Here is a 137,330-nt window from a genome sequence, read left to right on the forward strand (position 1 = left end):
AGTTTTAACTCACAAGAATGATAAACTTGTTAAAATGTAAAACTGTACATATATGTATATATAATAATATTATATTATTATATATATATATATATATAAATACATTTTTAATTTCTTTCTTTTCTATATTTTTTTTCCTTTATTTTTATTTTTTGTCTTTATGTCATCTAGTTCAGTTTGAACTAGAATGACTGTTGCTAGTCAAGTCCTGTCCAGACTTGACTAGCAATAGAGCTGTTGGACTGACACATTCCAACAGCTCTAAATAGAGCTGTTAGACTGTGCCCAACAGCTCTATTGAGTCCTCTTTCAGCTGTGTATATAAAGGGGTGCAGCCCCTCTTGTATTTCACTCCAATGCTTCTTAAGCAATTGGTTTTTCATATCAATAAAGAATACATTTTTATTTTTATTTTGTTTCCAGTTATACCCTTTTTAAGGGTTATGCTTTAGTGTCATTCTTGACACTTGCTCTTGTTAATCAAAGCTCGTGTTTCGAAGATCCTCATTTCATTTCATGGTATCAGAGCCGCGGAAGTACTAAATCTTGAGGAAAAGCTGCCTCGGTTTCCGTGCCCGTTTGCAAAAGTGTTCGCCACTTGAAGAGAAGTGTTTTATCACTTCATTGGAGAAGATTTCACATCTTGTTGTATTGTTTTTTTTTCTTTCTTTCTCATTTTCCTTCTTGTTTCTCTTCTATCCCTATTCTTTCTCTCCTTGTAATCGATGGATGACAATGATAAAGTCACCATCATGCCTATGAAACTAAGCGATACGAACTATGTAACATGGGCTTCAATCATGAAGCACCATATATGGGGAAAAGGCTTATGGGGGATTGTGGATGGTTCCGATTCGGAACCTAAGCTATCTCTTACTAAAAAGGAGGGAGATAAAGACGTCCCTCTATCGGAAGAAGAGAAAATCAAGGCTATTGCCTCATACGAGAAGAAATGGAAAGAATGGAGAATATCTCATGCGAAGATAATGTCATGGCTTATCAATAGCGTTGACATTAAAAAATGCTCAAGTCTTGCCAAATTTGATCATGCCGATAAGGCATGGGAATACCTTAAGAATATGTATTCCCTTAAAGATATTGCACACGTGTGCAACCTTCAAGAAAAAGTTCGAATGATGACACAAGGAGACAAAACTATTCGTGAATATTACAATGGGTTGTCCGAACTTTGGGAAGAACTTTCCCTTTTAGAACCAAAGTGGCATTGTGCCGAAGACATCGAGCTTCGTCAGAAACAACTCGATGTTGAACATTTTTACCAGTTTATCACTGGATTAAGGCCGGAATTTGAAACCACTAAATCGGCCCTACTTCACCAGGGAAAAATTCCTTCTATTGTTGAAACTATTGAAGAGTTAACAATGGAAGAAAATCGTCTCCGGAAAGGTTCTTTAAAAATTGAAGATGATTCCGTTTTAGCCGTGTCTAGACCAGGGAATCATGTTCGATCATATAGGCCTCCTCACTTTAACCGACAAAATGGTGACTATGATAAGAAGAAAGTTATTTGTCATCACTCTCATGAACCGGGACACTACAGGCCACAATGTCCCAAACTTAAGGAGCTGAGAGAAAAAAGAGCTGCAATTGCTGGATCGGAGCCTAAAGATCAGGATGCACCAGTTTCTCTGGCCCAACTAATGGAGATCTTTCAGCCTCTCATCAAAGGTGCCTCTTCCTCATCTGAAGCTTCAACCGGCGCAGCAGGCTCATCTTTTTCTGATTTAGGTAAAATTTCTTGGCTTCTTGACTCTGGTGCATCTTTTCATATGACCCCAAATAATCAAAGTCTATCCAAATGTGTTAAAAATAAAACAAGTGTGTCAAAGGTCTTTACTGCTGATGGGACTTCTCTTGAAATAGAAGGAATAGGAGATTTTGAAAAAATTTATAAAACAAAAAAAAATTTTATTCCAGAAATTAGACATGTTCCCAAATTAAATTTAAATCTTTTATCTGTATCTCAAATTTCTGATTATGGGTGTAATATTTCTTTTTCTTCTCATGGTTGTTGGGTACAGGATCGCCAGTCAGGCAAGCTGATTGGGGAAGGCATAGAGAAGGAGGACTCTATTACATGGATTTTTTGGAAATGCCGAAGAAAGCTTTTTGTTATAATATTCAAAAAATAGAGTTGGAACTGTGGCATAAGAGACTTGGTCACCCACATATAGCCAAAATCCAACATTTTCCAAATCTAGGGAAATTTTGTAACTCTGAATCATTTGATTGTAAAGATTATATTCTCGGCAAAATGAAAAGATTACCATTTCAGAACAAAACATTTTTCTCTTCAAGACCACTTGAATTAATACACTCGGATGTTTGGGGTCCTGCACCAGTAATTTCTAAAGGAGGATTTGTTTACTATGTTATTTTTGTCGATGATTTCTCCCGACATACGTGGATGTACTTTCTCAAACATAAGTCTGAAGTATTTTCATACTTTCAAACTTTTCATAATATGGTTAAAAACAAATTTTAAAATGATATTACTATTTTTCGCACAGATTCAGGGGGAGAGTTTTTATCCACAGATTTTCAAAATTATCTTAAATTGCATGGCATCACACATCAAAGATCTTGTCCTTATACACCTCAACAAAATGGACTGGCAGAACGAAAACATCGCCATATTATAGAAACCACTAGAACTTTATTAATAGCAAATCAACATTTGATGAATATGACCTTGATTGTAACTTTGATGATGATCCAAGAATTATTGATCTTAATGTTGAAAATGAAGAAGTTCATAGAGATACTAGTATTCAATATTCCAGGCGACAAGAGTCTAATACTCCATGTGCACTTGAGAAATATTCTAACATTCCAACTAGACAATCATCCCGAATCTCGAGGCCTCCAGAAAAGTTTGTATCATACGAGTCTTTCTCACCCACATATAGGGCAGTTATTGCATTAATTCACTCATATGAAGAACCATCCACATATTTTCAAGCAAAAAATGATATCAAATGGATAGAAGCCATGAAAGTTGAATTAGATGCACTTGAAAAGGCTTCTACATGGAATATTCAAGATCTTCCTCCAGGGAAGAAAACTATAGGATGTCGATGGGTTTATAAAATTAAAACCAAGAGTGATGGTACTCTTGAAAGATATAAAGCCCGTTTAGTAGCCAAAGGTTATGCCCAAGAATATGGGATTCATTATGAAGAAACCTTTGCTCCGGTGGCTCGTATGACTACTGTCCGAACCTTAATTGCCTTAGCTTCTATCAAAAAATGGTCTATTTTTTAAATGGATGTCAAAAATGCTTTTTTAAATGGAAAGCTAGTTGAAGAAGTATATATGGAACCCCCTCCTGGTCTAAGTATTCCTAAGGGTAAAGTCCTTCGCTTAGAAAAAGCTCTTTATGGACTTAAACAAGCACCAAAAGCTTGGTATGATAGGTTTAGTCGTGTTATGATTGATATTGGTTTTCAATTCTGTTTAACTGACACTGCTTTGTTTATTAAGAATTCTGATGCAGGGATCATTGTGCTTCTTCTCTATGTGGATGATATGATCATCACCGGAAGCGATAAACAGGGAGTTGAAACAATCAAAACACTTCTTAAATCTCATTTTGAAATGACTGATTTGGGCTTGTTGAGATATTTTTTAGGCATTGAAGTTGCTTATTCTCCTAGAGGATATTTATTATCTCAGACTAAATTTGCTTTTGATATTGTTTTCAGGTCTAGTATTACTGATGATAAGAAAGTTGACACTCCAGAAGTTGTTAATGTTAAAATGAAGATTGATGATGGAGAACTTCTTGCAGACCCTACTCCTTACAGACAGCTTGTCGGGGCACTTTCCTATCTATCCATTACCAGACCAGATATAGCACATGTTGTTCATACAGTAAGTCAATTTCAACATGCTCCTACTTCTGTTCATATGGGAGCAGTCATGCGTATTATCAGATACATCAAGTCCTCTCTTTCATGAGGACTTTTCTTATCTTCCTCCTCTTCTCTTGATTTAATTGCATATACTGATGCTGATTGGGGAGGTGATCCCAATAACAGACACTCAACCACTGGCTTTTGTGTCTTTTTAGGGGAATCATTAATCTCGTGGAGGTGTAAAAAGCAGCAAAAGGTATCTCTCTCATCCACCGAAGCTGAATACAGAGCCATGACAACCACGACCATGGAAGTAGTTTGGCTCCGACGACTGCTTGCTGACATGGGAGTTGAAGCAACAAAGGCTTCACAAATGTGTTGTGACAACAAAAGTGCGATCTACATTGCCAGTAACAGAACATTCCACGAACGCACCAAACACATCGAAATGGATTGTCACTACGTCAGAGAGGAATATCTACACGGGATAATTGATCTGCCATATGTCACTTCAGAATATCAGTTAGCAGACCTCTTTACAAAGCCTCTCGCTGCTCCCCGATTTCACTTTCTCTTAGACAAACTTTCGCTCATTGTACCGTAAGTTTGAGGGGGAGTGTTAAAATGTAAAACTGTACATATATGTATATATAATAATATTATATTATTATATATATATATATATAAATACATTTTTAATTTCTTTCTTTTCTGTATTTTTTTTCCTTTATTTTTATTTTTTGTCTTTATGTCATCTAGTTCAGTTTGAACTAGAATGACTGTTGCTAGTCAAGTCCTGTCCAGACTTGACTAGCAATAGAGCTGTTGGACTGACACATTCCAACAGCTCTTAATAGAGCTGTTGGACTGTGCCCAACAGCTCTATTGAGTCCTTTTTCAGCTGTGTATATAAAGGGGTGCAGCCCCTCTTGTATTTCACTCCAATGCTTCTTAAGCAATTGGTTTTTCATATCAATAAAGAATACATTTTTATTTTTATTTTGTTTCCAGTTATACCCTTTTTAAGGGTTATGCTTTAGTGTCATTCTTGACACTTGCTCTTGTTAATCAAAGCTCGTGTTTCGAAGATCCCCATTTCATTTCAAAACTTTCCCCTAGGGCTATTGAATGTATTTTTTTAGGATATGGCGAAAAACAAAAAGGGTATCGATGTTTTGCATACTTAAAAACAAGCTTTATATCTCTAAAGATGTCACATTCCTTGAAGAGGAAAGTGGTTTTTCGCACCAACCGAATGAAAATATTGATTATTCATTCTTATTTGACTTATTGCCTAAAGAAAACATCATAGATGATCATATTGATCTTAATGAATCCCTTAGTGAAGATCTTGTTGAACATCCAAGCGATGATCAAAACTTAGAAGAAAATGTTTCAAGACAAATTCAAGTCTACTCTAGAAGGAATGAAAGAAATCCTCCTTGTGCCCTTGAAAATTTTTCCCAAAATGAGTCCATCGAAGAGACTTCTCAAAGAAGATCAAATCGGATTCCCAAAATACCAAATAGATTTGTTTCTTATGATTCTTTTTCGCCTAACTTTCGGGCATGCCTACTTGCTCTTCACTCTTTTCATGAACCATCTCATTACAATGATGCTAAGCAATATGCTCATTGGAATGAAGCTATGCAACTTGAACTTAATGCTCTTAAAAAGGCACAAACTTGGGAAATCATTGATCCTCCCAATGGCAAGAAACCCATTGGATGTAGATGGGTGTTTAAAGTAAAAACTAAGAGTGATGGTTCATTGGAAAGATATAAGGCTAGGTTGGTAGCCAAGGGATATGCCTAAGAGTATGGGGTAGATTATGATGAAACCTTTGCCCCCGTTGCTCGAATGACTAGTGTTCGAGCCCTTATTGCTATAGCCGCAGTTAAAAAATGGTCAATTTTTCAACTTGATGTCAAAAATGCCTTTCTGAATGGTAATTTAAATGAAGAAGTGTATATGGAACCTCCTCCAGGTATGGATTTAAATGGAAAAATTTTGAAATTAAAAAAGGCTTTATATGGTCTTAAGCAAGCACCTAAAGCTTGGTATGATAGGTTTAGTAACATATTAATAAATTTAGGATTTTCTTCTTGTTATACTGACACTGCTCTTTTTGTTAAAAGGACAGGTGACTCCATTATTATGCTTTTGCTGTATGTTGATGATATGATCATTACTGGGAATGACAGAAAGGGAGTAAATGATGTAAAGTCCATGTTAAAAGAAACTTTTGATATGTATGACCTTGGTTATTTGAGATATTTTTTAGGGATTGAAGTGGCTTATTCCCCGCGAGCATACATCCTATCTCAGATGAAATTAGCTGCAGAAATTTGTGCCAAATCAGAAGTATCTGATGAAAAGAAAGTCGAGACTCCCAAAGTCATTAATGCAAAATTGAAACTTGAAGATGGTGTTCTTCTTGAGGATCCAACCCCCTACCGTCAATTAATCGGATCTCTCACCTATCTATCCATCACACCTCCAGACATAGCTCATGTGGTTCATGCAGTAAGCCAGTTTCAACATGCACCTACTTCGGCTCATATGGCAGCCGTATTGAGAATTGTCAAATATATCAAAAATACTATATCAAAGGGACTCTTCTTATCCTCTTCCTCCTCTCTTGACTTAACTGCTTTTACTGATGCTGACTGGGGAGGAAATCCCAATGATCGTATCTCAATAACGGGTCTTTGTATTTTTTTAGGTGAATCTCTCATTTCGTGGAGATGCAAGAAGCAGCAGAAGGTTTCACTGTCATCCACTGAAGCTGAATATCGGGCCATGGCAATGACAACTATGGAAATCGTATGGCTCAGAAGTCTCATTGCTGACATGGGCGTCCCCATTTCCACTCCCACCAAGCTCTGCTGTGACAACAAAAGTGCGATTTACATTGCTAGTAATCACACCTTTCATGAGCGGACCAAGCATATTGAAATGGACTGCCACTATGTTCGAGATGAATACCTCATAGGGACTATCTCATTACCATATGTTACTTCAGAGCATCAACTAGCTGACTTCTTCACCAAGGCGCTCCCAACTCCACGATTCATGTTTCTCCTTAGCAAACTTTCGGTCTTCTCCCCATAAAGTTTGAGGGGGCGTGTTAAAATATATATATATATATATATATATATATATATATATATATATATATATATATATATATATACATATACTTATATATATATATACATCCGTATATATATAAATATATGTATACATATATGTATATATATACATATTCTATTCTATTGAAATACCCGATAGGGGTATTCTTGTAATTCTGCCAATGTACTTTTTATTTTTATTTTTTTATCTTTTTCCTTTTTCCTTTTTCACTTTTTCCTTTTTTGTTTTTTTATTTTCTTTCCTTAGGAAGACCACAAGGGGCCCCACTCTTGTAGTCGTTGGGGCCCCAACGGTCAAATTTCTGACCGTTGGAGCTCCCAACGACTACAAGGGAGCCCCCTTGTAGTCTCTTCTTTAGTGCCTCCCTCCTCTATAAATAGAGGAGGTGTTCTCCTTCTCAAGTATGGGTTTTATACCTCTCTCTTCCTTTCTTCATTAATGTTCAACTTATGACTTTAAGTCATTTCCATATTTGAGAGTTTTTGTGTGTGCACATTCGGTGTTTGTGTTCTTGGCTCTAGTGGTCACTCTTAAAGAGTGACATTTGCTCTATTGGTGCTTCCGCCTCTTTTCATTACAAAATCTTCATTCCTAAATAATAACTCAAACAAAAAAGAGTAGTCGGCATTATCTTCATGAGTTTTATGTTCTTCAAAACCACTCATATTTTCTAAAAAGGTTATGTTTCTTGAGACATACAGTTTGTCGTTTTTAATATCATAACACTTAAATCCTTTTTGTGTTTCGAAATATCCCAAAAACGCACAAGGGATAGCTTTGGGAGATAGTTTATCATTCTTATTAGTGAGGACAAAACATTTATAACCAAAAATTCTTAGTCTATTGTAGTCGGGTTTCTTTTTGTACAAGGTTTCAAAAGAGGATATTTGATTCAAATTTTTCGAAGGAAGTCGATTTATGGGATAAACCGATGCAAGAGCTGCTTCAACCCAAAATCTTTTTGAAATTTTTTGAGAAATGAGTAAGGTCCTTGTAGTTTCTATTATATGTCTATGTTTTCGTTCGGCTAGTCCATTTTGTTGAGGTGTTTTGGGGCAAGACCTTTAATGAACGATTTCATTATTTTCAATGTAACTTTTGAACTCATTTGAAAGGTATTCTCCTTCGAAGTTGGTTCTAAAAATTTGTAATTTACTATTGAATTGATTTTGTATCATCATATGAAAAAACTTAAAGGTAGAAAAAACCTCATATTTATGCTTGAGGAAGTAAATCCAACTATATCTTGAAAAGTCATCAACATAGATAACATAATATGAAAAACCTCCTTTAGACACTTCGAGTGCCGGTCCTCATACATCCGAGTGCACAATTTCAAAAGGCTTAGATGAAAACATAGTTTTTTGTCCAAAAGGTAAGCTTCTTATTTTACCAAGAATACAATCATTACAATTGAAATTGTCTTTACATAAAGTTTTGGCAAAATGTAAATGAGAGAGCTTGGCAATATTTGGATGCTCAAGGCGTTTATGCCAAACATTTATATCTTTATGTTAGGCAATATTACAAAAAGATTGTTTTGGAATTTGAAAAAATTCTATGAAGTATAGATCTCTCTTCCTAAAGCCTTCCCCAATCAACTTCCCGGACCGGCGATCCTGTATCCAACATTTATTTGATAAGAACTTGATATCACACCCATGATCTGATAGTTGAGAGACGGAAAGCAAATTTAAATTCAATTTTGGGATAAATCTAACTTTAGGAATAGAAAAACCTTGTTTTTCAAAATCTTCAATTCCTTTTATTTCAAGAGAAGCCCCATCCGCGGTAGAAACAAAAGGGAAAAAAAATCTTTGAGTATTTAGAAAGAGCAAAAACATTTGGAGTCATATGAAAGGATGCACCCGAGTCTAAGAGCCAAAGAGTCTTACCGAGAGGAGAGAAGGTGGTCATGGCGGCTCCGGAGACGGATCCCTTGAGGAGAGGTTGAAGAGCTTCCATGATTTGATTTAGAGATAAAGTGCCATGGTTGGAGGTTGAAGGTCCTTCCTCCTTGATTGGTTGGAAAGTTGTAGACATAGCCACCATCATTTTCCATTTAGGACATACCGGTTTAATGTGTCCCGGTTCTTTACAAAAGTGGCATATGATCTTGCTATAGTCTCTTCTTCCATAATGCCCACCATTTTCTCTTCCTCCTTGATTTTTGTTGAAGTGAGGGGGTTTATATGTTTTGACATTATTCCTCGGTCTTGATACGGCATAAGCACCCTCATCCTCATCCTCATCCTCATCCTTTGAAGGAACGGCCAACACACTTTGATTGGTTTTATTCATCCCCAATCTAGTTTTTTCTCCACTTAGTTTGGTAAGCACATCTTCCAATGGGGGAGAAGCAAACAAAGACAAAAGAGAGGGACTAGTTTGTTCGAATTCGGGTCTAAGCTCATTTAAAAAGTTGAAGAAGTGATCATCTTCTAATTGTTTAGCTCTTAATTCAATTGCCTCTCCACTCCATTTAGGTTTTTGGAGAGCAAGTTCATCCCAAACCGTGGATAACTCGACAAAGTATTCTCTAACGGTAAGAGTTAATGTCTTCTTTTGTAGATAATATTTATGAGACAAGTCTCTTGACATATACATTCTTTCAAGATACTTTCATACTTGAAACACTTTCTTGAACTTCAAGATATTGGCATTTATTTTTGTTTCAACGGAAGAGAAGAACCACGAAAGAATTTTGTAGTTCTTAATCTCCCATTCTTCATGCTTTTTGTTGTATTCTTCAAAGGCTTTCTCTCTCTCTTCACCATCAAGAACCTTGATTTCTCCTCTCTCCATAATGGTGATGTTAGGTTCGGGTTCGGGAATGGTTCCTTTGATATATCCCCAAAGACCTTTCCCCTTAATGTGAGCCTTTATATTCCCAGCCCAAACATGATAACTGGAGCCGTTTAATTTAAAACCAAGTGAAAAATGCGACTCTTTTTCACCTATTAGAGAGAGAAGAATGGAGAAAATATACGTACCACAAAAAGTTTTTCAAATCTTACTTGACGTAAGATTCTTCTAAAATGTTGGAGAAGCAAGATCCACCACTTCAAACTTCAAAGCACCGAAGGCACGTTTTTTGAGGCACTCGAAAAACGAAGAATCCCACGATCCTCTATCACCAACCTCGCTCTGATACCATGTGAAAATATCTCAAAAAGAGGTAGTGTGCAACCCAAACTCCAACTCCACAAAGGCACAAGAACACTTGAAACAAAATGTACCCAAGGTACAAATGAAGAACACAAATGCAAAAATATAAAGAATTTTATTGAACAATTAGAGAACAATGCTCCAAGCATTGAATAAATTTACAATAGGGGATCAACCCCTTTTATAGAGAAGAGGAAGCCTTGGAGGGGCTCCCACTAGATGTTGGAGCCGCTCCAACGGTTAGAAATCTAACCGTTGGAGGGGTCCAACGTCTAGTGTTGGACCCCCTCCAATGTTGACTAAGTCAAAAAAGAAAAAGAAAAGAAAAGAAAAAGAAAAAAAGAAAAAAAGGAAAAAGAGGAAAAAGAAAGAAAAGAAAGAGAAATAAATTACAAACATATTTACAAATGTAAATATGCGTAAAACAGTAAAAAGACAAAAATACCCTGAGGGTTACATGAAGGAAATATATATAAAAATATATGTATATAACAGAAGATACAATTTAACACATATCACAGCTTGTCTTTTTAATTGCCAAAGAAAGAATTACACTACTAGTATTGTATAGACTTTTAGCCTCATACATCACATTACTAATCTAACACCTTCCCTCTTTACAGTTTGAAGTTCAAAGATGTCCATATATATATATAGTCACACACATACATACATATATACATATATCACATTTCATTTTATTCTTGTTTTTGTAGATTAGACCTTAATTGATGTGATCTACATGGTCTATTTAGTAGGAAATGGATTTTGAAATAATGTGATTGTGACATGTAGGCAGGTTATCAAGGACTTGAAAAATCAATAGCCCACAATCTACCAATACATCATGACTAGAAAGATAATTGATGCAGCTGTCACGTTCCTTGCTGATGGCGATGAAGGCATGACTCGTTGATGCAGCCTTCACGAGTTTTGATGGTTGCTGTGAAAGGCATGACCCACACAGTCGTGCATAGAACAAATGAAATGGCAGTTGCCCACAAAGCCTGATTTAATTTCAATCAAATGTCAATTGAACAATATGTTGAATATTAAAGAAGACTGAAAACAAAACTCTGAACAGTATTAAGCAAATGAAAGAACGACTGGGAAAAATAAAGGGACAAATGCTGAAAGAAAGCCAAAGAAAGACTGCCGTATTCTCCAAAAGTCCTTCACGCAACCCTAGACAAGTGTTTTTTAAAGCTGACCACTGGATCCGGGTCTCGGGTCCGGATCAGGACCCGAGATAGCTTCAGTTTGGAATCGGGCCTTCCCTCTTCTGGAATAGGTGTGCAGTATATCCCTGCATCGGGTCACCTAACCTGTGGTTGGATCCTGCTGCTGGACCCGATCATCCCTTGTGGTGGGTCGGGTTCCCTGGCCGAGCCAGGGTCGCGCGGTACAATCTGCTCTAGTACCGCCTGCTCTACATCATTCTCCCCTGGTTGGGAAGAAGTCGGCTCTGACGACTTGTTGTCCCCACAGTAAGCATATAGATCAGACACATTGAAAATCGGAGAAATGTTCTAATCTTCGGGCAGTTCAAGGAGGTAGGCATTCGGACCCAATCGGCGGAGGACCTTGAATGGGCCATATTTCTTAGGGCTCAGTTTACTATAAGTACCTACTGGGAAACGCTCAGGATGTAGGTAAACCCAAACCAACTGACCGACTTGAAACTGGATGTCGCGACGACCTTGGTCAACGAAAGCTTTGTACGCTTCGTAACTCTCAACGAGTTTGGCTCGGACTTGCCTATGTATATCACGCATGTATTCAACCGTATCAAAGGCGTCCGGGGCCGGGTCGGGGAGACTGGATACTAGAGCTAGATCAACGACATGAGTGGGCGACCGACCATAAACAATTTGAAAAGGAGACTTGCTCGTGGATCGGTTGACGGAACTGTTATATGCAAACTCGGCTTGAGGCAACACTAGGTCCCAGGTTTTGACATTTTCCCCTACTAGACTCCGTAACAAGTTGCCTAAGGTGCGGTTCACAACTTTGATTTGGCCATCGGTTTGGGGGTGGTACGCACTACTGAACTGAAGCTTGGTCTTTAATAAGGCCCACAATGATTTCCAAAAATGGCTCATAAAATGTGTGTCACGATCGGAGGTGATCGTGTGGGGTAAACCATGGAAGCGGGCGACGTCTTTGAAGTAATAGGAAGCTACTAAAGAGGCATCGGTGGTTCGCTTACACGGAACAAAAATAGCCATTTTGGAAAATTTGTCAACAACTAAAATTGAATCAAAACGACGTGGGGTTCTGGGAAAGCCCACGATAAAATCTATGGACGCGTGCTCCCATGGTCGCTCAGGGATAGATAACAGAGTATACAACCCACTATTCTGATGATGACCCTTAGACACTTGACACACATGACAACCTTGAATGAACTTGACAACATCTTTACGCATTTTGGGCCAAAAGTATCGTTCATCTAACAGAGCGAACGTCTTATCATGTCCAAAATGCCCAACTAACCCTCCTTCGTGTAATTCGGAAATCAACTGAAGCCTAAGGGAGAAATCAGGCATACATAGCTTGTTCCCACGAAAGAGATAACCATTATGAATACTAAAACGGTGGTCGATGGTGCGATCTGAGGAGATGCACCCTTCCCAAACTTGCTGAAAATCAGGGTCCGTCGGGTATAACTCATTGCATTGCTCGAACCCAATGACATGCACTGACATAGTCAGGAAAAGGTTGTTTTTCCTACTAAGGGCATCAGTCACCTTGTTCAGAGTACTCGATTGATGACGAATCGTGAAGGTATACTCTTGCAAGAAAGTGACCCACTTGACATGACGAGCACTTAGCTTCTTCTGACTATTCAGATACTTCAATGCCTCATGATCCGTGTACAAGACAAACTCCTTATAGATGAGATAATGCCTCCAATAACGAAGGGCTTGTACAACGGCATAGAACTCAACATCATAAGTGGAATATTGGCATCTGGCCTGAGTCAGCTTCTCACTAAAGAAAGCGACAAGTCGGCGGTTCTGACTTAAGACGACGTTAATTCCCACTTTTGAGGCATCACACTCAACCTCAAAGACGACATTGAAATCAGGAAGAGCTAAGATAGAGGCACTAGTCATTCTTTCTTTGATGGTCGTAAAGGCCCTTCCCACGGCAGGCGTCCAATGAAAACTAGTACCTTTTAGGCATTCTGTGATAGGGGCCATGAGGGTATTGAAATTTCGCACAAAACAACGGTAGAAAGTGGCTAACCCGTGAAAACTACAGATCTCTCTGATAGTCTTTAGGGTAGGCCAATCTACGATCACACGGACTTTCGCAGGATCTGCTTTAACTCCATTAGAAGACACTATAAAACCCAGAAATACGACACTGGATGTCATAAACTCACACTTTTTTGCATTGACATACAGTTTTTCTCTCCTCAAAATTTCTAAGACCTGACGCAGGTGACTCAAATGATCGGACAAAGACAAACTATAAATCAAAATATCATCAAAATAGACGACGACAAACTTCCCTATACACGGACGCAATACTTGGGTCATCATATTCATGAAAGTACTTGGGGCATTAGATAACCCAAATGGCATGACTAACCACTCATATAGCCCATCACGTGTCTTGAATGTCGTTTTTCACTCATCCCCCTCCCGTATACGAATCTGGTGATACCCGCTTTTTAAATCTATTTTGGAGAAAATGGAAGCACAAGATAACATATCAAACATATCATCCAAACGGGGAATGAAAAAATGGTATTTGACCGTGATGCGATTGATCGCACGACTATCAACACACATGCGCAAGGACCCATCTTTCTTAGGGGTAAGCAGGGCGGGTACTGCACAAGGACTAACACTCTCGCGAATAAAGCCCTTTTGCAGTAACTCCTGAACCTACCTCAACAACTCGGCATGCTCGGATGGGTTCATGCGATATGCGGGGAGGTTGGAGAGACTCGATCCCGACACAAAATCAATGGCGTGCTGGACTACCCTCGTCGAAGGTAATCCATCAGGCAGGTCATCTGGCATAATGTCGCGAAACTCCCCTATAAGAGGGGCAACATCCGCAGGAATGGTCACAGTCGAACTCATCAATGGCTTTGCCACCAGGGCATAACAATAGCCATCCTCCTGATAATGGTTCAGGAAAGGCCGGTACGAGAGGCCTGCGAGCCTGGGGACTCGCTCAGGCTTATCCACGGTGGGAAAACCGGTCTTCTTGATAGGGAGAAGGACTATTTTACGGCCCTTGAAGATAAAAGAGTATGTGTTCTTGCGACCATCGTGAGTTGTCTTGCGATCAAACTGTCAGAGACGTCCCAAAAGGATGTGGCACGCATGCATAGGGGCTACATCACACCACACCTCATCGTGGTAGTGTTCCCCCATGGAAAACCGGACTAAACATCGCTGGGTGATGGGGACCTCGCTCCCCTTCTTGAACCAGACCATCTTATAGGGTTGGGACAGTTTCTCGGTGTTGAGTTTCAAGGTAGACACTACACTCTCGGACACCATGTTCTTGCATGCCCCAGTATCAATGATAACATCACACACATGACCCTCACAGTTGCACCGAGTTCTAAAAATATTATTCCTTAACCATTTCGATGGGGCCGATTCCCGGGGTGTGGTCAACACATGACGGATGGACAATAAATTTTCGACGTCACCATCGAACTCTATAACTTCCCTTTCATCCTCGTCCTTAACCAATGACTCACTCTCGCTCTCAGATGCTGACTCCACAATACCTTCGACGAGATGGGTGTTCTTGCTCCCAGTGGGACACTTAGACGCGACATGTCCTAACTCTTAACACCTAAAACAACGAATGGTCGACTCACTAGGTTTGACTTTGGACCGGGTATTGTATGCAGGTTCTGACTGGTCTGGTTTGCTAAGGTCTGTTCTAGGCTTTGAGTCCTCCTTTCTAGGGGAGCTTGTTCTCCTGGTTGGGAAACTCGACTTAGGTCGACTGGACTGGTCACTACGGGAGGTCATATATTTCTGCCTCCTTTTCAACTTTTCCTCGACGTTCATGGCATAACTGCTTGTCTGATCTAACGTCTCAACTGTGATACAACTAAAATCGTTAGAAATAGCAGAATGGAGACCAGAGATATACCTCGTGACCTGCTGGCGGGCGGTTTCCTTAACCTGCACACGTAGGGAAAGATGATGGAACTCAACAGTGTACTCCGCTACAGTTCGGGTGCCTTGACGCAAGGTCAGGTACTCCTTGTAAGCCCTCTCGACGTGATCTGAAGGCACGAATTTGGATTGCATCAATCTCTACATCTCCTCCCATGACTGTGTTAAAACATATGTAATAATACTATAATACCCGATAGGGGTATTATGGTCATTTCACAAAGTACCCCATAGGGGTACTTATTTTGTTTCTTTTATTTCACCATTTTTTATTTTTCTTTTTATTTTTATTTTTGTATTTTTTGGATACCGAAAAGGGGCCCCACAATGGAGTCGTTGGGGCCCCCAACGGTCACATATGTGACCGTTGGGGGCTCCCAACGACTCTATTGGGAGCCCCTTTGGTCTCCTTTTCTTATAAATAGGGGGAACCCCCCATGTATGATGTATTGCTCTTGAGAGCTCCTCTTCAATAATAGTGATATTATTTTTCATGTGTGTAGCCTTTTTATAAGGCCCTTTGTATATCCCTTAGTGGATTTTCTCTCTTGTGCTTGTTGCACTTGTCCGTGTGGGACATAGTGAATGCTTTAGCATTCTTGGTTTCTTCCGCTTATTTCATTACATGGTATCAGAGCCATAAGATCTACTAAAGGTAAAATCTTGTCTCTCTCTACTTCTTTTCTTTCTCACATCTTCATTGTGTAGCAATGGAAGTCAAGATCGATCTATCATTCAAACTCAATGGAAAAAATTACATGATGTGGGCATCCGCAATGGAGAATAATCTCAAAGGCAAGAAGCTTTGGGGTTATGTAATGGGAACCGTTCCGGAACCCCAACTTAAGCTCACAAAGATAGAAGGAGATCAAGAGAAAGCACTTGAAGGCGATGCTCGTCTCAAGGCCATTGAAGATTATAATCATCAAATGGAAGATTAGGAGAGCAACCATGCAAAAATCCTAGCATGGTTTATGAATAATGTCGAACTTAAGGTATGTGCAAATATTGCAAAATTCCGCCGGGCAAATGAAGCTTGGTTTTTTATGAAGGGTATGTTTACCCAAAAGGATCTTGCAAGAGCTTATTTCTTGCAAGAAAAAGTAAGAACCACAAAACAAGGAGACATGAGCATACAAGATTACTATAGTGCTTTAAATCCTTTGTGGGATGAATTGGCTCTTTTAGAGCCTAAATGGGTATCTATGGAGGATGTGGTTCTAAGACAAAAACAAATGGAACAAGATAGATTGTTTCAATTTTTATTTGGGCTTCGTCCCGAATTTGAACAAGTGAGATCCTCACTTCTCCATAGATCCACGTTTCCTCCCTTAGAAGAAGCTATTGCCGAGATTACTCAAGAAGAGACTAGGCATAGCATGGGTAAAAGCATAGAGGAAGTTCTTGCCGTATCTAAACCCGGCAATCATGTTAAAACATACAAACCACCTCATTTTGGTAAGCAAGGGAGTGGTGGAAGAAAAATGATTATATGTCACCATTGTTATGAGCCGGGACATATTAAACCCGTTTGCCCAAAGCTAAATGGAGCATTCAAGCCAAAGGTGGCTTCCGTTGAAGAATCCACCACCAAAGAAGATGACGGCAAGAACGGGGATCTCAAAGATACTCTTGGACAAATCTCCTTGGCTCTTCAACAAATTTTAAAGGTCACTTCTTCCACCTCCGGTGCCGCCATTGCCTCATCATCACCTCCCGGTACGTACTCTTGGATTTTAGATTTCGGAGCTTCTTTTCACATGACCCCTCATGAAAATGCATTAACCAATGTGCACACCAATTCAAAAATGTCTTGTGTCTCTACGGCCGATGGAACTTTTCTCAAAATAAATGGTGTTGGAACTCTTGATTCTAAAAATGTTCAAAATTTCTTTGTTCCAAAAGTTAGAATAGTTCCAAAATTAAATCTTAACCTCTTTTCCGTTTCTCAAATAGCCGACCATGGATGTGAAATATCTTTCTCATCCCAAGGGTGCTTTGTGCAGGATCTCCGGTCCGGGAAGCGGATTGGGCAAGGCCATAGGAAGGGAGACCTTTATTTTATGGATAATTTAATGCTTCCAAATACCTCATTTTGTACTTATGTCCAAGACAAAAATATTGAAACTTGGCATAAAAGGCTTGGACATCCAAGTTACTCTAAAATGTATCTTTTTCCTTTTGGACACAAGTTTTGTAAAGAAAAAAATATCAATTGCAAATATTGCATTTTTGGCAAAATGAAGTCTACTCCTTTTCCTATTAGATCCTTTGTGACAACAAGACCTTTTGAATTGGTGCATTCCGATGTTTGGGGGCCATCTCCGGTTCTATCTAAAGGTGGTTATTCATATTATGTTACTTTTATTGATGATTATACTAGATATGTATGGATTTATTTTCTTAACTTTAAATCGGAAGTTTTTAACTTCTTTAAAGAATTCCATGCAAAAATTCAAAATCAATTTCAAAGTCAAATATCCATTCTTAGATCCGATTCGGGTGGAGAGTACTTATCAAATGATTTTCAATCATATCTAAAACAACATGGCATTTGTCATAAAAAATCTTGCCCAAGAACTCCTCAACAAAACGGTCTAGCGGAAAGAAAACATAGGCATATTTTGGAAACCACTAGATCCTTACTCATTTCTAAAAATATTCCTAAAAATTTTTGGGCCGAAGCCGTGTTAACCTCCACCTATTTAATCAATAGGATGTCATCTTCAAAATTGAATAATATCTCTCCTTATGAAAAACTTTTTAATATGACACCCGACTACAATCGTCTTCGGATTTTTGGGTGTAAATGCTTTGTTCTTTTACATAAAAGAGATAAATTGTCACCTAAAGCAATAGAATGTGTATTTTTAGGATATGGTGAAAATCAAAAAGGCTATAGATGCTTTGATCATAAAAACAATAAGTTATTTGTCTCCAAAGATGTAACCTTTTTAGAAGATGAAAATGGATTTGACATATTGGAAAAATCAAATGAAATTGATTATATGTTTATCAATGATCTTTTAGAAGATTCAAATAATGACTCTTTGAGTCATCCGGAAATTTTAGAAAATACTCATGATTCTCATGATGATGATGTATCACCAACTAATGGTGACAATCTCCAAGTATACACTCGGCGTGAGGAAGCCCAACCTATTAGTGCTTTAGAAAAATTCTTGCGGCTTAATGAACCCCTAGAAGAAACCTCCCTTAGGCGTTCTTCTAGAGAATCAATTCCACCTAATAGGTTTGTCTCATATGAAACTCTTTCACCTAAATATAGAGCTTGTCTAATAGCCTTGCATTCTTACTATGAACCCTCCCATTATAATCAAGCAAAAAGTATACCTCATTGGGTTGAAGCAATGAAAGTTGAACTAGATGCTTTAAATAAAGCTAAAACTTGGGAAATAGTTCACCTTCCTCCAAATAAGAAAGCTATAGGATGTCGATGGGTCTACAAAGTCAAAACAAAAAGTGATGGTTCCCTAGAGCGTTATAAAGCTAGATTAGTTGCTAAGGGATACTCACAAGAATATGGCATCGATTATGAGGAAACTTTTGCTCCTGTGGCTCGCATGACAAGCGTTAGAACTTTAATTGCGGTAGCATCATCTAAGAAATGGCCTATATTCCAATTAGATGTTAAAAATGTCTTTCTTAATGGTCAGTTGAATGAAGAACTATATATGGACCCTCCGCCGGGAATCAGTGTTAACCAAGGTCAAACCCTTCGGTTATTAAAAGCCTTATATGGTCTTAAACAAGCCCCTAAGGCTTGGTATGATAGATTTAGTGCTATCATGTTACAATTGGGATTTCGCTCCTGTTATACTGACACTGCTCTTTTTGTTAAACATGCAGGTAATAGTATCATCATCCTTCTGCTTTATGTTGATGATATGATCATCACTGGCAATGATGAAAGCGGTATTCTTAAAGTTAAAAATATGTTAAAACATAATTTTGATATGTCTGATCTGGGTTTTCTCAGGTACTTTCTTGGTATAGAAGTTGCATACTCTCCCCGAGGGTATATATTGTCACAGATGAAGCTTGCTGCAGACATATGTTCCAAATCTGGGATTTCAGATGATAAAAAGGTGGAAACTCCCAAGGTTATCAATGCTAAACTACGACTGGAGGATGGAGTTCTGCTGGATGATCCTACGCCCTACAGGCAACTCATAGGCTCCCTCACCTATCTGACTATCACCAGGCCCGATATTGCTCATGTTGTGCACTCTGCAAGCCAATTTCAGCATGCTCCTACATCTGTGCATATGAGTGTTGTGCTCCGGATCATTCGATATATTAAAAATACTTTGACTAAAGGGCTATTCCTATCCTCACTCTCTTCCTTAGATTTACTAGCTTATACTGATGCTGCCTGGGGAGGAAACCCAAATGATCGAATCTCAACTACTAGCTTTTGTGTGTTCCTAGGAGATTCGCTAATTGCTTGAAGGTGCAAGAAACAACAGAAAGTCTCATTGTCTTCTACTGAAGCAGAATACAGGGCTATGGCAACTACTACAATGGAGCTGGTGTGGCTTCGAAGTCTTCTTCAAGATATGGGAGTCGAAATTACCGGGGCTTTGAAGCTTTGTTGCGATAACAAAAGTGTCATCTACATTGCCAGCAACCACACTTTCCATGAGAGGACGAAACATATTGAAATGGACTGTCATTATGTACGTGATGAATATCTTCGTGGGACAGTAACACTGCCATATGTCACTTCAAAATATCAACTTGCCAATTTCTTCACCAAAGCCCTGCCTGCTCCTCGCTTCTTGTTCCTCCTTGGCAAACTTTCGGTCATTCCTCCGTAAAGTTTGAGGGGGGTGTTAAAACATATGTAATAATACCATAATACCCGATAGGGGTATTATGGTCATTTCACAAAGTACCCCATAGGGGTACTTATTTTGTTTCTTTTATTTCACCATTTTTTATTTTTATTTTTATTTTTATTTTTGTATTTTTTGGATACCGAAAAGGGGCCCCACAATGGAGTCGTTGGGGCCCCCAACGGTCACATATGTGACCGTTGGGGGCTCCCAACGACTCTATTGGGAGCCCCTTTGGTCTCCTTTTCTTATAAATAGGGGGAACCCCCCATGTATGATGTATTGCTCTTGAGAGCTCCTCTTCAATAATAGTGATATTATTTTTCATGTGTGTAGCCTTTTTATAAGGCCCTTTGTATATCCCTTAGTGGATTTTCTCTCTTGTGCTTGTTGCACTTGTCTGTGTGGGACATAGTGAATGCTTTAGCATTCTTGGTTTCTTCCGCTTATTTCATTACAGACTGTACGCGCTCGAGTCCCTGCTGCTCTCTCGACCACTGCAACTTCACCCACCATGTCTGTGCTAGGCCTCTCAACCGAGTAAACGCTAGAGAGACATGACGGTGCTCAGCGACGGTGTGGTAGTCGAAAAAGAACTGCACGGCATAAGACCAATCGAAAAACTGCTCCGCATCGAACCGCCCCACAAACTCTGGAAGATCCAGCTTCACCCTATACGTGGAAGGGTGCTCTGGTGTTCTCTGCTGACGACCCTCTACCATTCTTGCAGAATACTCGCTCCAGAAAGCATCGTCGTCCCATACTGCTTCATCGCCCTCTGTGCGGTACTGCTCGCCTGGATGCTGGTGCTGACGAACTCCACCGATGGGTGCCCGACGCTCAGGTCGCACCGGTCCCTGCTGATTCTACCTCGGTCTGGCTTGCCCGTCGGCGGGAGCCATCTGCGGCCGGCGTTGGGGCACCAGGATGACAAGAGGTCCAAGGTAAGGTGGATGGGTCTGGTGGGTGTCGGGTTCTAGGTGGGTAGAAATGGCATAATATGGGTTTGAGTTAGGATATTGGTGTTGGATCGGATATGGTACTAGATTCTGGGTCAGGGTTGGGTTAGTTCGGTTTTGGGTACAGGGTTTGGTTGGTATATTGTTGGGTTGATTCGCCCGATGGGATGTGGATCGGGTCTATTCCTAGACTAGTCGTCGGATCCAGATATGGATAGGTTGGATCGAGTTGTGGGGATAAGAGGCTTGGTTTGAACTCGATCCGCGATCCATATGATTATGGGTCTGGTTGTGACCCGGCTCAAATCCAAACTGGAGCTCCGTCCGGGTCCGATATGGGTCTGGGTCTGCACTGAATCCATTTTGGGGATAAAAAATAACGGGTTGGATCTGGTTCAGGGCAGCCTGTGAACCAGACCCAACTGGGTAGGCCAAGTGAAGGGGTTCTAGACCCAGACCCGCTCCCTGAGACCCAACGGATGGTCCCAGCGAACCAGGCCTGTGTCCTGCAGAAGTGAAGGTTGGACCAGACCCTCTTGGGTTTGACCCACTCAAAAGGGGCCCTCCTGCTCCAGTACGTGGGTACACTGTCACTGGGCCTCCACGCACTGGGTCAAGGGAGTATAAGGTTTCCTTCCCGGGTCGGGCTGACAGAACTGGGCTCGACGAGAGACCCAGCGTGACACTGGGGCCCTGTCGTCCCGACCCGGCCTGAGGTACAACCGGATGCCACGAGCCCGAGCCCGAGCCTACAGGTGGACCCAGCGTAATGCTGGGGTCCCGCTGACTCGAGCTGGCCTGCGACGTGATCGTAGGGTTTTGATACCCCAAGCCAGAACCTGCAGGTGGATCCAGCATGACGTTGGGCCCCTGCAGGACTGGTCCGACATGCAACGCAGCCGCAGGGGTTCGCTGCCAAAGTTGTGGTACCCCCACAGTTGGGGTGTCGCTTATCGAGACTCCTTGGTGCAACTGGAGAGTACCCGGATCAGTGGTGGGCATCAGAGTTGACGAGAACGCAGCGACACGACCATGCTGGGGTTGTGTCGGTTGACAGGATTCAGAAAAATTGGGGCTCAAGCTTGCAGTTGCGTCGTCCACCAGATCTGCGCCTGTTGCTGCGTGTTGTTCCCTGGGTGATTCAAGGGTTGTTAGACGCTCATCAAACCCATCCAGTCGCTTCGACAGGCCGGCGATGTCTCTATTCATGCACAACATACTCTCCTGGATTTTCGTCAGCACGTCCATCACGCGCAGCATTGGATCTTCGCTGTCAATCTCCCCACGCTCCTCGCCTCGTGCCGAATTGGTCCCCGCTTCAAGAGTCATCTCGCTGATGAAGGTGGATGCCCGCTCTGATACCACTTTGATGCAGTCGTCACGTTCCTTGCTGATGGCGATGAAGGCACAACTCATTGATGCAGCCTTCACGAGTTTTTATGGCTGCTGTGAAAGGCACAACTCACACAGTCGTGCATAGAACAAATGAAATGGCAGTTGCCCACGAAGCTTGATTTTATTTCAATCAAATGTCAATTGAACAATATGCTGAATATTAAAGAAGACTGAAAACAAAACTCTAAACAGTATTAAGCAAATGAAAGAACGATTGGAAAAAATAAAGGGACAAACATCCTTCACGCAACCCTAGACAGGTGTTTTTTAAAGCTGACCACTGGATCCGGGTCTCGGGTTCGGACCCGAGATAGCTTCAGTTTGGAATCGGGCCTTCCCTCTTCTGGAATAGGTGCACAGTATATCCCTGCATCGGGTCACCTCACCTGTGGTCGGATCCTGCTGCTGGACCCGATCATCCCTTCCTTGTGGTGGGTCGGGTTCCCTGGCCGAGCCAGGGTCGCATGGTACAATCTGCTCTGGTACCGCCTGCTCTGCATCAATAATGTTCATGTGTTGCAGTACACAATCCAAGGTCTAGTAAGAAACATTTTTTCTTTTTTGATATATATATGTGAGCAATGCGCTGGTTTTGCCCACTTTCTCGTTCTGTCCCGTTCTGCCCCCTCAAAATCTCATGCTTTTGTTTTTTTTCTCACATCTAACACCATAGATGTGTTCTATAGGTTTTGTTTAGTGGGAACTGGCTTTTAGATAACCAGAATCTGACCTGTATACAGGTTTTTATAGTGATCCAAAATCAATGGCTATGAAGGTATCAGTTTTTCCTGGTTCATAAAAATATATTTTTTCGTCAAAAAAACATGATCCAAGAGTAGATTCCCACTAAATCGAGCATGCTTAACACATCTAACGGTTCAGATCTATCATAAAACACTTCAAAACTATGGGGCAGAATGAGAAATGGGGCCTAATATGTTCAGTTTCATAGTTCCACTGGATGAATTGATCTGGTAACATAATCCTCCATCATCTACCAATAAAGATTGACAATTACCTCAATGCAATCAAGAGTGTCAACCATAGCTGGAGTGGCTACTAGTGGAGCCTGAAGCAGCTCAATTAGGGCACTGGCTTGTGTCTGAGACTCTGATGATATATGAAAGATATACAAGATGGCAGGATCATGTGCACTAAACCTATTCAGGTTGCACACAACACAATGTTAGTAGCAATTTCTAATGAAAAACTCATCAAAAGGAGAGGGACTTTCTATAGATCACAGTAAATCTGGCTATGCATATTTGGGACAGTGTAATAAAGCGGCATGTATAGCCCGATGAAGCAGTAAGGACAGATCAGAGTGGGAGTAACACTAGAACTCATTTGGACTAGTAGTCTCTGTTTTCTTGATATTTGCAAATGCAGACCAGAACTATATGCCCATATAAAATGCAAATGTATATTGCATATTCTGGAATTTAATACTAGCTCACGTCATTGTTACAACTTACAGTTGATTACAAGGGTGATGTGAATTATAATCTCTCAACCATCTAATTACTTATCTTAGACAGAGACAAATGTTCCTCATTAATGAATGTTTTAGATTGTTCTTCAGAACTCTTCAAAGCATACTTGGATTGCCCACTTATCCAGAAAAGCAAAATAAGTTGGAAAGTTTGGATTTCCCAGCTTATCCCACTTTTTGGATGAGTGAGGCGATGCGAAACAGCCTCCAAGTGCGAGAAGTGAGTTTCCTTTCCTCTTGTTCTTTTTCATACTTTATCCGTTCCACACATAGAAATCCAATAATTTATTTTGCATAATATTAAGGTATGCATAAGGACCCCACAAACCTGGCTAGGTGGGTCAGCTTAAGGTGCTCAAGTTGAAGAAAGTGTTGAGTTTGGCACCTGGGGTGCACATCAGTTGCTGCAAGTCTGAAGCAGGGAGAAGACATCCCGATGGGCAGGGATGTATCCAGAGGTTCTACATCTACACGGGGCGGTTGCTAAGGGACGGTTGAGGTCCGCAAGGGGTCTGCCCATAAATCCATCCCCAACCATCCGGCGCAGGTGGTTTTCTCTGTTATATAAGAAAAAGATGTGTGGATAGAAGATCCGACAACAGCAATACAGAAAACACGTTTGGGATCGGTGTCCAAGCAAAGCAGCTGAGACTGGACCCACGCCCAACTCCAACATCTTATGGAAGCTATCATCAAAGCCACCACAGAATGCAACGTGACATTTGTTAGTTGACTTGGGATCTTGCAACCAATGATATATTTCTCAACAGGGACGCTAGGAGTACAAATATAACATGCAAATAAGAACAAGGTTTTGCTCTATCTAATGACGGCTGTATGAGAGAATGTGAACATTGGATGCATTTGTCTACAAAATCCAGAAAAAAAAGGTCATGGATATAATAGTTGCAGTAACATTATTTTAAAGCACGCCAGCTTTTCAAAAGGAGTACATAAACAGAAGCCAACACAAAACTATTTTAGCAAGTCAAGGTGCTTCATCAACTGCAAAGATACATCTAAACCAGCACCAATAAATTCACACTTAAAGGATACCCTTGGATCCAACTGTTAAAACCAATCATGTCATATGCATCTAGACCCAGCTGTTAAAACCAATCATGTCATATGCATCTAGACCCAGCTGTTAAAACCAATCACCTCATACACTTCACTAACTGGGTGAAAGTTCCCATATCTCAATAAAATTATGATCCTACAAACAAATTTTTTTTTCCACGCCTCGCCACACGGAGAAGCAAAAGGTATATCTAGTGTTGGATCACACCGATAAACTCTAATAATCTTCAAGAAAAAGCTTCTTTTATCTCATTCGAAATGCACCATAAGGCCTGATTGAAATTCCTAATACCATTTTTCTCTATATTTAGATGCCAATGCAATAATTGGAATAACCCTGTCTTCAATCTTCATCATCACTCTTCCATGGGCCATTTTCACACAGATCAACTACAAGTCTACAACCAGAAAACCATCAACACCAACACAAATAAGAGTAATTATACGTTGGGCTAACAGGAAGACAATATCAGAATTCAGTATGTAAACGGCTGAAGTACAATAAGGACATAAATATCACAAAATACATATGATGCAACAACCAGGAAAGGCAACCCAGAATGTCTTACAGCATCTTTGGCCTGCATCTTCTCTGCCTATCTGTTCAAAATGTATTGGTCATTAACAGCAAACCAAATGAGGGAACAGAATAGAGTCCTTCAAATTCTCAATGCTATTCTTACAGGCGCTGAAGGAACCCAGTGATGTATTATCGGAAAAGAGAAAGAATATGTATTATCGAAAAATCAACAAAGTTCGGAGGGTACGGAGATCTGTAAAAATTACAGGGGTGATTGCATGTCACGGAATGGGGGTGCCGCGGCACTCCTTCCGTGGATTCCTCTGCCGCTGGGAACCGTTTCTACAGAAAACCCACGTCGAGCGTGTAAAATGGCACTCTCGTCGAGGGTTTTCGGCAGAAACAGTGGATTCCAGTGATTGTTTTGTCAATGTGGCCATGCGGAAACGCCCGTCGATGCGTTTCCGCAGAAACGCGTTTCAGCAGAAACAAGTTAACAACCCACTTTCCCTTACGCACACGCGAAAACAGCCTACTTTTAATGAAGAGAAAGAGCAGCCTACCAATAAAGTGGTGGAAAGTGTGGATAATAATTTTGGTTTGGATTCGGATTTGGATTCAAAGCCTAATACATAAACATGCCACACAAACCTGCATCCGACCATAGTCATAAAATCCAAACCCGTTCTGAAACCGATAAATTTGCTCAATCACAAACGTTATCTTGGGTTGGATTAAGACTAACTCATGTTATGAAGTTACCATGTTACCCCTATACTAATTGAGAAAGTCATTTAAATATTTGTGTATAACTTGCATTAAAACAGAGAATAATGAGACTTGAGCCATGTCTTTTGATTGAAAGGGAAGACCCACAACCACTAGGCTATAAAGAACTATTATAGTTAGTAAATAATATATGTATATTAATTAAATGAAATTTAGCTCAATCCAACCCATCATTGATCTAATCCTGATATTGATAATGATGGGTTTGAGAATTTAAAAAAGAAGGGTCGGGTATGAGATCTTTATTTCTAGCCTCGATGACCACCCAAACCTAAATAGGGATAGCAGTGGACTAGGAAAAATGGGAGATCCGTCCAAACCTGCTCCGTTTGGACAGGAGATGGAGGACATAAAATGGGGAATGAAGGTGACAATCAAAACCCATTCAGGATGAAAGCAGGGATGAACTTACTCTTGCCCCCGCCCCCGCCCCGTCCCTATATCCGATCCCCGTTAATGAAATTATTAATATACTTTTATATATTATAAAATCATTCCTAACCTTAAACCCTTACTCTCTTTATTTTCTTCATATTCCTCTTAAATTAAGAATAAAGATATTTTGAAATGGGGACGGGGAGGGAGATAGGATGAGGATAGAGATGGAGATGAAAAGAGATGGAACAATTATTTTGATACAAGAATAGACAAAATTTTGAGAAAGGGCGAGAGTGGAGACCTTGTCCCCCCACCCATCCCGGTCCACTGCCATTCCTAAACCCGAACCTGAACCCACTTATTATTTATTTTAATGGATCAGGCCCGACCATGGTCTGGCCTTAATCTGACCCATTAATAGCCCTATCATTGGTGCTTTTGAAAATGAGTTTGGATTTGCATTCAAATCCAACTCATATATCATAAGTTATGGATTTATGTAGGTAACCCCAGATTGCCTTTGAAAAACTATAAGTTTGTCCAAGACATCAGAGAGAGAGAGAGAGAGAGAGAGAGAGAGTCTAAAATCTAGGCTCTCTCATTTGAGAAGGGTGTACGAGAAGCATGATCATTTTAACAAATAAATAACAGATTTACTGCAAGTAACTAAATTGGGTGTCATTTAATTAACCCAAGAAAAAACTTTGGTGGAAAATTGTAAACTGACAAACTTTTGGTGTGCATATTAGTTCAAAAAGTTTGGTGGTAATTTGAAAATTTTCTTAAATTTCTTTTATTTTAGATAGATGGATAAACAAGATGAGATAGCTTTATGCAGTTTTCTTTCTCAACTAGAAAGCACACTTATATGTTTGCCAAAAATTGCTCAAATGGAATTTTTATAAACCTTTTAATTATGGTAGGTATGATTTATTTTTCTTTAACCTTCTAACTTTTTTTTGACAAGCAAGTTGTGTTTAGGCCGACCCCCTTCAGTTATACAACCATACTATTGGAATTTGAACTTGCAACGTCCCAACACAAGGCAACGTGCACTAAGTGCTCCTACTAGACAAGGGTTTATTTTAATTTTTTTTTTTCGACAAAGAAAACTAGGGTTAGGCAGACCCCTAACAGTTATAGAACTATATACCATTGGGATTTGAATTTGCAATGTCCCAACACATGCCAGACAAGCAGAGCCTCCATTGGTTATTTTATTTTATTTGTCATAAAAGAACTAATGTAAACATAATTTATATAGGGTCTGACCATATGGACAAGGGGTATGGGGCCGACCACTACTTTTACGAGATATGGGTTCGAACAATTTAACAACTCGCCACTAGAACCAAACCCTTAAAGGGCTAAGGTCTAAAGGGCACCCTCCTTGGTCACTTGAGCGAACCTTCTGTAGATTCTATCTTTTAGTTTATGACCTTAAAAGAGTTTTTTGTAGAAACTAGAGAGAAAATCTTTGTGTAATCAATGCATTTTCTTTGAGTAAACCCTTTTGCAACAAGACAAACCTTATATCTTTTCACATTACTTTTTTAATCCCTTTTAGTTTTAAATGTCTATTTGCAACCAATGGGTCTCACACCTTCAGGTAATGGGACAAGATCTCACACGTCATTATCTCTTATGGATTTAATTTTTTCATGCATTGTTTCAATCCACTTTTGAAAGTTAAAACTTTGTGTGGCTTGATGAAAGTTGATTGGATCATATTCCCTTAAGCCAGTATCACCATCATGTTCTTATAAAAAGACAATATAATCATCTAAAAATGCTCTTATTCTCTCTCTAGTGGATTTTCTTAATGACACTGGTTCATGAGGTATTTTTTGAGGTTGTTAAGTTTGAACTCTAGGAGCAAAAGCTTAATTTTGGATAGGTAGATCTAAAACGTTACCTTTATCCGGATTTGTAAAAACAATGTGAGGAATAGAAATCTGATCATTGTCAACAACAATTGTAAGAAGAGAAAAAGATTTTTCTTCAAAAGCAATATCTTTTACTTTATCACTCTCCCTAAACTCAGTACCCCTTAAGTAAACAAGCATTTTTTATTTCAAAAAAATACTTATTCACAGGGTCATAAAATTTATAGCACTTGAATTTTTCAAAATACCCAACAAAATAGCAGCTAACCGTTTTAGAGTTTAGTTTCTTTTCATGTGGTTTGTAGGGCATAGCCTCAGCTGGACATCCCCAAATATGAAAATATTTCATACTATGCTTTTTGTCTTTCCACAATTCATATGGGGTCTTAGTTACTGCTTTAGAGGGTACTCTGTTCAAAACATAAGCTACAAATTTTAATGCTTCTCCTCAGAGAGACTCTGGTAAAGTAGAATGAGAAATCATGCTCCTTACCATATCTTTAAGGGTCATGTTTTGTCTCTCAACAACATCATCCATACTAGGAGTGCCTGACATGATATACTGAGGGACAATCTCACATTCCTCTAAGAATTTGGCAAAGGGTCATGGACGTTGTTCATCTGATCCATCATATCTACCATAGTACTCACCACCACAGTCAGATTTGACGACCGTAATTCTTTTGCTAAGTTTGTTTTCAACTTTGGCCTTAAACGATTTGAACACATTCAGAGACTAGGACTTTTTATTAATGAAATATAGGTACCTATAATGAGAATAATCGTCTATGAATATAATAAAAAAAATTTGATCATTCCAAGAAGTCGTAGAGAAAGGCCCACAAATATTTGTATGAGTTAGTTCTAAGATGTCTATTCAACTTTCTGCACCTAATTTTCTTATGTTTGCTCGTTTTCCTTTTATACACTCAACACAAACCTAAAAGTCAGTGAAATCAAGGAAATCAAGATTCTCACTCGACATAAACATTTCAATTCTTTGTTTAAAAATATGATATAAGCGCTTATGCCATAATAAAGCAGAATTCTCATTTGTTAATTTTTATTTTGTACCACGAGTACTTAAATACAAGGTTTCATTAAATGGAGCAACAATATCAATCAAATAATGGTTATCAATCATAGATAAAGAACTAGTCTAAATAAGATTTGAATTAAAAAAAAATTTAAATTTATTATTTTTAAATAAACAAGAATAACCATATTTGTCTAATGTAGAAATAGAAACCAAATTTTGCCTAAAAGATTACACAATGAATGTTTCTTTCAAATCCAAATAATTTTTCAGTCTTTAAAAGCAACATAAATATCTATATTGCCTCAACTTTAACCGTTTTATCATCATCCACATAGATGAATCTTTCAGCATCAATTGGCGGTCGACAACTTAGGCAACCCTGTATAGACACACTTATGTGAGTGGTAGCACCAGAATTCGTCCACCAAGCGTGTTCGGGCACAGAAGTTAAATTAACTTTAGAACAAACCAAAGTAAGAAGTACCTTTCTTCTCACGCCAAGCATGATACTTGGTATAATCTTTCTTCATGTGACCCTCCCTTTTGCAGAAGAAACAACTAGACTTTGGGTCTTAATATCTTTTTTGTATCTTCTGTGATTCAGAGTCAACTGCAACTTCCTTAGTCATTTTCTTTTTCTTAAACTTGTCCTACCTGTTCTTAGAGTTTACTGCCAAATGAGCACTTTCAATCTTCTCGTGCTTTATCATATCTGTTTTTTGCACACAATGAGAAATGAGTTCATTAAGAGTTTATTTTTCTTTCTAGCAGTTATAACTAACCTTAAATTGATTGTATTGTGCAGGAAAGGATATCAAAATCAAATGCATGAGTAAGTCCTCAGACAACTTTAACTTTAGTGCCTTGAGTTTTGAAGCAAGCTTAAACATTTTCAATATGTACTTCATAATGTTTTCTTTGCCTTTATACCTCATTGAGACAAGGCTCGAAAGAATAGTATTTGTCTCAGCATTTTCGTTTTTCGTAAAATACTTTTCAATTTCTTCAAGGAAACGTTTGGCATTCGCCTCTTAAGACATAATGCCTCTAAAGGATTCAGAAATTGCACGTTTCATAATCATAAGACTCATGTGATTAGATCGATCTCACTGCTCGAAATTCCTTTTATCTTCAATAAAACTCCTATCCGTAAGAGTAGGTGATTGATCTTCTCGTAGTGAAAGATCCAAATACATACGTCCAAGAACAATCATGACATTTTCTTTCTAATTTTTAAAATTGAAACCGCTCAAAACAGAGATAAAATTAATATTTGTAGATATCACAAAAACAAAGGTATTAACTAAATCAAGAACAAACAAGATCATGATTAACATACATTTTCAAATGCATTAACATAAAATAACATATTTAAATAGTGGTGAACCCCATCATAAAATACCCAACACAATATTGACATTTAGTCTTTAGAGAAAAATGTCAACTTGCAAGTGATACTCTCAATACAGTAATCAAACATGGATAATTAGTCATGTCAAACATCGAGTCTTTCTTTGGACCAACTCGTTATTCACATGAAAAATCGTATTATTGTCTCATATTTATTAGTGAAAATATATATTTGAGTTCGGCCAAACAGTAATGTTCCTTTGGGTCGATCACCATTCACATGAACCACAAACATATGAACATCATAATATTCTAAAATGAACTAATCTATGTAACAGAGGTTACTTTGGCAACATATTGATTTAATCAAATCAATTTAGAAATTTGGATCCAAAATCATAAATACCAAGGTTTAAATACATTAATAAGTGTATATGAAAAATAAAGCAAACACAATAATATACATGAGCCAAAAAGTAACTGAAAATCGACCCACTAAAATGACCAATTATCTGCATCAAATAGCCGAGTAATAAAATAACAAACTTTATAATTTTTTTATTGCAAAGCTAGTTTACAGGTCCGGCGAATAGGATATGGCCAGACCCATCTGCAGGTCCCAAAGTTGGTCTAACATGGATTGGGTCAGACCCTGTATACCATACCCGGGTGCTGGCCTGTGCAATAGATTGGGTCTAACCAGGCCCAACCCGCACATGGACTCACTTGACATGGTTCAACCCCCACAACTGAATGGGGTTGAACTGAGTCACAGGTCTCCACCCTCTGAATGTAACCTTAGCCCGTCCGGTCCCTGACTGGGCATCGAACCGGCTCGGGTTGCCAGTGAAATTAGCACACAACAAACATTGGACTGAACCGGTCTAGTGCGATATATTCGAACTAGCCAATACCAAAAGGCCAAAATGGTTTGTTCCAAATAGCCAATTTGGTCCAATATATGGTCGAACTGTCCTGGTTCAGAGGGCTGAAGGCCAAACCGGCCTAGTCCGATCTGTGGTAGATGGTTGAATCATCCCGGATCCCTGGATCGGCAGAAGCCTGAACCAGCCCTCGACTGTAACAGGCCAAGCCTGAACAAGGTGCCATCTTCCACCGACTTTGAGACATCCGGCCATGGCCGAACTTGGCTCCGAACATCATCGACCCTCGAGGTGTTCAACGATGGGTGAATCTGGCCTGGGTGCCGACGACAACTCTCTATCTGACGAACGATCAAAACCCGAACAACATCTCGACTGCGTTGGTCCTAAAGCATACGGTGATGGTCGATGTGTGCTCTGAATGCCGCCGACAAAAAAAAAGAGAAAACCCTGGCTATCGTCGGCCTGAAAGCACCCGACAATGGTGACTGGGGTGAGTCGGATGCTCTGCGTATCGTCTATAGTCATGGCATGTTTCGTACAGTCATTGGTGGTGGCTAGGGTGAGTCGTATGCCCAGACCACCTCCTGTATCTGTTAGGCATGCCATGACACTCTGCATCAGGCGAACACAATAGCAGATTATCCATCCGGCGGATCTGAATGGGCATCGACCCTAGCTGTCTGGCGATCTGAGTAAAAAAAATATGTTCATCCGTCGATTTGACTGGGCGAAACCTACTCCCGAATGCCAAAAAAAAATGAGAGGATATATCGGTTGTTCAACCGATATCGCATGCCTATACTTTGGTGATGAGAGGAATCAAGGAAGGGCCGAACGACTCTTTCATCCGATCGACAGAAAATGCAAGAGGGCCCAACAATCCTCCCCGTCGGCAAGATCAATGGGGGCAAAAACCGCATATCGCCCGGCAGCGATCTGATGATCATGATGGATCGTCACTGGAAAAATAGGAGAAAATATAAATTATATAATAAAATCATATTTTTTCAACAATTCAACAGGAATAGTAGCTTTGATACCAACTGTTGGATTTGTAAATCCACCAAAAACTAAATGGACTGTTAAACATGTTCTCGCTAAATCATTGAAATTAAAACTAAAATTTGATGCGAAAGCGTACCTAAATCCATTGGCACTCCAGTAGGCCGTTGACCGATATGATCTTCCAGAACCTGTATACGTGGCCCTATTACTTTCTCTAAACCCTATGAGAAGGACTGAATCTCTTGATGGTTATGGGAAGCCTCAAAGAGAAGGTCATTATATAAGGTTTGGGGACCATAACTTAATTTGTATCCAATTAGGAGTTTATCTTCAATTCAGTTCATTACAGAATTGTAGACAAAAGAGGTCTCTTAACACAGTGTACCATACCATATGAGATATCATATGGCCCAACTGAATTGGATCATATAAACTGAGCCTGAATATAAGACAGTATATAATGTATGGTTTAACGTATGTAGGCCCATATGATTTTTCTCAACAGTAAGATGCACTGTCAATTGCCTCCACTCAAAAATGACCCGTCTTTGGAACCCCAGGGGTTTAAACACAGGAAAAGCATCACCACCTACCACCTTCGGTTTTTAGTGTAATTAAATTACCAGGATAAACCTAACAAATGCCCAACTCAGTTCCGTTCATCCATTATGTCATCCCTATCTTCGTACCCCATTTTGGGATCTCACTCATGCAAGTTGTTTTGACCAAATCTGATCTTACAGATGTTACATAGTTCATTTAGTAAATATCAAACATTTGAATCGCTAAAATCCAACTTTTATATAGGATTTTATGACAATTCAAAAATCAACGGCTATAAATATGCCAAAATTTGTTGATTTAAAAAATCATATTTTTTTGTCCAAGAAATGCAACCCAAAGCTTGATTCCTAGATTGATCATGTTAATCTATATATCTATGCTGTCAGAATTGAACAAAACAACTTGCATTAACGATATCCCAAAGAGGTATGAAGATAGGGATGACATAGGGGATGATTGTAACCAAACTAATAATGCAAACAAACAGTTCTTGGATGGTTTGTTTGAGAAAGGTGAAATCCACGTCCCTTAAACTTAAGACCCTCACCACCGATCTCTTCTATCTTCAAAAACCAAACATAAAAAAAAAACATTACTTCTATCAAAATGATAAATATATCTAAAGTGCAAGTGTTTAAGGTTTTGGTCAAAACTGACATTGTAGATGTAGATGTGATCTATGGTGAAGATCGGTATTTGAATTGCAAGAATCCAACTTGTATGGAGGATTTTTCTGCAACTCAAAACTAATGGTTGTAAAAATACCAAAATTTTCTGAAAAATTCATCTTTTTGGTAAAAAAAAAAACATGATCCAGGGGTCAACTCCTATCAAATTGATCATGCTAAATCTGTCAACAGGGACAGATTTGATCAAAACAACTTATAACAATGAGTTCTCAAGAGTGCTATAACAAAAGGGTATGAGTTAGAGAATGAAACTGGAACCGCTTTATTTCAAGATACACAAAGACCAATGAGTCATTCCTGATCAACTAGACACCATTCGTCAGAAAATAAGTAAAACCAACATCTGCAGAATGTTACTTTTTGGAGTGGGGGGTCTATGAACAAAAGGGAGTTGGTGTTGTAGTGTGCCATAGGATAGAATAAATCACTTATACCTAGGGGTGGGCATAGGACTGGCCCGGACCAGGCCCATTCAGAGCTCGGCCCACCGGGCTTTAAGTGCACCCTGGCCTAGAGATGGCCCAGCCCATTTACTAACCGGCTGGGCTTTGGCTCGGTTCTTAATGGGCTCGAGTTTGAAGAGCTGCCCATGACTCGGCCAATTGATCTGATAGGCCAATAATGTGAAGGACCTGACTCGACCCAAACCCAATTAATTAGTGTAACTAATTAGGTAAATAATAAATAATTAACAAGTTTCCATGTACCCAACTAGTTATCTTTCTAGTTTTCATAAAATTAAAGAAACTAATTAAGTAAATAATAATAGTTATCGGGTTACTATACAATTAATTAAATTTTAAAAAAATATTATTAAAAATTAATAAATAGCTTAGGCCCCTCAGGTCGGCCCGGTGGCCCGCAGGCCGATCTGGACTTGGCCCACACATATAACGGAACCGGGCCCAAAACCTTGACCCAAACCCGGTCCATGGCAGACTAGGTTGGCTTGGCCCATGTGGTCGCCTCGGCCGGTTGCCCACCCCTATTTATACCTTTTGGAAAGTCAAAATGCAGAGTATTTGTGTACTGTGGCAATCATGTTTTTGTCACTAACTTCCCCCATCCAGAGTTTACGTGCATAGGTACACCACTTTCTAATAGATACCATTGTTTGTCAATCTATTTTCAACCCTCCCCACTCCCCCTCCTCCTCAAAGTTCTTGTCACAAAGAAGAAACTTTCAACATGATGTGTGTAGAACACGTGTTCCACTGAAATCCAAGAGTATCACATTATATATACACACATCCACAAGCATAACTAACCATGAAAGAGATCTAGACCTGGTAGTGTTCTGTTGTATACTCTGGGTTCAAGAGTTGTAGCCATTAAAATTGAAGATGAAGTCTTGAAGAAGAATGAGTCATCTTGTTACTGGTTTCATCATAACCTTGTTCACCAACTGCGCCAGTTAACTGTGTAGGGTAATGAAGATAACAAAAATATTCACGGAAACAATATAGAATCTAACAAAGGCACAATCAAATCACAACACAAGGGTTTACGTGGTTCGATCAACATGACATACATCCACGGGGCACAGAGAGAATAATCCATTATAATAAAAGTAAAGAGTACAATGTAGAGAGTACAATATCCAATAGCTTGCATAAATCTAAAGACAATAACAACAAAGAAATTACAGGAAGAGAAAGATACAAGATTATCTCCTAGGTGCACAACCCGAGTCAAAACTCACACCACAACCAACACCTCTCTCTAAGGAACAATGTGTGGTGACGAACCTTCTTCCCTCCTCTTCTTCCCTCTACTCTCTCTCTCTCTTCTACTTCTTTTCTCTTTGCACACTGTCACTCTGTTCACATCACTATAGGATCTAACAAAGGCACAATTAAATCACAACACAAGGGTTTACATGGTTTGGTCAACACGACTTACATCCACGAGAAACAGAGAGAATAATCCACTATAATAAGAGTAGAGAGTACAATGTAGAGAGTACAACATCCAATAGTTTACTCAAAGCTAAAGAAAATAACAATAAAGAAATCACAGGAAGAGAGGGATACAAGATTACCTCCCAGGTGCACAACCCGAGTCAAAACCCACACCATAACCAACACCTATCTCTGAAGATCAATGCGTGGTGACGAACTTTCTTCCCTCTACTCTCCATCTCTCTTCTACTTCTTTTCTCTCTACACACTGTCACTCTGCTCATAGCACTCTCTCTTCTACTCCCAGCACACAGTCTATGCACCCCTATTTATAGATGGCATAGAGCCTTCTAGATGTGAGCTTTCTAGACTCATTCAAAAAACCGAAGGGGTTTTGGCCCTTCAACTTCTTCTGCATTAATGGGAAGCAGTGGGTGGTTATTCCACTTCCTCACATTATTAATAGAGGGATAGAGCTGGCCCTTCAACTTCTCCTGATGAGAAGTAGTGGGTGGTTATTCCACTTCCCCACATCATTAATGGAGGGATAGGGCTGAACCCAATAGGCTGAAGATAACCCAAAAAAGTTGCTTCACTGTGCCAAGGTTGGCGGCGCTCTGCTTCTGGTTTCTTTGCTATATCTCATTGAGCCCCCTCTATGAACAAGTTGGAGACAATGTAATGTGGGCTATGATTGTAGTAGTTATGTTTGAGTATACAGCAGGTAAGGCAACAGAGGTGATTAATCCTTGTGGTGATGATTTGAGATGACAGCATTTACAGAATTTTATCCTTTTATCAGGTTCTACGGTGAGCAAAGGACTAAATCGAGGAAGTGGAACGATTTTAGGAAGTGTGTTTGGCGTGCTAGTTGGCCTTCTACCACAGAAAGTTGATAGAAAAGACAGTGTTGCTTTCATCGGTGTGGTAGTTTTTCTAGTTGGTAATCACAAAATTCATATACCATCTGTTTCTTCCGTCTTTAAATCTGTTATTTCTTGACTATGTCCTGTGTAATATTCAGGGGCAATTGCAACATACTGCCGATTTGTTCCGATCATTAAAAGAAAGTATGACTATGGAATTGTGGTATTCTTGCTCACCTTTAATCTAGTTGCTGTCTCTGGTAATCGTGAAGAACAGATTGTCCTCCTAGCAAGCTATTGCCTTGCCATGATCGCATTGGGGTTCACTGTGATAATCATGATCAGCTTGATCATATTTCCAGTGTCAGCTGGTGATGAGCTTCAGAAGTCATTAGTATCCAAGTTCAAAAGCATAAAAGGGTCGCTAGAAGGTATTTTTTTTCTTTTTCAATTAAGAAGTATATGCATGCACACTTCACTGTGGAATAAGCAACTGCATTCATTGATTTAGAGTGCAATGATGAGTTCTTCAGAGATATTGATGAAAAAGGAAAATCTCAGGAAAGATCCCTATCAAAGAGCTACATTTCTGTTATGCACTCCAAATCTGCAGATGAGTCGATGGTAAGCTGGGTAAAATCATTTAGAACAGCTGTACTACACTAGTCTTCTAATCTAATAATCCTCTTTTATTCATTTTAAAGGCCAACTTTGCAAAATGGGAACCATGGCATGGTCGACTTAGGACCTCATATCCATGGAATAAGTACATACAAATTGGTGACATACTCCGGCAGCTGGCAGCTTCCATCCACACCCTACATTCATGTTTAGAGTCTCAAAGACAGGCAAGACAAACATGCATCTCTCTCTCTCTCTCTCATTGCCGTAGCCAGCATTTACCTCTGCCTTGTAAAACTCTGAATGCTCAACATCTAACTCCCTTGTGTTCTTCAAAACATCTCCTCATCTGCTCCCAACAATTGCCAGAAACTTTCAGATTTTTTAAATCGTGTTGATATAATAATGACAGTGAAATAAAATTAGCCTTTTCTTTCTTAATTAACATGCATCTTTTTTTCCTTTCTTTTTCTAGTGTTTCATTAGACACAACCAACCTACTTCAGCCACTTAGTCCTCTTTAACTGTCAATCTCCAGTTAATGCTGCAATACTGAAGGTACCAAACAGAATTGCTAACTCCACAGAAACTTTGAAATCTTGCAGCCCTCACATAACATCAAGATCATATTCAAGGACTCATGCAAACAATTGGTAACAGCAATATGTTATGCATTAGGGGAACTGGCAGAGAGCATTGAGAAAACAAAAAAGTGTCATTCACATGAATTGATCAATGGACAGTTGAGGCTGGCTGCCATGGTTATGAAGGCAGCTATAGCAGAGCACAAGAAGCGGCTGATGCAGAGAAATAAAGGGGCAGATGAAATTATAGCAGACATTGATATGCTTCCAATTGCAAGCCTTGCATTTGTGCTTTTGGAGATGGTGGAGAAAATACAAGAATTGACTAAAGAAGTTGTGGAACTAGGAGATCCAACAAGTTTTTACATTTCATGAACACATACGAGATAGGAAGCACGCAATAGCCTGACATTGCGTATAAGTGGGACAGGCGTTCAAACACTATCAACTTTGAATCTTTGTGCAAATGAAGGGTCAGCTTTTTTTATGATCCAATTCACTGTGTAACTTCTCAATTGGTCATACAAGGGATGAGGGTGCAGGAAGCTTGATATATTTCCTATTTGTCATGTAAATCTATGTTACTAAATCGCTATAGTAGCAACAGTGCTTGATCATATGAACCTACTAGTTTTATGACATTGAGAAATACAATTTCCTTCATAACATACATTCATCACACACACACACACACACACATATTGGCAGTGGTTGAACTGGATGAGTTGATCAAAAGGAAATAAGCATATTGAAGCGCATACCAAGATAAAAGTATACACAGACATCATTTTTAGAAAGCCTCTGATGATCCATCTGGCCGCATTTTGAGCCATCATCTTCTTTGTACAGCAATTTCCTGCTCAAAAGCAGCTTAATGGATCAAGTAGCACAATCCCCAACCTGCCACATGTGGAGAACGTACAGGTCAAAAAGAAGCAGTTTACAATCTTATGCATGCCTTTTCTCCTTTAGAAATTTAATACATTTTATACAGGACGCGCCTATTAAAAACACTCCATAACTGAGGTGAACCAATACCAACCATGCCTGAGCAGTTTTCCTCTTAGTGGCATAGCTAATAGATGTGATCTACATAGTGCTTTTAGTAGAAAGCAGGTTTTGGATCACATAAATGCATGTTTGTCTGCATAACATACAACTCTTAACTCACTGTTTATGGAGAAGTAGGTAGTCACATTTCCACAGTTAAACCTAAGGCCAATCACCTCTAATATTCACCTAGTAAATTCAGCATTTTATGACATGAAATGATGAGGACACCTTGTTTTGACTTTGCATGTGACACATTCCTGCTGGAGGCACAAATCATTTTCTCTGAGCAATCCAAGGTCCCAGCTGACAGAGATAGGATTCAACCCTGATTCAACTCGTAGACAAGTTTATTATTTTTTAGTCACACCAGCAGTAAGACATGTCCAGAATCCCTGGACACAAGCATAAGAACGTCTGTTCTGTCGGTACATTAATTACACATCAAATTCACAAATTCATTTGATATATATCTAGAAGAGGAATGGTTCAACAATGATCCCAATCATAGTAAAAAGTCTCGTTATCCCCACCGTGGCTATGCAAACGCGGTATTGCGTTTCAGCACAGAAAAAGGGCCTCAAAATCAATGGGTTCCCCCTCAAGTTTCTGTGGAAACCATTCCCGTGAGGGGTGGCCCCATCTGGTTTTCGCCGAAGGACACTCCGGTTACACAACGCACCCAAGGGAGAAACTGGTAATCGGTAGTTTGGAAGCAAGAAAAATTCTCATAGAAAAAAAAAATTGCCTGAGAAATTTTGATACGATAATTTTTTTAAATAAATTTCTTTTACTTGTTTGTATAGCATGAGAAAAATTAAATGAAAAATCCTAGAAAAATGAGAGAGAGGAGGGGTGGTGGTGGAACTTCCCATGTTCCTACAGAGACCATAAAGACCACATGTTGCATCAAATGCCCAAGAATTCATTAGAAAAGCTCCAACGTTTCAAGGAAAATCATTAACATAAACATAGATTGCCGAAAACAAAAAGAAGAAACACTTAGACAAAGGTAAGCAAAACGAAATGAAATAGAAATAAGCGGTTACAGTTAACACCAATACTGAGCCATTTGTATGATGCTAATTAATGGTGAAATGAAGGTCCTTCGAGATGGTAAATGGAGCGAGCAGGATGCTGCAATTCTTGTGCCAGGGGACGTCATCAGCATCAAGTTCGTCGTTCCGACCGATGCCCGGCTTCTCGAGAGTGAACCTCTGATGATCGATCAATCCGCCCTCACTGGGGAGTCTCTGCCTGTGACCAAGATGCCAGAAGACGAGGTGTTCTCCGGGTCGACCTGCAAGCAGGGCGAGATCGAAGCCGTTGTCATTGCCATCGGTGTGCACACCTTCTTCGGCAAGGCTGCCCATTTGCTCGACAACACCAATCAAGTTGGTCACTTCCAAAAGGTCTTCTCCTTCTTCTTTTCAAGATATAATGAAATAATGAGCATACTGGTTAGTTTTGTTTATTGTTTTTGACGGGGTATTTTGCAATTGCAGGTTCTTACGGCCATTGGAAACTTCTGTATCTGCTCTATTGCAGAGGGCATGATCATCAAGATTCTGGTGATGTATCCCATCCAGCACCGCAGGTACAAGGGATGGCATCAACAGCTTGGTGGTGCTCTTGATTGGAGGGATCACCATCGCTATGCCCACCATCCTCTCGGTGACCATGGTTATCGGCTCTCAGAGACTGTCTGCGCAGGGTGCAATCACCAAGAGGATGACCACAATCGAAGAGATGGCGGGCATGGACATCCTCTGCAGCGACAAGACCGGCACCCTCACCCTCAACAAGCTCACTATCGACAAAGAACGGTGGGTGGGTGGGTGAGAGGAAGAAAATAAGAGAGAACCTCAAATGCAATTTTTAATGTTTCTTATCAGAAATTATATTTTTTAGAAAAAACTCTTTCACAAAAAATTTCTCTCAATTGCAACGGTCGGAAGAATCGCACATTTTTCTTTTCGACCTTCACTTTTCCTATATCTTTATCACTTCACATTTGAAAGTGAGAAAATAATAGGAAGAGTGAAGGTAAGAAAAACAAGGTTTACAACTTTTCCAGTCATCACAAACAAAGAGAAAAATTTTGATAATTTTTTTTTTAAACCTGATTTTTTTTATAAGAAAAGTTTCTCCGTTTAAAGAACGTTTAATAGTGAAAAAGATGTAGGACAAGTTGGAAAACAGTACGGTTTTTTCAACCCTTCCAAATGAAAGACTTTTTCTCTAAAAGAGTTTTTCCTAAAAAGCTAACTTTTTGATAGGTAGAGATGTGAAGGAAAGTTTTTTACCAAAAAAATATAGTGATTCACTCCTTACCACTAATCTTACCGCCACCACCCACCATCTCGCCACCATCACCTACCTCCCAAAAAACCGTTCTACCCACCCACCATGATTTTTTACCATCCATCTCACCACCATCATTATCACCCACCTTCCGAAAAAACTCGTTCTACCCTCATGGTGATTTTCATCCATCATCCATCTCACTGCCACAACCACCACCCACCTTCAGAAAAACAGCGCCAGAGAAGCTCCACCACCATCACCCACCTTGTAGAAAAACACACAGGAGAAGCTCCTCCACCACCACCTCTTTATTTTTATGATTTTTTATTTTATTTATCTCATTCTACCCAAACAAGTGAAAAAAATTTATTTTAGGAAAATTATCATCTCAAAACTTCTCATAAGCAAATTTTTTCTTTTCCTATGACAGATTTTCTTGATGTGTAGGAATTTTTTATATCAAAATATTTCTGGATTAGGGCAAAACCTTCATTTCTCTTCCTACAGGATACTCCACGCTGCAGCCATTCTCCACCTTCATCCTCCGTGCAGCCGTCCTCTCTCTCTCTCTCTTCGGATTGATCCACCTCTGTGGTGGGTATTACCCTACCCCCTTCGCACACAGAGGGCTCCACCTCTGTAGTGGGTATTACTGTCTCTGTGGTGGGTAGTTACCACGTTATCAAACGGCAAGCATTCATGTAGTCGCTACACAGGCTGCTCAATGTAGATTTTTTTCAAATAGACTATCGTGTAAAAATTCAATTATGGCATATAGAGTTCCTATAAGTATTGCCTCCATATTGATATTGGAACTAAAGGTCCCACATCAAATTCCATCATTATGTGCATAGAAGTTTATATCATGTGTGGGATGGGATCAAATGAGCCAGCCAGAGGGTTAGTGTCTCATTATCATAAAACCAAAAAAATAAGCTTATATCATGTGTATTAGTTAGCAATCTCCCTTCAGTTAAAAAAAGAAGCTTACATCATGTGTTGCATTTTCATAAACTTTGTAAACTTGAACAACATTCTAAATCCTTAATATTGGTTTCCTCAAAGGATGGCTATGTTGCTTCAAAATCCTATATATGATAAGAGAACATGAAAGTGCAGTAGGATCGAGGCAACGAACACTAGAGGGGAAGTGAATAGTGCTTTTAAAAATTATCAGCAGAATATTGACGAATTTTGAAATTCGCAAAACAAACACACAAAGAACACAGTAATTTATCCTGGTTCAGTCTTTCTCGACCTACATCTAGTCCCAAGCAAAACCCGCTTGAAATTTCCACTATCAACCTTGTGTAACTACAAGATCATACAGACCAAATTCAGTCTCACTTTCAGTAACACACCTACTGAAAGCAAATAACTCCTTTAAACCAAGGAGTCCTTTCTTTTACAGAAAAATAAAGTAAGTAACAACTTACAAAAATAACCTACGAGCTCTTCTTATGAATGCAAATGAGATGCAATTGGCTTTTGAGGTTGTTGAAATACTCTACTCACGAATTCACTATCTCTCAAAGGAATTTGAGTGAAAAACTGAAGTGAGTGAGAAAATGAATATGAGTGAAAAGCAAAGAGCAATTGATTCAAATTGATTGAATTGAAGTGCTTTTGAGTGTGGAATGCACTCATATTTATAGTTGAAAGATTCAATATGTTGAGGGTATGAAAGGGTGTCAAAACAGTCTATTTTGAACGATCAAAATGTTTGAAAAATGAAAAGACACGTCTTTTTAAAGTTTCAGGAAAAACGGCAAAATTAGTCGACTGGAACAGTAGTTAGTCGACTAATAATTAGCTATTAGTAGACTGACAGTTATCGTCGGTCGATTGGTCTGTTTATCGAGCCGTTTGAAAATATGAAGTTTTGAAACTTAGTCGACTGAAGAAAAAATTAGTCGACTGATAATATCATCAGTAGACTGAAAAACCTTTCAGTCGACTGCTGCTAAACTTTTCTTAAAAACATACATTCTGTTCGGTCGACTGATAAAAGCATTAGTCGACTATTGCTAAATTTTCAGAAAACACATGTTCTGTTCAGTCGACTGATAAAATCATTAGTCGACTGCTGCTAAAATTTTTAGAAAACAGACATTCTGACCGGTCGACTGATAAAACCTTCGATTGACTAATTTGACAAAATTGACATTTTGTTTAGAAAATTTGGCGCAAAAAAGATTAGTCGACTGGTGAGTCTATTGGTCGACTAATAAACACGAAAATTTAAGAAAAGAGTTTTCTAAAAAGATTTTCATGAAGGGTTCTTTTAGAAAAAAAATTCTAAAGATTTTTTAAGTGAAATGCAACCTAAATATGCACTCTAAGTAAGGCTCTTACAAGAATCTAAGACTTTAAATAAATTTTATATTTGCACACTAGTCTTCAAAGATTCTTCATCGAATTCTTCAATGCTTGTCATTGTTCTTCATTGCCTTAGCTGAAATGCAGTTGATTCACTTGCTCATCATCAAAACCTTGTACTTGAAGTATCATGTATGACTTCATTGTCGTAACAATCTCCCCCTTTTTGATGATGACAAACTAATCAAAGATGGAGCATTTAGATGCATAGACGGAGATTTTACTCCCCCTATCAATATGCTGCAAAACATTAAAAGTTAGCACATTCAAAGCACATATATCACATATTGATTGGTTTGCATTTTTATCATTTCATGCATTTCTAAAACTTTTTCAAGAATGCAATTTTCAATGCTTTCACATGATGCAATATGCAATTTCTATCTTTTTCTCTTAATTTCTCATTTCTCATGCAAGGTCTATTTTTTTCTCCTGCAATATCCATGCATGTGTCTTAATGCAAGGTCTATTTACCAAATTTTATCTTTTTCTCATGCAAGTTTATTTCATATTTTTCTCCCCCTTTGTCATAATCAAAAAGAGTAAGGGCAGACATAGCATAAGCAAAATGCAAATTCAAATTCAAAATGTTACAACCCAGAAATTATCAAAGTTCATGAAAAGTAATGTTGTTTTATCAAAACAATAATAGTAAACAAAGTTCAAGAAAAATGTTAGTCTTAAAAAAAAATTAAAACAAAATTTTCAAAAAAATATAAGTCTAATAATAAGCAAATGCCTAGTTCTTCAGACATGGCCAAAAGCCAAAAATTCATCATCACAAGCCTCATTGATATTCTTTGGTTCTATTTTAGATATGAAAGCAATATTTGCAATATATTTTTTTAATTGCCTTCTAGTTTGGACATCGCTCTTTATTTCTCCAATAACTTGTTCATGTGGATGATTGGGAACTTCTTTCCAAATCGGTTGAAGAGGAACATTTTCTTGATAAGTACTCTCTATCAAAGGTTCTTCTTGAAGTATGACTTCTTCTCCTTCGCTTAGAGGAATAACCTGCTCACAATTCTCATCAAATGCAACATGTAAAGATTCTTCAATGCAAGATGTTCTTTTATTAAAAACACGATAAGCTTTACTTCTAGAAGAATATCCAAGAAATATTGATTCATCTGATTTTGAATCAAACTTATCAAGATTATCTTTGGTATTTAACAAAAAACATTTACTACCAAAAATTTTGAAATATGAGATCTTTGGTATACGATCATAATACAATTCAAAACATGTTTTATGTAAGATTGGTCAAATAAGAACACGGTTTAAAACATAACATGTATTTATTGCTTAAGCCCAAAAGTATTTTGGTAAATTTTTATCTTGAAGCATGGTTCTAGCACATTCTTGCAAAGTTCTATTCTTTCTTTCAACAACTCCATTTTGTGGAGCCGCTCTAGGAAAAGCAAAGTTGTGAGATATACCATGTAGATCACAAAACTTTAGAAAAGATTCATTTTCAAATTCACCACCATGATCACTACAAATTTTAATTATAGATGTAGATTTTTCATTTGTAATTCTTCTACAAAGTTTGAAAAATTCAGAAAAAGCATCATTTTTGCTTTTTAGAAAAATTACCCATGTAAATCGAGAATAATCATCTACTATAACAAAAGCATACTTGCTACCATTCAAACTTTGAATTCTAGATGGTCCAAATAGATCTAAATGTAAAAGTTCAAGAGGACGTTTTGTTGAAACTATTTATTTTGCCTTAAAAGAACTCTTTATTTGTTTACCCATTTGGCAAGAATCACATAAGTGATCCTTCTTATATGGTATTTTAGGTAGGTCTCTAACAAGATCATTCTTGGATAACTTGGAAATAATTTTAAAATTAACATGTCCAAGTCTCTTGTACTATAACCATTGAATTTCATTTGAAACAATAAGACATTTTTCATTAAAAGTTGGTAACTCATCTAGATAAAGTTCATACACATTGTTCCTTCTTTTACCTTTAAAAATGATCTTTTTAGATGAAAATCAGAAATTAAGCATAAATCATGTTCAAAAGAAACATGAAAACCTTTATCACATAATTGACTAATTGATAACAAATTATGCATTAAACCATCTACTAAAAGATTATTTTCTATCAAGGAAAATTTTGGATTACCAATATTACCAATACCTATTACTTTTCCCATGTTATTGTCACCAAAGGTGACAGTTCCTCCATCTTTACTTTGGAGGGTGGAAAATAACTCCGGCCTTCCAGTCATATGTTTGGAACAACCGTTGTCCAATATCCATTTGCTCCTTATTTTGTGTACCTACAACAAAATTAGACGACAAAGCATTTGACCCCTTTCTATTTTTGGGTCCATGAGAGTTAGTCTTAGGAACCCATATCCATTTGGATTTTGGTTTCCTTTGATAATAAATATTCTTTCTATAAAAAGATTTAGCATTTCTAGAGTAATCATGTCTAGGCTTATAAGCATTATAAGTTCCATGATTAGATGCATTTCTATTATAACTAGAAAATTTAGTTCTTTGAACAAATGATTGAGAATATTGTCTTTGATTCTTCACCACATAGTTTGGTCTATTTTGAGTATCAAAGAAGCTATATCCCAATTCGGTTTTATTAACCGAGCATCTTTGATAACCAAGAAGTCTTTCTAGATTCTTTTTTTTCATTTGTGAATTTGGTCACGATAGAAAGAAGATCATTTGATTTTTCTTTTAGACTAGTTATTTCTTTTTGTAAGAGATTGGTTCTAATTCTAATTTCTTTTATCTCAAATGCTTGGCAAGAGTTTTCCTTCTTGAGATCTTCTATCTCCTGAAGTAACACTTTGTTTTGAGAGTCAAGAGTTAAATTTTCAGTTTTTAAGTCTTTGTTTTTAAAACTTAGACTCTTAAATTTAGCATATAAATCATTAAATGCTTCTAATAAATCATCATATTCAATTTGACTTACCGAGTCCTCTTGTGCTACAAAACACATGTTGGCGACTTCTTCGTTTGATTTTTCATCGGAAGAGGAGTCACTATCATCCCAACATGCTTGAAATGCCTTTTTCTTCTTGAATTGGTCCTTGGGCTTGATTTTGAGAAGAGGACAATCTTTCTTGATGTGTCCCGCCTTTTTGCAGTTAAAGCACTTGACTTCATTAGGATTGAAAGAATCCGCTTTCTTAACCTTTCTTTGAAATCTTCCCTTTTTGATGAATCTTTTGGATTGCCTTGTAATGAGATCAATATCTCAATCTTCATCTTCTTCTAAATTTTCAGAGTCAGAAGTAACCTTAAAAGCAAGAGATTTCTTCTTTGGTTCATCTTCTTGCCTGTCTTGAAGTTGGACTTCATATGCCATTAGGTTACCAACCAAATCTTCAAGAGTAAGAGTGTTTAGATCATTTGCTTCTTCAATAGCTGTGGTTTTTCTCTCCCATTCAGGAGTTAAACACCTTAGAATTTTTCTGACTAAATCCACTTGTGAATATTCTTTTCCAAGGGATTTTAGAGTGTTAGTTATATCGGTCATTCTTGTTACCATGTCCGATATAGATTCATTTTGCTTCATTTTAAACAATTCAAATTTATGAACTAAAGAAGCAATATTAGATTCATTTACCTTTGACGTACCTTCGTGAGTCACAAGAAGAGTATGTCAGATTTCATTTGTTGTAGAGCATTGAGAGATGTGATTGAACTCTACCTTGTCAACGGCACAATACAATGCATTCATAGCCTTGGCATTAAGTGAAGCATTTTTCTTTTCTTCATCTGTCCATCGGCTGAAATCAGTTGATGGCATTTGGTACTTTTCTGAAACAACTCTCCAAATTTCAAGATCCATGGATTGTAAGAATATTGTCATTCTTACTTTCCAGTATCCATAGTTTGTTTCATCGAAAAGTGGAGGACGAACAGAGAAGCATCCTTCTTTGTGTTGAGATGATGTTGTTGCCATGCTAGATGATGGTCAAATCAAAATAATAGCAAACCTACTCTGATACCAAACGAAAGTGCAGTAGGATCGAGGCAACGAGCACTAGAGGGAGGTGAATAGTGCTTTTAGAAATTGTCTGCAGAATATTGACAAATTTTGCAATTCGCAAAGCAAACACACAAAGAACACAGTAATTTATCATGGTTCGGTCTTTCCCGACCTACATCCAGTCCCCAAGCAAAACCCGCTTGAGATTTTCACTATCAACCTTATGTAACTACAAGATCATACAGACCAAATTCGGTCCCACTTTCAGTAACACACCTACTGAAAGCAAACAACTCCTTTAAACCAAGGAGTCCTTCCTTTTACAGAAAAATAAAGTAAGTAACAACTTACAAAAACAACCTACAAGCCCTTCTTATGAATGCAAATGAGATGCAATTGGCTTTTGAGGTTGTTGAAATACTCTACTCACGAATTCACTATCTCTCAAAGGAATTTGAGTGTAAAACTAATATGAAAAATATCACGTTAGTGAGAAAATGAATATGAGTGAAAAGCAAAGAGTAATTGATTCAAATTGATTGAATTGAAGTGCTTTTGAGTGTGGAATGCACTCATATTTATAGTTGAAAGATTCAATATGTTGAGGGTATGAAAGGGTGTCAAAACAGTCTATTTTGAACGATCAAAATGTTTGAAAAATGAAAAGACACGTCTTTTTAAAGTTTTAGGAAAAACGGCAAAATTAGTCGACTGGAACAGTAGTTAGTCGACTAATAATTAGCTATTAGTAGACTGACAGTTATCGTCGGTCGACTGGTCTGTTTATCGAGCCGTTTGAAAATATGAAGTTTTGAAACTTAGTCGACTGAAGAAAAAATTAGTCGACTGATAATATCATCAGTAGACTGAAAAACCTTTCAGTCGACTGCTGCTAAACTTTTCTTAAAAACATACATTCTGTCCGGTCGACTGATAAAAGCATTAGTCGACTATTGCTAAATTTTCAGAAAACACATGTTCTGTTCAGTCGACTGATAAAATCATTAGTCGACTGCTGCTAAAATTTTTAGAAAACAGACATTCTGACCGGTCGACTGATAAAACCTTCGATCGACTAATTTGACAAAAATGACATTTTGTTTAGAAAATTTGGCGCGAAAAGGATTAGTCGACTGGTGAGTCTATTGGTCGACTAATAAACACGAAAATTTAAAAAAAAAGTTTTCTAAAAAGATTTTCATGAAGGGTTCTTTTAGAAAAGTTTTTCTAAAGATTTTTTAAGTGAAATGCAACCTAAATATGTACTCTAAGTAAGGCTCTTACAAGAATCTAAGACTTTAAATAAATTTTATATTTGCACACTAGTCTTTAAAGATTCTTCATCGAATTCTTCAATGCTTGTCATTGTTCTTCATTGTCTTAGCTGAAATGCAGTTGATTCACTTGCTCATCATCAAAACCTTGTACTTGAAGTATCATGTACGGCTTCATTGTCGTAACACAACATTCAACAAGTTGCAAACAAACAAATAGTTGATGATTGAACACACTATGGGTTCAAACACTGTTTCATATAGGAAGAGCAATAAGAACGAGCAGATCTAGGAGAACATTATGGCTTACATAGGACTAATATAAGAAATTAAAATTTCATTGAATTTATAAGGGAAAAAAATGGAACATTAAACTTGAATCTCGGATGATACCCTTCTCTCCCAATAAGGATTGGAAGCAAACAAAATCATAAACAGGAGTAATTGTAGACACCAAAGCAACATTCACTCCCAGAAATACCAAAAGCGTTTTCAGTGGTCTTGTCCTATAAGGAATTGTTATGTCAAGCAAAAAATACAACCATGGTTGTGGCATAAAAAATCTGCAACAAAAAGTGCAAAACTGAATAGTAAGTAGACAAACAATGGAAAGCTGAAAACAGTCAAGTGAGATGAAAATAAGGCAGTGCTTAATAGTTGTACTTCCACTAAAATAATTACTTCCATTGTCTACAAGAGTTAGGTAACTAAAGGCAGCAAATGTATTTTACAGTTTAGAAATTATTTTTAGACCTAGTTGGCCGCATGTTAGGATGGTACTAGATATTTTTGCACCCTATTGTCTATCAAGAGTTTAGGTAAACATGAAACAGGTACAGTAAAGCTCTACATGGTAGATAAATCCAGAGGGCAAAATAATTAATAGGATTGAGACAGGGATAAAAATTTCTATCAATCAAAAAAGTAATTATGATTAAATTGCACCGTAAAGCACCATATAGGATTGATCCACATTGGTGGAAATCATTGTACATCTTATGGCACTCAATAAATGCCTCAATTGTTGTCAGCCTTTCAATTCAGGGCCACACTTAGTTTCAACTTTCATACATGTATTTCATCCACAGAAGTTTGTTGAATTATGATGGCCTTGATAAATGGAAGAAATGGCACACTCAATTAGAGATCTAAACTTTATTGTTATCACCATGTGGAAGTGGGGCATGGCAATTTAATCATGGCACCGATGTTAAGTGGATCACATATCATCAGCACACTTCACATGCCAAGTTCTAATTTGTTACGAGTATACTAGGTCCATTTGCTTTCCCAATTAAATCTAATTAATTAAATCCTACCTTAAACATGCAATATTAAGAGTTTATGTCATCCAATACAAAGTCAAGATAGCCATAAACTAACATTTGAATATAAAATAAATATAAATCTAACAGAAATAATGATAGTAAATAGTGTCTCTTTCTCCAACTGCATGTACATGTTTCGTTATGTTAGTTAATCAATTTACTCAAAGAAATTGTGGGCAACACAAGTTCACAATTGCACTAGTAAATTCACCAAAAAAATATCTGCACAAAACAAATGTATGACTTTATTAAGAAATTCAATCAAGACTTCTAAAGTTGATTCATAATTTTTTGATGATTCAATAAAAAATGAATGGGGAACAAAGTTTCAGAATGGCCAGCACCCTCATTTGTCCATACAACCATGTAACCTATGGGGCTCCGCTTATCAGGTAGGAGCAGCTAGTGCATGTCACTTTGTGTTGGGACGTTGCAATTTCAAATCCCAATGGTATTGTTGTATAACTGGTAGGGGTCTGTCGAACCCCAACTTGCCTTTAAAAAAAAGCAATAAAAAATATAAATTGATTTTGTCTTGTATTATGCCTTAATTTATAGTTTGATTGACTAATAGATTTTTGCACTTATATGTAGGCATATTCCAAGCATAATATGTTTAGTAATGTATCAGTTGTTGACTATGATGATTTAGCTCTTTGTTTTAGTACTTCGGCGATGAGGTCCCAATCTTTTACAGTGTGTGCTCATAAAGTTTCACCACGTCCAATCTAATGAAAGAGCAAGTGGAACAAGATATTCCTATCACATTTAACCATGATGACCTTGTTTCTTTATCTTCCAGGGCAACAACTCAGCTTGATATATCATTTATTTTTGAGATTCTTGAGAGAAACACAAGGGTTGAGGGATAAAAAAGAAAAAAAAAATCTAGAGATTTCATTATAGATGCAGTAGTGAAGTTGTGCGAAAGTTAGTTAAAAAGCAGTTGACATCAAAGATGAAAAATATATTGAAATTTTAAAAACTATGAGCCTTGACAATGAAACCTTTTTTTTAAATAAAAAGAACACCCATGCTTTTCTTGCTACGAAGGAAGTGTGCAGGTTCTTTTGGTTATCTAACGAGTTAAGCGAGTGAACCCATTGTTTGAATGGGTTAGAAGGCACTCCCCTCATTTTATACCTAGCTATAAGGATGAAAGAACTTGTCTTTCGATTTTTTTTATATTAGTTAGGGTGGGGATGAGAAATATTTTATATATATATATATATATATATATATATATATATATATATATATATATATATATATATTATGTGATAGAAGTCACCTCCCCTTATTTTGTAACTAGCTTTAAGTTGTTCTTCTTTTTGCTATTTTGATTAGTGTGGGGATGAAAAACATTTATCATACATTTTTTGATGTGCCTAAGTTTTTTATGAATCATATTATGTATATGTCATGATTAATGCAAGGCAATCTATACGTGTTTTTTTGCTATAATCTTTAAAATGTGTGTGTACACTCATTTTTATCATGAAAACTTGATTTATTTTATGTTTGGTGAATGATGTTCTCTCTCGTTAGTAGAAATAAGACATAAAGATGAAGACATTTTACTTGTATCATTATTATGGATTATGGTACTTTTCCTTGTAAGCTATTACAAAAAATATTATATGAAAAATATTGTTTGTGATTCCATTCATAAGGGAGTAGATGTACGAGACATGTTATATGAAAATCGACGAAATTGCTTTCATTTACTATGTATGGAGCCTGAGACATTTCAAGAATTATGTAATATATTGCGAAGAAGGGATTTGTTACATGATCAATGATATGTAATGGTTGAAAAATAAGTTGTTATTTTCATGTTAACATTGCGAGATAATGAACAGAATCGAGTTGTTCAATATGTATTTCAACATTCCGATGAAACTATTAGCAGGTATTTCAATGAAGTATTTGATGCAATTTGTGCACATGGACCAAAGTATATTAAAATGTCAAGCACTAAAATTTTACCAAAAATAAGTCACAACCCTCGGTTCTACCCATATTTCAAGGTAAACAAATTTTTTATATAATTCATAATATTTTTTATATGACATTAATTTATAATAATTATAGGTCTAAAATAATATTCTTGTCATCCTTATAAAGAAACTTAAGCTATCTCTTAAAGTGCAGAGCAAGAAAGCAACAAAGTTCTTCGTCTACAAATTGCAGGCATGCTTTAAAGAGATTACTATTGTCTTACAATTATTTGATTTATAAGAAAAACACTTTGAGAAACTATGATTGTAATACTAAGACTATAGATGTTATAATTTTATAGTTGTTTAAGTTTGTATGACTGATTTTAATGCTTGAACTAAGTATGTGTTATGGTTGTAATGCTAAGATTATGGATGCTTACTATTAAGCTGCAAATAATGGTCTTGCTTGGTATTGCAAAGAGTTTCTTCTTGAAATGATGTTGGTCAGGTTGAAGGGGATTTGAAGGTAAGATATGGTTGTTGTTTTTTAAATAGTGTTGGTTTGGTTGAAGGGTTGAAATGAATTTTTTTCTACCGTTTTTCTTCCACTTGGTTGGTGGGGTGCATTTTTGGATGAATGGTGATGAAGTTGTTTGTGAGTCTTTTGTGAAAATTGTGGATGTTGGTACTGTTTTTTTTTTCTTCTTGTTTTTCATGGGATTATTTATGGTTGATAATCTACTATTTTTTGTCTTTTTTCATGGTTTTTTTGGTGTGAGAGTTTGTGTTGCTTAGGACTTGATCTACCCATTCTCAAAGTGAAATTTTGGTTGGACGATATCTTGGGAGATCTTCATGTGGTTTTATGATCTGATTGTTGCTGATGATTTGCGGGAGAGAAAGTTTCAAACTCGTTTTTTCAACGCACAAATAAGCTATTTTTTTCTCACTTTTTCAGCTCGTTTTTCTCATGCTACACAAACAACTGAAAAGTTTTCTTTTGAAAAACTTATCATATATCAAAACTTATAGGTAAAATTTTATTTTCCTATGAAATCTTTTTTTTTTTTTTTTGCTTCCTAACGTGCCCTAAAAGAATTGAAAATGCTACCAAACAAGATAAATTCCTCAAATTCTTTGCAAATTCATCTCTCTCCGTTTTCATTCAACCCATTTCCATCGAATCTATGCAGGTACCATTTCCCAAACAAAGTCTTAAGGCTTTTAGGTGTCTAACATGGTGGACACTTTTGCTTGGGGTAGAAATCTATGAGACAGGTGGGACAGGGTGTCCAGCTACATGACCAAAACCCAAGCACTAAATCTGTGCGTGCTTGTCCTAATCAACTAGGTTGACCTGAGCCCACGCCTAACGCAATTCCTATTTAATTACAAGGGTTCCAAACATGTCAAAGGCAAAAAACCACTCAAAAGGTTCACAACCAAGGCTCTTAAACAAGCCAAACGAACCCAACAGAGGGTGCTCAAGCTCAGCTCGTTTCTTGTGTTAAGTCGAGTTGAGCTTGAGCTCATGAAAAGCCCAAACTAAATGAGTCGAGCACGAGCTAACTTGTTTACAAAAAATGTAATTTTTTTCAAAGTTAAAACTAATAGAATTGGACCCTAAACTACTCAGTAGTTCAAATCGACTCATTGATAAAAATAAATAATTGTTTCGAACTTGTAAGCAATTGGATTTGAACTCTAAACTTATTGATTGTAACCCTAAATCGACTCATCTATGAAATAAATAATTGTTTCGAACTTGTAAGCAATTGGATTTGAACTCTAAACTTATTGATTGTAACCCTAAATCGACTCATCTATGAAATAAATAATTGTTTCGAACTTGTAAGCAATTGGATTTGAACTCTAAACTTATTGATTGTAACCCTAAATCGACTCATCTATGAAATAAATAATTGTTTCGAACTTGTAAGCAATTGGATTTGAACTCTTAACTTATTGATTGTAACCCTAAATCGACTCATCTATGAAATAAATAATTGTTTCGAACTTGTAAGCAATTGGATTTGAACCCTAAACTTATTGATTGTGACCCTAACACTTCAATCAACTTTACTTTGTGATGTGTAGAATATATTTATTATTAATTAACGAGCCTATGCGAAATGATACATGTTCATGCTCAAGTAGCCCTACTCACAAACAAAATTGGTCAGAGAGAGAGAAGAGAGAGAGAGAGATGTCTTCCTGGGAAAACCTCTCGCTGCTGATTTTCCGTCCAGCTCTCGCCATCTTCTTCGTTTTCTCGCTCATTATCTTGGGTAACTGTTCGCTAATCCAACTTCTTATTTTCTTCCCTTTCTTCGGATAGTTTCTCGGATTTTAAAGAGAAAATCGGGTGTGTTATGGGATTTCAGGATGGGTGGGTGCGTGGAAGTTGGTTCTGGTTCACATTCCCCTTGTGCAAGAGATCTGTGGGTTGAGGAAGAAGCCCCCTCAATCCAAGCCCGTCACGGGTCGTTTATCCAGATACTATAATGCCCTTCACGATCGAAGCTCTGGGTAATCATAATCTCGACCTAATCCTTTGTTTCCGTTATCTTGGTCGTCTAATCCTTTCCCAGTTTCTTCATTGAGGCTTTATTGTGAGTTAATCGATTCTTTATACGTAAAGATTTCCATTCCTTGATGATTCTTGTGATTGGGATCATTTCTTTAATTTTAGCAATAGAAAATGGATATAGCCTCGTGATAAGCATTCCTGATCATCGTGGTTTGGAACTTGGAAGATCCATATGATGCCCTAGTTCCTGTATTTTGTTTTTCTCTTTTTGCATACAAGTGTTCGTAATTATCCTTTATTTTTCGCATCTTTACCAAACCCGAATTCCCGATCATACAATCCTGTAGATTTTTTTTTTGCAAATTTTGAGATAATATGAATATATTTTGGTATTGCTTCATGAGTTTGTAATTTAGATGAAAAGAATCAATGAATTTCTACTTTACATTACATTGAATATCATATTATAGGCATGGATACATAAAAACTTAGAATATCATATTTATTGCTAACTTATGTTGTTAGGCTTAGATGAATTTTCCTAGATTTGTAATATATGTGATAAAATATGCATAAATTACTATACAAACTCTTCATTATTTCAAATGTATAATGTCCAAAGCAAGGTTGTTAAATGCGATGAGGCGAAGCGAGGTGTTGAGCATGTTATGAAGTGAGGCGTAAGCCTCGAGGCGTTGAAGCGTAAGCTTCATGATCAGAATAATAAAATCTATAATATTAATAAAATAATGAAATAAGAAGTGAAAATGAGTTATGCATACAATTACAAAATGAGTATACATAATAGTTGGAACAGAGAGAGGGAGAGAGAGAGAGAGAGAGGTTGTGCTTTACTGTTTCAAGTTGTCACAGATTTGAAAGTGTGTAATGAGCAATCAGCCTCTATCATGCATATGTAGTGACACTGAAAAGCAGGTGACGCCCGAAAATATAAACCCAAAAGTAATGTCCAAAATACAATGCATTTTCTCTCTTAGTCCTGTATCAGGGGTTCAATCAAACCTTACACGTAGAAATCACTGTCCATAATCTTTGGCCATTTGGAAGGAGTTAAGTCATTAGGGTTAAATGTCATTGAAAGATTAAGAGAATATAAAATTAATAGAAAACAAAATAGTTTTCCGAACTACAGTAAATATGAGAACACAACCTAAATTGTTAAACACAGATCCTGGTAATGGATCAGATGCCAAGGCAAGAAGATGAAAATTGCCAGAAAACAATTCCAATGGAAGAACAAATGCCAAGACAGAACCTAGCAAGAAAACAGATGCCAAGAAACAAATCGTACGTGAAGAAATATTACATAAAATCCTAATAATATGAATATGAAAAAGAGTATTAGGCAAGAGATGGAGAAAACTGCATTCAAGAATATATATATATATATATATATATATATATATATATATATATATATATATATATATATATATATATATATATATCAAGAATGGAAACCCAGAAACCAATTTTTTAAATCCCAATCAAGAATCAAACAGAGCAGGGAAAGATTACCTCAGGAATCTGAAACTCAGAAGCGATCAAAGAAAGACCCATTTCTCCATTCGGCAAGGACTTGTTCTCCAATGTCGGATTCTCGAAGATCTCAGGGGTGTTCACCGGCGTCGGCGCCAACAATCCCGCCGGCGAAATCAGCCCTTTCCCGGCCAAGCAGAGTTTCTTCTGATGCCGGTGATGGGATTCGAGCATAGGAAACTCAGATTCTTCCTCGATCCTTGCAACAGGGTTGGGGGAGGCACGAAAAGGGAAAGGAGGGGATGCTGCGGGGGGGAGGGGATGAAGGTTTAAAAGAAACCCTCCCCCCCCCCCCCACCCCCCCCTTTCGTGTTTTAATTTTCATGGGCTGTACATGATGCGTACGCCTTATAATCGAAGCGGGCCTCGAAGCGAGGCACACGCTTCACTCATGTGAAGCGTGCGCTTCGAACCCACAAACGCTTCACTACAGCGCTTCAGTATTTTGATCGTGCGCTTCGCCTCTGAGGCGTACGCTTCAGGTACTGAGGCGTACGCCTCTCACAACACTGGTCCAAAGTATGCTTATTAAGATGTTGTGTTTTGAATATTTTGTACTTTTGTTGAATATAGATTTGTGTGCTATTTTCTTAACCAAAGTATACTAGATATTTTCTATAGAAATATTGTTCTTGACTGCAGTCCTCATTTTTTGAAAGGTTTCTTCTTACCTCCATCAATTTATCAGTATTTTACATGATTTCATATATCACCTTTTAAGTGATTCCCTATACTGCTTCCTACTCCCTTCTCGCTTCCCAAATCCTCTAAACATTTGAAATGACCAATTCTTGATTTTGCTTCATGTACTGCTTCCCATTTTTTTGGTAAATAAAGATTCAAACGATCCTGTAACCATTAATATTATTGGTTAGTGGTGATTTAGCTTTCTTAAAAGGTTTAGATCTAGCAGACAGATTCAATATAAGTCAAATTAATTGAAGTTGTAGTTAGAAGCATGCATGATTTTCATATATTCTGCTCCCTCTTTTTTATTTATGTTTCTTTATTGTTTTGGTTAATTATGGTTTAGGTTAGTCGATTTTTTGAACTTCTTGATGCAGTTTTTGATAATCTTTTTTTCCCTTCTTTTGTACAAGCGTATGGTGAAGGCATTCATTATTACTTATCTAACTAACAGCACACAGCATCACTACAAGTGTGTCCATTATCCGCCACCTTTATGTTCCTTATAGTGGCATTGACATATTGACAAATAAGTAAGAAGCCACCATTCCATCTTTGTAAATAGTTTTCTTCCAGCACTAACTGCTCTTCCAAAACCTAGAGTGACTTATTAATGATTCTTGAACTTTAAATATTCTACCTTATATGTTCAGAACTGCTCTAGACTTTAAGATTTTGTAATAAATCCTCAATGCTTAAGAACCATTTGACTGAACTTACATAACAAAACTGCAGTAGCATAATGATGTTACAACAACAACAACTACTACGCCTTCATCCCAAAATAATGATGTTAGGAAGAAAAAAAAATATCATGGGTACTGGATATTATAGCTGATTAAGCTTGTCCAGATCCTACTCATTGCTTTTCAAAGAACGCCACTTTTTCACGGAGCCTTCTTCAACAGAAATGAATGCACTTCTGCACAATAAAGCAAATTTTGGAAATTTTCATATTGATGAAAGCTAATAGCCTAATACCCTTATAGAGCATGTTCATTGCAATGTGTCTGAAATTTCTTATGGTTCTCATACATGATCAACCTGTCCTTTGTCAGCCCTTTTGCATGTGATTTTTTTATTGTATTCATATGCTTGTCCATGGTGCAGTTTTCTAAACAAAACTGTCATCTATATGGATGCATCTGAATAGGTTGATGTGCTGGTAATGCCTTCCGGGGATAATGGAAGTCCGGTTAATTGTGGTTTGATTGATAGTTGAAAGGAGTGAGAAAATGATGATTATGGGAATACAAGCAAAGCAAGAAAAAAGGAAAAGAGGGAAAAAAGAAAGAAAAGGGTAGTTTCATGTAGAGCTAGAAGTACATTTTCATTTTTGTCCAGTTTGTGTAGTGTTTAGCTCTGAATTTATCTTTAAGTACTGTGACATAATGATGTAAAATGTGTAGTTACCTTTGTATATCCAACAGCATAGAAATCGTACATAATTCACCTCTCTCTCTCTCTCTCTCTCTCTCTCTCTCTCTCTCTCTCTCTCTCTCTCTCTCTCTTCATTGTCTATTTTCACATTACAACTGTATCTGTTCAGAATTTTGTAGTGTTTACGTGTCTAATGTAAACAATATCTGCAGAAGCGGCTCATCCTCAGGGAAGTCTTGAGGCTGCTGAAGTGGTTTGCATATTTGCATCTGAAATGATAGAAGGTTCATAACAGTTGAGCCATTGGGTACACCAAATGATCGTTTGTGTCCTTACAAAAGGTTATTGGAGAGCAAACTTTCCATGCAATTTACATGTACATTTGATCCTACTCAGGCAAAAGTAATAGGGGTTTAACCCTAGACAGTGACATTCTATGTTCTGGTGTCAGATCCTTGGAGATGTGTGTGCAATGTCTTGAAATCTCATGCACATTACATACCACTTCAATTGATGTGGTGATTGTCTGCAAATAGGGCTTGTGATTGATAAGAACAAAAGGAATGGAATCGTCTTGTGGACTATGATGCTGCAGAATTCTTTTGTGTGATCCTGAGCTTGTTTTTTCAAGGGAGTACATTTTATTCTCCTGCTACTTCAGCAAGCGCGTGACTTTTTAAATAATCGGGAACAATTGTTAAAATGAATTTTAGATACTTGTTTACAGGTTGTGGAATGCTTACCTTCAGTTTTAATTTCTGTTTTAAATAAGGTTCTGTTTGATTGCTAGAAATAACATCCAGAGAGTTCAAACTTTGTTTAGAAATTTCAGCCTTTGTGGATGGGGTTAGGTAGTCTTGGACGCCATGAGTATTATGTGGTATTTGTAACAACCAGGGGTATGTTCTGCTGTTTTCATCCACCGCCCTCATTAAAAAATTCCCCATCATCATTATCATAAGAAATCTTTGTTGAAAATTATTGGTTTCTTTTATTTCATCTAAGTTGCAGCTTAAATTGGTCGGACCTATCCTTTGTTGTTTTTTTACGTGGCATCTACTTTCTTTTAATCCTACATGATATATGTTTTTTAAACTGTTAAGTATTTCTGGTTATTCAGATTCATTATCATACAGAGCTTCACATCAGAGAGTTTCATGTGAAGTTTAAAGTAGTGATAAATTAATTAATTTCTTCACTACATCTTCAGAGAGCTTGCTATATTTGATTGATAGCAAAAGCAATGATGGTGCAAGCGAATATTATTTTAATCCATTTTACATATAGTTGAGGCGAAAAAGTCCACTAGAAAGGAATCAAAGCTGGTAAAGTTTAGAGAAATTTCATTATGAAAAGCATAGAGATTAAATTGCAGCTATTTTTTTGGTACGTTGCAGATATAAAACCCAGTGGTACTTTAACTAGTAACTGGTGGGGTCTGCGGCGTCTTCCTAACCCCAACTTGCCTTAGAAACAAAAAATATTATTTTTTAAAACTTACTTTATCGATTTTGCTGTCTTATCAACCTTTTGGTTTCAAGTATATATATATATATATATATATATATATATATATATATTTATTTATTTATTTATTTATTTATTTATTTATTTATTACGAAACTCCTCGTAGCGAGTAAGGTTGTAATACTTAAAAAATTTTAATGATTAATTTGAACTTGAGAATCACCAAAATCCGTCGGGTTTGGGTTTGACGTGGGTTGATATGAACTAGACTCGATATCCGGTTTGAACCATAGATGGATCGATGCAGACTTCATAAGATCAATTGGTACGAGATTATCAAGAATTCAGAAAGCTCATTTAACTAGGAATGGTTCCCATATGATTTGGGTTTGGATCAAGATTCAAATAGCCCAAAGCTCAAAAAGAGCAATTACGAAATAAAGAATAAGGGTAGGGGCATAATGAAAAAAAATGAAATTTCAGGGGTATTTTAGAAAAAAAGAGGGGCATGGGGGTATTTCAGAGATATTTTAAAATACGGTTAAAAGGTGTAATTGATGCAACATACAAAAAGGAAGTTTTGATGCCAAGATACCAGGAGCTATGAGTGAAGCAAAAGGGGGCGAGTGTTAGAAAGTAGTATGAAGTGGGAAACAAGATAAGGTTATCAAACCATTATGCAGGGACATGAAAAATGAGAAGAAAACACATAGAAAGCAATACGAAGCACATGTGAAAGCAAATAAGAAATGACACAAACACAAATGTAAAACAATATAGAACTAACATGTAAACTTGTTATAAAAAATTATAATTTTCTAATATGAAAAGGTGTGGAGAAAGGAATGGAAAGTGACAAAAAGCAAGAAAAAAGTTCATTAAGCGAAAGGGAATCCATTTGAGAAATGAAAAAGATGTGGCCATCAAACTAAAAGGAATAGTTTTCCAACATAGCTGAAGTTCTAACAAGACCGTACTTGCAAGTCACAGCCGGCAGCTCTACCCTTTAACCCACTTGGTGCGTTTGATCATCACTAAGTTAAAGCTCAGCAACATGAATACCAAATAAATTACTTTTTCATTCTTGTCAAAAATATCAACCGTTTCATCTTGTTCTGTTCAGTCCGAGTGAAATGCTACCAATTATACACAACAGTTTATTGCACATTTTATGATGTAGATCTTGTACCCTGATTTGCACGGAAACAAGATAGAAGATCACATATATGAAACAAATGCAACAACAACAACAAAGAGGAGAAACTTGCATTGAATTGGTGTGAAACAGACCAACTTTCATAGGCAAAGTCTCCAAAGTCCCAGATCAAGGAATATGAGATACATGGGATCTGAGCTTTCATCTTCTGTCCTTCATTACAATTCCCTCAAGAATTCCATCAGCCCCAAAATTACCTGAAAACTCTCGAGGTTCAACAGGACCAGGCAGCTGAAATGAGACGGTGAACGGCCCCGACGCACATAGACGCTGAGTTTGCATCTCAAAGATACGGGAGTGCCTAAGAACTCGCTTCTCACCAGTTGTTGTGACACCTCTAATTAATACCCTCCCATCAGACTCAACTTCACAGCTGAATTCCCCTGTCATGACAAAAGCTAACATCTTGGCAAAAAAACAGGAGAGAGAGAGAGAGATAAGAAGAAAAAGGGCAAATTACCAAAGCCTCCATTAATGGGCCAAAACTTCCATAAGTTTTGCAAAAGCCAAAAGAAATAAAGTTCAAGTAGTATAAAGCTTCATTGCTACATATTTAGTTTGTGGGTAACAAAACCAAGGGACTATTTCTTTGCTGAAAAGACCCGGTTGACTTGAAAATAAACATGCAGGCTTACACACGACAACCACATGCATGAGAATGACCAAAAGAGTAGTTCAACAACATGAACGAGAATGACCAAAAGAGTGTTTAAACACAGCACAAGATTAAACAAGGACCAAAATAACATGAGGGCAGTAGTATTCTGTACTAGCATAATCATCTAAGAGTTCCATTATTGCAGCTTGCTCTAAAGTTTGAGCAACCAACATGGACTCAAACATGGGCTTAACACTTGAATCAGACACGAGTTGAGCCAGGTTAAGTCATTTATGACTCTCGAGTGAATTGTGTCTGTGTCAAGATGAAAAAGCATCACATCCTGGCTGTACTTAAAGTTTGTATCATAGTCACCTTTATCATTCAAGGTAATATCTTGGCGAAGGTTTTTATCAGAGAGATTTTCAAAAACTGGTTTTGCTCGGGAAAATCTCGGGAGTTTTAAAAAAATTTAAATAAAAAATAATAAGAAAGATAAGAAAATAATAGGTTTTGTATCATTTTTTCTTGCAAAATACAAAGAAATAAGTTTGGAAAGTATTTAAAATACAAAAGAAACAAAAAAGTACAAAAAAATTGGCCTTAAAATATATAAAATAAGAAACTTTTTTCATAAATATCATGATAATATCACGATATTTTCATTTCAGAGATATTTTGAAAATATCGCAAGATTTCCCCAATAATATTGCCAGCTTAATTTCTTGGGAAATCTCGTGATATTTTCAAAATATCGCCGATATCGCTGACTATGATTTATATGTCTCAGTGTATAATTCATAACTATATTACCCATCAGGAGGTAGTGTATGCATCATAAACGGTCTTTTGCAATCTGAAAATGGGTTTATTTTGGGCCCTTTTGCTAAAATCCCCCTAGAGTTTTGATATTTTGCCCCTCTTAAATATTGGTTCAACTTACTCTCGTCTTTTTTCACACCAGGCAATGAGATCCGGAACAGATAAGCATCCTCGGAGACGCCTATATCAACAAGACCTATCAGTGGCCCAGCTCGAGCTGCTGCTACGCTTCCAGTCAATGCAATGCCACGCTTAGAAGCAGAGACAATCATATCCCACTCTTCAGTAGTAGGGTGGGATGGAAGAAAAAGCATTGCTGGCCCAACTTTCTCCATCGACTCACGTTTCTCTCGAAGGGGCAAAGGTTGCACAAGACTTTCTCTTGATGAACTCCGTGAAAGTAGGGGAATTCGATTCTTAAGATGATCACCTGTCCGTCTTCTTTTACGAGAATTACGCAAAGACCTTCTCAAAGGAAGTCTTCCATTAGACTCAGAGTGTGCCTGTCTCTCATCAAATCCATCCATATGAAGAACAGAACTATATGCCCTTGCAGCATCTCTATCCAGCATCAAATCCTCAATCCCGGTCAGTCTCCTAAATCTGTTCATTTCCTCTGGCCTTATGTAAGAAATTTCTGGGTTGCTGATGAATACAATATTTTCGACGACTTTATATCCTCCAGGTCGAGTCTGCCTATGCAAATGGAGTGGAAAGATGGCAGGAAATTGGCGTTGATCTGCAGCAGGATCATCCTCTGGAGGAGGGAGATGTCCACGAAAAAATTTATAAACCAACTGAACCTTGACTCTTGCAGATGGGTCTGCATTTCTCAGCACATAATAGTAAATATGTACTAACTCAGTTGCTTTCATGGATGAACCCTCTAACTGATTGGATGTGTAAGAAGGAAGACTTTCAGCTATCCTCTGAAGAGCTGATTTTCTAGGCCACTCAGATTTTAGGTCTGGCCCAAAGTAGGTACCCATTATGAAAAGCAAGAGAAATTGCTGATCACTAGTTGTGCCATTTCGCAATCTGGTTAGACTTGTAAGTTCTGGAGGTGGGGAAATGAGAGTGCTTGTGATCTCAGCTGAGCTGTCCATGCTACATTTGGTAGAATGCCAGTTCATATCTGAATGTGGTGGAGCATGAAAAGTTACAGTAAACATTTAAGTGTCTCAATTCCATAAAAAAAAATAACTCTTTTTATTCTTGTGCTTTTTCGAGGAAAAGTATGGACATGCAATATAACTAAATTTCAGCATAGAGAAGCAAGCAAATTAGTCCAGGTGATAACTGATTTCCAGGTGGGTAAACAGTCAAGACTCAAGACGCATCATTTGCACTTTGGATTGCACTGAAATTTTCCAACAGCAGGTAAGAAAGAGAAATCACATTATAACCTATCATGAGACTGGAGCCTAACCAATATAACCAGCAATTTCCTTCTCTTTTTCATCCCTATTTGAAGTATAAAACTACAATTACTTGTCAACAATGAAGTTCAGAGAAAATGCAGGAGAAACACAGAAATGAGAAGATATGACTTAAATCTGTGTGTATCAATCTACCAGGTCACAGGTGGCTGGTGAACCAGCAACAATAACAAGAAACTGACTGGGATGTCACACAAATAATACAGAAGCTCCAAGAAGCAGTAGAAACCCTGTCACCAAATGAACCACACTGAAAAAAAAAGTATGAAATATAAAGATTACAGGAAAGCGAAATTAAACCAAACCCAGAATATCCACGCTAACTTGTGCTCATGGACACGTATATTGGTGAGCTATTACATGTCTCAAAGCACAGCTCATGCCAAAACATATATCTCAGGCATGTGCTTGGGGAAAAATCTTAGATACCGCTATATAGGAGCCACCATATTCCACTTTCTAATCCTTCACCTTTACTTCTCCTAAACCTTATCATGTGCTTGGGGAAAAATCTTAGATACCGCTATATAGGAGCCGCCATATTCCACTTTCTAATCCTTCACTTTTACTTCTCCTAAACCTTATCCACTAATCCCAATACCCATCTTTTAGTTATTTTCTTCCAAGTATAGGAAATAAAAAACCAGATTGGTAAAATGAAATGGCAGAAAAACACACTATAAAAAATGACGTTGAAGGATAACTTAAAATTAGTTTGATCCTTGTAAGAAATTGGTGAGATAAATTTTGGTGAATTCAAATCAGGAAAATGTTGACACAAGCAGAGATGCTGCAGCACCCACGAGGCAAGGTGTTAGTCTTGAGGGTGAAGCATAAGATTCCAGAATAAATACTTAGAATATTAAGGCAAAATAATCTATAACAATCAGGATTATAATGCATGTATAATAACTACAAATAGAATTTTCCGATCTGTAAGTCTTACTAATAGGAGCCGCTATATATCAACAAGACCCGGAGGGATAAATGGGGCAAGGGTTGCTAGGTCATGGCCCAGAAGCGACGCGTCACACCGGTGCCCAGGTGTGGTGTCAAATAGGCAAGGGTTCCCTCACTTTGTTGGACGGGTGGGGGTAAAGAAGATAGTTCAAGACCATAAAATTAGGTTAGCCACTTGGAACATAGAGTCTTTAACTGGTAAGTTGGTAGAGTTAGTAGATGTTATGTGTAGGAGAAAGATTGATGTTTTATGTCTACAAGAGACCAAATGGGTAGGTGAGAAAGCAAAAGTGATAGAACCTTGGGGATATAAGATTTGATATACAGGAATAAATAGGAATAAGAATGGAGTGGGGATTGTTATTAGTCGTGAGTTTATATATAATGTAGTTGAGGTCCGTAGGAAGGGTGATAGGATTTTACTTATTAAATTAGTATTAGGTACGGATATTATTAATATTATTAGTGTTTATGCACCTCAAGTAGATTTAGATGATTCCATTAAGCGTCAATTTTGGAAAGATTTAGATGGAGTAGTACAATGGATATCTTATGGAGATAAGTTTTTCATCGGCGGTGACCTTAATGGACATGTAGGCATTAGTAGGAATGGATTTGAGAGTATCAATGGAAGCTATGGTATAGGAGAAAGAAACGATGGTGGAGAAAGGATTTTAGATTTTGGTTTGTCCTATGATATGATCTTAGCAAACACTTAGTTTAAGAAGAGGGAGTCTCACCTATTAACTTTTAAAAGTGGGGTTAATACGAGTCAGATAGATTTTTTTCTACTTAGAAAGAGAGATAGGGTTGTTGCATCGATTGTAAGGTTATACCGGGAGAAAGTATAGCTACACAACATAGAGTCTTAATTTTAGATCTTAGAATTAGAAAATGTCGCAAAAGGGATAGACATAGGATAGATCCTAGAATTAAGTGGTGGGCACTGAAATGAGCTAAACAAGGAATGTTTGTAGAGCAGGTAATTAAGGAAGTTGATTAGTATCTCGAGGAGAATTCAGAATCAATATGGAATAAGATAGCAGGTGGCATGAGAAAGGTGGCTAAGGAGGTATTGGGTGAGTCTAAAGGCAGTGCACCGCTAGGTAAGGATACATCATGGTGGAATGAGGATGTCAAATTAGCTATTAAGGTTAAAAGAGAGTGTTATAGAAATCTAAGTAAGAGTCGTGATAATGAGAATTTTGAGAAGTATATGATAGCAAAGAAGGAAGCTAAAAAAGTAGTTCGAAACGCGAGGAATAAGGTATATAAGGAGGTTTATGACAAGTTGGATACCAAAGAGGGCGAGAAGGATATTTATAGGCTTGCAAAGATGAGAGATAAAAAAACGAGGGATCTGGGTATGGTTAGATGTATCAAAGATGAAACGCAAAGGGTTTTAGTCAAAGATGAGGAGATTAAGGAGAGATGGAAAGATTATTTTGATAAGCTATTCAATGGAAGTCATGCTCAGGATCATGGAGATTTCTTCATTCATTTTCATGAGATGAATCGTGACTTCATGCGCAAGATTCAAAAGAAAGAAATTGCAGAGGCTTTGAAGAAAATGAAATCAAGAAGAGCAGTTGGCCCAAATGGTATACCTATCGAGGCTTGAAAATGCCTGGGAGAGAAAGGTTTAGAATGGTTGACAAATCTTTTTAACAAGATTTGGCGGACAAATAAGATGCCTAATGAGTGGAGGAAGAGTACTTTGGTGCCTCTATATAAGAATAAGGGTGATATACAAGATTGCACAAACTATCGTGGTATAAAACTCATGAGTCATACTATGAAACTTTGGGAGAGGGTGATTGAGTATAGGTTGAGGAAGGTTGTCATGATATCGGAGAATCAATTTGGTTTTATGCCTGAAATATCAACTATGGAAGCTATATATCTTCTTAGACAACTTATTGAGAGATATAGAGAGAGGAACAAAGATTTGCATGTGGTTTTTATTGATTTGGAGAAGGCATACGATAGAGTGCCTAGGGATGTTCTCTGGTGAACAATGATGAAGAAAGGTGTTTCTCTCAAGTACATTAGTATAATTAAAGATATGTACGAAGGAGTAGTAACCAATGTCCGCACCTGTGGAGGGGTGACAACCAATTTTCCTATAACGGTTGGGTTACATCAAGGATCTGCATTAAGCCCTTTCCAATTTGCTATAGTGATGGAAGAGCTTACGAGATCAATTCAAGAAAATGTGTCGTGGTGTATGTTGTTTGTTGATGATATTGTTTTGATTGATGAGTCTAGAGCTCGGGTTAATGCTAAGTTAGAATTATGGAGACAGACATTGGAAGCAAGAGGTTTTAAGTTGAGTAAGAGTAAGACAGAATATATGGAATGTCGGTTTAGTAAGCAACGAAGTAGTGATGGGAGTGTAGTGAAGCTTGGTGAGCCAGAAATACCGGTGGATGATTGTTTCAAATATTTGGGGTCTATCATTCAAAAGTATGGAGAAATTGATAGAGATGTAAATCATAGGATAAAGGTTGGGTGGATGAAATGGAAAAGTGCAACTGGAGTGTTGTGCGATCGTAGAATGCCATTGTGGTTGAAGAGAAAGTTTTATAGGACGACAATTAGGCCTGCTTTACTATATGGTACGGAATGTTGGGCTGCCAAGAGACATTATATTCAAAAACTGAGTGTAGATGAGATGCGTATGCTTAGATGAATGTGTGGAAATACAATAAAAGATAAGATTCGAAACGAAGAGATACGTAAGAAGGTAGGTGTTGCATCCATTGAAAATAAGATAGAGAGAGAATCGTTTACGGTGGTTTGGACATATTCGGCAAAAGCCTAATGATGCTCCAGTTAGAAGGATGGAGAAATGGAAAAATATATTAGTTAAAAGAGGTCGGGGTAGGCCTAAGAAGACTTGGATGGAGATGATAGGAAAGGATATGAATACTTTGAACCTCACCGAGGACATGGCATTGGATAGAAATGATTGGAGGAGAAGGATTCATGTGGAAGACCCAGAATGATTTTCTTTTTTTGGTTCATATCGCCGACCCCAATTGTTTTGGGATGAAGGCGTAGTAGTTGTTGTTGTTGTTGTTGTTGTTTGTTGTTGTTGTAAGTCTTACTAATGGTCGTGTGTTTAACAAAGTTGGCAGTGAAAACAGGTAGGATCAAATAGATAACAAATTGAAGATCTAATTCTAATAATAAACAAGTATCTTTAAGAGCACAATGCCTGACTTGAGTTTCCATTTACCAAAATGCTTATAGACATCAACCTCTTTTTTCATCTTCTGTTCTTTGTCTTGGCAATAAAATGCAGAAGTTTCAACACATGCATGTTGACAGTGACACAAAATGTGGTGAACAGCATCACTCCCTTACTGGCAATCAAATGCAAAATTTTTAATATATTTGCATTTCACAGTGATGCAAAATGTGGTGAACAGGATCTCTGAGGAATAAGAATGCACAAGCAATATGCTTATCTAGGACGATCGACAACCGCTCACAGCGATATATACATAAAATCCAAGTTCAATAATTACAATACGAGAGATAGTATCTCTAAGAAAAATAGAAAATGAAACAAATCGATGTTGGATTTTAATTCCACCAAAAAACTTAATAGATTGTTCACTTACAACAACAACAACTACGCCTTCATCCCAAAACAATTGGGGTCGGCGATATGAACCAAAAAAGAAAATCATTCCGGGTCTTCCACCGAAAAACTTAATAGATCGTTCACTTGTTTGTGCTAAATCATTGAAAAGAACAGAGAGAATCTAAAACTTGATGTGGAAGCGTACCTGAATTCATTGGTGCTCCGGTAGATCTTCACGGGTATGATCTTCCAAAACCTCTATACGTGACTTTGTCTTCTTCTCTAAACCTTAAACCTTATGAGAGAGGGACAGTTTTTTCTTAATGATGATGATGGGGAGCCTAAAGAAAAGAGCTACTATATATGGTTTTGGGACCATAACCTAATTGCAACCACCTTAGGGTTTACTTCCAATTTAGCTTATCATAAAATTGAAAATTGACAGATAAAGGCCCATGAAGTCTCTACACATAACAAGACCATACCATATGAGATATCACATGGCTCAACCGTATGAGATCACATAATACGGGCCTTAACCTTAGACAGCCTATAATGTGTGATTAAACATATGGAGGCCCACACGATTTTTCCCAACAATCTCCCACTTGGGCCACATATGTCACCTTATAATCACGCATTATATCCTTATAAGCTCAAAACCATTGTCTTATCAAATGATATCTCTAACAATCTGGTCCATTGATCATGTCAACATAGAATCAAAGCGGTCTTCATTACAAATATCGTAATTAGACCCATCAATGATCACGTAATATTAACATAACCAAACGACATAGATCAAGTATGGATGTGAAGCATAGAAATTACATGTAATGTGATCCAAACATGCATATTTCCAACTAGACCTACCTTAATCTTTAGTGAAATCACAACAAATGAGTAAAGAATGAAACTGAAACCTGAACTTTATACTTAAGTGGTAAAATAAAACTTTATTATATCATAGAACGTTCAAATACAAACTCTCACTAAACCAGCATATCATTAAATGATAAAACACCCATTCGAGTAGTATACTCGTGAAAGACCTTGGGTGGCAAACCTTTGGTAAGCAGATCCACAATCATGGAGTTTGTGCCAATATGTTCTATCGATATCTGATCATTCTTCACTCTTTCTTTAACAACAAGAAAATTGATGTCAATATGCTTTGACTTCGACGAGCTCCTGCTATTGTTGGAATATAGCATTGTCGAATTATTATCACAAAATAACTTTAGTGGTCTTTCAACATTATCCAAAATCCGTAGCCCAGTGACAAAATTGCATAATCATATTCCATGATTAGATACCTCATAGCAGGCTACAAACTCTGCCACTATAGTGGAAGAAGCAATAAGTGTCTGTTTGGCACTGCTCTAAGAAATAGCTCTATTGACCAACAAAAAAACATAAACTGACGTAGATCTGTGACTGTCTTGGCATCCAGCAAAGTCAAAAACAGAATATCCAATGATCTCCAATCGATTTGGCTTCTTGTATGTGAGCATGTAACTTTTTGTTCTTTGCAAATACCGTACAACACGTTTGGTTGTTTTCCAATGATCCATACCTGGGTCACTAAAATATCTGCCTAACATCCCAACAATGTATATTATATCCGGACGTGTGCACACTTGAGCATAAATAAGACTCCGCACAACAGATGCATAGGGAATTTGTTCCATATCCTTAACTTCAAACTAGTGTTTGGAGCACTGAGCGAAACTAAACTTGTCTCACTTAGTAACATGAGTATCACCTAGTTTACAATCCTTCATGCCAAATCTATCCAGATATAGATCTTTTGCGATAATCCAAGAATACCTTGAGAATTGTCTCATTGTATTTGGATCCCTAATACAAAAAAAGCGTCACCAAAATCTTTCATTTCAAATTTCTTTATCAAAAATCTCTTGGTTTAGTGCAATATGCCTATATCATTACTGGCAAGTAGTATGTCATCAACATATAAAACCAAGAAAATATATTTACTTTCACTGAACTTATGGTATATACATTCATCATCCACATTCATCTCAAAACCAAATAAGAGGACAACTTGATGAAATTTATGATACCATTGACGGGAAGTCTGCTTAAGTCCATAGATGGATTTCTTTAATTTGCAAACAATTTTCTTTGCATTGCCTGAGACAAAATATTCTTGTTGCACCATATAAATTGTCTCATCAATGTCAGCATTAAGAAATACAGTCTTTATATCCATCTGATGCAGCTCCAAATCATAATGAGCCACAAGTGCCATTATAATTTTAAAAGTCTTTCGTAGAAACCGAAGAGAAAGTCTTTGTATAATCAATGCCTACCTATGTCACAGGGATTCGGCTAGCAAGGTGTCGCACCCGCGTCGACGTGACTCGACGCGGGTGCGGCACCGGGTGTGGTCAACCCGACCTTGGGTGCGTTGACCGCACCTAGGGTCATTTGTGTCCAACTTTTTTATTAAAAAAAATTTGTGTCCATTTTTTTTATTAATTTTTTTTTCTGGGGGGCGCTGCCCCCCAGAGACCCCCGTCCGCTGACCGCGCAGCGGGGCCCGCGCCGGGGGAGCCCCCGGACCCCCCTTTCTGCAAGGGCAAAAACTATGAATCAGGCTCCACAACTTATCAGCTCGACCCCTCCCCTGCACAAAAAGGGCGCACGGAGGGGGCTCGATATATATATATATATATATATATATATATATATATATATATATATATATATATATATATATATATATATATATATATATATATATATATATATATATTATATATATATATATTGTCGCACTCTCGCACCCAAGTTTTTTTAAAGTGCCGCACCCCCACACCTGCACCCATGTGACATAGATGCCTACCCTTTGAGTAAACCCTTTTACAATAAGATGGGTCTTATATCTTTTCACATTACTCATTGAATCCTTCTTGGTTTTAAATATCCATTTACAACCAATGGGTTACACACCTTCAGGTAATGGGACAAGATCACGTCATTGTCCTTCATGGATTTAATCTCCTCGTGCATTGCATCAATCCACTTTTGAGGGTTAGAACTCTAAAGAGCTTGATGGAAGTTGATTGGATATCTTTCCTTAAGCCTGTATCACCCTCATGATCTTGTAGAAAGACAATATAATCATCTGAAATTTTTCTTTTCCTTTCTCTAGTGGATTTCCTTAATGGCACTTGTTCTTGAGTTACTTGAGGTGTTTCTTGAGGTTGTTGAGTTTGTACTCCAAGAGTAAAAGCTTGATTTTGGATAGGGAGACCTAAAGCATTGTTTTGTTCTGGATTTGTGGGAACAATGTCAGGAATAGAAATCTGATCATTGTCAACAACAATTGTAGGAAAATAAACAGACTCTTGTTCAAAAGCAATGTCTTTTACCTTATCACTCCCCCAAACTCAGCATCCTCGAAAAAACAAGTGTTTCCCCTTTCAAAAAAAGACTTATTCTTAGGGTCATAAAAGTTATAGTTGTTGGATCTTTCAAAATACCCAACAAAATAGCAGTTAACCGTTCTTGAATTCAGTTTCTTTTCATGTGACCTATAAAGCCTAGCTTCAGCTAGACATCCCCAAATATGAAAATGTTTCATACTAGGCTTTTTGCCTATTCACATTTCATATGGGGCCTTCGTCACTGCTTTAGATGATATCTTGTTCAATACATAAGTTGCAGTCTTTAATGTCTCTCCCCACATGGACTCTAGTAAGATAAAATGAGAAATCATATTTCTTACCATATCCTTTAAGGTCATGTTTCATCTCTCAACAACACTATTCATGCTAAAAATGTCAGGCATGGTATACTAAGGGACGATACTGCATTCTTCTAGGAATTTAGCAAAGGGCCCTTGACGTTGTTCACCTGATCCATCATATCTACCACAGTATTCACCACCAGGGTCAAATCTAACGACCTTAATCATTTTGCCAAGTTGGTTTTCAACTTCGGCCTTAAATGATTTGAACACATCCAGGGACTGAGACTTTTCATTAATTAAATATAGGTACCCATAACGAGAATAGTCGTCTATCAACGTAATAAAATATTATTGATCATTCCAAGAAACTGCAGGGAATGGCCCACAAATATCTGTATGAATTAGTTCTAAGACGTATGGTCTTATTTTGGCACATAATTTCCTTATGTTTGTTTGTTTCTCTTTTATACACTAAAAAAAAAAACTGAAAGTAAGTGAAATCAAGGAAATCAAGAATTTACTCGTCACAAGCCTTTCAATTCTTTGTTTGAAAATATGACCTAAACGCTTGTGCCATAATAAAGCGGAATTCTCATTGGTTAATTTTTGTTTTGTACCACGAGAACTAGAATACAAGGTTTTATTATATGAGGCAATAGTATTAAGCAAATAAAGGTTATCAACCACAGATAAAGAACTGATCTCAATAACATTTGAATCAAGAAACAATTTAAATTGACTATTTTAAAATAAACAAGAATAACCAGATTTGTCTAATGCGAAAATAAAAACCAAATTCTGTCTAAAAGATGGTACAATGAATGTTTCTTTCAAATCTAAATAACTATCAGTCTTTAACAATAACCTAAAGGTCCCTATTGCCTCAACTTGAACTGATTTGCTATCGCCCACATAGATGAATCTTTCAGCATCAATTGACGTTCGGCAACTTAAGTAACCCTGCATGAACACACTTATGTGAGTGGTAGCACCAGAATCCATCCACAAAGTGTTTTTTGGTACAGAAGTTAAATTGACCTCAGAACAAACCAAAGTCAGGAGTGTACCTTTCTTTTCACGTCAAGCATGATATTTGGTAAAGTCCTTCTTCATGTGACCCTCCCCTTTGCAAAAGAAACCGCTGGACTTTGGATCTTGATGTCTCTTAAGTTTTTTCTGTGATTGAAGGTCCACTGCAACTTCCTTATTCCTTTTATTTTTCTTAAATTTGTCATTAGAGGCTACTGCCAAGTGAACACTTTCTATCTTTTCTTGCTTCATCATTTTTTCTTCTTGCACACAGTGTGAAATGAGCCCATTAAGAGTTCATTTGTCCTTCTAGCAGTTATAACCGATCTTAAACTGACTGTATTGTGCAGGAAGAGATATCAAAACTAAGTGCACGAGTAAGTCCTCAGACAACTCTAACTTCAGTGTCTTTAGTTTCAAAGCAAGATGAGACATTTTCAGAATGTACTCCCTAATGTTTCATTTTCCTTTATACCTCATTAAAACAAGACTCGAAAGAAGAGTCTTTTTCTCAGCCTTTTCGTTTTTAGCAAAACGTTTTTCGATTTCCTCAAGGAACCTCTTGCCATTAACCTCTTCAGACATAGTGCCCTTGAAGGATTCAAGAATTGCACGTTTCATGATCATAAAACTCATGCCATTGGATCGATCACACTGCTCAAAGTTCCTTTTATCCTCAGCGGAACTCCTATCCGTAAGAGCAGGTGGTTGATCTTCTCGAAGTACACGATCCAAATCCATACATCCGAGAACAATCATAACGTTCTCTTTCCAGTTTTTGAAGTTAGAATCACTCAAAACAGTGATCGAATTTATATTTGCAGATATCGTAGAAACAGAAGTATTAACTGAATCAAAAACAAAACAAACCCACAATTAACATACATATTCACATGCATTAACACAAAATAACATATTTAAATTATGGTGAACCCCACCACAAGATACTCAGCACAACATTGACAGTTAGTCTTTAGACAGAAATATCAACTTGTAAGTGGTACTCTCATTACAGTAATCAAATATGGACAATTAATCTTGTTAAACAATGAGCCTTTCTTTGGACCGACTCGTTATTCACATAAAAAATTGTATATTTGTCTCATATTTATTACTGAAAAATATATATTTGGGAGTAATTTTTCTTTAGGCCGATCACTATTCGCATGAACCTCAAATATATAAACATCTCAATATTCCAAACGAGTCAAACTACACAAAAGAGGTTACTTTGGTAACATATTGTTTCAATCAACTCGATTACAATATTGAACCCTTATTTTGAAAAGAATACCAAGGTTCAAATATGTCAATACATGCATATGAACAAAAAGAAAACATGATCATAATCTGTATAGGGCCAAAAAAGTAACTGAAGTCGACCCTCTAAAGTGACCCAAAAATGCATAATGAATGGCCTTGAATTTAATAATAAAATCCTCATTAAAAAATTATTATTATTATTACAAGGCACATGCAAGGGTCTGGCCCATGGGATCGGGCCGAACCCATCGGCGAGTCAAAAACTGGTCTGACCCGACACGGGTCAAACCCAACTGCACCATAGCCGAGTACGGGCCTGCGCTATTGAGTCGGGTCTAACTAGGCCCGACCCGCACAGTGGCACCGCCTGACTCGGTTCAGCCTCACAACTAAATGGGGACTGAACCGGTTCAGCAGCCCCCATCCCAGAATGAGACCTAAGCCGGCCCGGTCCCAACTGGGAGTCAAACCTGGCTCGGGTCGTTGGTAAGAGTTGCAGCCATCATGGTACAGGGCTGAACCGGCCCAGATGGCCGAACCGGTCCACCCAACCGAAACAGCTTAAGGCTGCCCAACCATCCTGTGCCTAATGGCCGAACCGGCCTGGGACCGACAGTCAAATCGCCCTAGAACCAACAGCCGAATCCTGCCGACAGAGGGCTGAACCAGATGCCAACTACTGCCGGCCCTCGAAAGACGTAAGTGATTGCTGAATCCAGCCCAGGATGTCGGCGAACATGCTTGATCCGACGGAGGACCAAAACCCAAAAATCGAAGACAGCCGAGAATGGCCCTGGGTGGTCAGGGAATCGAGTGCATCTGGCGATGGCCAAAATCGGCCCCAAATGCCGGCGAACTCGGGTCTGAATGGGCATCCGCCCTCCCGCCGTCCGGCAATCTGATCAGCAAGCCCCCGTCCGACAAACCAGTCGGATGACACCCCGTCCAGCAAACCAAGAAAGGGAAAAAAGCCTCTGGTCGTCCGGACGGTGGTCTGGATGGCAACATCCTCCCGATAAACAAGAGAAAAAATGGAGGAGGGTTGATCGGCCCTCCCGACCGACCTTCTGAAGGGGGAAGGGCTTGTCCAGTCCACCCAAAGGGAAAGGCCCTGTCGGTCCTTCCCGTCCGGCTCACTGAAAGGAGAAGGGCATGTCAGCCCTTCCCGTCCGGTTAACTGAAAAGGGATAAACCCCTTGACGGCCGGTGGTGATCCGATATTCAGAAGAGGGAGGGTCGACCGGCCCTCCCGCCCGTCTGAAAACCCTAAAAGGAGGGTCGACCGGCCCTCCCGCCTATCTGAAAACCCTAAAAGGAGGGCTGATCGGCCCTCCCTGCGTCCGGGCACATCCTAACGGTGCGAGAAGGGTCGATCGGCCCTCCTCCGCCCGTGCCCTGACACTGATCAAAGCATATCGTCGCCACCAACAAAAAAAGCATGAAATATATATTAAAATCGAATATTTCAACGATTCAACAGAAATAATCCGCTCTGATACCAATTATTGGATTTTAAATCCACCAAAAAACTTAATAAATTGTTAACTTGTTCGTGCTAAATCAATGAAAAGAACAGACAGAATTTAAAACTTGATGTGAAAGCGTACTTGAATCCATTGGTGCTCCGGTAGATCTTCACCAGAAGATCTATTCGTGGCTTTGCCTTCTTCTCTAAACCTTACGAGAGAGAGAGAAAGAATTTTCTCTTGATGATGATGGGAAGATTAAAGAGAAAAGCCATTATATATGGTTTTGGGACCATAACCTAACACTAACCACCTTAAGGTTATTTTCGATTTAACCTATTATAAAAATTGAAAATTGATAGATAAAGGCACATGAGGTCTCTAAGCTTAACAAGACCATACCATATAAGATATCACGTAGCCCCAACCTTATGACATCACACGGGCCTTAACCTTAGACAGCCTATAACCGTGTGATTAAACATATGGAGGCCCACACGATTTTTCCCAACAATCGAGTGCAATCAAAGACCAAATTTGGCTCATAAAACACGACCAACATTCCATGTTAACTAATACAATGTGAGAGATAGTATCTCTAAGAAAAACAGCAAATGAAACAAATCGATTGCAACCAAACATAAAATTTCGTGCATAAAAGACCACCAACATTTCATGATCATAAAACATAATTGGGAATCCAACTACCCAAGGAAGCAGCAACATATCAACCCTAAGTATCCAACCAACAATCAGAATGCCACTTCTGAGCTCTAATTTCGGATAAACAAATGCAGCAAATGACCGACGCAAATTACCCCAGTGCCGCCCTTAGCTAAATGATATAATTAAACATCCCCATCCATACGACCCAAAATACAAAGAACAAACACGACTTGATCATAGAGGAACACAAAGCACGTTCAGACCACAAAACCCCAAATCGAACCTACTCGGATGAGCTCGAGTCTTGTATATGAGAGAGAGAGAGAGAGAGAGAGACCTGATTTCAGGTAGCAGTTAGCTGAACTCGGCCCGCTTCTGAGAGAGAGAGAGAGAGAGAGAGAGGAATTTGGATTAGGGAAAGAAAAGAGAATGTACCAACGGGGCTCCGCTTGTGTGGCAGAAGCCGTTATTGCAAGTCACCTTATGTTGGGACGTTGCAAGTTCGAATCCCAATGGTGCGGTTGTATAACTGGTAGGGGTCTGCTTAACCCCGGCTATCTGTCGAAAAAAAAAGAAAAGAGAAAGTGGTAGTGTCAACGGGTCGGACCCTCGCAGAAATGGGTGGATCCAGAGATAAATCTGATTAAGAGTTTTTGGTATTGGATCAGGATCCAAATCCGATTGGACTTATATAGGTAAAACCATACTCTGGTCCGATTAGTATTAAATAAACTAGAGCCAGCCTATATCCAGTAAAAATAATGTTTTTTCTTTATGTTCTTAAATTGAAAAAATTAAAGATCTTAATCAAAATTGGGGTCAGTTTCAGGTTTCTTATAAAATTTCATAAACCATAAATGGTCCACATATTAATTGGACTCAGTAAGTCCATCCCTAATTCTTAATCGGACCTCCTTCTTTCATATTAAATTCGGATGTTATTGGATTCAGTACGATTCGGGATCGGGTCATACCCGACCTATTGAAATCAACCTTTTCGGTACGGCAGGCTCAAGAGCTATGTTGTCAGTATCAGTGCGTATCGTCCGGCAGAAAATCGATAGGCTTCACTTCTGAATTGTCTATTTTTTAATAAATGTAAAATATACTTAAAATTAATTTTTAATATTATTTTAATAACTTTAACACGTGTGACATTCTGAGTGACACGTAATATTTTTAGGTTATTTTTTGGCCGATTCCGAACGATTCACTTGAGTATCGGTATTGACCGATTCACCTAAATCGTTGACCAAACGATTATTTTTTTAATTTATTAATTAACAAAAAATACTTCTTGTATTTTAATATATACACCATATTTGTATTAAAATAATATTAAAAATTTTAGAAACTATAAGTAAAATGTTCAAGAACGCACCTAAAGTTTTGGCATTAATAAAAAAGCAACCTAAGTTTTGAATTTCTGTTTCACTCTTTGGATTTATTTGGAATCTGCATTTAGCTATGATCATTACAAATTTATATTTCCTAAACTCCAATTTTACTTTGAAAAATGCTGAAACTGCGTGTCACCAATGCTTTGGTGATTTCTTCAAGCGTGAGTAGTTCCTACATGGCGTCAGTAGGGGTGGGCATAGGTCCCTAATGGACCGCGCCGTTGACCAGGCCAACCCGATCAACGGATCGGCCCGCTTACTAACAGGTCAGGTTTTGGCTCGGTTCTTAATGGGCTCAGGTTTGAAGAGAAGTGCATGGCCCGGTCCATTGGCCCAATGGGCCAATGAGAAGCGGGGTGGGTCTAGCCCGGCCAGGCCCAATCTTAAAATGCACAAATGCTTGACTGAAATTATTGCTTAGTGAGAGAATAGCTAGTTTCCATGCAACTAATTAGGAAAACAGTAATATAATAAATACCAAGTTTCCATGCAACTAATTTGATAAATAATAATAGTTATTCAAGTTAAAGTTATTATGTAATAGTTAATTTTTAAAATTTTATATTATTAACAAAATAATAAATAACTCAGGCCCATCTGGCCGGCTCGGTAGCCTGCGGACCAGCCCAAGCCTGACCCACATACATAATGGGCAAATATATACGACCTTCGTAAATCATTTTAGTGAATGCCTACAAAAATGTGTAAACCTCTTTTAACTAATTACTCCATACGTATGTCTACAAATATAGTACGACATTCTCAAATAATTTGTATAGATATCTTAAAAATATGTGAGCCTCCTTTAACTAGTAAGTCATCAAATACAGTACGACATTCGTAAATAATTGTTGTAAATGTTCTCAAAATTTGTGAATCTCCTTTAACTAAAGACTTCCAACGTGGGTTCACAAATACATTGTGATCTTCGCAAATGATTTATGTAAATGTTTCCAAACAGTGTGGACCTCCTTTAACTATATTTTCTAACATATGTCTACAAATATAGTGAGACCTTCAAAAATGATGTTGTGAATGTTACCAAAATATGTTAACCTTCTTTAACTATATTTCATGAAGTACATCATCAAATACAATATATTTTTTGCAAATCATTCTCAAATGTCATTTAGAGAATATTTTTACCTTCATATGTTTTCTAATTCATATATAAAGTCATTGTGGTTCCTTTTTTTATTTATTTTCGTTAAAACCCTAACCTTTTTCCTTCTCTCATTTGCAGTGATTCCTGTAAAATTTATCATGCACCATTTTGTTAAGGTTACGACATCCTTTCTGTCAACTACCTCATCTTCAAGTCATGGTGGCAAAAGTTTTTATCGACAATTTCTTGTTTTTCAAAAACTTGCAGGAATTTTAAAAAATTCCATAAATCTCACATTTTTTTGGCAAAATCTTGGAAATAAAAAATTAATTTAAAAATCTAAAAATTCTTTTTTATAAGAAAATATTAATAAAAAATATTTGAAATAAAAAAATTGGTTTTTTTTCATGATAAGTAGCCATTTAAAATGTAAATATCATATTTAAATTGCGGTATTTATGTATTTTCATAAATCTTGTGATATTTTAAAAATCTCGCAAGAAATTGTCATTTTAAACTTTCAGGCAATTTCTCACGATATTATCTCAAAATTTTCATAAATCTCGCGATATTTATCCCACTGCTTCCAGTTAGGTCGAAAGGTGAGTTGCATATATATATATATATATATATATATATATATATATATATATATATATATATATATATATATATATATATATATGGGTGGGCCATCGGCCCAATGGGCCAAGCCAACCCGGCCCCTCATAGCCATGATTTTAGGATCGGGCCCGTTAGTTACCGAGCCAAAACCCAGCCCGTTATATACGTGGGTCGGGCTTGAGCTGGACCACTGGCTACTGTGCCGGCCCGATGGGCCTGAGTTATTTATTAATTTTTTTGATAATATGAAATTTTTAAAATTAACTATTATATAGTAACTTGGATAACTATTATTATTTACCTGATTAGTTGCATGGGAACTTACTATTTGTTAATTATTACTATTTACCTAATTAGTTGCATTAATTAGGAAATAGTTGCATAGGAACTTGTTATTCTCTCATTAACCCATAATTTCAGTCAAGCATTTATGCATTTTAAGATTGAGTCAAGTCAGACCTGGCCCGCTTCACATTAGCCCATTGGGCCAATAGGCTGGGCCATGGGCTTCTCTTCAAACTCGAGCCCATTAAGAACCAGGCCAAACCTGGCCTCTTCTATTAGTGGGTTAGAGCAGGCCTATGCCCACCCATATATATATATATATATATATATATATATATATATAGTTTTGTTGAATTCTTAAGCTTTTTTAGATATATAAATTTAATAGCCTTGAAGTATTTTAGTTTGGTTGTTAGTCATGGATGATTATATATGTTTGCATGTATTTTATTTAATATTTGACACTGAATTTTTTATTTAGGGTTGATTATGTTTAAGATTTTTTCACACACATATATATGTTGGTATTGTATATCATTTATGTTTGTTTGCTTGACTTTTATTTAAGATTTGATGGTTTTGTATTGCTTGTTTCTATATTTATGTTTGATTGTGTATACACATTCAATTAGTGTAATGGGGTTGGGGTTGACTATGCACAAACATTCAATAAGGAAAATAAGGTTATTATAGGTAGTTGGTTTTCAGAGTAGTTGTTGTAGGTAGTTATGTTAATTGAATATGTGAAGGATATATGAATGGTCTATTCTTACATGTTATTTTTATTAGATAAATGATATGTTGTGTGGTTGATGATAGTCTTAGAAAGGGTTAAAGTATATTATTGTCTCATTGATTACCCTCATTGGAGATTTATAATAGTGTCAAAAAATAGTAACTTTAAAAATTTAATGGCTTTGATGTCTCATAAAATCAGATATACAAGAGTTATTGAGCCTCCGGTATAGTTATTTCTAAAATATAAATAGTCAAAAAATATGAATATATGTTTTGGATAATGATGATGAAGACTCGATGTTATATAGTAGTGATGTTTACCTAATTGCTTGCAAGGATAAATAAGAAGCAGTTGGAAGTGATGTACAATAAGCAATTGATAGACGAAATGTCCACCAAATAAGCGATGATGGGATTCCTGTGAAGAATATGCATTTATCTCAGGGACTATCTATTGGGCTAAGTCCTAGGGCCAACATTCGTTTGTCTCATCTAGTTGTTTGAAAATTGTTTTGTTTCTTTAGGAAGACTTTTTTTTTAGGGAAGAGAATTGCTTTGTTAACTAAGCATGTATTTGTAGTACTTCAAAAGTTGATTTGTTTATGAGAATCAATTGTGTATATGTGTTTGTAAATGTTTATTTTTTGCATCAGGAAGGAATTTCGCATGGTACATATGAATTTAAATCTGGAAGAAATTTTGCAAGGTGTGTATAAATTTATATTCATTCTTTTTAAATCAAAAATGAAAATGTACGTGCAAAAATTTGCAAAAGTCTAATATTGTAAAAAAAATTATTAGCATCACACTAGTATTGAAAAATTTCTTATTCTTGCGAAAGTCCACTATTGTGAAATTTTTTATTCTTGTGAAACTTCTTATTTGTCTCCACCATTAGCAAAAGATTCATCGAAAAAATTATTGGATGTGAACCATAATTTAGGGTTTGCGAAAATGAAGCATTCGAATACAAAAAAGAGGTTGAGAAATGAAGTATCATTCTTTCACAAAATGAAGTTGTACATATATTGCATTTATTTCATTCTTTCACAAAATAAAGATTCTCATACATTGCATTCATTATATTTTTTCACAAAGTGAAGTCACTCGTATATTACATTCATTCTTTTTTTTTAACAAAAATGTTGTTTGTCATTGTGTCTTTAATGGAAAGAAAACAGAGCATGTGCAAAGTTACTTCCATCTCTTGGACCTCAAGAATGTTACGTATCAATGCATCTTTGATGGAGAGAAAACACTACACTTTGTATTGTTCTCCTGCATTGAACTTTAACTTGCAGACTTTTGGTTTCATATCTCACCCATACCATAAGATGCACTTACCAGGAAAATTCATAAATTCATTAGAGTGAAGGCCTCAAGAATGTTGCATGTCTCACCCATACCACATGATCGAATGTTGACCGTGAAATACATCGACTCTATGTTGATGAAGAAATACACTATCATCATTCATCGTTCTATATAATGAGAATAGGTTACAGATTTCATTTTCAATGTCACCCATACCATAAGATGCTCTTACTGGAAAAACTCATCGTCGACAATTTTTCACCATTGAAGTGCTGCCGATCTTACCGTTGATGCTTGACCCTGAAAAAATAATCATAATTTTTCACTAGTTGGAGACCACAAAAAAATCTAGTTTCTTTGAAACCCTAACTTTGTTTTTATACTATTCATATAGAATTTCACATGAAAAAAGAATTTTGCAATTCCAATGTTATAATCGTTCAGAATTTTGCAAGGTACGAACTTTCACAATACTCATGAATAATTTTGTAATTTGATTTTAAAATTTTGCAATATTTTTTAGCATAGCAATTTTGCAATATTTTTTAGCATATCGCAACCTCAGTTGCAATTTTGTTGATGAGTTTAGTGGCGTGCGAAAATAAAAAATTTGCACCTACAAGAGGTAAAAGCATCAAAAAAAATTGAAAACCTGCCATATTGTCTATTCGACAGATTTGTTAAATTGTAGAGTATTTTAAAAAATGCAGCATTTTTCGTACAATACGGTCATTTTTTATAATAATAATAACTATTCGCGTTACGAATGTATGGTTCGTTTAGCATATCGAGCTGGGTATTGTTTAGTGCAATTTCGTACAATATCCATAGACGGCCGGAGACCCAATTAAGCTTTGCAATTTTCTAATGTAAAAGAAATTTAAAAAAAAAAACTCTTATTTTACCGTGTTTGGTCCTTGTCTAGTTTATGTTATGCTTATAGTTTCCCAGGTATGGTTTTGGCTTTGGTAGGTCAGTTAGACCCAGACCCAACACCTATACCTCAGTCAAATCCCAGTCCAGACCCACCGCAGTCCCATGAAAGTTCGACCTGTTCACGCCTCTAATGAAGAAATGTTTGTCACAAAGATAAGAATAGGACTCGACTTGTGAATTCACAGATCTTCAAAATAAGACATGAGTACATGGTTTTTAAAATTTTTTAATCAACAAAGAAACCATTGGTTCTTTAATTTTTTAATCAACAAAAAAGTCAGTTTTGAAATATTATTATAAATATTTAAAACATTAAAGTAATGTCCACATGTGCAATAGCCATATTGAGAAGCATCTAAAACGTTAAAAAAATGGCAGCCAAAAAACTTGTGAGGAATTGAAATTTTTTAAATTAAACTCATTAAAAATTGTGAATATCTTGTTTAAAACGTGATATCTACATTTTTAAATAGAAACATGATTTTGAAAATATCGCAAAAAATTACTCTTTAAAACGTTTTGGTAATTTCTCGCAATTTTTTTTTTCACGCTTAGATACTTTTCACCCTGCTACAACGATCTCGTCACTGACTTAATCCATTACACTCATAGTGACAAACGTTTTTATCGGCAATTTCTCGTTTTCCAAAAATTCGTGAGAAATTGAAAAAAATTCATAAATCTTGTATTTTTTTCGGCAAAATCTTGGCAATAAGAAAATAAATTTAAAATATAAAAAAAAATTATAAGAAAATATTAATAAAAATTATTTAAAAATAAAAAAACATGATCTTTTCATGATAAATAGCTGTTTAAAACAAAAATATCACGTTTAAATCGCGGTACTTATGTTTTTTTCATAAATCTTGTGATATTTTGAAAATCTCACGAGAAATTACTGTTTTAAACTTTCAGGCAATTTCTCACGATATTATCGCAAGATTTTCATAAATATCGCGATATTTGTCACTATGATTACACGTTGTGTCCCCCTAACGTGGTCTACATTTGTTGGCTGGTTGGCCTATGTGCATCAAATATGATGCAAAACATGCCTCCAAAGAGGTGTGGTAAGTTGGAGAGGGCCTCGGCTGTCAGACGAGCAGTCAGGGTTCGACTCCTACCCTCTTGCATAAAAGTCAAAGCCGAGTGACTCCCTGAAGGGGTGCACCATGGCTTTACACCACCATGGTCTCTGACGTCAGGGGTGGTTTACCCATTCCGCATGGGAAAAAAGAATATCAATGCAAACATGAGCCCATCCAAGTTGTAACCAAGGCCTACCCAACAGCCAAAAACAAACATGGTGAAGCAGGTAGCTAGGGATGCATAACGAACCGAGTCAGATCGAGATTGGCTTGATTAAGCTTGGCTCAGGCTCGAGGCATAAATGAGCCAAGCTTGTATTAACTCTGAAGCTCAGACCGAGCAACAAGCTGAGCTTCATCGGTCTACCAAGCCCGATAAAGCTCGGCCCTGCCCCATCCCACTTCACCCCTTACCAAGCCCCACCCCTACCACGCCTCTCTCTCTCTCTCTCTGCTGAGCCTGCACCGAACCCGGGCCAGCTAGGTCTGTTGTACTCAATGTGAAACACTGACTCAGGCTCGGTTCAGGGTCAGGAAGAGCCTGTACATCTTTTTTTTGGTGAGCCGAGCTTGTACATGTCAAAACTGGCTCGAGACCGACCATGTGTATCCTGCGAAACACTGATCCGAAATGAGCTCGAGCCGAGCTTGGCCCACACTCGGCATACCTGAACACCAGTAGTTCAGGCTCGAGCTGAGAAGAGCCTGTACACATACTTGCTTGAGCGAGCCAAGCTTGTACATGCCAAGGGCTCGAGCTAGGCTCGTGTGCATCCCTCAGAATGCCCATAAATCAGCTAGTTCTGGCCCCTCTGTGCCAATACTATTGATTTGTCAGTGCAGAGTCAAGTTGACAAATCACAGGGTTTGTGACCCCATGGAACGAAAGAGAAGGGCACGAAGGGAAAGGAAGGAAAGGAAAAACAATTCCCACTAAATCATTTCTATTCATTTCATCTTAAACGATTTCCACCTAACTAGCTCCTCCCAAACATGGCCTATCGGCTCAGTGAACAATCCAATGCAAACCAGAGTAGAAAGGGAAGTTGATGAAAACTTGCATGTTTGCCTCCTTTAACTAATTCAGTAAGGCAACCGGACATGAACTAAGCAAGGGACTAATGAACTTGGAAATTCAAAATTTTATCCTACAGATTAGAGGCAGTGTCCATTCTGTAGCAATAATCTTTTGAACAATCTCATGGACCCTGACAAGTTCTGAAGACATCCAACCACAGGACTGACACATACTATCTATAGGCTTCAGGCAAACGGTATCCTGTTATGACGATCTTGTCGGCGAACATTCTACCTGTCTTGGGCATGATATGCCAATGAAGTGTCAAGTTGAACTCCATGCCTCTGAGATTTCTCCCCTGCATATGCATTAAAGATTAAAAGCACTTTAAGAACAAATATAACTTAGGAAAGAGAGAGTTCGCCTAGTAAAAAGGAGAAAATTGCTGCTCAACATCAGGCTTGACTTGATGTTTCAGGTTCTTATGAGCAATAACTTGTGGTCAAAATGCAAAAGAATTGATTTCTTAAAACAAGTGACATGCATTTACAAAGACCTCATATATCTGAATGACAATGATAAGGTATGGCACAAAGACCACCTCGCACCAAACTAGAAGTATTGAAATGAATCAACCGATCCTATATTTAGATATAGACTATCAGACCCCAAACCACTTCAGAAATCAACTATGCCTGTGACTAAGAACATGAAAAAGGCAGGAGCACCAAATCGACCTTAGTCGGTAACCATACTTGGTACCAAGACAGACCATAGTGATACAAACTCACCATGCCTTAGCCAGTGACGTAGCTCAGTGACTTGAAGTCATGATTAAAACCATATTGTGGAGTGCAAGGGTTTATAACATGAGTTTTTTTCGCAAGTATGTTGGTGCTTCATAACAAGAGTTGCCAACAAGAGAAAACAAAAAGAAATGAAGCCAACTAGAAAAGTTGAAAAAGGAAAAGAAAGAGGGAAACAGAACCATGTAAATAAGTGACTGAAATGCCCTTGGAACTCAGCTAGATTTGAAGATGATATGACAATATTCCCACATACCCATGCACCGAAACTATGTTACCTGATCAATAAAGCGATACTTGTTTGTAGTGTGAATTGAAAATCTTGCATGCTCTTTCGAAGGAATTATTCCATCCCACAGAGATACCTACCAAATGATTTAATATTAGCACAGTTGAATAACTTCCAAAAAAAGTTCTACCATCAGCCTAAGAAGGATCAAGATGCCAGCTACACTGGAGGTTCATGCATCACCATTACAGCAAACCGCAAACAAAGGCTCCTGGTGCTTAGTCAAGTCACCCAAAAATATGAATATACAATGATAATTTGGCCCAGGGAACAAGTCAAAATAACAGTATCTTCAGAATAAGTTCAGGTAGTTACCATATCCAAATTAAAGCAAGCGAAAAAATTCATTCACATGTTTCACTACAACCATATACAAACTGAAGTCGCAAAAATACCATTATTTGGTAATCGGCCTATCAAAAACTTTCTAACAGAACCAGGTCAAGGTTGTCTTTTCGGAATCGTGTCACAGAAGCATATGCTACTAGCTTGTTAGTTAAAAGTTGCATTTACGTGGATCTATCCACTTGTGGCACTTGCACATCAATGGCCTCCTAATCTAGTTGTAACCTGTCTACCAAAATAGGAAACAGTGCAACCTCAGTTGCACCTGTCATTAGAAAGATCAAATGTCAGAGGCTTGATCGCCAGCTTAAATACATAGAACATTTGACTTCTTTGGATTTCCAGACAATATATGTCCAGGCACAATTTTGTGTTTATGAGAATTCAAAACTTTCCAATTTAACTGAAGAAATGAGCCTAAGCTATAAAGAACTCATAGCATAAGAAGCTGCTACTAATACTTGGATGAAATGGGCAACAGCCTATGTCACAGGGATTCGGCTAACAAAGTGCCGCACCCGCATCGACGCGACGTGATGCGGGTGGGTGCGGCACCTGGTACGGTCAGCCCGACCCTGGGTGTGGTCAACGCACCCAGGGTCATTTATGTAAAAAAAAATGATGTTGAGGGAGGCTCGCCTGAAGAAGAAGAAGAAGAAGCTCACCTGAAAGGGGGCCGGAGGGCTCATCCTGGTACAGGAAGGACCGGCGTCGGGTGGATCGCCGGACGTGGGGCTTGCCGGCGTCAGGTGGCCAGAAAATGAATGGGAGAGAGGGAGCCTGTGGCGGGGGGAGAAGGCAAGCGAGGAGAGAGAGTGAGCAGCGTGGGGAGGGGGAAGCAGATCAGGTCATGCTGAACATGAGTGTTTTTGCTCTTGGCCATCCGATTTGCATTTTAAAAAGCTAAAAAGTCAACAAATCACGTGGCATTCATCCAAAATGCAAACAGACGGCCACGATGTGTGCATGAGCAAAAACGCTCATGTTCAGCATGACTTGATCTGCTTCCCCGTGGGGGAGGGTTTCTCCCTGCGTGCTTTAAATAAGCACGGGTTTGTATCCGGGTCGGATCCAAATCCGACCCGGGTCTGATTTTTTTTTTTTTTGCCACACCCCCGCACCCATGTTTTTTTAAAGTGCCGCATCCCCGCACCCGCACCCATGTGACATAGGCAACAGCCATAGGCAAAACATATTTCCTTTGGCAGAATGATAGATGGAAAACTTTGCAGAACAGTTGTCTTTATTTGAAAGGTGATACGAAAACAAATAATTCTATCCCCTCTCTTGTTTTAAGAATTACAACAAAGGCACAAAAAGAATGAATGCCAATATGAGACTCCAGAAGAATCATAGAAACCTGCATGTGTAACACCATTGTTGTAGTTATGTGGCATAATATAACTCTATTATCAGTTCTCCACATCCCATTTGTAAGATTTCCCTTGGGAAGGATGTGTCAGATTATATTATATTTAGCATCAGCGATTCTTGCAGAAAGCTAGTCCAAGAACCAAAATAGGCATGTGTCTAGAAGGGCCTAGGCAATCTTTGAAGGTTATACTATAAATTAAATGTACATAACCATCATGATATTGCATTGCACCAACTCAAACAAAGCACGGCTACTAATTTAGCCTAAGGAATGTGACAGAAAAGACGGCCACAAAATTAACCAGTTAGGAAGCTAAGAACGTACATAAAACTTTAAAAAATAATAATTTAAAAAAAAAACAAGTGCCACAGTAATAATCACTCCGTGCTTTTTGCTAATAACAAAGGAAGATAAATTTTGAGATTGTGGAAATAACACACAAAATGTTCCAGTGGAAATACCTGATTCAAGGAATTTTGAGGAGTCTCATACTCAGCAGCCACAAACACAAAAACCTACAATTATACACTATGACATGGTGAGAACTTATTAATGTTCAAGTCTCCATATAATTCATATGCAGGATTAACTGTAACTGAAGTAGGAAGGCACTGAAGGTATGTTTGGTCGTGTTTTTGAAAAGTGAAAATATTGTTCAAAAGAGATTCACTTTCAAAATCTCATGAGATTTCAAATTTCCAGAGACCTCATGAGAAATTGAATCTCACACAAATGAGATTCACTTTCTAAATCTCACTTTTGGGGTTTTGTACCAATTTATTTTTTATGAGGCTTGAGTATGGGTTTTTATGCCAAAACAGTTTTATATTTGGCTGCTTTTAGGGTATTGCTCAAATGAGATTCACTTTCTAAAGTGTATGAGGAAGTGAATCTCATGTGATCGAACCAAAGGTACCTTGAATGTCAACAAAATTCTAGAGCAAACAACTAACTAAAACATGCATTCCAGTTCAATCGGAAAGTCAGAATGTATACATAAAAATGTTAATCCAAAGTCAAAACACATTTGCATGTAAGCAGATTAAAATTTCCAAGCATAAAAGGCTAAAATACTGAAAACTAACAGATATGCCACATCACAAAAGCAAAAAAAATCCTGCTTTATGTGGAAACACTTGATAAATGCAGGGAAAAAGAGCAAAAATAGCTAGCATTGCACATATAACAGAGTGCCTTCAACCTTGATACAAAAGGAAAGAATCTGTATCTTGCAAAAACACAGCTTATGGAAAGATGAACATTAAATCTACATTGAACAAATGACCTTGTCTCCTCTGTATTCAATTTTAATAAGTATTCAAGGAATGCCTGATAATGAAAGAAATATCCAATACAAGCATATTAAGCTGATTAGTGGCAGTTGTTAAAATAACACACCTAATTGTGCCACCTGTAAATGGCTGTTTGCAATATTTGAGAGTGTATAGGTGGTAGCATTACTGTAATATTGCCAGGCAGTGCCAATAGTTGTAACATGGATCAAATGTACAGGTGGCTGCTATGTCACAGGGATTCGGCCAACTAGGTGCCGCACCGGCGTCGATGCGACACGACGTGGGTGCACGTGCGGGTGCGGCACCCGGTGTGGTCAACCCGACCCTGGGTGTGGTCAACGCACCCAGGGTCATTTTGGTCCAGTTTTTTAATTTAAAAAAAAAAAATCTGCCAGATAAAATGGGCTGCGGACGGGATTAGGGAAATTTTTGCCCTAATCCTCCTTTTGTCTCCTCTCTGACTCCCTCTGCTCTCCGTCGACCCCGCCGCCGCCACCGCTGCTGTCGCCGGCCGCTCCAGGTATGCCCCCGACACCCTCTGCTCTCCTCCTCTCCTCTCCTCTCCGACTTCCCTCTCTCCCTCTTAGAACGTCGAGGTCTCCGTGGGCACAACTTGTGCTTTTTTGGGTCTCTGTGTTTGCTTTCCCTTTGCCGCAGCGGAATAGTGTCCCTACTCGGTGCTAACGACTCAACTGCAAGGTTCCTTGTGCATCTTGCCAGAGGGCTTGGACATGCGATTTGGCAGGCCACACTACAGTTATGTGTCATTGTTGGTTCCCTTGCCGCTATGTGGGCTTTCGGATGTTTGGTATGTGTTGGCTCAGGTGGGGAGTCGAAACAGCTATCCTTCCTGCACTGATATTTTCAATGTTGGAATCCTGCTAGTAGTCATATGCTTGTCTCAAAGATTAAGCCATGCATGTGTAAGTATGAACTAATTCAGACTGTGAAACTGTGAATGGCTGATTAAAACATATTTTTTTAAACTGGTAACTGATAAAACTTAAAAATTATATAATATATATTTATCTTTTTTGCCGCACCCCCGCACCAAGGTTTTTGAAAGTGCCGCACCCGCACCCATGTGACATAGGGTGGCTGTCTGTAATATTTGGGAGTATATAGGTGGTGGCAATACTGTAATATTGCCAGGCAGTGGCTATAGTTGTAACATGGATCAAATGTACAGGTATTTTGTTGTAACCCTAATTAGGGTGGTTATAAAAGCTTATAATAAGAAGACGCCCTGTAGAAATAATCGCTAGGGACTGAGATTTCCTTTCATTGTGGGCTGCTAACTTCTTTCTTCTTCATCTTGCACATCCCAATACACATAAGGTAGTGTATTTCATCCCATATTCTTCTCTTCCTATTCGTTCCTCTTTTCTTTTCTGTCATCTTTTTGTTCATTTCAAAACTTTCTCTATCATCCTCCTTTTCTGTCTTCTTTCTCTCACTCTTCTTTTTTTATTATTAACAAAACCACAAATATTGCCTATATTCTGAAAATATAACGATATTTACGAGAAAAACAGGTCAACTGATATTAAAGGATATATATCATGATATTTTCAAAATATCATAATATTTATCGCAATAACATCACAATATTTGATTGTTTTCAAAAATATTCTTACTTTCTACTTTTTTTAGTATATATTTTTTCTTGTTTCATTTATTTTTTGTTAAACATTGTATAATTGTTTCTTTATGTTTTCATAAAAATTACTGCCAAAACCTATTAATTTTTATCCTTTCTAATTTTTCTTTACATTTTTATCTTCATTCCTTCCTTGTCTCTAATATCTCTTGCTGAAACATTAGATCCTATATAGTGCAAAGTATTGCCTAGTCCACCTAGTCAGGGCCTAGACGTAGGTAAAACACCTAGGGTTTGCAATTCCTACGTGGGTACCTTAAAAGGCACCAATTTTACAGACAAAATGTCGACTAGGGCACCTATTGAGAGATTTAGCTGCATCGCCTAGGTGAAAGGGTAGTTTAGTCATTTTTTATTATATATATGTATTAAAAAAACGGTATGGAGGGGTTAATTCTAAATGGTTATATTTTTTATATATGTGGATGTTAACTTGTTTCTGATGAATATTTCCGTTAAAGGTTGTACATGAGATATATGTGTGATTTTTGTTTGTATATATGTGTGAGTTTTTGTAAATTTTTCTAATAAAAGCTTGAAAGCTTGTTTTTTGTAGCACAGCACTGCTTCCGACTTCAGGTACCTTAGCCCATTTACTGATTATGTAACATGTTATGTATATATGTATGTGTTATTGTGCTTTTGTGCTTTTTTCTAACATGTTATTTATATATGTATGTGTTACTGTGCTTCTGTGATTTTTTTTGTGAAAGGCAGAAAGTATGATTTGTGTGTGTGTGTGTGTTATGATAATGCCATGAATAAAATGTGTGTGCGTATTACAATCATTTTTTCTATAAAAGGCTGAAAGCAAATTTTGTTGATTATACTGAATCTGTTATATATATTCTGGTTATATGTATTTTGTGAAAGCATGTGTAATTGTGTACTTCTCTAATGAAAACATCTTATTACCAAAAAAAATTAATTGGGGTACCAACTAGTCCGACTAGTCACTTTTTAGGGGTCGACCTGCCTGGTGCTTTTGAGTACATAGATTAGATATGCTCGGATCTAACTTATTTTCAGCATCATCCCTATCAAATTCATTCTTTTCAAGGTCTTAAGCCCTTTCATCAATACTGGACATTCAGGTATGCTCGAGTCTTATTGTTTAAGCCCAATATCTTCCTTGGACCAGAGTTGTCAGTCGAAGAAGTGGGAGCGGGAAGCGATACGGGAAGCGAAAGCAGGTAGCGAGGCACTTTCAAAATTTTAGGAAGCGAGAAGCGTGGGACGACTTAGAAGCAAACCAGGAATTGTCTCGGAACCGACCTAAAAAGCGAACAGGAAGCGAGGGGAAAGCGAAAAAAAGAGAAAATAAATAAAAATAAATAAATAATTTGAAAACAAAAGGGGGAAGCGCGCTTCCCAAATTTTTTTGCACTTCCGAAGCGCGCTTCCCCACTGCATATGACGCTTCCGATAACTCTGCCTTTGACTATGTTCATTCAGATTTGGACAGATTTGCCCTTTTATTTTGACTGATAGTAAAGCCTTAGATTTACTTGGATGAAAGGGGTTTTCTTGAATTTCACGATCCAATGTGGTTTACTTCACATTCATTTATTCTGCAGCATTTGCAGCAAACAGCCATTTTAACATTAAAACCTGCAGGGATCCTCAGTGTTTTTGGCACACTTGGGATGAAACCTGCCCTAATCTTTTAGGATTGCAAAAAGTTAAAACGCCAATATGGGTAACTGTTGGAATCCTAAGAAGGTTAGTGCATCATTTCTAGAAGAAATTTCAAGGACTCAGAATTTGTAGGCTGCACCTTGATGAGAAAGCTTTCCATTTGAAAACCAGCTCGGTAGGAGGACACCATCTTATGGACATGTCACCAATCGGGAGTATTTTCAACTGCTACCATTTATAGATTTCTTTGTAGCTGGAGGCTGAACCTTTCCCCAGATTCCTTATTTGGAATTTCAGCCCTTCCCCAAGGGTCAAGCTTTTTGTGTGGCTGGTCGTATTAGATAAGTCAAATATGCAGTTCAACATGATGAGGATGTTAATGTCTATATATACTTATAGTTTTGTGTATGTGTATATATATATACACATTAATATGTATATATTTATTTATTAATGTAATAGGAAATACCCATTATGGGTATTTTAGTCTTTTCACTTTATGTAATTAGTTGTGTTCATTAGCGGCACTTTAGGCTTTTCTATTTTTTGTATTTTATTTATTTTATCAAGGGCATTATAGAGCTTATAATGCCCTTGAAATAGAGCTGTTGGGAGTACTCCCAATGGCGCTTCTTTGTTCCTTTTGTGTATAAATAGGGGATGAAACCCCTCTTATTTGTAATACTTGCTCTCAAGCTCTCTCTCAATAAGGTCTATATATTTTTTATGCTTTCTCTTGCCCATAAGGGGCATTGTGTTTGTGATTATATCTTGATCCATAAGTGGTCTCAATTTGTGTATGTTGTACTTGCCCATAAGAGGCACTTGGTTGTGCTCTTCATATTTCATTATAGAGAAAAGGTGATGCAGTGCATCTGGACCAATCCAAATGCACACGAGGAGCATAACCCAATCCAGATTGTCGTACCTGTGACCCCCAAGCCAAAAATACCTATTTTGGGTCCAAACGGGGTTTAAGGATAATTTTGTTATTTCACATGAATTAATTTTATGAGATTTTTGTTCCATCAATCTCAGAAAATACATATTGATATGTGGTTCCAATTTTGTGATTTTTGGAATCACTCAAAAACATTTGTATATTTTATTTTGTTTTTTTTTTTGTTCTTTTATAGGTGTTGGATTTTACGAATCTGGACAGTTTTGGTATCCATTAAGCTTACCTTTGGGTAATAGAGGGTGTACGGGGAATATGGGTAGAGGGATCCAATATTCAAACTTTGGATCTACATTGGCTACCTTGAGAGAATGCATTTATTGGGCCAATATGGGTCTGGATTCATTGTACTGTAAGGTTCATTACATGTGGCCTTGTTTCATTGGATGTGAGGTGAAGTGACCTCTTATGTGACCAATCCCTCTTTAGCCACCTCACCATTCATCCATTGACCCCTCTTGAAGTACCACCCGTGTCCTTCTCTTCTTTAGCAGGATGATTTTCTATTGGACAGTTGAGTGGTGCAATGAGAGTGCATATTTTGAATTGAGGCCTCTCATTGGCCTCCAGAGTGGCTGCCTCCTACATGACCAATAAGAGATCATGCCAGTTTTGACTTCTCCATAAAAGTTACTGGAAAAAATGCTGAGGCTTTTTTTTTACCTCTTTCTAAAAAAAATTCAGGACTTGAAAAAGTTGTGGGAGCCTCCAACATGGAGAAAACGTGAAGGCTGCACCTTGAGGGTGAGCCAGCAGTGCATGGACCTTGTGGTGAGCTGCTGGACGTGAAAGCTTGAGGAAGCTTGTTGGGTGACTGTTGTGGTTTGTGAACCCGTGAGGAGTTCAACCCTTGAAAGGACTGTTTGTGCGGTGTTCGGAGAGCCTTTGGGAGTGAAGACCAGTTGGGTGTGTGAATGCTTGTGGAGACTAGCGTTCGGCTGACGCTTTGTTGGTTGTTGCCTTCTCCATTGTGGAAGAAATGAGTGAGTTGAGAAGAATCGTGGTGCTTGAATCAGCCAACCTTCATCGTTGTTGGTTTGGCTAGAAAAACTTCTTTATTTTGCCGAACTTGTGCTATGAAGGTGGTTGAGTCTTGGAATTTAATATTTCATTGAGATAGTTCTTGTTTGATTTCTAATTTGTGTTTGTAATATCTGAAATTTGATTGCATGTTTTGAAAGAATTCAGTTTTGTGTAAGTTATTGAATGTTATATGATTTCCTTGTTCCTATTGTGAGTGAAGCTTGTCTAACCGTAGTTGGGTATTTGGTGGATGGGATTGTGAACATTGGAGAAATTATTTTCAGAAGTATTTTTTATTGCAGGTCGAACTTTAATCACCCAAAAGAATTAAAATACAAAAATATATTCTTGTATGTTTGTGTGTTTTTGCATTCAGTCCGTCTGACCCAGTCCCAGTTGATAAAACTGCCTTTGGATTGCAGTATTTGCCTTGGAAACCGAGAAGGAATGAAAAGGGAGAGGAGAGAGAGAGAGAGTGAGGAGCACGTTCTTCTTGTTGGAATTGGCAGCCTTCCTGTATGTTTTACGCAGGCTGCACTAAACATCATTAAGTTTAAGTAGGTTTTACAAATCTTTTACAATGACAAAACTACCCTATGTTAGTAATGTATATTACATTATAATATAACATTCACGTGGACTATATGGATCCTACTGGATCCATATCCGATCTGTATTCTAACACCCTCCCTCAAGTTGTGCATGGGATTGAAACATGTGCAACTTGTTCTTTAGATACCAAAACCGGTTACTTGTGAGACCCTTTGTGAACATATCAGCAACTTGGTCTTCTGAAGACACATAAACCGGTTCAATCTCTTTGTCTGCTATTTTTTGTCTGATGAAATGTTGGTAAATCTCAATATGTTTGGTCCGACTGTGATGAACAGGATTGAACGCAATTTGTATAGCACTTCTATTATCGCACATGAGGGTTGGACTTGAGATACTCTCTCCCATCTCTGTAAGTAGATGCCTAATCCAGGTTACTTCTGTTGTGGTAGCTACCATAGATCTATATTTTGCCTCTGTGCTAGATCTTGCCACAGCTTTGCGTTTTCTGCTACTCCATGAGATAAGATTGTTTCCAATGAAAACACGGTATCCTGAAACAGAATATACAATGTCTGGTCTAGTAAAGGTAAGATACTGTAACATGCCCACTAAACTGCGATACTTGCTTGCATCAAGATACAACTCACCATCACAAATGTTGAGTTTTTGATTGACAACACTGGGTGCATGCACATGTTTGCAATCTGTCATTTTTGCTTTGGCCAGAAGATCAAGAGTGTATTTGTATTGGGTTAATGACGTTTTTTCATTTTTTCTGTCCACCTCTATACCAAGAAAATATCTTAGTTCTCCAAGGTCTTTCATCTTGAATCGCATACTTAGTAAAACTTTAATTTGTTAAATATGATTTGGAGCATTACCAGTGATCACTATATCATCGACATATATAAGTAAGAAAACCACAGTGGTTTCATCCCTGTATATGAATAAAGAATGATCTAGTTGGGAACGAATGAAACTGTGGTTCTGAATTTCTAAGGAGAAGTTTTCAAACCAGGACCTGGAGGCTTGCTTTAAACCATATAATGCTCTGGTTAATTTACACACATATTCTTTTGGGTCTCCTTCTGCATAACCTTGAGGTTGCTCCATGTAGACCTCTTCCTTCAAATCCCCATGAAGAAATGCATTTTTGACATCAAGCTGACTAAGATTTCACCCATGTTCAATAGCCAGGCCAAGCATAATACGAATGGTTCCCATTTTCACCACTGGGTTGAAGGTCTCATCGTAATCTTGACCATATTCTTGGGTGAAACCTTTGGCAACGAGACGTGCCTTGTATCGTTCAATACTACCATCTGGTTTATACTTAATCTTATACACCCATTTTGAGCCAACTACATTTTTATCTGGGGCACGACCAACTATCTCCCATGTTCGACACTCATGAAGTCCCTCTATCTCCTCATTCATTGCTTCAATCCATTTGTTAGATTGAACAGCTTGACAAAACCCAAGTGGTTCCTCATGTTTTTCAATCTTGGATAGAAAGATCTGAAAATCCATAGAGAAGTTATCATAACTCACCCATTTTTCAATAGGATGCCTTATCCTGCTTGATCTTCTTGGCGCCTCTCTGTTACTGGATAATGCCATGTGTTCTCCAACAAGTGCATCTGTTTGCTCTCTGGGTCTTCTGGTGTAGACATTTCCTTTATATCTCAAACATTTTGTTTCTGATACCTTATCTGAAGTCGTTTCATCATGTATGCTTGCAGGGTCCAAAGTGGTATGTTCAGCAGCATGTGAAATAAGTTCAGCACTGAGCCATGGATCATACCAACTATCAGTTGTCTCACCATGTTCATGACTATGGTTGGCTTTATTCTCCAAGAAGCTATTTTCATCAAAAATAACATTTATGAAAATTATGACCTTCCTATTGGCAGGGTCATAGCGCATGTACCCCTTGTGTTCATCTACATAACCTACAAATTGGCATATAGAGGCTTTGTCCTGAAATTTAGTTCTCATGGATTTATCAATATGTACATAACATGTGCATCCAAAAACTCGTAACTCATCATAATCAGGGTGCGCACCAAAGAGAACATAATAAGGAGATTGATTTTCAAGGATAGGCATAAAAAGGCGATTTATCACATGAGTGGCAGTGTGAAAGGCTTTTGTCCAAAGACTGATGGGCAAGTTACTACCATGAATCATACTCATTGCACTTTCCACAATATGTCTCTCTGTCACAGGGACTCGGCAAAACAGGTGCCGCACCCGCGACGACGGCAAAGCAGGTGCCGCACCCGCGTCAACGCAGGTGCCGCACCCGCGTCAACGCGGGTGCACGGGTGGGTGCGGCACCGGGTGCGGTCAACACGACCCTGGGTGCGGTCAACGCACCCAGGGTCGTTTTTGTCCACATTTCGGACATTAAAAAAAATCGATGAAAATGAGTGATTAAGGTAATTTTTTTTTTTTTGCCCAAATCACTCTTCTCCTGCGAAGCCATCTCCTCCCGACGTCCCGACGCCACCTCTGAAGCTCCTCCCCTCTCCCTCGTTGCAGGTACGTCCCTCTCGCTCTCTGCTTGTGTCGGCAGGGGAGGGGCCGAGCCCCCCTACGCCCTCTCTTGCTCTCGTTGGGTCGACAGGGGAGGGGTCGAGCCCCCTACGACCTCTCTTTCTCTCGTTGGGTCGGCAGGGGAGGGGTCGAGCCCCCCCCCCTACGCCCTCTCTTGCTCTTGTTGGGTCGGCAGGGGAGGGGTCGAGCCCCCCCTCTCGCTCTCTTGTTGAGTCGGCAGGGGAGGGGTTGAGCCCCCCCTGCTCCCTTTGTTTTCAGCAAGGGAGGGGTTGAGCCCCCCCCTCCCCCCTCGCTCTCTTGTTGGGTCGGCAGGGGAGGGGTCGAGCCCCCCCTACTCTCTCTGATTTCGGCACGGGAGGGGCCGAGCCCCCCCCCCCTATATCGCTCTCTTGTTGGGTCGGCAGGGGAGGGGCTGAGCCCCCCCTGCTCCCTTTGTTTTCGGCAGGGGAGGGGTCGAGCCCCCCCTCTTGCTCTCTTGTTGGGTCGGCAGGGGAGGGGTCGAGCCCCCATCCCTGCTCTCTGTTTTTGGCAGGGGAGGGGCAAATCCCCCCTCATTGGTGATTTTATATCAAGATAATGTCAGTCTGTATAATTGATTTAAAATTTTGAATGTATTTTTTTTTGTGTTTTCAAGATAAAAATGACGGATAAAGGGAAAGGACTTGCGTCATCCTCATCCCAACATGTGAGTTCTGCTACTAGTTTTGCTGATAGTTGCAGTGGGATTGATGATGTGGGGCCACTATGGGTACATGTAGATAAACTTACAAAAACTGGAGAAGGAGGTGGTGGAAACAAGAGATTTTAAAACAAACTCTGCGAAAGAGACTTTGTTGGGTCTTACACAAGAGTGAAGGCTCATTTGTTGAAGATATCAGGACATGGCATTTCAGCTAGAAGAAAAGTTGATGATGCAATGCGAAGACAATACAAGAAAATACAAGAAGAATATGAGAAGAGAAAGGCAATGGTCGATTCTTGTGCAGTTAGTGTGCCATTTGCAAGCCACCAAGAAGATGCTGGAAAAAAAAGTCAATATAGGAGGTAGATGAACGATACAAGCATCATTCAATACATATAGAAGAGAAGAATTGGATAGAAAAGTTTGGAGGTATTTTTATTCTGATTCACTCCCATTTAATGTGACTAGAAATCCTTATTGGAAGGATTTAGTAACATCATTAGCAAATTGTAATTTGAGTGGTTATATGCCTCTAAGTTCAGAAAAAATACGAACCACACTTGTAGAAGAGAGGGCAAATGTGGAGAGGTTGCTGGAGATTAAAAAATATTCATGGGAGCAAAATGGAGTTTCTATTGTGTCTGATGGATGGACAGATATTCAAAGGTGTCCATTAATCAATTTCATTGCTTGTTCACTTAGTGGCCAAATATTCTTGAAAGCAGTTGATGCATCTGGGGAATATAAAAATACAGAGTATTTGAAGGGATTGTTTATAGAAGTGATAAAAGAAGTGGGTGATCAAAAAGTGGTACAAATCATTACAGACAACGCTCCAGTTTGTAAAAGTGCAGCGTTGAGTTTGGAGAGTAATAACCCTCATATTTTTTGGACTCCCTATGTAGCACAGAGCTTAAATCTAGCCCTAAAGAGCATCTACAACCCCAAAGAAGAAGAAAATTCACATATGCTTTATGTTCATGGATTGAAGATTTAGAAAGAAATGTCAAAAGCATTAAGAATTTTGTTGTTAACCACCATCGTGCTAATGTTATATTTAATAGGCATTCTTATTTGAAATTGTTGAAGGTCGCTGAAACACGTTTTGCGTCCATCATTGTGATGATGAAGAGGATTAAAAGAGTGAAGAATGTTTTGATTAACATGATGACTGATGAAAATTGAACATTCTATCATGCTGATGATGATATCAAGGCTCAAGAAATTAAAAAATTCATTCTTAATGATGAGTTTTGAGATAGAGTGGTATACTTCCTTCAATTTAAGCAACCTATTTGGGAAATGTTAAGAGAAGGTGATAAGGATGAGCCCATGCTTCACAGAGTTTATGAAATGTGGAATAATATGATTGAAAAAATACAAGTTATAGTTTTCAAGCATAAAGAAAAAAATTCTGCATTAGATGATTCAGATTTTTTTAATCATATTCATTCAATTTTAATCAGAAGATGGGATAAGAGCAACACTCCTTTGCATTGCATGGCACATTCTCTTAATCCAAAATATTATGCAAATAAGTGGGGGGCTGGTGGTATTGGTCGTGCCCCTCCAAATTTAGACTCAGAGAAATAGAAATATGTGTATGACAAGACTTTTTTCATAAGCATATCTTCTACATCAAGTCACACAAGAGTTTGAAAAATTTTCATCTTCGAGATTATATAGACCAGCATTATTCGCGAGAGAAGAAGATAATATAGATCTTATCACATGGTGGTCAACATTTAGATCAGAAACACCTCTTCTCCAACGTCTTGCATTAAGATTGCTATCGCAGTATGTTAATTCATCTTGTTGTGAAAGAAATTGGAGCACATATTCTCAAATCCACAACATGAAGAGAAACAAACTCACCAGCAAGCGTGCAAAGGATTTAGTATATGTTCATTCAAATCTTCGATTACTTTTGCGAAGCAATGATGAATACAGGTACTAATTTTCTCTCTTAGTTATTTGATTATTTCTTAGTTTTCATTTAAATATACTTATATTGTATTTAACATTTTCAAATTGAGTTTGTAACGCAAACAAGAAACATCCAAATTTTGGGATGTAAACCCAGAAGAGTGTGACTTCGAGGGAGAGCATGATTTCAACATAACAAACATGGATTTAGCTGAGCTCAATATTCCTTCTAATGATGCATTTGATGATGATGAAGAAAATTATTAGCATCCATTACTTCATCAGGATATACTTTGGTATGTAATTTAATTCTTTTATGCTTTACTTATTTGATTGATATTTAGGTCGATTTATGTAATTGCTTTACTTATTTGATTGATAATTTGATATTTAGGTTGATATAATGCATGCATGATGAATGATATTATGACAATGTTAACTGTTAAATGTTAAACTGTTAAAACTTCAAAATTATACATATATATATATATATATATGCATACATGTTTTTTATATTTTTGCCCCTGTCGCACCCCCGCACCTGGTTTTTTTGAAGGTGCCGCATCCCCGCACCCGCACCCATGTGACATAGATATGTCTGTGTTTGCGTTCAGCAATTTCATTTTGTTGTAGAGTGTACGGGCAAGAAACTCTACGATGTATCCCATTATCTTGGAGAAAATCTAAAAATTCTTTGAAGGAATACTCACCACCTTCATCAGATTGGAGAATTTGGATACTTTGGGAGAATTTATTTTTAACATGGGCATGAAAGTGACGGAAGATACGAAAGACCTCTGATTTGTGTTTCATAAAGAATATCCAAGTAAAACGAGAGAAACTGGAATTGATTTTTAACATGGGCAATTTCATTTTGTTGTGGACCCCAAACATCAGAACATATTATCTCAAAAGGCTTAGAGGCTCTTTTATTTACTTGATGAAAAGGAAGTACATGACTCTTGCAAACTTGACAACTGAGACACATTTTATCCTTCAATGAAAGTGAAACAGACTATGAAAGAAAACCATTGAACACTAACTTTTCAATAAAGACTTGACTACATTGACCAAGATGAGAATGTCAGAGATCTGACTTATTACATTTGGACATACTTAGGACGTTTTTGGAGGCATAATCAGACTTGGGCTTCAAGGGACTGGAGGTTGGATCTTCATTAAAGACATACATGTTTCTATGTCGCTCTCCTTTAGCGAACATCTCCTTCATTTGAAGATCCTTGACAAAGACAGAAGTAGGAGTAAATTCCACAGATGAATTGGTAGAGTCAATAAGTTTAGAAACAGAGGCAATATTTTTCTTTATATTTGGTGCATGGACAACATCAGATAAAGAAATAAATGACTCAGACAAAAGAATGAGAACGTTGCCGATGTTTGAAATAAGGTAGTGAGTCCCATCTCCAGTTATAATATTAGATTTACCAGAATAGGGAACCAAAATAGAGAACTTACTTGTATTGCCAATGACATGAGTTGTTGCCCCAGAGTCAACATACCATATTTCATCATCATTTTGTTTCAGATTCAAGTTTGTCATTGCAGATAAGAGAAGATCCTTAGCATCATCACTAACTCGAAATGTACCTGCACTTCCTGATGTAGCAACATTTCTATTGTTTTGAGCTCTATTCCAGTTTTGTGGGTTGAACCAGCAGTTGGCTTTGATGTGACCTCGTTTATTACACTGATAGCATGTGGGAACATTCTTTGAAAAACTGACCGTGGAATTTGATGTAGGTAGTAACCCACGTCCACCCTGGATGGGAGTTCCCCTGCCTCTGCCACGTCCTCCGCGTGCACGATCAGCCATCATTCCTGTGGCAAGAACCTCTTGTGAAGATGATTGTCATGTTGAAGTATCAGTCATGTTTTTCAGAGTTATCTCGTACTGAAAAAGTTTGGCACGTAATTCCTCAAAGTTGAGTAAAGTAGGCAGGCATAATAAAGAGGTCACAAAAACATGATACTCTGATCCCAAGGCATTCAATGTCTGCTGCACCTTTTCTTTATCTGACACTGGATATCCAACCATAGCTAATTGATCTGTGATGCTTTTGACTTGATTTAAGAATTCAATAATGATCATTGCCCTCTTTCTTAACATCTGAAATTCGTGTTTAAGAAACAACACTTTAGCCTCTGATATCTGAGAGTAGGTCTGAGCTAAAATCTCCCACAAAACTCTAGATGTGCAATCATCAGGAATGGAAATCAATACTTCTTGCGACAATGTGGAAGTAATGTACGCGACGAGGGCCTGATCGCGCTTCATCCAAGTAACAAATGCAGGATTGCGAATAATATTCGGCAATCCTTCATCCTCTTTGGCTTCGATGGTGATAAATTTTGGAGGCATCGGAGTGGAGTCAACCAAGTGACCTGAAAGGTCTTAAATTCGAATAAAAGGAGCAATTTGTCGTTTCCAAGTCAGATAATTATTGGTAGTTAGCTTTTCTGAGACAAGCTGTCCCAGGAAGTTGGAAGAAAGACTCAAATTACCTGAAGAATCCATTGATAGATTGTTTGACAGCCGAAAGAAACTGGTGACTGAAAATGAAATGGAATAAAACAAGTGTGGCTGAGACAGAAATGAAAGACTGACAGAGAATTAAGATAAATGAGAATAGGTAGGCGTGACAAATAGATTTCAGACTGGCAGCAGTTTTTGAACTTGGCTTTATGGGGCTAAAAGGGCTGATAGCAGATCTGAAAAGTATTTCAGATCTGCAACAAAGATAGAATAGCAGATCTGAAGGGATTTCAGATCTGCGAGGGAATAGAAGAAAGGATTGATAGCAGATCTGAAAAGATTTCAGATTTGCGACAGACAAAATAACTAAAAGTTGCGACAGAGAGACGATAACAGATCTGAAAGTATTTCAGATCTGCGACAACAGAGATAGAACAACAGATCTGAAGGGATTTCAAATCTGTGAGAGAATAGAAGAAAGGTGATTTCAGATCTGCGAGATTTCAGATATGTCAGATCTGCGAGAATAGAATAGTAGATCTGAAAAACTTTTAGATCTACGACAGATTGTCACTTAAAGGAATATAAATAACAGAAAGGAAAAGAAAGGATGGGTTAAGATCACGTGACCTGCCGACCTTTCACGTTGATGGAGCACGGGCTTGACAGATATTCTTCACGCCCAGGACCTGTACCGCTTTGATACCATGATAAAACTGCCTTTGGATTGCAGTATTTGCCTTGGAAACCGAGAAGGAATGAAAAGGGAGAGGAGAGAGAGAGTGTGAGGAGCACGTTCTTGTTGGAATCGGCAGCCTTCCTGTATGCTTTACGCAGGCTGCACTAAACATCATTAAGTTTAAGTAGGTTTTACAAATCTTTTACAATGACAAAACTACCCTATGTTAGTAATGTATATTACATTACAATATAGCATTCACGTGGACTATATGGATCCTACTGGATCCATATCCGATCTGTATTCTAACACCAGTAAGATGACTTTATCTTTCTAGATATAAGTCGGATTTGGGTGTTCTTGAATTTTTCGGAAAGCTGACAAAATTTTAAACAACTTTCGTGTTTTGGTTATTGGCAGATTCTTTAATTAACAGCGGACACGTTTGACTGCATATTGACCAGGCAAGTCAAGTTTGAAAACTAGTTAACTCACACCCGAAGTACCAAAGTACTATTGCGGGTCTGGAAGCTGGCAAAAGCACCAATGTTGCAAAAGATTCAACCCAGTGTTGTGTTAGGAACTTTAAAAATAAATATGGTCTGATATGGGTTCTCTCATTTCTGATCTGACAATTACCCAACCCCGAATCCAAAACTGACTGCAATATTTGGTCACACTCAGGTATGCCAAATGGGTTGGATATTAGAAACATTGACAACACTACCTGGAAGAAACTATGTAATCTGATATCATCACCCAATACAATTTTTATAGCTATTCCAATGAAATTTTGAAGCTTCCATCAAATTTTTTCTATTACAACAGTATACATCTGCCAACTTGCAATATTTAACCATCTACTGTCGCTATGTCCCCTAGTTCAAACTTCAAACACAGTAAGTACACAGGTGAGGCAACAAGAATAAATTCCAGTTAGATGGACAAGGCACAGAAACTTCTTTCTTTACAAAGGGCAGCTAGATATTCACGTCGGCGACAAAAGAAGGTGGAGGGACCAATGTCAAAGTTAGATGTTCATGCTGTGAGCATATGCAGAAGGGACAGAGCTTTTTTTAATTCAGCGCAACTTCAGATTTTTCTGTTCAGAGTTGATGCTTACGGGATTTTGAGTATTCTCTGCTGTGGCTTGTGCTCAAAGTGAAGCTGCTAACCTATGACATTCTACAAAAACAGGGTTTCACCTGGTAGGAAGACCTCTCGATTGCTTAAAGGATTCCAAATTTATCTTCCACCTATTCAGAGAATACGAGTTTAAATTTTGCTTTTAAGAATTTTGGCCAGAATACCCGAAACGATGCAATTTGCGCGATTGTAAAGGATTCCAAATTTATCTTCCACCTATTTGGAGAATACGAGCTTAAATTTTGCTTTTAAGAATTTTGGCCAGAATACCCGAAACAATGCAATTTACGTGATTGTGCTTCCCAAAAACCTATTAAGAAGGTAATGGGTAATGCATCAAAAGGAGGGACAGAAATCTGTTTACGCTGAGTGGTGTTGGTCTCTCTAGTTATAAAAAAATAACACTGATGAGTGGTGTTGGTTAAAAGGAAATGAGAACTTCCGATGATGTTCACCAAGAACAACAATGTGAACACTCAAAAGAGTTCCACCAAAGCACCAAAAGAACACACACAAGACACAAGATGAGCTCACACACAAACACCCACGAAAGGGTCAAACAAAAGAGAGAAATAAAATTTTATTGAACAATGCTCATGCAAGAAGCATACATAAGAGAGGGGGTTTCACTCCTATTTATATACAAAACAATGGCTTACAAAAGAGAAAGGAACCGTAGAGTTGTTGGGGGTCCAATGACTCGATGGTTGACTAGTCAACCTTTTTGTTGACTAGTCGAAACCAAACAAAGAAAAATAAAAACCTAACTAAACTAACCTAGTTATACACAAATATATATAGATACATGTACATATAAATACATATATGTATATTTACATTTTTAACACTCTCCCTCAAACTTATGGTTAGATGACCGAAAGTTTGTCTAAGAGAAAGTGAAATCTAAGGGCAGTAAGAGGTTTGGTGAAGAAGTCTGTTAATTGATATTCTAAAGTAACATAGGGAAGATCAATGGTGTCATGTAAGTACTCTTCTCGTACATAATGACAGTCAATCTCAATGTGTTTGGTCCGTTCGTGAAAAGTCCGGTTATTGGCAATGCATATGAAACTTTTGTTGTCATAGCATAGTCATGATGCTCCTTATATGCATACTCATGTCAACCAGCAATCTTCTCAACCATACCATTTTCATAATGATTGTAGTCATGGCTCGGTATTCGGCTTCGGTTTAAGAAAGAGAAACTTTTTGTTGCTTCTTATACCGCCAGAAGATCAACGAGACACCTAAAAATACACAAAAATCAATGGTTGGATGTCGGTTATTAGGGTCTCCTCCCCAATCAACATCAGTATAAGCAAGTAAATCTAAGAAGGATGAAGCAGACAAGAAAAGTTCTCGAAAAATAGAGGTTTTGATATAACTAATAATACGCAAATTTGCTCTCATATGAACAGTGGCGGGAGCATGTTAAACTGGTTCGTTGTGTGAACTGCATGTGTAATGTTAGGCCTCGTAATTTAGAGATATGACAGTACTCTGATAAGTTGTATGTAAGGTGTTGGGTTTTCGAGTGGTTCTTCATCAACAATCTTCATTTTGACATTGACAAATTCCAACTTTCTTATCATCTGAGATCTCTGACCTGGCAACAATATCTAAAGCAAATTTAAATTGAGTCAATAAATACCCTCTAAACAAAGAAGTAACTTCTATACCAAGAAAAAATTTCAGAAATCCCAAATAAATCATTTCAAAATGAGTCTTAAGAAAACTTTTAATATTTTAAACTCAATGTTTATCACTTTCAGTGATGATCATGTTGTCCACGTAGAGGAGAAGAATAATATACCAGCATTAGAAGTTTTAACAAACAAAGTTGTATCAGTTAGACAAGATTGAAAACCAACATCAAGTATAACTTGCCTAAACCTATCATACCAAGCATTTGGGGCTTGTTTAAGATCATATAGAGTTTTATTTAATCGAAGAGTTTTTTCTTTATAAATAATTATATCAAGCGATGCCTCCATGTACACTTCTTCAACTAATTTTTCATTTATAAACGCATTTTTAACATCCATTTGATAAATAGACCATTTCTTTACAGAAGCAAGGGATACTACAGTTCTAACTGTGGTCATAGCAACAGGAGCAAAAGTTTTCTCATAATCTATCTCATACTCTTGAGAATCCCTTGGCAACTAACCTAGCTTTGTATCTTTTAAGAGTTTCATCACTCTAGGTTTTTATCTTATACGCATCAACAACCTATGGGTTTCTTTCCTATAAAAATATCTTGCATAGTCCAAGTATTCGCCTTTTTTAAAACATCTAATTCTACCCTCATGACTTTTACAAGTTGACTTAAGGACATACTCCCGATGTTTGATTCTTGTGAAGCTTTGAACTCACTTATCTCTTGTGTAACCAAGGCTACCTTCTTCTCATAGGGTCTCTTTAATTTAGGACAATATGTTTTGACGTGTCCTGATTCACGACAATAGTAACAAATAATTTTCTTTTTCTCAAACTCATTGTCTTGTCATCCATACTGCTCATTGTTCGGTCTTCTGTATAGTAGTTTGTAAGCATGAACATAGTTTTCTGGCCTAGACACGGTTAAGACCGAGTCATCATTATCTTTAGATGTCTTCTTTTTTAGTCTATTTTCCTCCATACTTAATTGTTCAATAGTATCTTTAATAGAGGGGATTTTCCCTCGATGAAGAAGAGTCGATTTAGTAGACTCAAACTCCGGCCTTAAACCATTGATGAATTTGTAAAAAATGCTTTGCATCAATGTCTTTGGAGGATTTTTATATCTTAGGGACAATGTCATTGTGGCTCAAGAAGAGCTAACTCATTCCAAAGATCGGACAACTCACTAAAATATTCTCTAATACTTTTTCCTCTTTTAGTCATAGTGTGTACTTTGTCTTACAAACTGCAAATGTGAGCAATATCTTTAAGATAATACATTCTATTAAGATAGGCTCATACTTTATTTGCATGTTCAAATTTTGTAAGACTCGAGCACTTCTTGGTATCAGCACTACTAATGAACCAAGACATAATATTGGCATGCCCCAATCTCCACTCTTTTCATTTTTTCTCGTAGGAGTCCGTAGCCTTGGTTTTTTTTCGCCTTCGTAAAAGGTACTTTTTTTCTCCTTCTATCTTAATAAGAATTAGTTTGGGTTCCAAATTTGACCCATCCACTAACCCCCACAACCTTTTTCTCGTACGAAGTGCTTCATGATAGAAACCCATGTTACAAAATTTGTCATTGAGCTTGATGGGTTTTAGGGTGACATTATCATTGTCATACATGTTTACAAGGGCTAAGAAAGAGAATAGATGATCGAAAGAGAAAAGAAAGAAGGAAAATATAAGAAAGAATTACGAGCACTCTACCACAAAGAGAGTACTTCCAATGAAAAACATGAGCACTCCACCACCAAGAGAGCACCTTCAATGAAGAGCACGAGCACACTACCACCTAGAGGACGCAACAATCTCGCAAACACTTAAGTAAATTTTGCAAAAGAGACTTTATCTCTTCAAAATCTTGAGTGGCACGCTTCTCAGTGCACCAAAAAATCAGCTTGAACTTCAAGCTCTGATACCATGAAAGGAAATGAGATCCTCCGAAGATGTTCACCAAGAACAACAATGTGGACACTCAAGAGTTCCACCAATACACCAAGAGAACACGACAAGATGGGCTCACACACAAACACCCACACTAAAGGGGCAAACAAAAAAAAAGCATACATAAGAGGGGGTTCACCCCTATTTATATACAAGACAATGGCTTACAAAAGAGAGAGGAACCATAGAGTTGTTGGGGGTCCAACGGCTTAAAGGTTGACTAGTCAAAAGCCAACAAAGAAAAATAAAAAAACAACCGAACTAAACTAATCTAGTTATACAGAAATATATATATATATATATATATATATATTTACGTTATAAAAAAATCATTATTACTTCAAAGATAAGCGACCAACTTAGAAGCAATTTTAGCATACATGTAAAGGGAGTTTCATGACTGTGTAGACACTGCCTGATTACATCAGGACTGTTGTTGGTCTGTTGACACTGTGGTAATCCCTGAAATCTTCTATCTGCTTCCATTCTTTGTTAGGGTCACATTAAATCTTGAGTGTTTTCTTTTCTATTAATAATTTTTTCATTTCCCTTGGTTTCTTTCTGCTCTTCAATTTGGAGAAGAATGCTATTTTACTTACGCATATCACATGCTAGATTATGGTTTCACAACACCCATACAGGACACTATGAGGCAGAGACCAATAGACTAAGAATTCAGGTGGTGGAATTTTGCCAGGCCACATTGAAGGTTTCTAACACGAAATATCTTTTAAAAGTGGCTTTGCAAGGTCAAACAATCTCCTACATCCAAATGAATTACAAAGGAGTATGCATTCATCTTTTCTCCTTGACTTGTTCTACTCTTCAAATTCAACCTCTCTCATTGTCTTGTTCTACTTTTTTGGTCCAGATTCACCCTCTATGTATGTCACAGTCGCCTGATATAGATACTCATTCACTCAGGAACCAATATAATGTAACAGTTTACCAGCAAAGCATATTTCTTTTATGGAGATATACATGGCACACAAACACAAGTCTGACGATGAGAGAGAGAGAGAGAAAGACTTCATTGTATATGTATATGTGTGTGTTGTGTCCAAGATGGTGATCTCATTATTCTTCTACCTTATTTCGTATTCCTATTAAGATGTTTTTTGTTGCTTATGGCATACACATTTTGTGTATGTATCCACATCCACCTCCATGAATGGCCAATTCTTGTTTCTCCATCATGGCATAAATGTAAAAAAATTATATTCAAGCATAACTTTGTTGTAAAGCTAGAGTTGGATTTATCTATGCATTGAATCAAAAAGCACAGGAAGGTTATCGATAAAAGTAAACTCCATATCAGAAGCATAAGAAGCAGCAGTGTCATCATACTAAATATTCTAGTGATCATATGGTCATACCTGCTTGGTGTTCCATGTGAACAGGGATTGCAGGTCTGCTGATATATTCAAAGTCAAACTGACCTGCACATGCAATAAAGTATATTGTTATGATTGAATCCTAGTCCTAGAAACCTTAGAAATAGACTATTTCCGTGGTTAACTCGTAACAGGTACTAGTTATCTGCAGCATATGACACCGCAGCAAGTTTGCTGATGTAATGACCGTATCTGTTTAGGATGATGACCCATCTTCACCTCCTATTCTACTGTTTGATCATTTAACAATTCTCTAGTTTTGGTCTAGTTTTTCATTGGTGTCAAAAGAACAATAAAAACAAATACAAAAAACAAAAGGAACAACTGTCTATGCCATACTTTCAAATCAAATGGGCCAACCACTTCAAATAATTTATCCAAGTGCCATTATCTACAAAACCAAAGCTAAAGCCTTCAATGGATGGACAAAGATTTAAATGGTGACTTCCATTGGTTCACCTTTCCAGATTTTCCTTTGATTTGAAATGTATATAGACTTCATGTGTTCCACTCATCTTTAGTTTTCACCCTTTTATAAAAATTTCTAGACCAGCAGTTCGGCCAAAAAGCAGTAGAAGAAACAGATTTAATCAAATCAGCAAGTTCTAGGGGGTTGCTTTACTAAATCGACATGGACTTGATTGAATTCCATAAAATATGGAGGTTCATGCACATATCTATAAACATGCTTCTGTGGATGTGTGTCAAGGGTGAGGCAAGGCTCAGCAATGTTATAGCTAATACAACTAGGTCGTGTGGCTGATTCAGTTACTCAAAATATGATAGAGCTATGACTTGTAAATGGTGTTTAGATAAACTTCAATACCTATCAGCTGCTTTCATGTTTGGGATAGTGTTAATCAATTACGGCCAAACCGCAATGACCTCCGACATCAGCATGTTATTAACTCTTGTTTCATCCAAAAATAAAATTGAAAAACTAAAATTGCTACAAGACAATAATAACCACATAAATAATATATCATACATGAAACTGATGACTTATACATAAACCTACACGCTAATATTATATCAAAAATAATAATTTACATAGTAACATTCAACATGATTGAAGACAAAAAAAGGTTGCAAGACATAACCTCATCATTTCCATTTGGTTGCTTCTGGAACCAATTCAAGTTCAACACCTGCAAGAAGCACACACAATTAATATAAATTTAATTCAAATAAACTCAGCACATCACAATCTACAGTAAGGCTGTCAATGGGTCAGGTAACTGGCCTATCAGGGGGTAACCAAACCTGCCCAAATAATTAGTTGATAGATTCATGTTCAGGTTCGAGATTTTTTCAGGTCAAGGAAATGAAATCCAAAGCTGGATCCATATAATTTAAATTTTAAAGAGTTCATATTCACGAAAAATATGTATAAAACACTTGGGTCAAGCCAGGTTGGGTCAGATATCTAATAAAAATCATAACCCAAACCTAACCTGCATATTACTCTGGTCAGGTTCAGGTCAAACTGAATAATATTCAGGTCAGCATTTTTTATGTCTATTCCATGGCATTTCATTTTTTGGGTGGGTCAAGTACTTGATACAAACCCGACCAATTGACAGCCCTAATTTAGAGGTTGATTCATGACAAAGTAACTTGTACAGAAACTATAGAAGTACATAATGGATGTCAGCAACTACCATGACATCAAGGACCAAAAAAATTCTGAAATAGGTAAACAGAAATTGCACAAAGAGTTCAAAAGCATTAAGCAGAAGAAATCATCGTAAAAAACTGCAACAATATTGCATTTGGTACACAAATACATGTGTATCTCATCATAAAACTGTTTCAGTTATGTAAATCTTCCACATCTTATCAAACTTTCTTGTGTCTCTTCTTACACGTTTTTATTTTCCCAATGGAAAAGAATCTTGCCCATCCAAATTCCTCGAATATGTTCAAGCTCCTTCCAGTAATGATTAAGAATATGATCTTTCCAAGTATATCCACTGTAACATGAGATTCAGATTGTATGCTTCCATGGATCTCCTTTCTGTTTCTCAGTTTGTGTAAATGAGGTTGTTCTGAAACTAAATTTTCAAGGAGTTTCTCGCTAAGATGACATGAAAATTTTGGGTTCGAGAAAAATGTCAACAATTGTGACGAACTTTTAGAAAATTATGTTGCAAAAATATACTTTATTCAGATTTTTAATTAGCGATCAAACATAACAAGAATTTTGTTATATATTCATGATATTTTAAGAAATTGTAGATACTTCCAGCACACTGCAACAAACAGCATATAGATACAGGAAAGCCTCATTGATTGGCGATACTTATGCCCACGCTATATGTCATAAGTAATTTTTGGTACAGATACCTCATAATGGACATGACATGCAAAAATGGGCAAAAGGCAGATCCTAGACACCAAAACAAAATCGCAACAATAACATAAGAGGGTACTACGACAGTGAAATAAGAAACCTATGATGCCACACTATAACGGAATAGATCCAAACCATTTATGTATAGTAAAATAGTTATTTTTACCAATCTCAGATACATACATTACGTGCACAGCTATCAAGGCTTGCTAGATAGATTGGCATGACACAACCTTAATCACTTTTGTCCTCTCACCTACATCCATGGAAAAACTCGAGAGGGGCTCAGCCGCTCAGGTTGTTTAGGGTCTAATCATGTAAAATGCTTCCCCAAAAGTAATATGCAGCTTCAATCCACCAACCTCAGTGTGATTATCATATTTCCTCCAGATTTTACGCAACAACGAATGATACTTTTGTATCCGTGGAATCATAGTGGGCTTAGAATCTGTTTTTAGGTGCTCCGCCACAGCGGACAGCCTGTTAATAAAAGAACAACCCGGTGCTAAAAAAATTTGTGCCCTTCTCTGCTTCATCAACCCAATCAATCCCTGCACGCTGTCCCACCCAGCACACACACAAATTTGCTAAGCACTCCACGATCGCATAACTGAAAACAATTTTGATCTGAAAAACATAGTGTTCATCTACAGTCTCACATAAGATCCAATTATTACAGGTGACCTCTTCGAGATTGATTTTGCTTTTGCAGCATAAATAAACCATGCATTAAACCCTAAGACCTCCTGCAATTGGTCTTCTACTCCACGAGATATCATGAAATCCGACTAAGCATCCACTTCGAAACCGGAACAAATTCTTTCTTGAACTCTATGGCAATTCGGCACCTCATTGTGACGACCAACACACGCACACTGCATCATCCAAACCAAACCCGATCAAAATAAAAAAGAAAGAACAAAAGAGAGACATAAACCCGTGCCCTTATGCATCGAGCAATCGCTTCAATGGACGAAACCCTTCCGAACAAATCAAATTCGTTATTCTCCTCCTCATTCCCATCATAACCAGCAATAATCACTCAAAAACAAAAATCCAACCAAACCACATAAACCAAAAAGGAAGAGAATTCCATCAAAAATAGAGAAAAAGAAAATCAAAAAATCAAATCCACCGACACCATCAAAACAAAAAAAAGTTAAGGAGGGAGGGAGGACCTGAATGTCAGCAGTGGGGGAGGGAACGTTGAAATTATCGGAGACAGAAGCCAACCCGCAGATCACGGCCAAGATCGTGACGGAGAACGTCAGGAGAGCGTTCGCTCTGTAAGCGAACGAGTGCATCTTCTCTCCCTGTCTACCGGCACTCCCTGTCTACCGGCAATGAGAATTCCGGCGGCGTTGAAACTTTTCAGGAGAGACGAACGGAAAGGAGGGAGGGGGCGGTCAATGCTTTTTCAGAGAGCGTTCTCTCATCGTAGGGCTCAGGATTAGTGCGTGACGTGAAACGACCGGATCCTAGCCGTCCATACATTCCCCAACAGTAACTCGTATCACGCGTGGTCACTGCAATTAGAGACCAGTGCTGAGTGGGCCAGTCAATGGGTCTGGGTTTGGATCGGGTACCCGACTCGACATGAACCCGAATTAAGGTATGAGTATAAAAAAAGGCTGGCAATATTATTCAGGTCGACCCGAACCCGAACCATCTGCGGGTCGGGTTTGGGTTATGATTCTTTTGTTCGCTATTCAACCCAACCCAACTTGACCTGAGATTTATGTGTATTTTTCAGTGAAAGTTAGCTCTTTAAGTTACATGGATCTGGATTTGGGGTTTCTTTAAATTACACGGATCTGGATTTGGGGTTTCATTTTCTTGACCGGACAACCCAAATCTGACAGCTAATTATTTAAGCCTACTTTGGTAATACCCTAATTGATCAGATACAAGACCAGTTCTCAACACTAGTGCTAAGACATGGGTCATATTAGGGATGGCAGTGGAGGCTGGTGCAGGGGACAAGCTCTCCCACCCCTGGTTGTCTCAAAATTTTGCCCTCCATTCATGTTTCATCCCTGTGCGGGTTTTGATTTTCACCTTCATCCGGGTCAATTCTCTATTTCATGTCCTTCATACCCGCCCCAAATGGGGTGGGTTCGAACAAATCTTCACTTATCCTTGTTTAGAGACGCTAGAGGAAGGAGAGAGAAGAGAAATGAGACTCGTTTTTAGGGTTAGGAAGTAGAAACTTAGGGTTAAAAATATATATATATATATGTGAACCCGAACCCATAATTGTGGATGTGGTCAAATATGTGTGAACCTTTATGTTTGTTATAAAATGACCTTTGTACGCTCTTATGTGTGAATGTTCTCAGTTTTGCATATTTCGATGTGTGAATGTCATTCAATTGAAAAAGTTATTCTCAATGAATGTTACGAGGTTCGCACACTCTAATGTGTAAATGTCATCCAATTAATAAGGTTAATTTTACAATTGCAAATATTGTGAGATTTGCACATTTTGATGTATGAATGTCGTTCAATTGAACATGTTAATATATATATTCATTTCATTCATTCAAAAAATGAACTTGCTCATATAATAATTTATTTTATTCATTCAAAAAATGAACATGCTAATAGAATAATTCATTTCATTCATTAAAAATGAACCTCCTCATACAATCATTCATTTCATTTACTAAAAAAAAAGTCTATCCACACAATCATTTATTCAAAACAAATTTATTACAAACATTCACAGTATATACATTCACGCATTAAAAAAAAAAAAAAAAACATATATACAAATAAAATAATATATATATATATATATATTATTTGTTTGTGAATATATCTATATAACAAAAATTAAAAGGGTGATTATCGTTGTGAACGTTGTAACTACTTTCCTCGTGTTCTTAGCTCCTCGAGCTCCATATCCTTGCTAGAGAGCAACACTTGTTCAGTTTGTGAAAACTTTTGCAGATTCTGTATAATAGTGTACTTGCTAGTGAGATCATTATCCTTTGCTTCAAACAAATCCTAAAGCCTATAGATTTCGGCTCTTGCAAGACTTAAGTATTCACTCTCTTCACTTGCAGTCCTTCGTTACTTCTATCTCTTCGTCGTTATTTGCTCCTTATCCTTACCTTTGTAATCAAAGTGTATATATAAGTATAAATATATGTGTATTGCCCTATTTGTAATAAAATTGAATTTATAAAAAAAGAAAATACATGTGTATATGTACATTAACATTTCAATGTTCCCCTTCATCATAGAATGTCCTCGCAACTCCTCAATGCCAATAACTATGTTTTCATAGTGATAGATCCTGTGTAATACAAGTTGATATCATCATCATCATCATGACAGCTTTTCTGTTTAAAGGATAACAACATAGGGTAATCATTTGACATATCTTTCAAATAAGCTACCATGCTTCTGCTAACGATGGGAAGGTGACGAGGTTGTTGTTAAGCATATTCAAATGGTCAAACAACTCATCTGGTCATTTGACGTTCAACTTCATTCATGTTGTGCAACCAAATATTCTTCCTTGCGAAGTCTGTGGCTTGGACAAATATATCCCCCTCTACTACATATTTTTTGTAGAGGCACCATGTTACCTAAATAATGAAGTTCCATTCATAGTTAGTCTTATATTGCATTATTTATTAAAAATATAATCATTTTTTAATATATACTTACATGTGTTTCGATCAACATGCGTAATTTTTTTTTATTTTCCTCTTTCTCTCCAACACATGACCTAGTTCACATAGAAATACGTAAAAATTGAGAGACTAGGTAATGTCGAAGGGAACTTTCAATGGATATGTGCTCCTATATCCAAACCTGCAAGGATCAATCAATATATGCACTAATACACAAATTAGTAAATAAAGATTATCAAACTATGTTTTCATACCAATCAAATTAGTATTCGTACCTCCAACAACACCAACATGTGAGTCAGGTTTGTTTTACGTTTTATATGACTCGAAGTTGGATATAAGTGTGCAAGTGAAGTTGCCCCTTATACACATTTATTAATGCGATCCAAGTCTTGCAACATTTACACATATGATTCATTGATCTACTTTTCACCATCGTCAATGAATAAATAGGTGCCCAAGAAGTAGAGGAAAAATGCCCTCAACCCCCTCTCTATATTATGATCGACCTTCCTTCCAACACATGGTATGTTTTCATTCATTTTTCTGGTTTTGTTGTTGTTGTTATATGTCTTCCTCAACCATGACAACTTTAATATTTCACTTTTGAATGCATCCTCAGGTGCTCCCAATAAAAAATCACATTGGTGTTTTAAATCTCCAAACTGTAGTGTATTCACTGACTCTCTATGAAACTTCAGTCTCGTGATGCATTTCACATCTTTTAAGGTGATGGTTATCTCAAAATTGAAGATCTTAGACATATTGGTTTTCGGGTTCCATAAAGTACCATGAAATCTATGTGACTATGACGAATTTATCATATTGTGACCTCCAAGAACTTTTTAAAATGCATTTGATCCAGCCAATCTTTTGATTCTGCTGATAGTGTTAAGAACCAAGAGTATGCTTAGAACAATAAAAACAAATGCATAAATTGGATCCTCCAACTCTTGAGCATGCAAATCCTATAATCATAATAAAATTTGCATGAAATCATTCAAATATCATAATTCATAAGAAAATATATAACTTAAAATTAAAATGTTGATATAATATCATATTTCAAATTTAAAACCAAGTACATATATATGACAATTTAATATGATGAAATATAACATTGAAATTGATCACAAACATATTACACATAATAACTTATGAAGAAAATAGTTGTCTACAATAACCAAACCTTTTTTGTTGTTGTGACATCTTCCTTGAAGCACGCACTTTTTCCTCTAAGGGTTCATCTTTCACTTCCTAAGATACCTCAACATCCTCATGTGCACTCTCTGCAACTAGGGCCTTCTTCTTTTGATGACACACCTTCTCTACAAAGAGACCACCACTCTCCTTCTTTGATTGAGAACCGTCAACAACATTCACCACTTCAACCTCTTTATCTTCTTCAAAATCTTTTTTACCTCAACCATGGCATCCTCCTCTTACTAAGGTACTTCTTTGCCCTTCCACACTTATAGTGTCTCGTGTGAGTTTTATGAAAACAACATTTTCAATAAAAACAGGTGTGAAAGCCAGACACCAAATAATAAAGAATGGCTCGCATGAGTGGTGGAGTCTGGGTCAATATGAGGGAACGGAAGATACTTGTATTCAATCACACAATCTACATTATTCTTTATTGCAAAAAAGGAAAAAATTAATTAAATAATTAAATGACTAGAGGAGCATGGCTCTACGCAGAGGGTTTAAAAAAAAACAAACAAATGACCTTATACAACCCAATTGAGTTAAATGAATGAAATAATTAAAATCCTAAACTAAAAGAAAGGGAAAAAATGGTCCTCAATGTTGAGGTCTTCTTGTCCCCTTTATGTCCCTTTTGGGTTGAACACTTTTGTATGGTTTGATTAAGAGCCCTTTGAGAGCACTTTTGAGGGCTTGAGGGGACCTCAGAGGGTACTTTTAGGGCATGAAAAGGGTTCCATTGCACATTTCAATGCTCCCTGTGAAACATAAAACACACAACAAAAAGCAGTACGAAGAAAACTAACAAGAAATTGACTAACTAATGATAAAAAAAATTCAGCTAAAACAAAATTTGAATTGCCTAAACTAAACAAGAATTAACTATGAACAACTATTAACAAACTATCACTAAAAGATAAAATAGTAGAACAACCTATCTAACTAATCAACTAAGAAAGCAAATGTAACAAACTAATAGCTCTAATCTAAGAAAGCAAGAAATGGACTAAATGAACATGAAGTATGTTCTTGTACGGTTTTTGCATGTAAACCACTATATAAAACTGAAATATAAAAGTAACCTAAGCTATGCTAAAAATCAACTGAAGCAATAAAATAAAAATCGACTATCTTATTAATTAACTATGCATAATAAATCAACGAGAGGCAAGACCATACATCTAAAATAACTGTGTGATGTGAATCAGATCTAAATTAACTACCATCAAGTAATAATATTATAGGCTACATCACGACTATCAATCCTGATTAATTAATCTATGAATCACCTACAAAAATAAACAAAGATATTGACTATGGTTGTTTTCACTAAAAAAAAAAAAACTAATACCAAGACTCAACATTGCATCAATAAACTAACCACCTATTCATTAAGAAAAGCTAAAATAAACTAACTAGACTATACATATACGTTAACTAAAGAAAACAAAGTTAAAAATCAACACAGTATGCTAGCCTAGTTATGCTAAATGTTTAATGACTAACGCAAAAGGAGAAAAAGGACTATCGGCTAGACTAAAATTAACAACTAATCAAATTTAATTAACATGACCAGATTCTATTCTATACTAGCATTAACTAACAAAAATAATCTTAATCTAATTGCTGGGAAACAAATTTTAACATGAATTGAAACTAAAAACTATACAACTAACCAAAATAAGTTAATCTTGAAACCACAATTAAAAAAATGACATTCAATTAAAATGACTATTTCTACTCTAAATCTGTGAAAAAGATTTTTTCTCGAAGTACATATAATTAACTTTGTAACCGATAAAATAAAATAAGCTAACCTTAATCTAAAATATATAAAAAATGGCACTTGAATAGAAACAATGCATATCGGCTCAATAATACTAAATGCTAAAACACAATTTAATGGATCTACAAGAACGACAAAACAAATGTGCAACCAACTATTCTAACTGAGATATTTCCTAGAACTAATTTGAAGTTAATCAAGAAACATGAAACAAAGTGTAAAACCTCTATTAAAACCACAATCTACTTAAATCACAAATATTCTACTTATCAATCAAGAAATGGCAACACTATTTCAAAACAAAATATATTTTTGTTCTTTTTATTTTCCAGATACAATAAAACTAAAATAAACTAAACTAAATTTGTAGATGATGTGAAGATCAACTAAAACTAAATGTGATACTATGCTCTATGAGATACAAAACCTAAACTATGGTGAAAAAGAGAGAGAAAGAAACGACCTATCACGGATCGCCTCCGACAGATTGGTTGAGAGGAGAAAGTGGTTGATCTCAGCAACATACTTTGATTATTACGAAAATTTTCCTTTTCTTTCTATAAAAAACGGAAACTCATGCAAGATCCACTTGACCTTATAAAAAGATTTTGAAAAATATCTCGCCTCCATTTTTTAAAAAAAATACAGGAACACAGGGAGACGGATCTCGCTCGTCGATACGAGGTTCAATCGTTCCTCGCGCTTAATGCCTTTGCATTGCCTGAATTTGTCTAAGTCCTAAATGCATGAAGAATCATGCTGATGCTATGATTTTGAACATGAAAAATATGTATGCTTTGAAAGGTTTCAGAGATCTCATTTTTCCAAGTGATTTTGAAAATATCCGTTAGGAAATGAAAGATTTTTGAACTTGAATTGGAAAATTGAAATTGAGTTTGAATTGAAAATTTGAAGTTGGATTTGATTTGAATTGAAAGATTGAATTTGAGTTTTGAAAATTGAATTCGATTTTGAAATGGAATTCAAAGTTGATTTTTGAATTGAAAATGACAAAACCAAATTGAAGGTTTTGAAATTGAATTCAAAGTCAAGCTTCGAAATTTAAAATCTGAATTGATTTTAAATTAAGAATGGAAACTAGAAATCGAAATTTGAAATTGAATTTGGCATTTAAAATTGAAATTGAAAACCAGAATTTAGAATTGAAATTGGAAATTAAAATTGAACTTTGAATTTAAAATTAAAGAACTGAAAACTCAAATTAAAAATGTAACTGAAATTGAAATTTAATTTGAAAATCAAAAATTGAAATTGAAAGTGTGGAAATGAAATTTGAAATTTAATTTAGAATAAAAATCAAGAATTGAAAATAAATTAAGAGTTGAAATTTGAAAATAGAAAATTTGAAATTGGCATTTGAATTTGAAATGAAAATGAAATATGAGATTTTGAATTTAATACTTGAAATCAAAATGAAATTCAAAGTTGAAATTTGAAATTCGTAAATAGAAAGTTTGGAATTGAATTGAAATAAAAATTGAAATTTGGAATTCGAAAGAGATATAAAATTGAATTTGATATTTGGAATTCGAAAGAAATATAAAATTGAATTTGATATTTGAAATTGAAATAAAATTTAAAAAGTTTTGTGAATAGAAAATGATTTTAAAAATACTTGAAAATATTTGGAATTTGAAAATGATTTAGAAAATGTCTTGAATTTATAAATGGTTTTAAATTTCAAAAATGAATTTGGAAAAACAACTTTGAATTTGAGAATAGAAATAGAAAATGGCTTTGAATTTTGAAATGAAAATTGCTTTTGAAAATCTTTTCAAAAATCACTTGGAAATTTGAAAATGACTTGGATAAAAAAAATGATGCAATTCTATCTTAAATGATGAGTATGCTAGTTTTTTGAAAAATCATTTGAATTTTAAGGGGAGTTTTATACTTTATAGAATCAAAACAAGATTAATTTTCATATATTCATAACTAGGGTCATAAATATACTTTAAATTAATATTTATTTAAAATTCTAATAAAGAAAAAGATTTTTTGCCTTTATAAAATTAAAACAAAATTAATTTTAATATATTCATGACTAGAGTCACAAATATATTTTGAATTGATATTTATTTTAATTCAAATAAATGAAGAAAGGAGAATTATTTATGAAAGAAACGATGAATTTTGAAAATGACCTAAAAGTGTAGGCTGATTTTTTATTTAATAAAGAATAATAACTCTAAGTATTATTCGTATTCCAACTAGAGCCACAAATTTAAACTTTACTTAGCGCTATTTATCTTTTATTAGATTTTGCACGTGTCATTCATATTTTCTATAGTATTTTTAAAAATAAAATGCAAGAAATTAATATAGAATTGATTTATATGCCCATTCATTCTAAACTTATCATAAAAAAAATCTCATTAATGACATTATTACAACCCTTGATTGTATTACAATAATTGAAAAAGAAAGAAAATCCTGCAAAATGAGCAAATAGGTTAGAAATGTAGACAATTATGGATTTTCTTCAATTATTGAAAAATTTAAAAAAAAATCCAAAGTTAGCCTTTTATGCCCCCCCAAAAAGAAAAAATAAAGAAAATTAAAAAGAAATGTAAATGATGTATGACCTTTGCAAAAGTATTTTAAAATATAATTGGGAGTTTTAATTTTCGAAATTGGGGTTTGAAACATATAAATTCATTTTAAAACTTGAATTCAAAATGAATTTAACCTTGAAATTGAGGTTTTAATGAAAATACATTAAAAATGATTGAAATGAAAAGCAAATAAACTCCAGAATTTGTTAAAAATGAAGTTAAGGCATTCTAGATTGATAAAAATTATATTTAATTCATGAAATACATGAATTATATTTGGAAATTGAATTTAAATTTGTTAAAATGCCCAATTTGACTTCATTTTAACAAAATGATGTCTTCTTTAAAAATTGGTTTTGAAAAATGCAATGGATGAAGTTTCAAATGACCATAGAAATTTGTAATTTTTATATGGGTGAAATAAACTTAAAATGGAAAAAAACCTTAAAATGAGTTTTCATTATAGAGGATACATCTAAACAAGTTGCGATAAAATTTAATAAATTTTTAATGAAGAAAAATGACAAGGTTCTGATTTTTTATCTGAATCAGGTATAAAAAAACTTCATAGAAATTGCTGGAAATTTACAGATACAAACTAAACATTCTAAGAAGAAATTTCCAATTTACAGATCTAGAAAATGATCTCTCATTGGGGAGATCCAATCTTATCAAATTGACCAAAACCTGTGAAAGAAAATCGATAGAATTCTGTTTTTTTATCCGATTAACAGACGAAAAGTTTATGAAAATTGGCATGCATAAACTAGACATTTTAAGGAGAAAAGTTTTTTTTTATAGATTTGAAGAATGATCTCTCATTAGGGAGATATGAATGTAACAAGTTGATCTTGGGTCTGAGCAACGCCTGAGATTACAAACAGACAGAGTCTTGGTTTAAAAAAAAAAATAGAAATGCTCTATAAAAATGAATTAAAATTTAGAGAGATTATTTAGACATTCAGATAAAGAGAAGACTTTTTATAAATCTGAAAAGTAATATCCCATTAGGGAGATATGATTCTGACAAAATGGGTTAAAAACCATACCATAAAAGTGACTGAGTATTAACAAGGTTGTGGTTTGTATAAAAATCCGAGTATGAAGACACCATCAAATTGATAAAAAATTGCATAAAAAAAACTAGATTCAATGCTGGAGACATCCCATTTTACAGATTTTAAAGATCATCTCTAGTTAGAGAGAAATCACTCCAACAAGTTGATTCAATTTTAGAGAAAATTCGGAGGACCCAAAATGTTAGGGTCTGAATCCCGATTTTTTGAGGGATCAAACCAACTCAGAATGATCTGATTTTTTATTAAGATCTCAAAAATATGTGAATGAAGTTGCAATCAAAAAATAAAATCAAAACAATGTCTAATTATCTGCAAATTGATGACATTAAAACTCGACCGAAATTGAAAATATCATCTAAACATGATTGAGTAGAGTTGCATCTCATTAATGAATTGATCCAAGGTTCAAACACGAGATCTATAATTTCAAGTCATGAAAAATAATGAAAATGATGCAAAAATAAAATTAAAACATCTAAAAAACATATTAAAAATATTGAGACATAGATTGAAATTGATTTAGCCAATTGAATATGAGATTTGATCTATTGAAGATCAAATCTCAATTCTAAATGGTTAGAATGAAAATGCACAAAGTAAATATGAGATTGAATGAATCAAAAGCATAAAATGAAAATTAACATGGAACTAAGATAGATCTACATTGCTATCTTTTGAAATTAACAATAAATTGAAAAAATATCTAATTTACAAAAATTAAAAATTGCAAAAGAAAAAAAAATCAAAAGAGGGAAGAAAAATACCTACCTTGGGCTGAAGAGGGCTTGAATATTCCTCAAAAATTGTGTCAACTTCAAAAAGGAAGGAATGAGAGAGAGAGGAGAAAAGAAGAGAAATAAAGAATTCTTTGATTCTCTCAATTTCATTGATTTTCAACTTATGAAAGAAGAGACCCCAAGGGGTCTATTTGTAGCCCACTTTGGGGGCACTTTGGGCATCTCAAAATTGAGATATTTCCAATCCCTAGGGCTGATGTGGCAAATGGGGCTCACATGGAGTTGGCACCAACCCCATGTGGGTACTTTACACTTTTCAAAATGGGTAAAGTTGGCCTTTTGCCAAAAAGGTCGACACATGGCACTCTCTTGCAAGAGGGTGCCATGTGTGTCTCTTTTGGGTTTTGTAGATGGGTAGAATAGATATTTATTTAAAAGTTTGACACATGGCATCACCTTATGAGTAATGCTCATGTGGGTTTTTAAAAGCAAGAGGGTTTTTATAGGTTTGTTAAAAAACGATTTTGATTTTGAATCTTGAAAATGCCATGTGGTGCCTCTCTTTGAAAACAATATTTTTCTTTTTTATCTTGAAATTAAGATAAAAAAGAAAATAAATTTTGAGAAATGAAAAGAGAAATTTGGAAATAATTGGATTCAAAAATTCATTTTTTATTTATGAAATCCAAATCGGGATAAAATCGGATCCAGATTGAATTTTGAGATTTTTTGCAAAAATACTAATTTTGGATTTTAAAATTTAAAGATTATTTTTGAAATTGGGGATAAAAATTGGATTTTGAATTTGAAATTTGAAATCCCCAAATTGATTTTGAATAAAAAATAGATTTTAATATTGGATCTGGATCCATTTTGATATTTTAAAATCCAAAATTAATTATGAATTCGATCTAGGGTATTTTTCAAAATGATGAATTTTAAATTTGAAATTCAAGAATTGATTTTGAAATTAGGATAAAAATTTAATTTTTGAAGCGGATCTGAATCCGAGGTTTCGAAAAAGAATGGATCTGGATCTCAATTTGAAGGAAGTTTGATTCAAACTTAAATCAAACCCTGAATATGGATTTCTGAAGAATCGAAAAGGAAAAAAACCTAAATTTATAATAAAAATTAGGATCGTTGGACTTGGATCTTGGATCCAGCTTAGAGGATAAAATTGGATCTTGGATCTGGATCAGAATCCGAAAAGTGGAATTGAATATCAGATGTTAGATTAATATGAGTTTAGAAATTGATTCAATTAACCTTCTGAATAGATCAGAAGGTGGATCCAGACTGAAATAGATCTGAAATGGTTAAATTGGATTCTGAATATCTATTGAGATATTTTAGGTTTCAAATAATAAATTAGAACCTGAATATGGATGTTTGAATGAATCAAAAGAAAAATCTAGGTCCGGGATGAAATTTATACACTAGATCCAACATTAGATCCATTATCTAAATTGAAATGGATTAGATCTCAGATATTTGATGAAGGAATTGATCCGAGTTTGAATTGGGACTTGTCCCAGTTTTGAAAAATGTCAGAAATAGTGTCCTAAAGAAATTTGTATTTTTTTGTTTTCGCCCTATCGGGGGAGAAACATGGTACTAAAATGGTATGAACTAATTTAAACTAGACTGGATTAGGATGAACTGAATTCGAAGCTAGTTATACTCAGATGAAATAAATTTGCAGCTAAAACACTAGCTCAACCAGCTAAGGTTAGCTCAAGTTGGACTGAATTTGAGATCGAATAAGCAAAAATGAGGGTTTGAGTGTGTAAAAAGTGACTTTGAACTGGAACTGAACAATTTAAACTCTTGTTACACTCATGCTCGACTTTTGAAAATAGGATCTACTGGATTTGGCTGACTCGATGATAGTCTGGCTAAAATGAGCTTATTTAGTCTGAAATAAACTAATTTTAGCTGGAATAGACTAACACTGCTCATCGTGAGCTCTAGAAAACTAAAATAACTGATATTCTAACTCTTATAAACTTAGCATGAGCTTGGTTAAGTCGGACAAATGAAAGAGCTAAGGTTGATTCAGGGGTAAAATGATATTTTTTTTTGGCTGAACGAGGTAAATTGACCTCGAGACTGGAGTAGACCTAGAGGTGAGACTCGACACTACCCTGCAGGGGACTGGCATATGTGAAATGAGGGTATCTAGAATGGACTTGAAAATTTTGGGGTGTTTACAGCTGCCTCTCTCTACTGCTAAGTCGGTTAAAAGCCGAGCTTAGCAACAAAGAAAATACGATAATTTTTTTAAACAATAAAAAAAATGGCCCAGTTAAAAAAATCTAGATTGGGTGTGGAAGAATGATTGTGTGAATGATTTTCATGAAGTGAGGTTGTAAAAGGTGAGAAAATGAAATTCCCTAAAGCTTGGGAAAGGGAGATTGATAGAAGAAAATGTCTCGCGATTGAGACAAAATAAGCTTTTATTTTTATCTTGTATTTCTTTTTATATGTTCAGATCGTTAAGTGTTATATACATATGCAACTAAAAAATAAGTTATTTTTTTATGTTGCTCTCAGATTTGCCAAGCAAGTGAGTGCATAGACCTAGAGCAGGTAGATCTGATGTGTGTGCAAATCTGAGCTATATCTGCCAAGACTCTAGCAGGTAGATTCGTTGCTGAGTTGTCAAGCTTAGGCTTATTGTCCCGATCATACCTATTGTGCTTTTGCACATGCAGATCTGCCAAAGATTTTGTACATGCATATTTATTCTAGATCTATCATGTACTTACCCCCTTTTGGACGGACAAAATAAAAATACTTTTAGAGCCAAATTTTATGTTATGATGCATGGTAGTTATAATTTTTATTTGTCAACCCTGTTAATGTTGCTCAACATAGCTGCTTCAAGGCTTTCATAGTTGCTTTTATATCATAATTGCATTTGAGGTCGTTGGGTTGGTTAAAATTGTTTTAATGTTGTCTTATAACCTGTTGTTTTATTGTCGAGCTCGCAGTCGACCCCTAGGTGGGTCATGAGCAAGCTGCTCATGCTCAGTTTTGTCTATGATACAATTGTCGTGAAATTGTTTGATGTTGCCATATGAGTTGGCATCGAAACAACCTTGAAATTTTAATTTTGTTGTGTGTTAGCATTATGTCAGATTAGGTTGAATATTAAATTGTTCTTATTCCTACCATATGATCTGATATAATGTTAAATGTGTCGTAATTATGAATTTTTTAGGTTGTTTTGAGGCCAACCAATGTTGCACATTTGTATGCAAGATTGTTTGTTGTCCACTACTTTTGGCTACATGCTTATGCATGAGAAACATACTTCCAATAGCATGCTAGTGCTGTCTTGTGCATAGCGGCAACATAGCTTTTGCTCGATATTTATGTTTTGTATCCCGAGCTTGCCCAAATTGACAAAGGTGTTTATTGGTTTTGTATGCTCAAAAAATTGAATATTATGTTGGCATAAATATACATATCATGAAAGTGTGATTTCTGAAGTTATTTTAATGTTGCATTAACATGATCAAATGTATGTCTAGATGTTATACATGAGATGAATTATGAAAGCACAATGCATGTTGCAAGTAAGTGTTTATATGCACATGTAAATTATTTTATATGTACATTCTTGTTGTGTATGAATGAATGCACATTGTGGACATGTTTGAATAATTGTATGGTTACATGTTCACTGAGGATTTTTGCTTAAGATGCATTGTTGGTCAAATGTGAACCACTGTTGGCCACGAGCATGTATTGCTTTACGATTTGTTGCATGCATTGCAAAATTCATTTGAAATTTTTTGGCTTTCTCAATTAATTGCACTGTTAAATGTCTCGTGTTGTATTTTGCATGTTGATTTGCAAAATGATTTTTTGGGTAATGAATTTAATTATTGTTAAAAAGATAAAAGAGATAAATAATATAATTAATGTTTTTCTTCCAAGATGTTCGTTCTACAGTGTGAAAATCCTAGATTGTGGTTTTAGAAAAAATATTAGGATACTAAAACTTCGTATGTGATTGTGTCCCTAAACCCGATATGGTGGTTCGCCTTCTGGTTATAGTTTTAAAGAGTTTTCAGTTACTTTGCCTTGGGGTGGTGTTATGACACAACTATTGTTATTGGTATACCAAGAAAGTGGCATCAGTGAAAGTTGATTTTTCTTGTTTCCCGACATTAGATATTGATTTTTAATATTTTGATGAATTGTGTTGATTCCTAATATCGATCAAGAAACAAGTGTGAAACCCAGTAATAAAATACAAATTGTGTGTTAAGCTATAACTGAGAACTTATCTTGAATTTCAGAAATTTATGGTGCCCATTTTTAGTATCCATGGATTTTAATAAAAAGTGAAACTAAATTTGTGTGCATTTAATAAGGACATGCATGCAAAAGAGAACTCTGATAATAACTTAATAAATTGTTTATGCATGTGCATTGAAATCATGCATATTTGTTGTTTTGCATTAGTTCATGTATTCTTATTTGTTATGTTTCATGTGAGATATTGTTATTGCATGATAATTATTCATAAATGATTGAATGATAATTGAATTATGAGATTATTATAATTATGTTATTCTGAAAACTTGCATGAATTTGATTTATGTTGTTTCTTGCCTATTTGGATTTTTAAAAGAATCTGTATAAAGAATCTTTGATTCTTACTCAATACTTCCTATGTTTTTCGCAGGATCTAAAGCTTACTCAATAGTTTTTTATGTTGCACCAAACTAATAGTAATATGTGATATTAATGTTTATAAGACTTTATAGGCTATAAATTATTTTTGCATATTTAATAAAATTCAGTAATATACAAAATATTACTTTATTTAATTTGTTTTTGTTGCTTATTAGCTGCTTATATGAATCAACTAGTCAAATTATTTGAATTTTGAAATTTGTAAATTAGATTCTATAATTTTGCAATAATTTTTACATGTTTTTTATATTAATATGAGACATTACATTTTCTTTAACTTTATAATTTTGTAGTTTAATAGTATATTAATTTTTTAATAAGTAACATTAACCTCTTTACGTCCATATTTTATATTTAATTAAATACATATAAAATATAATGTTTCTAGATATTTATGTTTTCAAATTATTTTTTGTTTGGTCAGGGAATCAAAATATAAATACATCTGGTTTTCAAATAAAAGCATAAGTGATTGTGATAGCTCAGTGGTAGCCACTTGGGTTTTTTTTTTTTTGTCTTGGAATATGGTGTTTACCATTTCACATGAATACCTTTGCCGTCTTTTTAAGCATTGTCTTTTTCAACTAAAAAAAATTCAATTCACGTTCAAGGTCTCCAACCATACACAAATTTTTTTAATGGTTAGATGAATACTTTGATCACCTTTTTACACTATGTTGTCTTTTTAGTTAAAAAAAAAATCAATTTGTAATGAATTGTTATATTTGCTAGGATTGCCAAACAATAAAAAAAAGAGAAAATAATCAATTGTGTGTTTATTAAATATTTCCCCAAAATAAGATTATATGCATAATCAATTGTAGCACATGTAGTATTTTCTTAGCTATTATGCTAAATCATTAGTATTTAGTATATTATAGTTGCGCTAATGAATTTTGACTACTGTTTAAACATTTTAAATTTAAAATTTACATATATGAGATTCTATAATATTGTTATAATTTTACATATTTTCATATATTAGTATTAGACATTACATTATCAACAACATTATAATTTTTTAGTCTAGTAGTATATAGCATTTCCACTAAATATAGTTAACTTCTAGAACTCCATGTCTTATATTTTAATTTACTACCTTGTAAAGTTAAATGGTTTGAGATTTCAAGAGTGTTCGCTTTCCAAGGAATCAAAATGCAGATATATTACACTTTTAACATATGTAACAATTGATTATGGTGGCCTAGTGGTAGCCAATTGAATTTTCATTCAACTTACCTTAGTTTGAATCTGGTTGAAACTATTTTATTCTTAGAGTTAACAAAAAAACATATCATTTTTCTAACCTAGAGCTATTTTTCAACTTTGAGGTTTTTTATGCTAGATGAATTGTCAAAACTCTATAAATACATACCATTTTTTTTATGATACAATAAAAAATGTTAAATGCTCCATCTATTTTTCAATTTTTTCATGGCATAATAATTGATCTAAAAAAATAGTTTTTATGACATTGTATTGTTAAACCGTAGAAGGATAAAACTGATATTTCATAACATTTTGAAACAATTGTATTTTTAATTGTGACATGTGAAAGATGCTCACACCTAGTAGATAAAAAAAGCTTAAATGGCAACTCATCATAGTATCATTGTTTTTCTCTTCCCAAAACAAACAACTCATGCTACACTTTGCCATGACTTGACCTAATGCAAAGTAAACAATAATGAACACTCTATCAGTCTTCATTAGGCACCAGACCTCGACCTAGATCCAGTTGAGTTTTTTTTTAATGCAATCTAGACTCGCTTATTTATAATTATCAAGGTCCAGTTATTTAGGTTTTTGGTTTATTATACCCAAACCAAAAATTTAGAGGATCTTAATGGACCCGACCCGGTTTAAAATCGGACCTACTGTTAGAAGTCCATACCTTGACCCTATAGGGTTTGGTCTGGGTCGAGTCAGGTTCTCGTTAAATTTGACCTGTTGACACCCCTACCAGTAAGCATGACTTGTTTCATGTAAAGACCTTTAGCCCAGAGAGAAGGGACTTGAGATGACGGTGATATAAGGTAGGTACACATTCTTTATAATCTAACAATTTTAAAAATCTTGAAACAAAAAAGTGGTAAGGTACATGGTGGGTGAGTAAGAGAAAAAAATATTAAATAGAAGGCATAATCATAAGGAAAAGGGAAGTGTATTATACATTGGGAGTGAAAAGGGACCGATAATGGACATCTAATGAGAGAGAAAACATTAATATAGGGCATAGGAAATATCAAATGAAGAAGGAAAGCTTATTATACAATGAGGTTAGAGAGAGAACATTTAATGAGTAGGCTGAAATTAATGATGTTTATTCATCAGAGAAATAAAAACTTAGACAAAAATTTGTTATTCATTACAAAGAGTGCATCAATCACCTTGATTTCTCTGCATAATCTTTTAAAGAATTGGGACATATATGTATACTAGTACAAAAACCCATATATTCCATGAAAACAAAAGTGAAAATAAATATAACAAATGGGTTTTAGAATCAACCCTTCTTTAATCTCACTTCCACCAAAGACAATGTTTAGAAATTGTAGGTACCTGATTGAAAAGAAAAAAACAATGAAAATTTTAAATATAATCCAGCATAAACATCAACTCCAAACATGGAACTAACAACTAAAAGAAATTATATGAAAAAAAAAACATGGTAAACTACAAATAAGGAAAAATTAAAAGTTAGATGTGAAAAAAATTAAAGTTCACTTCTTAATTGACACCATGGAATAGGTTAGGCAGTAAGAAATGTGATACCTATTAGACATCTTAATGCCTTAGAAAGAGAGAAGTGGCATGTCATAAATAGAACAAGGTGGTTGAGAGAGAGAGAGGCTCTAAGTATTGTGAACCAAGTGGTTCATTAACCACAAAGGCAAATAGACGGGGAGAGACTTCTTGTATTGTGAACCAAGTGATCCATTAATCATGAGGAAGAGAGAGAGAAAAAAAGACAGAGAAATAAAGAGAGGCTCCTTATATTGTGAATCAACTAGTTCATTGATAACAAAGAAAGAGAGGAAGTGTGTGTGAGAGAGTTATACTCCTTGTATTGAGAACTAAGTGATTCATTATAAATTTTAACATTCTAGTTATAAAAACAATAATAAACTTAAAACTTAAAAACCACTCACTTCCACCAGTTATGTAGCACTTTGAATGCCTATTAATCTCAAATCTCTAAGACCAAACTCAAATATGTTTTCTTTGGCTAAAAAAAACATGCAACATATCAATATAAAACAAGTTAATTAACAACCAACAACAAACAAACACATTTAGAATGATATTTAAGATACAAAATGCACACAAAAATAGGCAAGTAGAGAGAACAGAAGCCAATTAGCACCATTATAATAATAGATCTGGTTGTAATTAAAAAATCTGAATTACATTATACTTAAAAAGACACATTTCTCCTATAAGCTACAAAATAATGGTTAACAACCACAAACTCAAAAACACACATCATGTAAAACCCATTTTATGATTTCATTAGATAATATACATTTTAAAACCATTATGTTGATGAAGGCAACCATAACATGAAAATATAAATTTACACATTATAACTAAAATATACCATACTTAAAAAAAAAGGTCAACCATAACAAAAAAAGCCAAAGCACTTACACATCAGAAACCAACATATATTACACATTAAAAATTTATTTGCTCAAGTTAAAAAAAAACAATAGGTAACAAATATGACCTCATAAATACATGCCCCTTTTTTTTCAAAATTTTATATGATGTCCTAAAATCACTTTCTAAATATATCAAGTACATTGGTTGGTTCAAATATTTTATAAACTAAGGTTTAAACTAAACGACTACAATAATTTTGCTCAACTTTTAAAGAAAATCAAGACATGAAAACAATCCCCATATAAAGAAAAGCAAACTCATATTCAAATTGTATCCAAATATAACTCATGGAAAGCCACATTTTACTTTAAACATAACTCAAAATATAATTTTCATTACCATCTTATACACTTATTATGATAGATTTACAAGGATTGTGAAAATTAGTGAGCTTGAGTTTCATCTCTTTGGTTTCTTAACTTCAAAATGCACAACTTCGGCTTCTTGCCCACACCATAACCAAAGGAACCAACAACCTTTTTACCTCCTATAAAATTCAGCCCCATGAATCCACCAATCAAAAAAGAAAACTACAAATATTTAATCGTAATGTAGATTGACAACTTTTTGACATTGATTATAAAAAAAATGCTAAAATGCTATAGCTAAACACAAATATTTGTTTATCTCACTACAACTTATCATGATAAAATAAATCACTAAAAAATATGTGATAGTCCATCTCTAATAATATAGCAAAACTTTCCAAATAATGTTATAAACCAAAAGTTGAGAAAATAAAAGCATTACCCATCCAATACTCAAAATAGAATAATAAGCTTATCTTAAAGACAAATCCTCAAACACAAGCACAAGAAAACCCGTAGTCAAACTGTGTCACACACACAAAAGATGGGTCACATCTGTTACGACAATGAGGCCGTACATGATACTTCAAGTACAAGGTTTTGATGATGAACAAGTGAATCAACAACATTTCAGCTAAGGCAATGAAGAAAGATGATAAGAATTGAAGAATTCGATGAAGAATCTTTGAAGACTAGTGTGCAAATATAAAAAACCATTAAAAGTCTTAGATTCTTGTAAGAGCCTTACTTAGAGTGCATATTTCGGTTGCATTTCACCTAAAAAGTCTTTAGAAAAACTTTTCTAAAAGAACCCTTCATGAAAATCTTTTTAGAAAACTCTTTATTTAATTTTTCGTGTTTATTAGTCGACCAATAGACTCACCAGTCGACTAATCCTTTCGCGTCAAAATTTCTAAACAAAATGTTATTTTTGTCAAATTAGTCGACCGAAGGTTTTATCAATAGACCAGACAGAATGTCTGTTTTCTGAAAAATTAGCAGCAGTCGACTAATGATTTTATCAGTCGACCAGACAGAACATGTATTTTCAGAAAAATTTAGCAGCAGTCGACTAAAATGTTTTTCAGTCTACTGATGATATTTTCAGTCGACTAACTTTTTCTCTAGACGACTAAGTTTCAAAACTTCAGATTTTCAAACGGCTTGATAAACACATTAGTCGACCGACGATAACTGTCAGTCTACTAACAGTTAATTATGAGTCCACTAACTATTGTTCTAGTCGACTAATTTTGCCAGCTTTTCTGAAACTTTTAAAAGGCGTGTCTTTTCATTTTTCAAACATTTTGATAATTCAAAATGAACAGTTTTGACACCCTTTCATACCCTCAACGTATGAAATCTTTCAACTATAAATATGAGTGCATTCTACATTCAAAATCAATCGATTTGAAGGCAATCAAATCGAATTACATTGAATTACTCTTTGCTTTTCACTCATATTCAGTTTCTCACTCACTTGATATTTTTCACTCAAGTTTCTTTGAGAGACAGTGAATTCGTGAGTAGAGTATTTTAACAACCTCAAAAACCAATTGCATCTTATTTGCATTCATAAGAAGGGCTCATAGGTTGTTTTGTAAGTTGTTACTTATTTCAGTTTTTTGTAAAATGAAGGACTTCTTGATTTAAAGGAGTTGTTTGCTTTCAGTATGTGTGTTACTAAAAGTGGGACCGGATTTGGTCTGTGTATGATCTTGTAGTTACACAAGGTTAATAGTGAAAATCTCAAGCGGATTTTGCTTGAGGACTGGATGTAGGTCAGGAAAGACTAAACCATGATAAATTCTTGTATTCTTTGTGTGTTTGCTTTGCAAATTGCAAAATCCGTCAAAATTCTGAATACGATATTTAAAAGCACTATTCATTCCCCTCTAGTGCTCGTTGCCTCGATCCTACTGCACTTTCAACATTAACAATCTATTGAAATGTACAAAGAAACAAATAAACAAGAGGCATAACCAAGAAGAAACATCAAGTATTGAAACCAAAAAGAAAATATTTTATGTGGAAACTCACAAAACTTCAAACAAAATGGTAGAAAATAAGCAAATTTAAGCATTTTAAAATCTAAACCTCGACCAAAGCAAGAAAAAACTATAAAAAAAACCATATTAAAAAAGAAAAGATATATCAACAATGAAAAACAATAGGAAAAAATCAAACATACGTATAACAACAATAAACAACATGACATGTTTGAAAAAAATAGGCATACAAAGGGGAAAAAACATACTTAAAGATATGATTAAATTAAACTAAAAAACAACATTTACATACATGTCAAATAATACAATAAACATTGTTATAAATATTTAGAAAAAATCACAGAGTGACCAAAATATACAACATATACATATCATAGATACATGTCAAGTAACACATATAGACAATTTCATAGATATTGAAAAAATCATAACCAATAATACCAAACTTATCTTTATGAAATTGAATGTTCTCCTGATAACAAAGAGGGTACTTCCATCCTTCGGCAAGAAACTAAGAAAAGAGAATTTTAGCAAATCAAATAACATACAAATGTATACAAATTTATATATAAAAACAATGTCTTTAAGATACCATGAACCAAGTCACATCACATGAACCTCACTTCTTCAACTGAGCATCAAGTCTATGTGAAAGCATGAAAATAATCCGCAAAGGCAAATCACTTTCGCTTGATCGACCAAAACAAAACCTCACACACAAAAATAATAAAGCTTAGTGTAAGACATGGCTATTGAAACTGAAAGAAAACCCTAAATCTAAAAAGACAACATAAGAAGCAATGGCAATCCACAGGTTAACACCAACCCAATGAAAGAAACCAACACTTTTCAAACTTATCAATATATCCATGCATCCAACTATAGAATACCAAACCAAACACTTTGTGAGTAAAAAAAACATGCAAAACCATTGCCAATCATAAAGGGCAAAAATCACTAAAACAACAAAAAGCATGTTGAGCACCCAACTACAAATCAAAACAAAATTGTTGAAGGAGAAACAAAGACAACGAAAACCAAGCCACTAAAGGCATCAGATAAATTGGAAAACAAGTGTGTCAAAGTTTTGTGAAATATGTAAAAGGTGACAACCATGTGTCATCACTTAATCCCATCATTTTCCTTTGCACACATATCTAAGACATTGAATATATATATATATATATATATATATATATATATATATATATATATATAACTTTCACCATTTTCAAGTTCTTCACAAAACTTTTAAAATATAAAATAAAAAATAGGCATAATATTACCAAATATTACAACCAACCATTTGTGTTACACCGCGGTTTGCAAAAGATTTTGACAAATTAGAAAATGATCATCCAACTACTAGGATAAATATTGTCATTTATAAAATATTTTCAAAAAACATCAAATTTCCACCAAAAAATTTCAAGACACCATCAACATTTGTAGAATTAGGTTATAAAGTAGTTAGAAAAGTACAAACCAAACCTATCACAATTTCAATTTGCTCTACCCCTTCCTATATAAATTCAAATCAAACTATGCACTTAATAGGTTAGGGTGAATGCTATAACTACTGATTATATTATATTTTTTATTGTATCTTAAAGCACCATTATAGAGTTTGCAGAAATCGACACAAATTTATCTCTATGTGAGCCCACATTGCCATTACTTGTATTTTAAAGAAAAGTATATATAATATATTAAAAAACATATGAATACATGATATAAAAAACATGGTGGTAAGGTAAATAGATTATAAAAAGCCATGAGCATTAATAATAGTCCATTACATATAGCAATAAAGGAATTTTATAAAATAAAGGGTACCACAAACTATCACTAAAAGTTTTTCAAAGCGAGGGTAATCATGACCAAAGAAATGGAACTTTACTTGCAATAGGTAACAACAAACTTATTGTGATTTTATAAAACTTATGCCATAAAACTCTTATACATAAATGTGAATGACAAATTACCTGTACATTTTAAAGATCACTATTGATGAACAACAAAATATTAATGAATGCTTCACTGTAAACAATAAAATAAGAATTTTGGCTAACCAAAAAATAGGTACTTCTTTATAGCGTATGAATTAAGGAAAAAAATCAAAACACAAAAATATAGTATAAATTCTTAATAGTTACTTAATTATTTAATTTACATTGTTCACATATTTATGAGTAGCTAGCACAATTTGATCATACAATGCCAAACATGTGGAACACTTTCTTCTGAACCATAATTATAATACCTATTACTTGTATTGTGTTGACTTACGTAATTTAACTAAAAGCAAGTATGCATCTTTCTCCATTCATTTATTCTAAAGAAAATGAAAACTATTAACAATCGCTATGCAGTTTCATCACTTTAAATAGAGACTTAGAACATTGTTGTCATGCTTATGCTATAAGCTTTTAAGATGATATTGTTATGCTGCCAATCATACTAGGGCATGATTTAATGTTTTTGCTCAAAATATAATTACTGTTAATATACATAGTTTAAGTTTACTATATATATATATATACAATAGATAAAATCAAGTATTTGTTTATTTAATGAAGATTCATACACAACAATTACATTTAGAGCTCAAATGCACACGAGAAAATAATCGTTAATGCATCCCTACGTACTGTTATGAGAATTGCCATTATGCTAATAATGTAGCATCTGAGCCACCCCGATTATCATCTTGAGTCTCTTATCCCCCAAAACTGACCACAGTTAACTTTGAACTTGTAGAATATACGGTCACAATTAAGAAACTAAAATCACTAAATTAAAAAACAATATATTGAGAATTGTTGCTCACAATGAAGGTTTCCATTGCCCTCTAGAGAGACGTAAACAAGGACAACATTAATTTGTGTGAAACAAAACCAAAAAAAGGATACTATATTTTTATGTTTTAAGGTGGCGATGATTCAATTGGTAATAGAAATGCTTTTCATGCATAGACTTCAACATTTTGAAGTTATGATTTATCTTCTTTATAATCCATTATTCAATATCAATGCATGTAATTAATTTCAAATCTACAATTTAACCTAATTTGATTATGTTGAGAGAGAGAGCAAACGAGTAAAATCACAGGTAAACTTTTGAATATATATAGGTTTACATTTGATGTTATGTTTGAAGGCATTGTACTATTGAGCATAGATCACCTTAGTTTTATATTTTTATATTTGGTAGATCCATACCTTATGGATGTGATCTACAAGGTATATTTAGTTCAAAACGGAGTTATAAATCATATGATTATGACTTGTAAGTAGCTTTTTAAACAGATTAGAAAAACCACCGGCCTATAATGCAGTAAAATTCCACGACCCAAAAAAACCATATTTTAAAATCAAAACAACTCGATCCAAGGTTTCATTCTTATAAAAGAAACCATGTTAGAACACATC

General features: G+C 36.4%; 4 protein-coding genes and 1 pseudogene across 4 annotated transcripts; 3 read left to right on the forward strand and 2 right to left on the reverse strand.

Annotated features, from left to right (window-relative positions):
* The first annotated feature begins 25,957 nt into the window (after positions 1-25,957).
* Positions 25,958-38,603, forward strand: LOC149851297 (aluminum-activated malate transporter 12-like). Its single transcript, XM_090008154.1, has 5 exons — positions 25,958-26,267; positions 36,960-37,100; positions 37,182-37,454; positions 37,535-37,647; positions 38,250-38,603. Exons 1-5 carry the CDS (start codon positions 25,958-25,960, stop codon positions 38,601-38,603), a joined length of 1,191 nt encoding a protein of 396 aa, XP_089864280.1.
* Positions 38,604-40,235: 1,632 nt separating this feature from the next.
* Positions 40,236-41,120, forward strand: LOC149851298 (ATPase 2, plasma membrane-type pseudogene; annotated as a pseudogene).
* A 13,542-nt stretch (positions 41,121-54,662) lies between these two features.
* On the forward strand, positions 54,663-59,617 carry LOC149851299 (uncharacterized). Its single transcript, XM_090014555.1, has 3 exons — positions 54,663-54,770; positions 54,867-55,011; positions 58,852-59,617. The coding sequence occupies exons 1-3, from the start codon at positions 54,689-54,691 to the stop codon at positions 58,877-58,879; spliced, it is 255 nt and encodes an 84-aa protein (XP_089870681.1). The 5' UTR covers positions 54,663-54,688; the 3' UTR covers positions 58,880-59,617.
* A 1,745-nt stretch (positions 59,618-61,362) lies between these two features.
* Positions 61,363-77,248, reverse strand: LOC149851300 (increased DNA methylation 2-like). The gene is made up of 3 exons (XM_089999904.1): positions 77,213-77,248; positions 62,864-63,877; positions 61,363-61,705 (listed from the first exon to the last, which is right to left on the reverse strand). The coding sequence occupies exons 2-3, from the start codon at positions 63,873-63,875 to the stop codon at positions 61,464-61,466; spliced, it is 1,254 nt and encodes a 417-aa protein (XP_089856030.1). The 5' UTR covers positions 63,876-63,877; positions 77,213-77,248; the 3' UTR covers positions 61,363-61,463.
* An 8,153-nt stretch (positions 77,249-85,401) lies between these two features.
* Positions 85,402-113,558, reverse strand: LOC149851301 (signal peptidase complex subunit 3B-like). Its single transcript, XM_090014565.1, has 6 exons — positions 113,354-113,558; positions 110,923-110,970; positions 109,805-109,867; positions 88,660-88,713; positions 86,468-86,554; positions 85,402-85,741 (listed from the first exon to the last, which is right to left on the reverse strand). The coding sequence occupies exons 1-6, from the start codon at positions 113,477-113,479 to the stop codon at positions 85,616-85,618; spliced, it is 504 nt and encodes a 167-aa protein (XP_089870691.1). The 5' UTR covers positions 113,480-113,558; the 3' UTR covers positions 85,402-85,615.
* Between the last annotated feature and the right edge of the window lie 23,772 nt (positions 113,559-137,330).

This window comes from Nuphar pumila, chromosome 1 (genome assembly GCF_984573655.1).
Source record: "Nuphar pumila chromosome 1, dmNupPumi1.hap1.1, whole genome shotgun sequence".
In the NCBI taxonomy this organism is placed as follows: domain Eukaryota; kingdom Viridiplantae; phylum Streptophyta; class Magnoliopsida; order Nymphaeales; family Nymphaeaceae; genus Nuphar; species Nuphar pumila.

Coding starts and splice junctions, on each gene's coding strand:
- LOC149851299 (XM_090014555.1), top strand. CDS start 54,689: ATGTCTTCCTGGGAAAACCTCTCGCTGCTGATTTTCCGTCCAGCTCTC. Junction 54,771..54,866: donor TTTCTCGCTCATTATCTTGG/GTAACTGTTCGC, acceptor ATGGGATTTCAG/GATGGGTGGGTGCGTGGAAG. Junction 55,012..58,851: donor CTTCACGATCGAAGCTCTGG/GTAATCATAATC, acceptor CAATATCTGCAG/AAGCGGCTCATCCTCAGGGA.
- LOC149851301 (XM_090014565.1), bottom strand. CDS start 113,479: ATGCACTCGTTCGCTTACAGAGCGAACGCTCTCCTGACGTTCTCCGTC. Junction 110,971..113,353: donor CCCCCACTGCTGACATTCAG/GTCCTCCCTCCC, acceptor TGCTTCTTGCAG/GTGTTGAACTTGAATTGGTT. Junction 85,742..86,467: donor AGTATCGCTTTATTGATCAG/GTAACATAGTTT, acceptor ATGCATATGCAG/GGGAGAAATCTCAGAGGCAT.
- LOC149851297 (XM_090008154.1), top strand. CDS start 25,958: ATGGGGGTGCCGCGGCACTCCTTCCGTGGATTCCTCTGCCGCTGGGAA. Junction 26,268..36,959: donor AAGTGTGGATAATAATTTTG/GTTTGGATTCGG, acceptor TCCTTTTATCAG/GTTCTACGGTGAGCAAAGGA. Junction 37,648..38,249: donor AATCTGCAGATGAGTCGATG/GTAAGCTGGGTA, acceptor GAAATCTTGCAG/CCCTCACATAACATCAAGAT.
- LOC149851300 (XM_089999904.1), bottom strand. CDS start 63,875: ATGAACTGGCATTCTACCAAATGTAGCATGGACAGCTCAGCTGAGATC. Junction 61,706..62,863: donor TGGTGTGAAAAAAGACGAGA/GTAAGTTGAACC, acceptor TTGTCATGACAG/GGGAATTCAGCTGTGAAGTT.